This window comes from Cryptomeria japonica, chromosome 1, assembly GCF_030272615.1.
Source record: "Cryptomeria japonica chromosome 1, Sugi_1.0, whole genome shotgun sequence".
NCBI classification, from domain to species: domain Eukaryota; kingdom Viridiplantae; phylum Streptophyta; class Pinopsida; order Cupressales; family Cupressaceae; genus Cryptomeria; species Cryptomeria japonica.
The window spans coordinates 678,598,631-678,742,809 of NC_081405.1; the positions used below are offsets into that span (position 1 = coordinate 678,598,631).

General features: G+C 37.9%; 1 protein-coding gene across 7 annotated transcripts; it reads right to left on the bottom strand.

The window, feature by feature from the left end:
• Nucleotides 1–45,896: 45,896 nt before the first annotated feature.
• Nucleotides 45,897–114,525, bottom strand: LOC131030328 (ATP-dependent RNA helicase DEAH13). Of its 7 annotated transcripts, none has more exons than XR_009372590.1 (14): nt 114,315–114,525; nt 114,011–114,092; nt 89,285–89,336; nt 88,980–89,055; nt 88,818–88,886; nt 88,410–88,459; nt 88,139–88,199; nt 87,383–88,012; nt 50,683–50,928; nt 50,325–50,555; nt 49,953–50,066; nt 48,601–49,833; nt 46,885–48,439; nt 45,897–46,760 (listed from the first exon to the last, which is right to left on the bottom strand). XR_009372590.1 is itself a non-coding variant. In XM_057961066.2 (12 exons), exons 2-12 carry the CDS (start codon nt 89,299–89,301, stop codon nt 46,940–46,942), a joined length of 4,227 nt encoding a protein of 1,408 aa, XP_057817049.2. In that variant the 5' UTR covers nt 89,302–89,336; nt 114,011–114,525; the 3' UTR covers nt 46,867–46,939. The 7 variants fall into 7 exon arrangements, 1 of the variants encoding a protein (XP_057817049.2); XR_009372588.1 differs by having other exon boundaries at nt 114,368–114,524; XR_009372589.1 differs by having other exon boundaries at nt 114,011–114,095; nt 114,368–114,524.
• Between the last annotated feature and the right edge of the window lie 29,654 nt (nt 114,526–144,179).

Here is a 144,179-nt window from a genome sequence, read left to right on the forward strand (position 1 = left end):
TACTTCATTACTCCATAGCTTGCACCAAGAAGTCTTCTGTGTGTGTGTGTGGACAAGTTTTTTTTGGAATATTTTCATATATTGAGTTCTATCGACCCACTTTTCCCGCATACATTTCTGGCGCCCACCGTGGGGCTCAACCCCATATATCAAATCGGTTTTTAAATTTAACCACTTTTGCAGGCACCAGGAAAAATGAATTAGCGCGTTAAGTTTACTGTTTAGCACGTCTGATTAACAGCCTAGCGCATCCAGTTCACTGTTTAGCGCATGGAGTCCATCATCTAGCGCGTGAAGTCCATATATTAGTGCATCAAATCGCTAATTTTCTTGTAGGTCTCGGCGCAGAAAAAAAAAACAGAGCAGCGCTTTCGGCGCATAGAGTAGCGCATCCATAAAACAGTGTAGCGCGTTGAAACCATATTTTAGCGCATCAAGGTTATATTTTAGCGCGTAAAGTTTGTTCTGTAGCGCATCGCAGACAGAAGCAAAAATTGTAACTGAAAGTTAAAAATTAGACTTGTGAAAGTCCACCAAAGCATCTAACGTTTTTTCTCTGATTTTCTTGCAAGATTCTAACAAATTTGTTGCAGAAAGGAGCATAATCTTAGAATATTTAGATAGTTAAGATTTTCACTAACTTAGTTAAGTTAGTTTAAAATTTTAAACATCTTTTATTCTTAAAATTGAACTCACTTATTTCTTTTGGGCTATAAAAAGAACCACTATCGGAAATTTTCTTGCTTTTATAAGAGAAAAACTTCATTTTGGAAGCTTTAAAAAGAACAAGCAAATTTACTTTTTGCAAAGCTTAAAACGAACCTCACCTTCCTTTGGTGTCTAAAAGGATCCATTTTATTTTGCAAAGGAAAAAGAATCTCATCTTTATTTTGTGCAAAGTAAAGAGGGAAAACTTTCCCCTAACGACTTTAAATTTGTTGACCAAATCACGATTTACTTTGTTGACTAAGCTTATTTTACAAAAGTTTCAGAAATACACACTTTGATATGAAAGGTTAAAAAGAACATCATGCTTGTTGGAGCAACATCTCCAAGTAGAGATTAGCAAACCACTGAATTGAAGGCTAAAAAGAACCACTGAATATGCTCTCCCCTTAACTGGGTGATCAAAAATCCAGACCACTCTTAAAAGCTTTCTGTATTTCAAGCATAAATCCTTTAGTAGGCCTGCCTTCCCAAGGAGTTGGAATCAACTCTTAAAGTTGTTTATGGCCAGTGTGAAGGGAACGACCTAAGTGGGGAACAACTTTGATGCCAAGAATCCCAACCCACTATAATCAAACATGGAAAGTGATGAAAGTCATTTTCAATGGTTGCGCACAGCGATTAGCCTTCCCCCAGTATCCTTGAGATACGTAAAGTCTTTGTTCTAAAGGTTGGGAAGCCTCCTGAGGGAGTTTATCACTGACGGCCAAACTAGAAGCCTGATTACGAACCATAGAATTAGAAACTTTGAACCGAGTCAGTAACCATACATTTATAACATCATAGTGCAAGGGTGGGGAAGAATCCACCCCTAAGATTACTCACCATATATCTCCCAAGATAACTACTCAATTGTGAAGCGATTCACTTTGAGTTAATTTCTGGCAAAAGGCAAAAAAATGGGCGCCCTTTAGGGGGTGACACGGCTGTTTGAGCTGACGGAGTATCAAGACTAGTGGGTATGATGTTATTTATGACCTTTGAATAAAGAGTCTTTCTGAAGTGTATTATTCGTATCCAAACCTGTTAAAACATTGGGGATTTGAACACATCCTCACAGAACAGACACTTTTTGTTAGATTGGGCAAAATGGTTGTACTTTTTGTGTCATGCTTGCATTTACTACTTCAGAAAATCATCCATCAAACTTGAAAAATTCACAACAAAAATTTAAAATTTACAAAAAATCAACCAAAGGAAAAATCAGGGCAGTCTAGCGCATAAGAGCAACTTCTTAGCACGTGAGGTACTTCTGTTAGCGCATCCAACCATCAATTTAGCACGTTGGTTCCAAACAGTAGCGTTTTATCCCAGAACAAAACAATGTGAAATCATTTAGCGCATCAGAGAAATAGTCTAGCCCATGGAAGCATCAGCGTAGCGCGTGGAGGCTAAACATTAGCGCATCAGGTTCACAGGTTAGCGCATTACAGGCCTAGACTAGCGCATAGCTTTTTCAAAACAGATAGAAAACAAATTTTGAACAGTCAAAACTTTAGCGCGTGTGGTCATTATTTTAGCGAGTGGAGTAATTTTTGTAGCACATGTAGTCTCTGTTTTAGTGCATGATCCAAAACATAAAAACAGAGGGCAAAACAGTAAAGAATTTTAAAAATTTCAAAAACATTTTCAGAAGCCTTTTCCATCAAACATCGTTTTTCATCAAAACAGAGTAGCGAAACCAAACTGTTAAGACTATTTCTTGAGCTAAATTTGTGTCAAAACAAACGTTGTAAAAATCCTAAACTGATCGCACGATAAAACATGTCTATCTTATCATAATCCGGAAACCTCATCATCAGTATCAATAGAATCCTTTACCATCTTACAGATTTCATCTCAAAAACACTTGTTTAAAATTTTCAAGTTGTCAAATCCAGTCTCCATATTGGGAGACTTTTATCCATATTATTTGACACGCTTTGTTGTGAAGGGGCATCTAAACCTTCACTTTGATAGAGTAAAATTTGAAATTTTCCAAACAAGATCAACTAAATCCAAACAAATCAAAGGAAATCATTGATCACTCATGCATGACTAATCCTCATATTCTGAGAAGAAAGAACCTTTATCGTAACATCACGTTGAAGAAACAACAACCTAGTTTTTCCAAGTTCATCAAGAGAAACAAGTTTTTATACATCAATCGTCAACTCTTCAAATCTCATCGAGTATTCCTTCATCACATCAAACATTATATCCAAAACAAATCCAACGAATTTGACAAAGAACCCTTGAAGACAAGAGCCTACTGTCAAAAGTCAGCTTTTAATCAAATCATAAACCGTGGAGGAAAAATCAATCTAGCATTCTTGCCCAACGAGTGTATCACTTATAACACATCTCGACCAGAACCACCCACCCCCGAGCAACATATCAACGAGGCTTTTGTCCCTTTCATCACTAAAAGTTTCTACTAAAATGTCTGTTCCTCGCTCTCAAAAAAACCAACAAAGCGATACACACGCAGAGTCTAGTATGAATCGAAGATTGTCAAATCCTTTTGAAGTTCCACACTTAGAAGAAACTGAAATTTCTGAAACACTTCTTCAGGAATGTCAGGAAAACCCCTCATTCCAAAAACTTGTCGAAAGGCTCATGGAAAATGACAAAGAAAAATATTTGCTCATGCTCACAAGTAAAGGTGTTAAACTTCCCGAAGATTTAGACACAAACATCTTTAAAACCGGATCTCGACAATATGCATATCAAGAACAACGAAGAGAAGAAGAAACTTTGAACTTTGAACAACACATACCTGAGCAACACTTTCCAGAACAACGCATACTAGAAATGCGTATACCCGAGCTAGAAACTCTAGAGTAAAATATACCATTTACCACGCCTTTTCAGCTGAGAACAAATACAAGGGAAGAACTTTTCCCTCGACAAGACAATATACCTTTGGCTACCCTTACTCAACAAATGCAAATGTTGCAAAGGCAAATACAGGATATGCAACAAGGGACAACAGTGCGGTATTCTTTAAACGAAATCTGTCCTTATCCATTTGACAGAAGATTGAACATGGTGCCTTTTCCTCCAAACTCAGACGTTCCCAAATTTGATAAATATGATGGGAAAAGTGATCCCTGAGATCATGTTCGAGAATTTTGCACATTGAGTCTTGAATTTGCTCATGATGACACCTATTTGATGAGGTTATTCCCAAGAAGCTTGGGAGGGCAAACAATGGAATTCACCACCTGTCAGATCATTTGATGAATTGGTTAACAAATTCATAACCCAATATTCCTACAACATCCAACATGCCATAACCATGCTAGATGTTTGCAACACCAAACAAAAGAACAACGAAACATTCATGATGTTCCTTCAACGCTGGTGATGTATAGTGTCCAGATATCCTCGAGATATTCCTGAAAAGGAGAAAATGGAAATCTTCATCGATAACTTGAATGGTGAAATGAGTTACAGGCTAAAACTTCAATGCATACCATCTTTCGTTAAATTGATTGAAAATGGCATTCAAGTAGAAGAAGCATGTGTCAAAAAGGGAACACTCAAATTCTACAAGGAACAAACTCATCAAACTACAATAACCAAAATAACACCAACCTCGACAAATCTTGATTTTGGACTCGAAACAAAAATGAAGGCAACAATGAAACGCGTGATCCCAAATCTAAGCAACCAGTGCTTGCATTATTCGGAAATCCTCAAAATACGAAAAATCCTAAAAATGCTAATCCAAATGCTAACACATATGCACCAAACACCGATCAAGGACAACTCAACACAAACAACACCAGTGATACTCAAAACAAAAACATGAATCCAGGACCTAACAACAATTCACGCAACAACACAAACAATTTCCAAAAGCGTATCTTCACACCACTGGGGCAATCACTAGAATCAGCATTCAGAGAACTTTTGGCACACAAGATTCTTTCTTTGCCTCCAATCAGCAACTATGAACCCCAAATCAAACCACCTTGGTGGAATGATTCACACTATTGTGATTACCATCGTAACAAGGGTCATCAGACAAACAATTGCATGAGGTTAAAACACGTGGTGCAAGATATGATTGATCGAGGTGACTTAACAGTAAATGGTCTCAAAACAAATGGTGATCATGGAGCCTTTAAAAATCCTCTTCCAAATTATAACAAAGATGGAGCTTCAACCTCAAATGATCCACACGGAGCTCGTGTCAACCATAGCTACAACAACACCATAAATCACATATCAGCTGAAGACCATCAAGTAAATGTCATTACCATCCGAGATAAGCGTGATCATGAATCTATCAATGTAACAACCCAAACTCAGAAATATGTCTTAAAAGAACATACGTCACCTACAACTACCACACCAAAAATCCAGTATGACTTGGTTAGCCAACTACGCAAAACTCCAACTCAGATATCTATACTGGAATTGTTGAAACTATGTCCGAAGCACAAAGACATCTTGGAACAAACACTATTGGAAACTAATGTACCTCAAAATCTAGATACAGACAAATTTCAAGCCATGGTCGCCCATATGACTGGACCTCATAACCTCACCTTCTCAGACCATGACGATGCTTCCTTAAACCATCCACATAACACTCCTCTCCATATTGAAGTCATTGTTTGCAAACACCAAATAAAAAGAGTCTTAATAGATGGAGGAGCCAGACTTAATATATGTACTTTAAAGCTTATCTGTGCATTAGGCTTCTCAGAAGAGTCTATTGATCCCTGTAAAAAGATTACCATAAAGGCATATGATGATGAGGAAAGGTCCTCTAAAGGAATTGTGATATTACCTATTCAAGTGGGACAAGTGCAAAAAGATACTATATGTCAGGTCTTAGACATAGATCTTACCTACAATATTTTGTTAGGGCGACCCTGGATACATGAAATGCAAGCAGTACCTTCTATGTATCACCAGTGTGTCAAGTTTCCTTATGACGGACAAGAAGTCTCCATATCTGCTAATCACAATCCATTTCAACATTGCAACGCAATGGGGGCCGCCCAAGACAATTTGGATCCTCATAATAGAGAGAAACAGCGATCTTTAATATCAAATCTACAAACAGCAAAGTCCAACTCCTTATTTGGAGACTTCAAACAGAAAATGCAAATCAAAGACCAAGGTATGGGAGAATACTCTTTGGAGCCTTTATGTTTGGCCGAATTGCCAACATCACCTAGATCTCATGGATTGCCTACTACATCAACACATCTGGTCACTTAGCCCATCACCAAATTTGATGGTACCTTTATCCAATTGGGCACTCTAGCACATGAATCAGAAGACAAGGATGTTCTTAGCTGGTTATACAAAGATGAGAAAGAAGATAATAGAGCAGCTGCTCTGGACATTGTTCTACCTACACACCTATATGGAAAAGGATACTTAATCATGCAGCAAATGGGATATGATGATAAAGGACCTATTGGGAAATGCAAGGAAGGAGTCACTGAACCTATAGATCTTCCTTCACGGCCCAATGGAAACAAAGCAGGATTGGGTTGTGAGCTCACTTTCTTATTAAAAAGGCCACCAAACCTAACTACAAAACCTCAATGGAAAGTAAAGATGAAGTACAAAGAAGAATCCTAGCAGGAAGCACTCTTTGAATCAGCAGAAACAATCTGCAAGGCACGGGAACGTCAAGATCAGAAGTTACATCAGGAAAAGCTTCTAAAGCACAAAAGGGCCATATCTGCAGCAGTAGCTCATATTCAAACACCAATATCTCAAGAACCAATGAAATCATCTTTGGATTCCTTTGTTTCTCCCCAAGGAAGCACAGTCTATGAACAAATACAGAAAATAGAAGATGGATCTGACACAGAATCAACAAAAACTATCAAAATGGTATCCATTATCAAAGATTTGTTTTCACCATACAACATACCAGTTTACAGCACTGATAGAATCTGGGATGATGCCTCTAAGACTGATTCCAATGAATATGAATGGGGTACCTGCTTCAATGCTACTACAAATATCCCTAATGATACTGATTCCATATCCCTTTCTCGAGAAGAACATAACGCAGAAGATAGACCTCTTGAATTTGGACCACAGAATATCTATGACGCCAAGGAAAGCAAACAGAAACATTATGAACAAGTCTATGCGGAAGATAATACCATCGAAGACCTCAACGAAATCCTGGACTTCTTTAAAACCAAGAACAATCACGATGAAAACTCTGTCCTAACACTCACAGTAGTCGAACTTGATCCACCTAACGATTCCTTACCACTTGTCTTTCCTGACCTCATCAACTGGGATGAACCTGAAATCCATGATATACCAATTTTGCCTGATGATGAATCTATTATCCATTACCTATGTACCATAAATCCAAAAACAGGTTCTACCAATGAACAAAGTAACGATGTCTACAAACCAGAGAGTGCCAAGTCTCTCAGTCGCAAAAATGAACCAAATAAAAGATCTGATGTTGAAAACCAGTCAATGGTAGCTCTAGATCACAAAAAAGTAAAAATAAAAGACGCATCTGAGGGTGAAAACCTTTTTAAGGCACCTAACGATGGGAGACTTGACACTCTTCCTAAGCACTTTCATGAATGATCACCTATATTGATTGAGCCCACTCAATCAATCAACATTGGTACCACAGAAGCAATCAGAAACCTACACCTTGCAGAATCTCTGACAGAGGAAGAAAGATCAGCATTCATCATTTTCTTTAGAGAACAGCAAATTAACTTTGCTTGGTCATATGTTGATATGCCTGGAGTAGATCCACACTTAATCATGCATCACTTATCCATCTCTTCAGGAGTTAAACCAGTCAAGCAAAAGATACGAAAGATGAATCCACAGGTTGCACTCATGGTCAAAACTGAACTAAAGAAATTATTAGACGTCAGATTCATCCGACCCATTGACTATGCAGAATGGATTTCCAACATCGTTCCAATATCAAAACCAGATGGTAGTATCAGAATATGCACTGACTTCAGAGATGTCAACAAAGCTTGTCCAAAAGATGACTTTCCTCTGCCTAGTATCGACATAATTATAGATCTCATAGCAGGACATGCAATGCTCTCACTAATGGATGGTTTCTCAGGCTATAATCAAATCAAAATAGCCCCAGAAGATCAAGATACAACCGTGTTCACCTGTCCTTGGGGAACATACTGTTGGAATGTTATGCCTTTTGGCTTAAAGAATGCAGGGGCTACCTATCAAAGAGCAATGACAACAATATTCCATGACATGATGCACACATTTATGGAAGACTATGTGGATGATTTACTCGCTAAATCCTTCACTAGAGCAAAAAATCTCAGCATCCTAACAAAGATCTTTGATTGATTGGAGAAATTCCAAGTCAGGCTCAACCCTAAGAAGTGTGTCTTCGGGGTTACATCAGGCAAGTTACTAGGCTATATAGTCTCAGCTAAAGGTATCGAAGTAGATCCAGCAAAAGGTACAAGCCATTATGGGCATGCCACCACCAAAGAATATCAGTCAACTCAGATCTCTACAAGGATGACTTCAATCAATCAGGCAATTCATCGCTCAGCTAGCAGATAAAAGTCTACCATTTAACCATTTACTACACAAAAATGTACCATTCAAATGGGAGATCAAGTGTGTAGAATCTTTTTACCAAATCAAACGGTACCTAATGAATCCACTAGTTCTAGTACCACCAGTCGCAGGAAAGCCACTTATCCTATATATCTCAACAACAGATATATCATTGGGGGCACTATTGGCACAAGAAGATCAACAAGGAAAGGAACAGGCCATATATTATATCAGTAGGACATTGAATGGCTATGAACTCAACTATACATTCATTGAGAAGGCTTGCCTAACATTGGTATTCGCATCTCAGAAGTTCCGACATTATATGCTAGCACACACCATTAAGCTAGTCACAAAAATTGATCCTCTCAAATATCTACTCAGCAAGGCAGCTCTTACAGGCCGATTGGCTAAATGGGTCATGATTCTCAATGAATTCGACATCCAATACACAGAAAGACGAGCCATCAAAGGACAAGCAATTGCAAATCAGCTGGCTGAAGCACCACTACCAGGAAAACAAACCATGGAGATTGAATTTCCAGACAGGGACATTCTTGCTCTTTCTACCAAACAATGGACCCTATACTTTGATGGATCCTATACACAACATGGTTCAGGTGTTGGCATTCTGTTCATCACTCCTGAAGGACACACTATACCAAGATCATATAGGCTTATGTTTCCATGCACAAATAATGTGGCTAAATATGAGGCATTGGTTATAGGTATCAAAATGGTCGTAGAATGGAAAATCACATAGTTAAAGGTCTATGGAGACTCAGAACTAGTCATCCATCACAACAACAACTATCAGACAAAGGATGACAAGCTACTAACCTACAAGTGAATGGTGGATGACTTCAAACAGTATTTTGTGCACATCATCTTCGAGCAAATACCAAGATTGAATAACAAAGCAGCCGATGCAATGGCTACCATCGCTTCATTACTACAAATTCCAGAGCAACAAAGTCGCTACGAGTTCCTGGTAGAGCAACTGTTCTCCCCAACCTATGACCACTCTGAATCCCATGTTATCTATGCCTTGACTGGTTCAGATTCTCCGCTATATGGACCAATATACGACTACCTCAAGAACAATATCTTACCAATTGACCAATCCTATAACCAAAAACGTAACTTTTTCCGACAAGCTGCCCGTTACACCCTTACCGCTGATACTTTGTATCGTCAAGGTCTAGATGGTACTCTTCTTCGTTGCCTTGATCGTAATGATTCCGATTCTGCTTTACACGAGCTTCACGAAGGTATTTGTGGCACACATTCAAGTGGTACTACTCTTGCTAAAAAACTTCTACGGATGGGATACTACTGGCCTACAATGGAGAAAGACTCATATCACTTTGCCAAGAAATGTCCTAAATGCCAGATCCATGGAAATCTGATACATGCACCAGCATAGGAACTGCAGCCATTTACAACATCCTGGCCCTTTTGTCAGTGGGGACTAGACTTAGTGGGCAAAATTCATCCTTCATCTTCAAATGGACACAAGTTTATTATAACAGCAACGGAATACTTTACCAAATGGATAGAAGCAGTTCCCAATACCACAGTGACTGGGAAACAAATTGCCTCTTTATCCTCAATTATCTGATCTACAGATATGGTATTCCAAGTTCAATCATCATAGATAATGGTCGGCCTTTCAAAAACCAAGATGTCTAAGAACTATGTGAAAAATTCAAAATCCAACATAGGTTTTCTACACCATAATACCCACAGGGAAATGGTCAAGCAGAAGCATCTAACAAGAAAATACTGAAAATCCTCAAAAAAATAGTGAATGATGCAGGCAAAGATTGGCACGTACAACTCAATCCAGCACTTTGGGCATACAGAACCAGCATCCACACACCTACAAGAGCAACCCCATACTCATTGGTATATGGATCAGAAGCCATTTTGCCCCTGGAAGTAGAAATCCCATCTCTCAGAGTCTCTTTGAAAGGATTAATCCCAGATGAAGAGTATCGAGTTAACCGACTACAAGAACTCGAACTATTAAATGAAAGACGTCAGCATGCTTACACTCATCTCAAAGCATATCAACAACGCATGTGCAGGAGCTACAATCACAAGGTCATCCCTCGCAACTTCAAAGTTGGTGACCTAGTCCTCAAAGAAAATCCAAGAAATCAGCAAGATCGAGAAAAGAAAGGGAAATTTGAACCTAACTGGTTGGGTCCCTATGTTATCATATCAGTCTATGGATCAGGTGCCTATCAGCTAACAACTTCAGAAGGAGATGTGCTTGATGAACCAACTAACAGCATCCATCTAAAAAAGTACTACACTTAAATAGCCTAGTGCACGGAAAAAACCAAAACAAGCAAAAAAATCAAAAAATCCAGAAAAAGCAAAAAAGTACAATAAAAACAAATGGTGAAAACCTGGTAAATGGGCACTCTTGTGAAAGAATGGCTCCTCTATCTATCTACATACCATTTTATTTGTACAAACACTATCAGCCATTGCCCGACACTTAGCACATATCCATTCAGGACATACTTAGCATAGTCACTATCCTAGTTTATCCATATATATCCTCTTACCACAATCCACCATGGCTTGGAAATCACTGTACATATTCACATCAAGAGGCACACTCAACTAGGGGCATTCAAATCGTCTAAATATTACAAACATTCCAAACATCAAAACTATTTGCAAAACTCAGAAGCATGACATCCAACAAACCAAAACTACACTTCATCACAAAACAAAACAAAACAATTCACAAATATACCAAGGATGGATGATTTTCTGAAGTACTAAATGTTGCATTATCGCATAAAAATCTTGACTAGTTTTGCATTTTGAACTTTTTAAATTATTGGATTCTCTTCCTTTTCTCACTAAATGCTTCAAAGCTAGAGAACATGAGGAACTTCCAATATTTTCTTAGTCTTCTGTCTGGGAGCCGATCAATTGTACTGTGTGAATACTTGCCTCAAGACATGATACATCAAATATCACTGAAGGCCGGACTCCACTTCATGCATACAAATGATTTAATCTTGTCTGTTTACGCAATACGCACTCAGGTCATCCTGGTTCAATTATACCTTGACGCTTGTACTATCTTGCAAAATCAAAACATCATGTAAATTTTTCTCAGGTCATTATGGTTCAATTATACCATTGTGCTTGTATAAATTTTCAACATATCCTAAACAAATCAATGCTCAATGATGATACCTACAAAGAAAGCAAACAAATATGGCTATATCAGATGGCAAATGCAGAATGAGGATGCTACCAAAAACATAGTTGCATATCATTTTACAAATAGTTGCATATCATTTTAAACATAGTTGCATATCATTTTACATTTTACATCTCATTATCATACATCTCATTTTCAAGATACATCTCACAGCATATTAAAGCATACATCTCATCCTGCATCATACACATTGCATCATCATCACCTAAACGAAAAAAAAAAAGCACATAAGCACATCCATCCATATCACACACCACATGATCAAAGAAAATGGTGTCGTATACATATATATATATATATATATATATATATATATATATATATATATATATATATATATATATATATATATATATATATATATATATATATATATATATATATATATATATATATATATATATATATATATATATCTCAAAAATGATCAAAATGTACAAAATATATCATCACTATGTCCAGTACAAAGAATGCAATGATCAAAAATACAGCAGAGACCATGTCTCTCAAGTATGACTATCCCCTGACGGAGATGGTCTGGCTCCAGATGTACCTGCCCCTAGATCTCCAGGAAGGTCCTGTCTCGATGGCCCTGTGACACCTCGGCTCTCAAATCATGACCCAATATCTCGAGATCGACTAGATCTCGACTGTGTAAAGCTCTGTACTCGCCGGTCTCTGGGTACCACAGCCTCATAATGCCGCCGGTAGTACTCCACCTCCTGAGCTCTCAATGCTAGCTCTCTCAGGGTGTCTCTCATCGAGCCACCCGCCGTTGCTCTCTGCACACTGGCTGCAAGCTCCTCTGCTCGCCCCCTCCACTCTATCTCTGTATCTCGCTCAGTGGTCAATTGTGCAATCTGTCACTGATGTGTCAAAACCTGTGCCTGCAGCTGCTGTATAGTCACCTATAGGGTCTGAATCTAAGCATCCTCCACATGTGTAGGGACCCAAACCTGTAGCGGTACCTGTGCGGGGGCAACCCATCCAACTCTGCCTATCCTCGGTGCTGGAGGTGGGAGCACATCCGTCCTCCTCCTCTGCGTTGGTCGCCTCACCTCATCTGTACCCCCAACTGCAGCTAGCACCTCCCCCACTCTCCCCTCTCCACCGGCTCCAATAGCCAATCCACCTCTCCCTTTGTCTATCACCCCCTGTCTCACCACTCTCTCCACACCCCTATCTCCTCTCCTCCCTCTACCTCCCCACCTCCCTCTGGCTCCTCTCCCTCATCCATCTCCTCCATCCTCTCCATCATCATCATCTCCCTCTCCCTCTTCATCATCATCATCAAAAGCTGGTCGCATCTCCTCCGGATCAGATATCCTGGCCACAGCCCACGCAGCAAATAATCTAGCAAACTCATCAGTCATGCCCGCATCCAAAATCTCCAGGGCATAATCCCATATCTGCCCTACCAACCTGACAAACTCCTCCACCACCACTGCGCTATCAATGGTTGGGCCCCAATCGGCTACATCTTGCCTCCATCGTGCATATAGGCAAGCTCCCTGTGGAATAACCTGTTGGCGACCAAACTGTCTCAAAACTCGGGTCACCACAAACCTCTCTATCACAAAAGGGGTCCTCTTGATCAAATATCTAGTCATAAATACAAAGGGCATCTCCAGCCCATCCTCTGCCCACACCTCGCAACCTACATACGATCGCCATGTAACCGTATCAATATCATCTAACACTCTCCTCCAATGCTCTAGTTTGCCCAGCTTCCACTGGACAACTAGACCCCTGTATCCATACGCATATGCCACTCCAATGGGCCTATCTCTGTCTGCTAATGGCCTCGCAGCTGGAATGTGCTCCCAGCACCAGACCTGTAACAATGTCACGCCAGCTGACAAACTGCCGTAACCAAGGTATACTACCTCATGTAAGCCCCTGTATAGATGGGACAGCATAGTTGATCCCCATGAAAACCTCCGACCCTATGTCACCATCTCCTCCAATACCAACCCCCATCCCAAAGAGAATCTCTTTGACCTGCGATCAGGACAAAGGAATCCACCAATAAACCCTGCCAGTACTGATGGCAATGGTGCGTAATCTAGATCTAAAAACTCCTGCCATGGGATCTCATAACCATAGACTGTCTCATCATGGAAAATACGGCGAAGAGCCTCTGTACCACCCTCCTCCGACTGCTCATACGATAGTAGTGCACCTACTACAGGAATGCGCAGGATCCTGTAACAGTCCTCTGGTGTGACTGTCATCTCTCTAGTAGCAAAATGAAAGGTGTTTGTGTCACTGTGCCACCTCTCTGCAAGTGCTGTCAGTAGCCCCTGGTTCACAGTGAACCGAGGCATATCCAAAAGGGACGTCAAACCGCATCTCTCAATAATATCGAGGTCGGCCTGGGTCAACCGCGGTATCAATGTCCACGGTCTCGGAAATCTCTCTCGCAACTGCACCACACCCAATCGCTCCTATCAATAAGCAAAACAAATCCAATATCAGTTTCCACATCAAAACAAAGATATCAAAATCAAATTCACATCAACAACATGAAACAATTTGCTCATCTACATCAAGTTCAAAATCTTATCATTTCATATCAACTTGTAACACAACTCAAGTTCTAAAAACCATATCAAAACTTGTAACACAACTCAAGTCTCCAAATCACATAAACTTGTAACACAACTCAAGTTTCCCACCCATATCAGCTTGTAAAACAACTCAAGTTTCCAACCCATATCAGTTTGTAACACAAATCAGGCTTCACACATTGAACTTAACACAGAGTGCAAAAACACATCATATTTTGATCAACACAACACATTGATATCTATACATAACTTGAAATATCACAAATTAAAACAAGTTATATCGACACTCATATTGGACAAATCCATAAAAATCATGACAGCACGACACAACAAATTCACAAATCACTTCATCTTGCAAAATTTTTCCAGATGCGCTAAAACAGATTCTCGATGCGCTAAAATTCACCCACGCGCTAGGCTGTTTTTCTTACGCGCTAATTTATTCACCCTATGCACTAGACTGACTCTACGCGCTAAATCTTTCCCCCCATGCGCCACCTAACCTGCCCTATGCGCTAGACCATACCCACGCGCTAATTTATACCTCCCGGGCGCTCCCTGTTTGACCCTATGTCCTAGGTTAACCCTACGTGCTAAACCCCCTTACCCATGCGAACCTCTACGGCCCCTATGCACTAGGTCTACCCTACGCGCTACCCTGCTGACCCTATGAGCTACTTGACATTCACCATGCGCTATTTTCACTAGATTCGCTAACCTATATTTGCTATGCGCTACCCTATTTTATTTCGGACACAACCCTAAAAATCGACTTGATGCGCTACCTAAAACTTCATATGCGCTAATCTATGACTTTGACGCGCTAAAACCGACTTTTAAAAATCAAAAAATGACTAAAAATGACCAAATCAAAAATCAAAAGAGGGTCAAAAATGTTGACTTACTGGTGGTCCATACGCTGCAGCTCTCCAGTATCTCTGAACGCGCTCGAAATGATGTCTGGAATACTGAATAGGCATTTTCTCTTCAAACCAAATTCTCTTTCTCCAAAGTCAACAATGAACAAATAAATCTAATTAAACCACTTTTCCCCTTTTATAGGAGGAAAATGAAATTAGGGTTAGCCAAACGGACATGTAATATGGTCGTGGTCTCCCCTATACCCTACACAATGTACATTATTGGGAGATGAATCAATTGACACACATTTCACATAGACGAAATCCTACACACCACACACTACTCATCAAATTAAATCAAAATTTTCAAAATATTGATTCATCTCCCGAGGGGGCATCACCATCAAATATCAAATTTGGGGCATCATGCATCAAATCAAATCTGGGGCATGACTTGCAAATTAAAAGAGCGACACAAAAATGGCATTTGATCATAAATTATGATAACGCATCATTTTCTTTGAAATAACATGTGCACACACGTCACTTCAAAGAGGGGCAAAATGTAGACGTATAAAAATGACCATATTCCTAAATGAATATTTTATTTTCATTTCTCTATTTAATTAAATTATCCACATTCTTCTATTTAATTAAGTAAATTACTCAATTTATTTAAATTAAATTCACTATACCCATTTAATGAATAAATCATTTTATTCAATTAAATCCCCCTTATCCACTTTTAATTAAATTCAAATTTAATTAAATAGTTATCCTAAATTAAATAAATCTAATTTATTTAATTGCAACCAAATTGAATGAAATTCATTAAATTCAATTAAATTCTATTATCCCTCCATCCACTTGCATTCTCCTACATTTCCCACTTGCTTCCTAAACTCCTTCCTAATTTCTTCTAGACTCTTCTAATCATTTCTAAATTAGCCTAACCCATCTTCTAAACTTTGTCACATCCCTAAGCAAGGGGAAGTCACTTCTCAAATCCTCAAAGTCTTTGATAACCATTAAAGCCTTCAAATCTTCAACCACTTAATTCCCCAAAGTCTTCATAACCATTAATGGTTAACTCAAACCCTCTTACATGGTTAAAGAATTTCTTTTAACTCAACCTTCATCCAACCCAAGGGTCTCATCAAGCCTTTAATGCTTTGACCATGTTTATCTCTTAATCATTTGCACAAGGGTTTATCCTTGGATTAACTCTTAATCCAATGGGTAATCTTAACTTAGACTCGACCCTTACCCTCTAGATAACCATAAGGTCTTCTCAAGCATTTAATGTCTCCAACCCCTTCTCTCAACCCAACCCTATGTTAACACTTGTCACCATTTCATTGGTGCAAATTGCAAACATGGATCCCCAACTTTCAAACTCAACCCTTGATCAACTCTTTTAATCCCGACCATCCATTGCCCTGTTTTTGCTATAAATAGAGCTCTCATTCCTCCATTTTGAATCAATCCAAGTTTGTAGTATCACACTTATGCTGAAATACATTCAAGCTTTCATTTCATATATGCTCATCATTTTAGCCTCTCTTTTAACTAGGAATTAATCTAAATATGCATGTTTAGAATACTTTCTATTATCATTAGCTTAAATCATTGAACTAATATCATGTTAGGATAGTATTTATACTAACCTTGTCATCTTATAATCTAGTTTATTGCATTTTAAGATCATGCATAGCTTAGGATGCATTTCATTCTAAAATCTATCAAAAGCATCCCTCATTCTTGCATTTGCCATCCCTAAACCATTTTGCTCAGTGATCTGAGAGGCAAAAACATTGGTTTGAGGGACATTGTAAGATAGAGAACCATGGGACCAACCTTGGGAAGCTGAGTTATACTTCATTACTCCATAGCTTGCACCAAGAAGTCCTGTGTGTGTGTGTGGACAAGTTTTTTTTGGAATATTTTCATATATTGAGTTCTATCGACCCACTTTTCCCGCATACACATAGCACTTGGTCATATTGTGTTGTTAGGATTTCCAAATTGTTTCCTTTTCAATTAGATCTCAAAGCTTTCATGTATCATTTATGTTGCATTGTGGTGATGTTGTTAACAAAATGCATTTCCTATGTTAATCACCTTAAAGCTTTTGTGTGGATGAAATGAGATCTAATGCTCTACCCAATGATCTTTCTACAACAGAGAAAGCATTGGAAAGTAATATGGATCCATCTTTTTCTTCTACACATACCCTTGAGCAAGGGGGGCAATATGAAAACATCAACATTCTTACATCTTTAGATTCTCCTTATTCTCCTAAGACCTATCTTCAACATCAAAGTCTATGTAGGGAGGATGATGTCATGCATTTTATTCATGACCTTTCCCCTCGCATAGAAATCACTAAAAATTAGTTTTTAGATGATGAAGATGTTCCTCCCCAATCTTCCAAAAAGGATAAGCTTGATAAAGGAAAAGAGATTGTCATTTCACATGATACTCCTCCTTCATGTACAAATCCTTTTCTACCTCCTTACACATCAAATTTCAATGAAATTCATGATCTTGTTCCTCCATCTAGTCAATTGCAATATTCTTATAGTCGTGGCTTTCATATAATTACAAAACAAGGTTTTAAAGGACAAGGACTTGGGAGATTTGAGCATTGAATTTGTGTCCTTATAAACCCTCCTACACAAACTACGACAAGAGGCCTAGGAAGTGGTACCCCTCCTTCTATGGACGAATTCCTTAGGCTTCAAAACTTTTAAGATTACCTTCAAAAACAACAAATCAAGAGAGCCCACAAGAATGCTTCTTCTTTAAAGCGTCCTTTTTATTTATTTCATCAAACCCATGACCATAATGATGATGATTTCCCCGATTTTCAAAAATCTATTCAAAATGGCATAGATAGTGGCAAAATTAGAATTGTGGATAATAAAACTTCTTCTTCTAACAAACCTTCTCCTTTATGTCAAGATGATATTTACTATCCTGACAAATTAGCTGCAAGAATCAATTGGAGATTGAAATATGACAAGAACATTTCCTTTCCTCCTCAAAATAAAAATAGAAATCTTAAGCAAGTGACAGGTATTGAATATTGCATTTTTCATGATCCATATTCACATTCTCTTGAAAAATGTTATGTATTTAAGAAATTTGTTCAACTACAATATGATCTTGCACACATTTGTCTCACAACAGATCTAGTTGTATTTCTTGGCAAAAACATAGTGCCTTAGCACTTCTTTTCCCTTCATGATGCTCTTCACCCTATAGCATAATTATCTCATTTAATGGGAGCTCTTTTATCATTAGTGGTGGTATTGTTTCACTTTGACATACTTTGGGGCAGCAACATGAAGTCCATTTTTCTTCTTCTTTCTATACATTTATCTCTATCTTTGTGCATTATTCATTATTAGATCTCTTTGCTTGCATAGGGTTATTCTTATGTGAGCATATAATTGTTCTTCGGTTTTCCTCTTTGCTTGGAGAGGGAAATCTTTAATGAGTACTGCACTTCTTCTCTTTCCTTTATTCTCTTAAAAATCTTACCTCTTCTATGGTTTCGATTATTCGCAAGTATGATATGCCCCTTAGCAGGGAATGAGATCTTGAGAGGTGTGTATCCCTTCCTTGAAAGGATTTGTTCCACTAGGACGATATATCACTTGAAACTAATCGCCATCAAAAAATGTGTAATGTTTATCCTTGTTCTCCTCACTTGGGGGCAAGTATTTTTACTCCTTTCCCTTTTTTTTCTTATCATTATTTCTTTTAGTGGCTGCATTTTTCATATGTGATTATCATTTCTTACAATGGTATGCATTTATGAATCCCCCTTGGGGAATATATGATGTTTTTTTCCTTTCGAAGATTACCACTTCTTCAAACATGTATTTTACATTTACTAATGTCTTTTCTTGCATGTGTTCATGTAAATTCATTGCACATTTTCTTACGTTTAATCTCTCTCTAGTAGATTGTGTAAGCTCTTCTCTTTTTTCCTTAGATTGGGGGGCAATGACCCTTCTCTCTCTCTTTCTATAGGGATCCACTTTTCCCTATTAAATGGATGGTGTGAGTTCTATTACTTGATGTCATTCCTTGTGTGGGATTGTTGTTGTTCACTCAAGGATTCTCTCTTATACAAGAGGTCTTAGTCCTTGACTACGATCTCTTTTACACTTGGTAATGTACATCTCTGATAAATTCACCCATCCCTCTAGAGGCTAAAAGTGAGTCTTCCCTCATCAATAATCTCTTTCACCTAGAAATAGGAGGAAGGATTGCATTCTTATTCTTCCCTTTCCTTGTTCTAGAAGATGTTATATTTGTCTAAGACAACTCCTCTTGGGGGTAGATGTCTTTTTAACAAAGATCTCTTCTCCTCCAAGGATCAACTTTACACTTGCAATATATCTCTTTTCAACTATCTTACCCTTGCTTGAAGAGTATTCCCTCTCTTGCTTGGATTTATGACATTGTTGCATAGCAGATATCTTCTTTGTGATGAAGTTAGGTATCCTTGTTCTATTTTCCTTAAGATGTCAACATCAACCTATGTTGACATCTTAAGGGGGGGGCACCCACACTACTTCTTTGTACTATAATCCTCTCATGCATTGTACAATGGGACATTCTTGGAACCAGAGGGCGGCCTCTTAGAGAAAGGTGTCATCACTTTTCTTATACAGTGAGACATTCTTGGAACCATAGGGAAGCCTCTTAGAGAAAGATGTTGTCACTTTTCTTGTACAGTGAGACATTCTTGGAACCAGAGGGAAACCTCTTAGAGAAAGATGTTGTCTTGTTTCTCTTGTACAGTGGGTCATTCTCGGAACCAGAGCACGGTCTCTTAGAGCAAGATGACACCAGTTTTCTTTTATGCAGGGTGATTATTCTCGGAACCAAAGCACAGACTCTTAGAGCCGGATGTCACACCTTTCTTGACACTTGTACTATACATTCTATATTGGTTGTAGCATACTCGGGCATAGACTCCTATGAGGTGCTTCAAATCTCACTTGCACACACACGCATGAGTTTGAGTGGAACTAACAGTGTTCTCACACTCTCTCTTTACATGCATCACCTATATGGGCTCTAGGGGAGAGATTTTCCATGTCCTTTTCTCCATAGATCACCTAGTTTTAGGGGCAAGACGTCCATGGTTTCTTTCTTCTTTGCTTTTCTTCTCATGGATCACCAAAGTGTGTATTCATGTTCTCTCTCTTCTTCCTCTCATGAACTCATAAATTTACTATTGATAGTTCATGGATGATGTCATCTTCACTCTTTTATGTGATCGCTTGTGTTTATGTGATGGCATTGGTCTTTGTGTCATGATTAGTTGTTGAGACATCTGAGTATCGAGGTCTCTTTGGCTAGTTAGTTTGGTGTCTTGTGTCTTGTTCTTGTCGTGTGTCTTTTTGCGCTTTGTCTTTGTTTTTGTGTCTTGTGCCTTTTTGTTTTGTGTTCTCTTGTGTATGTTGGTGTGAGTTGAGACCCTAAGATTAGGGGATTTTCACTCCTCAATATTAGTGGTGTCTTGTACTCCTTGTGGTATTTCTCCACGTCCCTCATCTTCATCTTTCCTTTTCTTCTACTTTACCGACATTATTGGCGTAGGCCATACTCCCGCTAAAGTGGGGGCTAAATGTAGTGTCATAAAATTGTGACCCCTGCAATTTTAACCATATTTTAGGTCCTCGCTCGGACATGGCATCTTCCTTCCTAACCGAGACACCTTTTCTGCATTTTCATCCTTGAACCCTCCTTGTCTAGACTCTAGACCCTATCCGGGCCCCAAAATAGGGCAGGATAGGGTGTGGCACCCATGTTCCCCTAGGACAAGGGTGTGGCCCTAAGTTAGGTTTGCCCGATCTCCTATGCATAATTTACCTTCAGGGTTTGTAATTCCTCTTTGTCGGCCTTCGGTGGTTGAAAATTAATCTTTGAGGCATGTATAAAAGAGGATTTTCCCTCATTTAGGAGAATAAGAGGCATAAGGAAAAGATACGGGATTTCAAGGTCATCATCAAGCATTCAAGCATTCAAGTCTTCTTCATTCATCTATTGGAGCAACATTACAAGATTCATTTGCAAGCATGTGTGTTTATTAGGGTTTTGTCATGTTACATGCCATTTTATACAACTTTTGTGGTTACATTCAAGAAGCAAAGCAATCATCATCAGCAAGTTGCAAATTTACAAGGTATACATGTGCATTCTTTACATTCAAGCATTTGCAATTACTTTCTTTCAAGGTTGATTCCTCAATCGAGATTTAACTGAGGCAAACCATATCCACAACCATTCTCTCTCTCTTTTATGTGTGTAGGTTGCAGGTGTGCAGCTATAATTGCAAGTTTGGGCTTCATTTGCAGAGATGAAAGAACCCTTTTTCGTTTTGCGGATTTTGTGGAGGACCATGTACATTCCCGCCATGGTCCTGACGAATTTTCTCCAAATTTGCAGGACAAATCCGTATCAGTCTAATTAGCTCAAATTCAAAACTACAGCATGATCCCGAACTAGTAGCTCCTCATTTCACTCATTTCCTCTCTCTTTTCCGCATAGTCAACAAGTCAACTTTCTCATTTACAAAAGAGGGTAAATCACACTTCAACCCTTGCAATCCATTTGGAATTCACATCCTTGTTTCCCTCGGATTTGGATCTAGTGGATTCAAGCCCCTCTTTTGAATGTAGAGTTCCTCCAATTGAAAATCATCATAGTGGCTTCCTTTCTCTCTCCTAGGTGGGGAGTCACTAGGATCCAATTTTCCACTTTACACTACCTATGAGAGTTTATTTTGATATAAAATAATCTAAAGGATCAACTTAGCAATAAGTTGAGTTTCATTATTTGGCATATATTGGTGAAATTTTTAGAAGCAAAAACTATAACTAGACATATCTTTTCAATTCAAGCATAATTAAGTGTATCTATCACTAATATTTGATTGAAATAGTAGATAGATCTTTCTATTCCTTGATTGTCGTGTTGAGTTCAAAGAGTGGCCACTGCTAATTATTTTGCTGAAATTTAGAGTTAACAATGGTTTCCTAAGTGGGTGGAACTTTAGTACTAGATTATTTAAAAGATGTTTCTTAAATTTCTCAAATTCTTGTTGATAGTCTTTGTTTGAGTGAAATATAATATCTTTCTTGAGTAGATGTGTTAGTGGATGGCAATTATCTACAAGGTGTGAGATAAACCTTGTTATTCCTTGGAATATTCCTTGTAAACTATGGAGTCATATAATATTAAGAGAAGGAACTTCTATTATAGCTCTGATTTTGAGTGCATTTGCTTTGATACCTCTTATAGATGTAATTAATTCCAATAATTTTCTTGCATTGACACCAAAGAATTTTTTGGACTCAAATAAGCTTTATATTCTCTAAGCCTCTCATTTTTTTTATGTAGAACAATGGGATATTATTCTCTTGTTTTTTATTTAGCCAATATATCATCAAAAAAATATTCAAACAATATGATGAGGTAAGTTGTAGAATATAACTCTCATCAATCTTTGATATGTTACTCCAACATTCTGTAAGGAAAAGGACATGACTTAATAACAAAAGGTCCCTCAAGGTGTAGTGAATGGCATTTTATGTTGATACCCAAATCCAATCTTGAGTTGATTATAGCCTAAGAAACCATCCATTAATGATAATATTTTATGTTTTTTTTGGTTGAGTCAACAATCATGGCAATATTTGGTAAGGTAAAACCATGTTTAGGACATGCTTTCTTGATATTTTTTAAATATGTACATATTAAACTTCTTGCTTATAGGAACAATATCTAATATCCATTCTCAATAATAAATTGCTCATATAATACAACTTGTAGAATCTTTTGAATTTCCTCTTTGACAAGAAATGCTACCTTAAGATACATTTTTCTAAGTTATTGTTTGAGTAGTTTAGCATCGACATGTACAACAAAATGAAGAGATAGATCCAATCTTGGCATGTTAATGTATGACCAAAAAAATCATTTGCAAATTTGATCAAGAGGATGGTAAGTTTAATCATTTTAAGATTCTTCTACGTTCCAATGTTCACATCAATAGTGTCTTCAACTAGAAATGCATAATCATCTTGTAATTGTGCTAGTGCAAAGGGGAGATTATGTTCCTTGTCTATTGCTACCTCAAATGTTTTTGGCAATAGACTCATCTTTATTTTATTTACTATTTTGGTTTAATAGCACCTTAAAGAGGTTTTGAATAAGAGACTCTACTTCTTCTTTTTTCTTGCTTTGTTGTGAAATAAGAAACTCTTCTTGTTAATGTCAAAACCCTTTATATGATCACATGTTGGGGTACTATCTCAAAATCCGAAAAATTCTACAATAGCTTCATCATTATAAAATATGTCCAATGGTATGTCACCTTGTTGGTCCGAATCTATAATATCAAGGTGTTAGATAGTAATATCAATGGTAAGAATAATATTGTTATTAAAAAGACTGTTAGTGGCAAGATCATCATAGGTACTTTGAATGTATTGTGTTTTAATGTCAAAAGTAACTTCTTTAGAAATCATGCAAGTATCATCCATATCCTCATGTTGAGTACAAGAGGGTTTCTATCCAATGACTTGAAATCCTTTATTTGCTAGTATGCATATAGGGCATGTAAATTATTGTCCATGAAGACACATTCCTTTGAATTTCATGATATGAACAATGTATTTTATTTTGGATATTCTTTATCTTGAAACAGGTGGCAAATTTATTATTATATAATCAAGAATAATTTGTGCTTCCAATATTCTCATCTACAAGAAAACCATAGTATGAAAGAGGTATTTCCTAACTGATGGGTTACCTTACTATTATTCTTATCTATATCGGGTCTACAATTACTTTTAGGTGAAAGGGGTAGCTTGCCTACATGAAATGCACCTTTTATTTCAAATTCACCACAACATTTGTCAATGATCTTGAAATGGGACTCAAAAGGTGAATTTTTGCATTTGGATGGGATATCAGTTGAGTCTATGAAGGAATAAAAGTTTGTTGGTCCTAAGGTCACTTTCTCTTTTGTAGCAACATCTTCAATAATAGGATAGAAATTGGTTTTAAAGGATTACTTTACCAAAAATTGATAATATTTAAAAGGCTTAGGGTTACCTAGGATGGTCACTTCTCTTCCTAAATATGGAAATCTGATTTGTTGTTAGAAAGTGGAAGAGACAATATGCATATCATGAATTCATGTTCTATAAAGAAGTATGGTGTATGGGAGATCAAGATCAATGAAATAGAACAAAGTTTGTTGTGTATTAGGCCCAACCATCATGGGAAGTTGGATAGTACCCACTAATTGGTTCTCTGCATACAAAATGACTTTATTGTAATGAGGCTTGGCTCTAGTGTTACTTTAGAAAAACCAAGATGCTTGACTAATGTCAAAGTGTAAATATTCAATCTCAATTCATTGTCTACAAGTAACTATTTCACTCTATGTTTCTCAATAATTTGAAATGGTCGTTTCTCCCGCTCTGCCCAACGGCTCCCTTTCTCTACATGGATATGTTGCCACGTGTTATACTCCTTCCTCCTTTACAGTGTTGGTGCCTAGGTTTGTCGTTGGTGGGGTGGATGGTGGTTCTCACGCTAATGGTGAGTTTCCTCCACTCGTGGTTGCTGCTATCGGAGTTGGAGTTGTGATTGCTTCTTCTGCTGCATTGGGAGATTTTGTTGCTACGGACGGTCCTTCTACTGTTGTGGGTGCTAATGTCTGGGATTTGGGTGTCAAGATCCCTGTTGTTGGTGATCTTGTTCCTCCCAAACTTTCTTCTTTTTCTCTTGGACGAAGCTTTTCCCGTGTGACTAGAAACTGCTACCTTTCCTTACAAGGGAATTTGTCCTCTTCCTTGTGCCAAGACCTCCCCTGTTGTGGTCTATGGTCAAGAGGTGGTGGAAAATGTTGAGTTTTATCAACATTGCATTTTGGTTTGTAGATTTACTGGGTTCTGGCCTTCTCTTTCGGACCTTTCTCCCCTAGGTAAGTGATTTTTGGAAGCCTTTAGTTGCTCATGGCATTGAGCTTTTTCCTTGTGCTAAAGGTTTTTTCGTTGCTTCATTTACTTCTACTCTTGATTGTGATTTGGTTTTGGGTAAGTTGTGGGCTTGGGGAGATCACTCTCTCTTTATTAAGCCTTATACAACTTCCTTCAAGCCCCTTACTATTCGTCTGGTTTGGGTACATCTTCCTAATCTTCCCCTCCATTTATGGGAGCCTTCTTATTTCAAGGCCATCGGTAACTCCATTGGCAGCTTCTTGAAGGTGTTAGATGCCATGACTTCTATGGGTCATTCTACTTTTGTCCATCTGTTAATTGATATTGGCATATCTCTGCCCCTCCCTAGGGATGTGGTTCTAATGGTTGGGGACAGACCTTAGACTCAATCATTGGATTATGAGAACCTCCCCTTTCACTGCAAAAGATGCTTCTGAACAGATCACTTAGCTTCGGACTCTTCTCTCTCCCGCCACAAAGGTGTTTCTACTTGGTGGAAGGATGCTATTGAATATCACTTGACGGTTAATGCTTTTGAGGTTATTTTTGTCGACTCCTCTCTGGAGGATGATGTCTCCTTCTGTGATGAGGTGCCCCTTACTCCTGATGAAGCCTTTGCTGATGTTACTACTATCATGGACTCTTCCACCCCATTGGCTCCTTCATCTGTTGCTCCAGCTTCACTCTTCTCCTGGAGATTCTTCTCTTGTTGTTGTCCTACAACAATAGGCTGCTACTATTCTGCAGCAGCAATCTAGTAGTAACTCTATGGGGTCCTCCCTGCATGATTTTTATTTGAATGTTCCTGACGATAGTGTCGCCTAGACGGTTGTTTGTCATAGGCGGAAGGGAAAATATACCCCCATTTCCCAACCCCCTCTTTGTCAATATTTGGTTGTTTCTCCCCACTCTTGAGTTGGGGTGGGTTGTTGCAGGTTTGACAGGTTTGTTTGGCATGTCTAACTCTGTTTGTTTGGGGTTTATACCCCTGCTTGGTCTTCTTGTTGCCTTTGGGCCATTGTTTAATTTTTTGATAGCCTTTTGGCTATGTAAAGGGTCAACGCCCTAGTTAACATTGCTTTTTTTAATCAAAAACAATAGCCTTGATATACAAAGAGATATTATGGGATGGGTCAGTAGTTGAGACATCATTTTGGTAAAAGGTAAGTTGATATCATGGAGAAAGGTGACTAATTAGAGCATGCAATTGAGATGGATGGATATTGATGAGGACTCTTAACTCCTAAAATAATTTGTACAAGATATTCTTATAAGTAATTGATATCTTGAGAAGATCTAGGATGAAAAATTTGGGTTAGAGTTTTCTCAAGTTGATTGTTATGGATATATTGTCTTTAGTATTCCTAATTGTGACTACACAATCTATGGGTTTGATCTTGGTGGTTGCAACAAGGTTATCAATGCAATCAATATGACCAATAATGGAATTGTAAGAATGGGAGGATTTATTCTAGTTCACATTATTCGTTTGAGTATTTTGACCTAAATTTAGATTAATGGATTATATTTTAGAAAAGTATCTTGGTATATTTCAATTGTTGATTCTTAGATGTAGTGCGCTTTCATCAACTTTGACCTTACCTCTACCAATCAAGTCTTATAAAGTTTCTTGGTTGTGTGTATTGACTTGTTAAGTTTCCCTTAGTTTATTAATTCATAATAGTCATTCTCTTTAAACTATGCAAGTTTAGGTTTGTTGTCATCTATAGTTTTAGGTTGTGGAAAAATGATCATGAGCAACAAGTAATTTGTGAAATAAATCCTCTAATGTTTCCCCTAAGAGAGTGCATGCATTATCTTCTTTGGACCTTTGGTTTATATTGACCCCTTGGTATGGTAATGTTAGGGGCACTTTGAGTGACTTGGATATGCCTTGCAACAATTACCCTATCAATAACATCATTCTTGTATTTGTTTAAGAATTTGGCTTTTTTAAATTGTCCTTAGTTTGGGTAATTTTTTGTATAATTTTTTGCTAAACCCCTTGCATTGAGGGCTTTCTCAATCAGTATTCCTTTAGGAATGACTTCATCAAAATATGTACCACAAGAAATTTTATTTTAGGATTGAGGTTTGTAGTGAAAATGATAACCAAATATTTTCCTAGAATAGCACAAGGGAACCTACTAGCCAATGTCATTCGTATTTCAAGGAAGGATGAGAAGGTTTCTCCATTCTTTTCTTTTGTATTGAATATGTCCAACATCTTCAATACATGTGTTATTGCATACATAAATGTTTCACAAATCTTTTTCCTAAATAGATGAATGTTTTTTATTAAGGTAAAAACAAGTTTTGAAGGGGCCTCGAAACCCTTTACAAATCGAGCTTAACAAAAAAAGCAACAAGAAACAAAAAGGAACAAGCTAGCGAAAAGCCAGCAGAAAACCAGCTAAAGCCCCACAAAGCCAGCAAAACCGGTCAGACCCAAGAAGAAAAACTAATTGATTTTTTTCAGGGCATTATCCAGGGTGTTGCTAATCCCATGCAGTTCTTTGATGTTATCCTTGAGATTTGGGAGATCCTTGGCAGAAGCAGCCACAACTTTCTTGACACTCGCCCTAGTCCTCTTGGCAGCACCACCAACCGGAGTAGCTTCACCACTACCAATCTGGATAGTCTCATCATCCATGTCAAGTTCCACCATCGGATTAGGAGAGTTGTTATGATCGAAGACCTTAGCAATATCCTCCAAATTTTTAGTGACAGCTGACAGGATATTCGAGATAATACCCATCAAATTTTTCATTGCCTCTCTCCCTTCTTCCAACGATTTAACCTTCTCCTCCATATCCTGCTTCCATTTTATCTGCTCCCTGTTGTCATTCTCCTTCTTCTCATCCGTATTTTTCCCCTTTTTTCTAGGTTCTTCAAGAGTTCATAGGTCCATCTGTCATAATCCAATCTCGCCTCGATAAGTTTTTTGAGGTTATCTAGGAATAACCCGTTATTTTCCTTGTCCTCGCTTAAAATTTCCTTAGTCATATTCTTCTCAGGTTCCTTGTTCCTTTCTCTCTCAAAATTTGCATCTATTTCCTCATTATCCTTGTAATCCACATCCTCCATAGGATGGTTGTTGTCCTTGCCAGGGCATTCTCTGTGGATAGGGCTTTCATTGTCAGACTCATTATCACCACTTTCCTCCTCAATACCCACCTCCTCATCTTTCCAGTTGTCATCACCATCGGAATCATCTGTCTCCATTTCACTGCCTTCTTTTTCAATTTGCTTTGTTTCCATCCCAGGGGCATTCTTTCTTTTTTTGCTAGAAGACGCCTTCTCCTTGCCGGAATCGCCTCCCTCCATCTTTCTCTTCCCCGAGGACGCGGATAACCTCTTGTTTTTCAGTAGGGCAAGGGTTTTGCAATGCTCATAGATGAGCAGCAAGAGCCCACAGTGGAGAACCGGACTAGAGGGATTCTTACTGTGTTTATTGAAGAACCTAAAAACGTAATAGGGCAGGGATACCTTTTTGTCGTGTCTAAAATGGTTTAAAAGAACAAAGTGGTAGGTGTGGGCTCTGGAGAAACGGCCCTCAACCGTGATATATTCCATTATAGTGTTCAAAACCCAGCCCCAGATTTTCTTGATATTAGCAGCTTCATAGTAACCTCCTGTGGCTTTGCCAATTTTGTCCCTCTCTTTTTCCTTCCGCGGGAACAGATTAACCATGTTGTTGGAGACTTTAAGGTCTCTAAAAAAATTAAGCCCAATATGGGGCATGCCAGTCACAGTAGCTATGAGGCATGCATCCATCTTGAACTTAACTCCATAGATTTTAAAGGAACCATTACACCAATTTTTAGAAATTTTGGTAACAGCGAGATTTACCCTACCTTTATCATAATCTGCAAGGTTCTCCATAAAGCTTGTGAGGGATCCTTTTTCTAGTTTCGCCCACACCTTCGGCATCGCTTTCCATGTTGATGGATTATCAAGTTCCTCCCGCCTTAAATCTCCCCCATCTTCGAATTCGGATTATCAGCTTTGTTCCTCTGCAAACTTAGCACTCCTTTCCTATAGTTACTCGATATTTTGAACTGGATGACCCACAAAGCGTGCGACGTATTATAAGAAATGGTTAGGGATCTACTGCTCTACCAGGTAATAATTACCTTTCCATCAAGGCAAGAATTATTCATATGCTTTGTCATGATTATGCGGTCCTTCCCTTCCCATATATCTATCCCTTCTAAGGAGCTCTTTAATGTTTATGTTGACATCTTCCCCATGCCAAATCATTTGGGAATCAGAATTAACCCCTAGGTTCGCCAGACAATCCGCCACCGTATTTTTTTCTCTAAAGGCATGTTGAATTATAATATCTTTAAAAATAGCAATAATTTCCCTAGCTTGCAAGATAATATTTTCAATTGACCATGATGGCTCCGACTCCCCCTTCAGACACTTAATAATATTAAGTGAGTCTCCTTCAAGCCATAATTTATCATGATTAAGATTCTTGGCTATAATTAAGGTGTTCAGGGCAGCTGAGGCTTCGGCAAAATGACTTGTTTGACTCCCCAAAGGACCAACCACCGCCACTAAGCAATTTCCAACAAAATTCCTGACAATGCCCCCATATCCAGCTTTACTCGGATTCCCCTTAGAGGCCCCATCAAAGTTAGCCTTAATCCACCCCTGAGGAGGAAAACACCAAAAGAGACCTTCTCTTCCCTTTTCCTTGCTAGAGGTAGTAGTGGAGAGGTTCCACCTATCTTTGAAGTCATCTTTAGCAACTAGTCCATAATCAGTGCCATAGATACATTAAAATATACTCCTGTAAATTTTATCTGCCACCACTTCAGGAGTAGCACTTTTATCCCTGAAAATCCTATTGTTGCGCTCTTTCCAAATATTCCAAATAACATTTGGAAGAGTAAGTCTCTAAGTCTCCACAGTCTTAGAATTAGAATTGGGGCAGTGTCATTGCTGCCAAGTTTCCTCTAGGGAGTTCGGGAAAGCCCAACTCAAGTTCCACCTACTTAAGATGATTTTCCATATATCCTGACTAAAGGTACACTGATTAAGAATATGGCAAGCAGTCTCTTCTTCCCTGCAACAAAGAGAACACCTATTAGGAAAAATAAAACCTCTCTTTTGAAGGTTGTCCAGGGTTAAAACCTTGTTTTGGATGAAAATCCAAAAAAAGATATTAACTTTAGGAACTAACTTCTTGTTCCAGACTTTAGCCCAAATAGGAATTTCTTCCACATATTCATTATGGATAGCCACAGCTGAGGAGATAGAGTATTTCCCATCCGGGGTTTCCCTCCATATCAGTTTGTCATCTTTGTTGTCTCTAGGAACTATAGCAGAGAGAGCAATCTGAAGGAACTTAAGCCCCAGACACTGCTGGCTGAAATCAATCCAATTCCCGTTTCTCCAGTAGTCTCTGACCAGCTCCCCAAACCTTCTTTTGAACCAATCTTTCCATTCATTAATGATTGGAACATCCTCCAGAGGTTTGTCCAATATCCACCTATCTTCCCAGAATCTTATTCTCCTACCATCCCCAAGGTTCCAAGTTCATCCAGTAGTAGCCCAACTTTTAGCAGATTGAACAGCATTCCATATAGCCGAACCTTCAACAATAAAAGAATCATCTAAGAATTCTTCCTTAGAATGTTGCATATAGAGATATTTGTTATTCCAGATGGAGTTCCATTCTCTTTCCTCTCCTTTCATTCTCCAAATTTGTTTGGCTAATAAAGCCTTATTCATGGAACTAATATTCCTTAAACCTAACCCACTTGAGGCCTTAGGAGAACAGATTTTATTCCAAGAAATTAGGGGAATTCTATTTTTTACTTCCACCCTTGACCAAAGAAACTTTTTTTGGATTCTTTCAATAGCTTCCGCAAATTTTCTGGGGATTTTGAACAAACTGAGAGCATAGACAGGTAGGTTTTGGAGAGTGGCTTTAAGAAGAGTAACTTTGCCCGCTTGACTAAGGACAGCCCCTTTCCAACCGGCAAGTTTTGATTTAAATCTATCCACCAGCTTATTCCAGAAAGAATCCTTAGGCTTAATACATAGAGGAAGCCCCGAATAAGAAGAGAGAAGCTCAGAGATATTGCAACAAAGAATTCTTTCAATCCTCAGTTGCCTTTGAACAGGGGTGTTAATGAAGAACAAAGAACTTTTATCCCAATTAATTTTTTGCCCCAAGGCAGATTCATAAGTATTCAACACCTTCTTCATGTTTTTAGCTTCTAAGATGGAAGCTTCCCCCATAGTAATAGAATCATCAACAAACTATTCATGGGAGCAAGTGACATTGGCGATGAAGATGGTTTCATACCCTTAAGGTTGCCATCTTCCACATTTTTAAGAATAAATCTACCCAGACATTCATCTAAAATGGTAAACAAGATAGGAGAAATGGGGTCCCCCTGTCTAAGTCCTCTAGAACTTTTGAAGAAACTAGACGGGGAACCATTGACAATAATAGCAGAAGAGGAGGTTTCCATAAGTTGAGAGCAAAGTTGAATAACTTTTTCACCAAAACCAAACGCTTTCATGATCCTTAGGAGAAACTGCCAGTTCACTCTATCAAAAGCTTTAGCCATGTCTAACTTCAGGAAGAAACCCTGTTTATTCACCACTTTCAAGGAGTGGACGTTTTCATGAACAGATATGATGGAATCTAGAATCTGTCTACCGGGAACAAAGCCATTCTACTAGATAGAGATAATTTTTGGAAGAATTTCCAGTAACCTGGAGGTCAGAACCTTGGATAAAATCTTGTACACACAATTGCACAGACTAATGGGTCTAAACTTATTGAGAGAGTCAGCACCTAGGATCTTCGGAATAAGGACAATGAAGGTAGCATTCAATTCCTTTAGGAGCCTTCTAGAGCCAAAGAATTCTTTAACACCATTGCAGATGTCTATCTCCACGATGTGCCAAAAATTTTGGAAGAAAAACATAAGAAAACCATCCAGTCCTGGGGATTTATCTCCCTGAAAAGAAAACACCGCCTTTTTGATTTCCTGATTTGAGGGAATACGGGATAAAAAGTTATTATCATCAACAGTCAAGGTAGAAGGAATAGCTTGCAAGAGGATGTTTTGATTACTGATATCTAGGTTATCCACTTCTCCCAACAGGGTGCCTAAATACTCCATAGCTTCCTTTCTAATATCATTATCCTCCGTTAAGATCCCTTTATTACTGGATAATCTGGAAATCTTGTTAGTTGCCTTATGCTTAAGAGCGATTAAGTGAAAGAACCGGGTATTTTTATCACCTTCCTTCAAGAACAAGGCTCTAGATCTTTGTCTCCAAAACGTCTCTGCATTAGAAATAATGGTGTGGTATTTAGAGAAAAGAACATTTTCCGCCACCCTGAGTTTTTCAGACAGCCCAATCTCTTGAATTCTATCCTGAACATCTTTAATTTCAGTTTTGATTTGAATTTTACTCTTGAAAATGTCCCCAAAAATCACTTTGTTCCAGATTTTGATTTTGGCTTTTAAAATGTTGAGCTTTTTAGCTATTCTAAAGAGAGTTGTACCCTCAACCTCAGAATTCCACCACTCAGCGATACAAGCTTCCAAGAGGGGTGGGATAGCCACGCTTTTTCAAATCTGAAAGGGAAGTTTCTTTTAGCCGAAAAAGAGTTAGCAGTAAAAGAGATAGGATAATGGTCTGACCCAATTTTGATAATAGAAGCAAGGGAGCAGCTATACTTGGTTAACCACTCAGGATAAATTAAGGTTCTATCTAACTTTACTTGGATCAGGTTAGCTCTGGTTCTTCTGTTAGTCCATGTGTAGTTAATGCCCTGAAGATCCACATCCATAAGAGCTTGATCATTGATGAACTCCATAAGGTTTTGTTTCCCATCAAGCTGCAAGGGGAGACCTCCCATCTTCCCTTCCTCTTTTAGCAGAGTGTTGAAATCTCCCATTATAATCTTGTTTTGATCAACAAACTTAAGTCTATCATCAGTAAGGCTTCTCAAATATTTTACTCTCTCGGTTTTGGTGTTAGGCGTGTAGACATTAGTTAACACCCACACAAAGTTATCCTTAATATGCTCAAGCTGTACTGAGTTCCTATTGAGAGCAAAGATAATTTCCTTACCTTTGATGGTTTTTTGGTTCCAAAAAATCGCAGTTCCTCCAGAAGCTCCCTCCGAGCTAGATCCTATGACACCATTATTCTTAAAAATTCTAATCTTTTCCACTTTTTCCTTGGACATCTTGGTTTCCTGAATGAGGACCACACCGGTTTATGATCTCTTATGATGTTTCGTAACACATCCTGCTTATGAGGGGCATTCAGCCCTCTGATATTCCAAGATATTATCTTCATACTTTAACCGGGGATAGGGCTGACTCGATGGAACATTGTGTTCCATCAGCACAGTTCTTCCAGCTTTCCTGTTCCCTTTGATGTTTTAGAGATGGCCTTCCCTGCTTTTTGTTCTGGCTTCCAACATCTGCCTTTTTCTTATTCCTTCTTCTAGTTGAAATCCCTCCATTGAGATCCTCCTTATTCATTTTTCCTTCTTTCGAGCCAAGAATCCAGAGATTCCCTTCCAGGATATCCACAACCATACTATGAGATGGGGTTTTACATAGAGGAGGCTTTGGGCTGCCATTAGTTAAAAGCAATAAAGGCTCAATATCAGAAGAGTTACACTCTTGAGCTTCATTATAGTTTTCCTCTACTGATTTTGAGAGAGAAGAAACAAGGACAGCTTCATTGGGGCTTGCCTCTTCCTTCTTCTGACTGACGGATCCAACCTCCTAGACCTCTGGGTTGTATTTGTTGTTCAACTTTGTACCTTGCTCCCCTTCTTTAGAACTCTCTCTTTGGTTATTAGAGCAGACACAATCTTGTTTTTCATTATTATTGTTCTCATCCTTCTTGACTTCATTTACTAGTTCTATTACATCCTTATTTTGATCAAATTTGGCAGTTGAGTCTCCTTTTTTATCAATCGTTTGCCAGGTCTTTTTATACTTGACATTGTTGTCAGTCTTTCTTTCCTTACTCTTCTTAAGCGGACAAGATTTTGCCCAATGCCCCGATTTCTTGCAATGGAAACAGGCAAATGGAAGTGATTCATATTCAATGGCTTGGGTCCATTTTCCTAGTTTAGAAATGATATCTATAGATTGGGGTATATCAGTCATTTGATTTACGTTTATACAGATGCGAGCAAAGACCAACCTTGATTTAGCCACCGTCATCGGATCAATCGAAAGAAGTTCTCCAAAAGAGTTTGCAATACCCTTGAAGACTTCCTCATTCCAGAATTCCAACGGGAGACCTGGGAGGCGAGTCCAGACTGGCGCGGAAACAAAGAAGGAATCATCAAGGGCAAGATTCGAGACCCATTTCTGAAGAGCCAAAGTTGACTTGCCAAACATCCATGGGCCTTCACATAGAGCCTTATTCATATCTTCTTCAAAGTTAAAAGCAAAGGAAAAAAAACCCCTAGGTAGCGCTGCTACATCCACTTGACCTTTTAAAATCCATTTCCTCCTTATGAAATTCCTAACAACATCAATGTTAGGCCTAAAGCCAGAAAATTGTCCCACTAAGGTCATGGTTAAACCTGCAACAGTCAGATCTACCAGTTTATCCGGAACAGAAATAGCAACCAGCCCTAAAACTGGATCTGAAATATTTGTAACTTCCGAGAGCCCAGATTCAGCCAGCGGCTTCACTCTAAAGAGCGAAGACCATTTTTTACCTTTACCTCTGCCATGTGGGACCCCAGATGTAGAATCTTTGTCCTCCCCCTGTTTGATTGTTTCCTTGTCCTCTTCTGACCCTTGAGATGCCTGTCCTCTTGCCTGGTTGCCAGATCCGACCCCTGAAAAATTACTTTCCCCAGGAAATCTGCCTTCCCCAGAAAGTCCGCCATTCCCAATTTTGAAATCTGGAATTCCCGCTCCTTTTCGCTCCATTCCCGTAAATAGATGAATGTTGGCATAGATCCTTTAAGATGTAAAAATCTTTCTAACAGTTGTCCTCCTTAACTTCATAAGGACAATCTCATTATGTAGCTATCACTGTAAGCTACTTCTTGTCATGCCATAAAAACTTCTTTTATGTGTTCTCTTGGGTCACCTTTTCCTTTGTACTTATCAAATTTAGAAGGATCAAAATATGGAGGAAAAGGGATTTGTAGAATAGCCACTTCAAAGGATATAGGCATAAGTTCTCAATTTATATGTTTTTTGATGATTTCTCACTTGTAAGTCTTGGAAATTATTCATTACCACTATTGGCAAACAATGAGCACTATTGTGGTGGTGTTGGTAAAAGAGAGTTTGGTTGTGGGTCTTGGTGTTCATTGATTTCTTGATAATGTGGATTTGTTTGTGGACGCTTTGATGTTTGAAGGATAACGGACTCATATGTGAGTTTAGGTTTAATATTTGTTCACCTAAAAAGCAAATTTGATCAATTATGAGTTGATTTTTATTTGGATAATTTTATTGTGCTACAACCTTTCTTTTGTTAACATTACAAAGAGTATTATGGTCTACACAGTCTTCATGGACAATATTTTGTTCAATTGGTCCATCAAGTATATCTAAAATAGAGTTTCTCCTACATAAGGATTTTGGACAAGTAGAGTACTTGGAAGAAACAAACTCTCTTCAATAAAATAGATCTCAAGGGGTAATTAGCAAATTTACATTTTAAGGATGGTTTGGTTGGAAGGTACTCTAAATCAAGTAGATTTAAATAGAATTGATCTTCCTTGTTTAGAATCTAATTTATCCTAACTTGAAATCTAGTGATGGGCATAATTTGGACTTTGGAGTATTGACTTGTTTACTTGTTTTTGGTTTCAAATAGTTTTAATAAAACAAAACAATGGTATAGATAGCAAAATGGGCACAATAACAACCTAGATATTAATCAAGTATGATGTGTGAATGGTTAAAAGCCCACCTATACACCTTGTCTCAGCATGATGTATAGAGCCTATGTTGGGGCATTTTTAATGGCATGAGGGGAGAGCATACATAGCCTACACACTCATATTTGGGTGTATAGGGTGAGTAAATTCCTAGAGTGATATGCATCCAATACATTACAAACAAGTAAAACAATTGTCTTAAACTAGAATTAACAATGTTGTTAGGTGCATCCTCAATAAACGCAAAGGTATATGTGATCTATATCCATGAAACAAAGCTTATCTACAAGTATGTAACATAAGTGCAAGCAAATATTGCTTTACCTTAACTCCTTACAAAAGGGGCACTAAGGTTGTGCTAAACATGATGATGACTCCTTTGGCGTACAAATTTCATTTTCCCCTTTATATACCCCACCAAAATGTGTGATTTGAGTCATCCCCTAATGTGATGAAATCCTTAGGTAGGCCCCTAGAGGAAAGAAAATCAAATGCTTTTGATCTACAAGATCACTTTGTAGTGCAAGATAAGTGTACACACTTTCCTTGGGATTTTAAAGCAAATGAAAGATAATCAAATTGTATTTTTTTAGTTTGTTTCCAAAAGCATAGGCATCATTTCAAGTAACGCCAATGACTCAAAAAGCACAAGCATCAATTCAAATAGCACAAACTACAACCTACAATCATAAACTTGTCAAAAGCACTAAAAACAATGATTAAATTAGAGACATGGATCCCATGAGATGTGCCAAAATATAAACAATGAAATTAAAATGAAAAAAAAAAGTTAAAAATAAACAATTTTTACTCTACTATCAAGCAAACCTTAGATTATGCATCAAAATGATTTGCTCAATAGTGATGTAATATGTAAATGCTCAAAGTTAGTGTGAGATTCATGCACCATAAATCTATACAATTCTACATGCATGATTAAGACAAAGAGGTGAATTTACATTTTTTAGATGAAAAAGATGAACACTTCGAGATTAATTTACATTATCTTTGATTTACTTAATTTATTTGCTTTATCCCATTTAGGAATGTACCTGCATAAATCAAAGAAATTTAGAAATTTAAATTAAAAACGTTGACATTTGAGAATAGTACAAGCATAATTAATTTTTTTTTAAGTTAATTAATTATTTTTGTATCTAATTAATTGTGTGGATGAAGTTATTTATGGAATGTGAGAGAAAAATAATTAATTATAAGTACATGATTTTAAAATAGATTAATTCATTTAAAAGATGGTGTTAACAGATAAAAGAGATAATTAAAATTGATTAATTAATAATAAATTATTAATTAATTGAAAGAAAAATGTTAAAAATTGATTGATTATTAAAAAAAATTAATTGGTAATAATTATACCAAAGGTGTGTCATTATTTGAAATTCATTGCTTGATTTCACAATCAACAGCGTGCAATGCAATTTTATCAGAGGATGCAAGACAATTGAAACACCTTCAATCGTCCATTTTTTGCTTAATTTGGTTCACTATATATAACAAGGTTTAGATGTTCCATTGACAACAATAGATCAGACTTGTCAAAAACACATCAAAATCATTTTGAAAGTTGAAATCAACGTAGGAAAGTTAATATCACAAATGTCAAACACATTCCACAGTATACTAAAAGTCTAGAGTTTGTGATGCATTTAATTTGAATAAAGCTACTTTTTTCCTCTCTAAATTGGAGGTAAAGAGGAGCATGTGCACCATGCACGTATTAATTCTATTGATTTTAATGTATATTTGTATCCCTTGAGAAAACATGCATGTTCGTTTTTTGGTTTTATTTATAATTATTTAATGGTATTACCTTTGTCTTTGAATGTACGGTGAAAAAATAAACACATTTTAACTAGTCATTTTGTCATTTAAATTAATTATATCTATTTTTATATATTATATTTTAGTTTAATATAAATTATTAATTAATTATTATGATTATTATATTATAAAAATATATTTATGTTAAATATGTGATATTAAATATTTATTATAAATGGAGAACCTCATCTCCATTTAAACATTAATCGTGATGGCAAGAACAACTTCTTAACCATCACAACATGTCAATACTAGCATTTATTAATTTAATATTATTTTTCACTTATAGCAATATTTTTTTTAGTTTTATTGAAGTTTGTGAGTAATGTATAGATATAACAGAATAACTTAGATTAAATTAAACTTGATATAATTTGTTAATAAAAACCCAAACCTCTATTAATTCATTTGAGAATGTGATTATTAGCACACAAAATTTATTAGAAGGGTGTGAGGTTGAAGGGGCCTTAGGAGGACTTGACCTCATATTGTATCAATATTCAAAAAAATATAATCAGAATAATATATTAATAGTAAAGTTGTATGTGAAATTAAAGAAAACTAAATATGGGTATAAAGAAAAATAATGGTATAGTGTAATTTAAAACTCACAAAGGTGAGAGATAAGGACAAACAACAAAAACGAGAAATAAAATGCAATACATTAAATGCAACAGTGAAACCAACAAATATTTTGTAACTTCATACATATTCAATGAAAATGATATGTCCCATGTGTTAGTTTGTTAGTTTGTTAGCTTGGACAGTTGTTTGTCCATTTGCTAAATAATTAGTAAATAATTGTTTGCTAACAAATGTAGTTAGAGTTCAAACAATTCTTATTAATTATTTGACTCTTTTTGGAAACTTCTAGCAACCAATTTGGTTAGGGTTGTTTAGTTGTTTTAATCTCAGCCGTTGATGTTGAATTAATCTCGGTCGTTGGTTTTCCAACGAGAGTAGTATATAAGGGGGTCAAGGGGCATTTGGAAAACAATAAAACAATGAAAACAATGAATAAATGAATGGTGTGAAGAACTTGCAGTGTTAGCAAGGGCGCAGTGATAGCGTTGGGATAGTAGCGGGGTGGAATCTCAGCAGGAGAAATTGGGAGGTCGTCCAAGCTCTGCCAGTAACAGGCAAGCAGTATTTGTATCTCTCAATTTGCTTAAGTTTAAATATAGTTCTCATCCGTAGTACTGGTTTTCCCTTAGGGGTTTTTCCAGAAATATTGTGTTCATTGTGTTGCGCATTCATATGAGTTTGTGAAATTACAGTTGTGTTATTTTCCAGTATTTGTTGCTCAAATAATCAATCAAAGATAGGAGGATAATAATCAGTAATTGTAATAGGTTTTTCACATGGTATCAGAGCTAAGTTAAGGGTAGAAGAGATTTACCCTAGGTGAAGGAAACTGAGGGTTTGTAAAACCTAGTTTAACCTCTTTAGAATTTTTATTTGCTTTAACCTTTGAGATGGCCTCAATTGGTTTAAGAGATCAAGACAGATTGAATGGAGCCTCTAATTTTGGTGTCTGGAAAACCAGAATTTCTTTATTGCTAGAAGAGAATGGTATCAAGGAATATGTTACCATTGTTGTGACTGTACCTACAGATGCAACACAGCTTGCAGCATACAAGAAGGATGATTCCAAGGTGAGGAAGCTAATCCTTGATGGTGTCAAGGACCATATAGTTCCACATATTGTAGAGTTAGATACTACAAAGAAGATGTGGGATGCCATTCTGAATCTGTACCAGAATGCTACCACTATTTGGAAGTTGATTCTCAGAGAAAAGCTGAGGAATACCCGAATGAATAAGGGAGAAGACGTGACGAGTTACCTCACCAGACTCAGACTTGTCAAGGATGAGTTAGCAGTTGTTGGAGATAAACCAAGTGATGATGAGCTAGTACGGATAGCCCTAAATGGGTTTTCTAAGCAATGGAATGTCTTTGTTCAAGTTGTGAATGGATGAGACACCTTACCAAGTTGGGATCGACTTTGGAGTGACTTCACTCAGGAGGAGCTTAGACTAAGCCTTGTCAATGGAGCCAACAATAAGAGTCAATAAAGTGAAGCAGAACAGGAGAACGTTGCCCTAGCGGGTAAAGGAAAAGCAAAGAAGGGGTCCAGCAAAGGATCAAATCCACAAGGTGAGAAGAAGAAGAAAGACTTGTTGAAGATCAAGTGCTACGGTTGTCACGAGTTTGGCCACTATGTCAGTGATTGCCCAGAAAGGAAGAAGAATGACAAGAAAGGCAAGAAGCAAGTTGCAGATGAGCTCTCGAATAGAATGGAAGATGAGTTTGCACTCATAGCGTGTATGGTTAGCTCAACCTCACAGAGTGTTTGGTACATAGATAGTGGGGCGTCATTTCGTATGACAGGGGTTAGAGAATACTTCTCCAGTTATAAGGAGGAGAGCACCAGAATCCAAATCTCTATGGGAAACATGTCCAAACTCAACTCAGTTGGGAAAGGGACTGTTCAGTTTCAAAGGGAGAATGATAAGATGATTCCTCTTCATGATGTGTTGCATGTTCTAGGCTTAGGGATGAATTTGATTTCTGTATCTGTCCTTCAGGACAAAGGGTACAATGTACTCTTCAGAGGGGCACATGTATTGATTAAGCATAAGGATTGGAAATCACCCATAGCTATTGGAGTTAGGAGTGGTCGACTTTATAGGTTGCAGTTTGATACTCCTAAGGCACTCATGAGAAGCAGTAATCCCAGAGATCTTGGAGAGCTATGGCATAGGAGGATGGGCCATATACATCATGGAGCACTTAAATTGCTTCATGAGACTGTGACAGGTGTTCCAGAGGTGAGCATAGAGCATGATGATGTATGTAAGGGATGTGTGTTGGGGAAGTTTGTGAAAGCAACTTTTCCAAGGAGTGACACTAGATCCAAGGGTGTTCTTGATCTAGTACATTCAGATGTATGTGGACCAATGTCGACGAAATCTCTTATAGGGTATGAGTACTTTAGTACTTTTATTGATGATTTCTCCAAGAAGACCTGGATATAATTCTTGAAGACCAAGGATGAGGTTTTCAGTCGCTTCCAAGAGTTCAAGGCTATTGTGGAGAACTTGACAGGAAGGAAGATAAAGGTTCTTTGGTCAAACAATGGAGGCGAGTACAAAGGGAATGAATTCCAAGAGTTTTGTACCAGGGAAGGAATCAAGAGAGAGTGGACTGTTCCTTACAACACGCAACAGAATGGGGTTGCTGAGAGGAAGAATCGGTCCATATCGGAGGCAAGAAGGGCTATGCTACATGATCAGGACCTGCCCCGTTACTTATGGGCAAAAGCATGTAGTACGACAGTATACATATAGAACAGGGTTCCACATAAGGTGCTAGGGAAGATGACACCAGAGGAAGCATTCACTGGGAAGAAGCCAGATGTTAGTCACTTCAAGATCTTTGGGAGTTTGGCATATTGTCACATTCCAAAGGATACACGTACCAAGTTAGAAAAAACTACAGAAAGAGGGTACTTTGTGGGGTACAGTGAAACCTCAAAGGCATATCGGATATTCAATCCAGGGACCAGACGGATTATTGTTCGACGTGATGTCAAGTTCATGGAGGACAAGGCATTTAGAAGGTCCAAAGATTTGCCAGCAGATGATCAGAGTGAGCAGCCAACGCAAGCTCCAAGGATCACTCAACTGAATCAAGGTCAGCAAAGCTCTAGTACAGTTACTAGTACAAGCATAGGCTTAGGAAGTGAGAGTTCTCAGAGTATGGAGCAACAAGTGCAAGAAGAGATGCATCAAGAAAACATGGAGGTTGATATTTCATCTTCTACAGTTGGCAGCAACAACTGTAAGGTTCAGCAAACACAAAGAAATACTCAGGAGTTAGTGGGTACTCCTAGGAGGAGTAGTAGACAACGGAAACAACCAGTCAAGTTTGATGACTGTTGCATTAGTTAGTCAGTTAGTAGTTAGTGAACCTTCTAGCTATCGGGAGGCTGCACAACATCAAATGTGGCAAGATGTTATGGTTGAGGAGTATACTTCAATTATGCAGAATGATGTTTGGGAGGTAGTGCCTAGACCAACAGATAGGGTTGTGGTTGGATCACGTTGGATCTATAAGATCAAGCACGGTGCAGATGGTAGCATCGAGAAATACAAGGCAAGGTTTGTGGCAAAAGGATTCTCTCAGAAGGAGGGAATAGACTATGAGGAGACATTTGCTCCAGTTGCCAGGTATACTTCTATACGAGCTGTAATCTCAATTTCAGCACAAATGGAATGGCATATCCATCAAATGGATGTCAAGACAGCGTTCCTCAATGGTGAGTTGAAAGAGGAGGTATACATAGAACAACCAGAAGGTTTTGTAGCACACAGTAAAGAGACCTACGTGTGTAGATTAAAGAAAGCTTTGTACGGACTCAAGCAAGCTCCCAGAGCGTGGTATGAATGCATTGATAGTTACTTGCAGGAAATGGGCTTTGTGAAGAGTGAGGCGGATGCTAATCTCTACTACTTGGTGGTTGGGGGTGAGATTCTCATTCTTGCCTGTATGTGGATGACTTGTTTCTAACCGGTTCACTAGGACTCATAGAGGAGTGCAAGAGGGACCTTGCAGCAGAGTTCGAGATGAAGGATTTGGGACTTATGCACTAGTTTCTAGGCATGGAGGTATGGCAGACAGATGGAGAGATTTTCCTTGGACAAGGGAAATATTGCATTGAAATCTTGAAAAGGTTCATGATGGAAGATTGCAAAGCCATGTCTACACCTATGATCACGAATTGGAGGAAGGTAGACACATCCAAGGAGAAGGATGTAGATCCCACCTTATACAGGCAGTTGATTGGTTCTCTCATGTATTTGGTCAATACCAAGCCAGATATAGCATTTGCAGTAAACTCTCTTAGTCAGTTCATGGTTGAGCCAAAGGGAGTGCATTGGACAGCAGCAAAGCATGTACTGCGTTATTTGCGAGGTACAATCGAGTATGGAATTAGATAAGCTCAAGGTGAAGGAATCAGGTTGATGGACTATACTGATGCAGATTGGGTAGGCAGTACAACAGACAAGAGAAGCACTTCACAGTGTTGTTTCAGTTTGGGATCAAGAGTTGTCTTTTGGTTCAGCAGGAAGCAGAAGTCTGTGGCTCTAAGTTCAGCAGAGTCAGAATACATAGCAGCTAGCATGGCGACATGTGAAGCTATATGGCTTCGGAAGTTGCTAGTAGCCTTGTTTGGTCAGAAGGTTGAGACTACAGTGATACACTGTGACAATCAGAGTTGCATTAAGTTGACTGAGAATCCGATATTTCATGATAGGTCAAAACATATAGACATCAGGTATCACTTCATCAAAGATTGTGTACAGCGTGGAGTTGTTCAGCTACAGTTTATACCTACAGATCAGTAGGTAGTAGACATTCTGACAAAGGCATTGGGGAAGGCGAAATTCATCTTCTTCAGAGAGAAGTTGGGTGTCATGCAGAACAGCTTCCTTGCTAAGAGGGAGTGTTAGTTTGTTAGTTTGTTAGCTTGGACAGCTGTTTGTCCACTTGCTAAATAATTAGTAAATAATAGTTTGCTAACAAATGTAGTTAGAGTTCAAACAATTCTTATTAATTATTTGACTCTTTTTGGAAACTTCTAGCAACCAATTTGGTTAGGGTTGTTTAGTTGTTTTTAATCTTAGTCGTTGATTGAGAATTAATCTCGATCGTTGGTTTTCCAACGAGAGTAGTATATAAGGGGGTCAAGGGGCATTTGGAAAACAATAAAACAATGAAAATAATGAATGAATGAATGGTGTGAAGAACTTGCAGTGTTAGCAAGTAGTCTTGCAATGTTAGCAAGGGCGCCGTGATAGCGCTGGGATAGTAGCGGGGTGGAATCTCAGCAGGAGAAATTGGGAGGTCGTCGAAGCTCTGCCAGTAACAGGCAAGCAGTATTTGTATCTCTTAATTTGTTGAAGTTTTAATATAGTTCTCATCAGCAGTACTGGTTTTCCCTTAGGGGTTTTTCCAGAAATATTGTGTTCATTGTGTTGCGAATTCATATGAGTTTGTGAAATTACAGTTGTGTTATTTTCCAGTATTTGTTGCTCAAATAATCTATCAAAGATAGGAGGATAATAATCAGTAATTGTAATAGATTTTTCACACCATGCAATTTCCAAGTTATTTTCTCTCTTGGTGCTCTCTTCGCTACAAAACCCAAATTAGCAATTGGTACAATTATGAATGACATGTTGAATATCGTAATTACAAATAGTTTTGTTTTGAACCAATAGATGTCTACTATTTTGACAAGTATAAGGGGATAAGGAAACTAAATGATATTGAATATGTGATCAAAAAACAAAATGAGGTTATTAATTACAAATAATTTGATATTCTATTAAAAAAATTTACTATTGGTACAAAGACTAATCAATAGTATAGCCACCATATTAGGTGTCAACCTATGTAAACAACTTTGTTGATGTGTCACTTACAAATCGGTTGTCGCATCTCCTCATTGATATACTCATACTCAAACAAGACTTGAAAGCCATAATTATATCTTCCTCTATCTCCCTCTCTGTTTATCCCCCTCTCCCTCCCTCACTCCCTCCCTATCCCCCTTTCTATCTCTCTTTCTCTTCTCATCTCTCTCTCTCTCTCTCTCTCTCTCTCTCTCTCTCTCTCTCACACACACACACATCCTTTGTATCTCTATCTCCTTACCCATCTCTCTTTCACACACTTTTCACCCATCCATCTCTACTTGTCTACCTATTGCAAACATAACATGATCCTATTAGTAATTGAATGTGATTATCTTCCTAATTTAGAGTTTTAGTTATATCTCACAATTTATCTTTGCCTCACTCTATCTCCACCTGTTTTTCTCTCCCTCTCCAACCCTCTTTATCAATATTTTCTTCTCTTTGTTTTTATCTCTTTATCTCTCTCCCTCTCAATATATCCGTATATCTATATCATCACTTTATCGCACCATCTCTATCTCTCTCCCTCTTTACATCTCTATCTCTTTATCTTTATTTCTCCCTCTACCTCTCGATCTTATGATTCATTTGTATCCCTTTTCCTCTCACTATATATATCTTCCTCTCCCCTATATCTCTTTACCTCTCTATTTTTATCTCTATCTCTTTATATGTATCTCTCCCTCTACCTCTCTTGATCTCATGATTCATCTCTCTCTCTCTCTCTCTCTCTCTATATATATATAAAGGGAGAGACCTTATATCTCTTTACCTCTCTATCTTTATCTCTTCACATTTTTTCTTCAATCTCTCCCTCGGTTTTTATCTTATTATCTTTCCATCTCTACATGTGTTTGTGTCACTTCCTATCTCTATCTTTATCTTTCTTTCTCTCTCTATATCACCCTCTCTCTATATTTATCTTTTCCATCTCTATCTAACCCTCTATCCTCTTTTTTATCTTCTTATTTCCTTCTCTACTTATCCCTCTCCCTCTCCTCAATCAACTCTATCTCCCTCTCTATCCTCCTCTCCCTTTTGGAAACATAACATGAACCTTTTGGTAATGGAGCTTGATTACCTTCCTCATTCAGAGGTTTTGTTTCACTCATCTTTGGATACATGTAAATAGATTAACGATGTCACTGCTCCATGAGACCTTTGTTTCATAAATAACATCAATTCCTAAATGGCCTACTAATTAACTATACTACACAAATGCATATAAATAATGGACCAAAATTTTCCTTACTAATTTTCCACACCTCTTCGGCAGTACCCATTGCACACCTAGACACAATTGCTAGTTTAATAGCTAATGAAATATGATGATCTAAGAAATTAATTAATTAATGTTATGATGTGAAAAAATTGACTAGCATAAACTAATATATACAATTATCCATGAAAGGTTATCTAACATGGGCGTCTATTGTATCCAAATGGTACCTATAGCTTGGCTAGTTTCTACACACTTCCTTCCCTTATCTTCAATTTAATCATGTCTCAAGGGGATACATTATCTTCAAATGCATACAAATGTAACCTCTAAACCCTTCATGATGCATATAGTTAATCCATTTAATTTTTTTTAGACAAGTTATATTTCATTGATTTTATTGTTTATATGAGAACATATTTAACAATGACAGCCAAAGTGTAGTGTAATGACAAGTATCTTGTTGATGTGGCAATGAATGACACGTCTAGTGCTAGATCTAGTGACTTGGTGTTTGACAAGGGACCTACTCATTGGCTTATCTCAATCCAAAAATGCTGGAGAGCTGAAAAATCAGAAGACCTGAACATTGAGAAATTCAATATGCAGTTGAGCGAGAAGCAAAGTCATATGGCACAGCTGGTACAGTACAAAATGCTTTGTAAGATAACAACATCAGCTATTATGATGCTTTCAGACAGTTAGCTGACGAGCGATTTTCATGTAGATATGGCCAGAATAAAGTTGGGAAATTTCTGGGATGACATTGTTGGCCAGGAAGAGAATCATGTATTGCCCAGTGACTTCCGAACCACAAATAAATGGATCAATGCTGGCACTGCATATAGAAGGCTTGTAGAGCCTCTGGACATTGCAAAGTACTCAGATGGGGTCCGTCCACATCGTCACATAGTTCTGGAGAAATTGATGAAAGAAAAAGAGCAAACTCGCACTGGTGGAGAAATAAGGGGCAGCTCAAATTATGCATCCTTAACTGAGGACTCGATATTTTGGGCTCCTTTAGACGAGGCTCGGAAAGCCTTCATAAGTCTCCAACAAGAGCAAGACAAGAAAGCTCCTCTGCAAGAAAGTCTGAGTTCGAAAAATACGTATGGAGTATGATCGCAGCTAAGACTAAGAGTATTTCTGCTGAGGTATTTTTTGGGCAGAGTAGCTTCATCAGTGGAGTTCAAGCTCTCCCTTGTTCAACGTCGTGGCCAATGGAAGTTGGAATTAGAAATTGTAGAAGGGCTTTTGCTACACCGACAGAGATATCATGGAGCATATCTGCTTAGAGTCAGCTATCTGATATGGGTGTCCGAATATATATAGAAAAATAAAACCATATAAGAAAATAATAAAGATAATTATAAAAATTCACATGATAAATATCGGAGACATTCTATAGAAGTTAGACGCAAACTCAAACCTGCAGATATGCATTAATGAAGGATTAGTTGAACATGTATTTTCAACTTAATCAACTACCAGTCTTTGATTTCCTTTTTGCTGCTTAGTTTCTTGATTATCTTATGAAATAGTTGTTTACAGTCCAATTGGGACTCATGCTGCATTTGCTTCCATAGCTGATCAAAAAGATGATGGAATTTACCTTGTATCCATGCTAATATTTCAACATACAAGAACTTTTGATCTGCATCCCAAGCAGATTTAAGTTTGATACGACTATCAACAACAGGCCCCACACTCAATCTGTGAAGGAGATCACTGACACGTTTGTGTGCTTTTGCCTCAGGTTTCAATACCATTGAGGGATCAGCTGCCAGAAATTGTTGAAATTCTTTCAAACATGGCAGAACTTTTCCTTGAAGAAGTGCACATGCAAACACTGCTGTCCGATGATTTATGTTCTTCATAATAGATCTGTCAAGAGGAAGCTCCCACAAATGTGGGCCAAATGTAGGAGAAACCCAGCAAAAGACCTGATCTGACAAGCAGTCATAATATGGTCGAGGATCTTCAAATGGTTTAGAAAATGTGCAGAGAGCTCTTGCATGCAAGGCAAGCCAAGTTGACTTAATACATGTCACACCATTCATGTAAGGCTTTGCCTCATCATTCATGTGAGGCCTTATGGTCTGAATGAGATCATTATACGCAACAAACTCAGGTGCCAGTTTAGCAACAGATGATAGGGAATGCAGAAAAACAATTTCTTCCACAAAACAGGCTTGATATTTAACCGCCCTTGTCCGTTGGCCTTCCAATGGTCTTAGACGACGTGCAACTCTGTCCGCCCAACCTGCACAGATTGCCTGTCCCAATATATCTTCTTGAGTTGACGTAAGAGATTTATTAATTGATTCCCTCCATGCAAATTCTACATCTGCCAAATTCCCAAAAGTCCAAGTAAAGTCCTCTTTCTGTTTTTTCTGCATTTCTTGGTTAAAGACAAGCCGAAGCAATTGCTTGCGAAGCTTAGACATTTCATCCATTGTTTTCAGATGTAAAGAGTTAAGTCTGCAGAACTGTTCTGGATTATCTGCAAGTTCATATGAACGAAGTGCACTTGCAACTGTTAAAGCATCGCTGCTTATGTTCTCAAACATTTTATAGGCTGCTTTAGCCATTGCACGTTGCTTCTTAATTTCTAGGTGTTCTTGCTTTTCAGTTTCTTTGTCAACAGCAGTATCCTTTCCCCTCTGCTTATCTTTCGTATCTTTTCCAGCCACCGAGCTAAAATGTATGAGAAAAGGATTATCTACACTTAGTGCCGCAGCAACAGCCATTGCAAAAGCCAGAACCAAGCTTGCACCAGCACATTCATCCCTCTCCTTTAGTATCTGAATTACAGTTAAAAGCATACGAGAATGGCGAGGACTAATAGGATATAATGACATTGCTTCTCCAACTGGCATCAGCCTTCCTGTAGTCTGATCTAGTGCTCCAAGGGTGTTCAAGCACCGTTCAGAATCAACTAAGGCTGTCTTGTCAGGCGGGGTAGGGAAAGGGAAGTTGGCAACCTGAAAAACAACTGATCAGTAGGTTTCTAAGATCTATTTACAGAAACACCAAAGCTATACAATCCCTGATATATTGATTATAGAAGGCTGAAATAGAAAATCCGAATATCTACAAAATCTTTCTCAAAAATTTTTTTAAAAAAAGAAGTTATTTGGATTACCTTATTAATACCCATGTATTTCAAAATAAGAACAACACCCTCAATAGGAGCCGTGCTTATTTCAGGTGATGGAAAATCTGGTAAAGTGTTGTTGAAAACAGCAGATGAATAAAGGCGATAACAACGTCCCGGTCCTGTTCTTCCTGCTCTGCCAGCACGCTGAGCAGCTGAAGCCTTGCTAATCCATTGAATCTCATATTTTGCTATTCCACTTGAACATGAATATTCCTTGAACTTTGCTCTACCCGTATCAACAACATATTTAATTCCCGGAATTGTTAAGGAAGTTTCAGCAACATTAGTGGCCACCACAACAAGCCTTTCTCCTTCTGGTACTCCAGCAAATACACGTAACTGTGCCTCTGCGGACAACATTGCATACAGAGGTAAAACATAGAGAGGGCCTGGCTCTTTCAAGTTTCCTGCACTGTTTTGGTCTGCATGTTCTTTGTTATGAGCATCTGAAAGATTGTGCTGGTTTGACTTTGCATTAGTTTTTTTACTTTTGTCACCACCATTTAGTGCTTCGAAAGCAGCTTTAAGCGATTCCACACATCCTGGTTCTCTAAGTAAGCTGGTGTTTTGCAATGTTTTATCAAGGTGGTCATTTTCATCATTAAGAAACTCTTCTTCACTCTCTGAATCTGAATCAAATTCGATTTCAGAAGATTCTGAATTTTCCTGTAACTTATCATCAAAGCCATCATCATCATATGTATTAAACCTATTAAATCCTCCGTTCGAAATCTCATTTTCATCAGCAGTATCTACAGCTTCAGCAATTTCCTCCATATCAGATTGATTTGCAAAATTATCTACGTCTGAAATTGACCTTGTCATCTGAGGGATGCCCACTGGTTTGGCATTGCTTTTAATCCTCTTTCCAAATGCTTTTCGCAGCTTCCTACACAGGAATTCTACCTCCCGTTGCCCTGTGACAAATACTAGTATACCACCTGGTGGCAACTTCTTGTGAATAGCTAAAACCTTTTTATAAGCCTCTCCCAAATAATTATCTAGTTCTGTCTTGGCAGAGAAATGAACGGTCACAGGAAACTGTCTCGTAGGCACTTCTATTACAGGTGGTATTACGGGAAATAACTTGGTATTTGAAACAAAATCCTCAACCCTCAGCGTTGCACTCATTAAAACAAGTTTCAATGGGTTAACCAAGTTTTCAGGACTCACTATTTCTCCGCTAGATATTTTTTTCTGTTGTTCGTCATATAAATTCTGCAATAAAGATGGACCAAATAAAAGTTTGATTTAGTATTGATTTCTTCTTTTATCTATTTAGGTAATAATTTATTATTTATATATAACAGTAAATACAAAATATCAAATCATAAAACCTGCCGTAGAGGTACAATTCGCGAAAGTATTCCAATAAGGATGTCTGTATTCAAACTCCTCTCGTGAGCCTCATCCAACACAATGACTGAGTAGCTCCTCAATAGAAAATCAGACTGTAGCCAACAAAGCAAAGCATTAGCTTCCATAATATGCACAGAATAACAAAATATGAGATTCAATGATTAGCAGGGCAAAGAATTAGGCTTCACTATTAGACACATTAAAAATTAAAAGATTTTGTCATGAAAAAATCAACTTTGATTACACAACAAAAGAATCATGTCATAACTATTGCAATGTTGTCTATTGTACAGAATGGAAGCCACAAGTCTCTCAAGTCATCTTAGATATGACAAATATAAACTCTCTACCTGCACTTCACGAAGCAAAATTCCATCAGTCATAAACTTGATGGAACTGTTCCCTCCTATTCTTCGATCGTGCCGCACTTGAAATCCAACTTCCTTTCCCAGCTGAAACGACATTTCATAAGCCACTCTCTTGGAAGTAGCAAGAACTGCTACACGTCGGGGCTGAGTGACACCTATGATTCCTGTCCTTGCTTTGCACTTGCTTGAACCAAATCCGGCTTCAAGCAGAAACTTTAATAAAAAATCTACGTTAAATTGTATGGCATGGTATAATATTCAATTCAGCCTGGGAAACACAACTAAGGCATTCTTGTAACTCTTTAAAAATGAGAACCTGAAAAATATTAAGGAATCATACCTGTGGAACTTGAGTAGTTTTACCGCATCCAGTCTCCCCACATATAATCACAACAGGATGCTGATTGATAGCTTCCATAATTTCCTGCTCCATCATAACGATTGGAAGATTTTTTCTTGTTTCTTCAACTTCCTCTGGTCTTGTAACATGAACTACAAAGCTATTACTTGTAGGATTCCAACCTAAGTCTTTAGAAGCCCTGCCACTGTCTTGTGCATCTAGCTTCACTCTCTCCTCCTCTGAAACCTGAAAAATATGACCATGCAATAAGTAAGTTCATTCATGTAAAACACAAAAATCCATCCTTGCAACTAGGAAAAATGCAGTTGCTTCTAAACAGAGAGGCCAGTCTCCTTTAAAAATTTGAATATATATTGTATCACAATATCCAGTCGTACTGAACCTTGAGGAAGAAAAAAATGGCATGCCAGTAAACCTGTACCCAATGTGGCAATTTAAAGATTTTGTTGAAGCCATAAGCATGATAGAAAATAATTGAATCTATGGTGGTCCATATGAATGTAGTTGATGAGAGACCCCAAATTAAATAGTTGCTATTTTTTTAGCAATTTGCAGCTTAGTTACCGGTTCGGGTTCGAAGAACCCGGTACGGCAAAATTTTGAAAAGGGGTTTGGGTTCGTTTGGGTTCATTAGTACAAAAACATGTAAATTTTATATATATATATATTGATATTTGTGAAGCCTATAAGCATGAATTAAAATTTGCATGTCACATAGCATCATATAAACAACAAAACAAACATAAACTTGTAATCATAGCATCATGATCATACCATAATAGCATCATATACATCAAGTTTAATATCAAAATGACAACAAAATATTCAGGTATCATTGTTTCAACTTTCAACAATATAAACTTAAAGTTTAATCATCAAATGGATCATCCAAAAGTGACTTTCTTTTCCAAAAGCAACACGACACCCCTACCTTGGCATATATGGTTTTTTCTGTAGAAAAGAGAAATCATTTTCCAACAAATGACGCATTAGCTCTGACAGACAAAAGAAACTGCAGCCCAAAATTGTTTCAAAAAGAAACGCATAAAGCAGAAAATGGCGCTGGAAAGAACATTTCTGACAAAAAAAATCATCGAACAAACTCACAGCCACAAAAGAATAACGCATATTACTTGGAATATGCGCCATTTAATATGTGCCAAATACAACGGCTGCCAAAAAGAAATGAAGCTCAAGAATAAACACAAGGTATCGACTGCTCCAGACCACACACATATAGCTGTCAAGATAAACACTGCTGGGTTCGACCTGGGTCCGCCTGGGTTCGACTGGGTTCGACCCCGGGTTCGACTGGGTCGACCAGGGTCGAACCACCTCTGGGTTTTTCGAACCCTGGTCAAACCCAGTTCAAACCGGACCCATACCACAGACCCGGTCGAACCAGGACCCGTACCAGGGGGGCCCAGAGGCAAACCCGGTAACCTAGTTTTGCAGGCATGGTAGAAAGCGAAGAAGTCAATGGGAAACAAAACTACTTAGGTTTTGCCACATTTTGTGCAAGCAGTTTTTAATATCAACGTGCAATGGCATAATTTCGTCATACAATATTTTGATTGATTGCAGATCAAACTCAATACGAAAGACAAAAAGATCCAGGTGATTGGGCATTGGTAAATTGCTCTTCCTCACTTTTCTTTTCCTGCATTTTTCTATGATTTGAAAATTGCAATATTCTGTGATGATTTGTGTCATAAGGTCACATTACTGCTCATTTTCTTTTCCAAAGAGAATTCAAACCCTCCTGTGATTAGATTAGTTACATACACCTGTTTTTATTTTGTTATGATTTCTCAGTAAGCCTGTGTATATTAAGATGTCATTATTCACAAGTCATTCCTTCCATTTACAGAATTTCGTTTCCCCCACAAGATCTGAAAGGATCCATTTTTTATTTTTTTTCTGAAACCTGTATTGCCCGCACCTTCTTGTTTGTTTTGTTTAGTTGATCTGATTTGGAAAGTGGCAGTTATGAAAGTAGATCTGAAAACAATGGCTTCTGAAGGCACAACTACAAATTTAGGGTATCATAGGCCACAGAACATTCTTATCAGAGGCTGCTGGATTCATTGCATCCCATGTAGCAAACCTACTTATGAGAAAGTACCCTCAGTACAAGATTGGACTACTGCTCAAATCTCAAGAATCTCTTGCAGTCAAAGTTATCTCCCAACTTCAAATTTGTAAGGGGTGATATTTCAAGCGCAGATTTGGTGTGTTATCTTCTAATTACAGAGGGCATTGACACTATCATGCATTTCACAGCAGAAACCCCTGTTGACAATTCCTTTGGAAATAGCTTTGAGTTCACAAAGAACAATATCTATAGGACTCATGTTCTGTTAGAGGTCTGCAAGGTCACTAGACAAATAGGAGGTTCGTTCATGTCGGCACAGATGAGGTATATGGAGAGACAGAGCAGGATGCCATTGTGAAAAAACATCAGGCTTCTCAACTTCTTCCCACAATCCTTACTCTGCAACCAAGACTGGTGCAGAAATGCTTGTCATGGCTGATGGAAGATCTTATGGCTTACCGTTGATTACAACCAGAAGTAATAATGTTGGACCTAATCAGTTTCCTGAGAAGCTCATTCCAAAATTCATTCTTCTAACCTTGCAGGGGAAGCCTCTTCCCATTCATGGAGATAGATCCAATGTTCGAAGCATCTCTATTGTGAGGATGTACCAGAAGCTTTTGAGGTTGTTTTGCACAGGGATGGTGTGGGGCATATTTATAACGTTGGGACAAAGGAGAGGAGAGTTATTGATGTCACTAAGGATATATGCAACTCGTTTTCCCTTGATCATGAGAAGGTCATTAAATTTGTTGAGAATAAACACTTTAACAATCAGCGATACTTCCTGGATGATCAGAAACTCGAGGACTTGGGCTGGTCTGAGAACACAACATGGGAAGATGGACTTAACAAAACCATGGAATGGTACATAAATCATCCAGATTGGTGGAGTGACATTTCTGGTGCTTTTCTGCCGCACCCATGAATTCTCCTAATGGCTGGAGTAGAGAGACTATAAGACAATGGTTCAGCTAATACACTTAGGGCCAGTGATTCATAACAGGAATGGATGCTTGTTCCCTCAAGAAGTTTCTCTCAGAAACCAGCCCTGAATTTTTTTATTTATGGTTGCAATGGATGGATTGGAGTCTTCTTGGACAGATATGTGAGAAGGGGGGTATTCCGTTTGAGTATACAAGTGGCAGATTGGAAAACCAATCTCAACTACAAATGGATATTCAGAAAACAAAACGCACTCATGTCTTCAATGCTACAGGTGTGACTGGCAGGCCTAACGTTGACTGGTATGAATCTCACAAACCAGAGACTATTCGAATCAATATAATGGGAACTTTGAATTTGGCAGACGTATGTAGAGAGCAAGGACTTTTGCTCATGAACTTGGCTACTGGATGTATATTTGAATATGATGCTGATCATCCAGTGAGAAGTGGTATTGGATTCGGGGAAGAAGATAGACCAAACTTCATTGGCTCTTTCTATTCTAAGACGAAGGCGGCCATGGTAAGATATCTTGCCACTTTGACTAAATTTGCTGTTAACCAATATTTTATTTTACTGTTTGGCAAAACTCTTTAACGCACTGAAGAGGATCTTAACATACAACACAAACCACATTATATAGTTCTTGGTACAAACACAACTGCATACATTGGGGCGTTGAGTGCTCCAACTTACAACGACATCACAGCTGTATGGACGGCAGAAGAATATTGTAATTCTAGTAACTTGTGATTTCAATAGTCATTTGATGAATTATATTGGTTTTGGCTGTTAAGATTTAGGGAAAGACATTTTGCCTGTAATATTAAGTATTTCAAGGAAACCATTTATAATGTGGCTGCTTTTGTAATGTATTCAGGTTGAAGAGCTACTAAATGAATATGAAAATGTCTGCACACTTTGAGTTCGGATCAGAACAATGCTCACAAATTCATAACAAAAATTACCCAGTACAATAGGGTAGTTAATATACCAAACAGCACGACAGTTCTTCATGAGTTGTTGCCAATTTCAGTTGAGATGGCAAAAAGGAATTGCAGAGACATGGAATTTCACCAATCCCGGTGTCATCAACCATAATGAGATTTTGGCGATGTACTGTAATGTCCCCTATTAGGTTTAGACCTATCTTGACCATAATCACTCCATCTCAACATACCTATGACTTGAACTACATTGATTAAGAGACAAAAACCATCTTAACCTGAATTCAATCAGTGTTAAAATAATCTTCTTCCTAATATTGAATTGATAATTCAATCAGATTTATAATCTCACATTTACTTGTTCATTCAAATTACTATTTCTCTCTCTCTCTATATATATATATTTATTTATTTATTCTCAGAAAGTATTACACTATATGTTTTACTGCAAAGTAGTACTTTATAAAATATTATTTAACTGATCAACCCTTACATATATATATATATATCAAATCATATTCCATCACTGCCATTTACTAAAACACTAATCAACTAATCATTATTCTACCTAGTAGCTGTAGTAGCAGACAGATCTGACATGTGTCGCATCTGATCTGCCACTGTAGATGGGTTAAGTATGAGTGCCTTACGAATTATAGACTGTATTGGCATTATCCTTAAATATTACCATTAAATCCTCCATAACAAATATTATATATTAAGCACATCCCACGCATACCACCAAGAACAAAGATGTTACTGCCTGTAACTCAATAACAGTTCTGATCTGATCTGATCGATACTGTAATATCTCCTATCTTCTCTCCTAATTCCCTCCTCTATATATATATATATATATATATATATATATATATATATAATGAATAACTCATAATTATTACTATCACCATATAACTAAATTAATATAGATAATTCAGAATTGTATACTTTATTTCCCACAATTGCATCATACCTGTATTAGATGGCTTACGACTACCTGGCCTGAATGTTTATACCCAGATATGATTCTTCAGTGATCTTTCTTAGTGATCACCCCTTGTATATCCTTCAGCATTCCTTACCTCCCAATTCCTTATTTTCCCGTTTTATGTGGTCATTGATACTTGGTCAAATGCTATCTTTTCACCCTCCTTGGATTTCGAACCTGGTTTGCTGACACTCGTGAGAGCCTCTTGGTGTCCTGCATCAGCCTGTCGTGTGTTTTATGTCTTCCCCGTGTCACCTTGGTGTTTGATTGACTAGTCTGTGGATGCTTCGTGCTCTGGTTTATTCGTTACCGTGTTTCTTTGTTTTTTTTCTCCCTCTGCATGTTTGTTTTTCTCCTTGCAAATTGCCCCTGGGCTTAGGTTACATGCGTGCCCCTTCCCTGAGGTTGCTCGTACGAAAATAGATGATGAGGAGGCCATCATTAATAATAGTGGGGGTTTGGAGGATGCGGCTGTTATTTCTCAGAAGGGCAAGCATGAGAAGTTATCATACAAAGCAATGGTCACAGAGCAACCGGCCACAGTTTGGCCGCCTTCTGCTAGTTTCAATGGATCTTTCTGCAGGCCCGAGCACATGGACACAGAGTCTGGTTTGGGAGGGATTACAACCGATGGAGATAGACTCGACCCTGGTGATGGCAATGCGGCCGACCCCGGAGGGGGAGGAAATGGTAGGTCTCATCCTCTCGGGTTGAAGACCCTTTCCTTGTCGCCAAATGAAGATATGGTTAAAGCCATTAGGGCAGAGCAATCGCGATTAAGAAATATTGCAATTTTTTTTGCTTGCATGGATAGAGAATCTTTGTCTTCGCGAAAGTTTTTTGATGATTGGATTGCTAATGTTTGGGGCAAGAAATTAGGCATTCATGTTAATTTTTGCAGGATGATTCAGAAGGGTTTATTTGTAAATTTTTTGAAATCACATAGCATGCAAGATAGGGTCTTAAAGAAGAACTTTTGGAACGTTGGGCGCTCTCTGTTTAGAGCATTTCCTTGGTCTCCCAAAGGAAATGTAGAGCAGGTTATTGCTTGGGCTCTTGTTGCTCTTGATCCCGAGGTTGTGTTTCCCAACATTATCTCTCTGGACTTTGAAGGAGAAAGCTTTGCTTGGGAATGTCCTTGTTGGGTAATTTGGGGGCGTATTTCTTCTGTAAAGTTAACGGGCATTTGAGAAAGGATTGCCCTTCTCTGAAAAACTCTCACAATGCTAATTTTAATATTGATGATAAGAATAAGTTGAGAAGTGATAATAGCAAAATGCAAAACTCTATTTACTCTTCGAAAGAAGGCAATTCCTTACCAATGGATATCCCATCTGATAATGGCAAGGAGAAGGTAAATTCTAGCCTAGAGTGTCGGATTGGTGATAGTAATGGCAATAAATTTGTTAGTTTATCCAATCCTCTGTTTGAGGATGAGTATGAGGTTGTCCAAGCCCCTCTCTTGAATGATCCCCCCAACATCTTTGTCGAGTGTCGCCCAATACAAGCTAATCCCTCTAATTGTGATCAACTAAAGGTTGTGAACTCCTCCCCCCAACCCAGGTTGAATGCCCAACAACTTGCCCTTGCAAGTATTAAGGAGAAGGCTGGTTTATTAAGAAATGGCTCACTAGTCCCTTCCGAGTTGAGGTTGAGCAACTCCTTACCTGGTATCATGAATTCCATGGTGGATGGTTCTTCTGATAAACAGATTGTGCCCTTTGGTGCGAATAGTTTGGCTATCAGTAATGTCGAGCAGTTTATAGAGGTGGTTAGTAAAAAAATTAGAAAGAAAAGAAAAACATATGATAGGCAATCTCTTTCCAATGATAATAATAAAAAAGCTAATGAGGTGCCTGAGTGTTTTAATAGACTGTACAAGAATCAAAAACCCCCCACCAAATAGTTCTTATGATGATGCACGTACACAGCTGGAATTTTAGGGGCCTGGAGATGTCTAATAGGAAATATGTGGTCAGAAAATGGTGTAACAACATCAAGGAAATAGACATTATATGCCTCCAAGAGATCAAAGTGGTAGGGTTTCATGCATATACTATGTTGAAATTCTTGTGGGCACGGGCCATAGGGTTCCACTCCAATCATGAGAGGGGCAAAGGTGGTACTGCCATTCTGGTTGGCCCCAAGTGGGCAAATAAGATCATTGCTAATGGTGTCTCCCCTTGCCAAAGAGCCTTGTGGGTCACCTTTAAAGAGAAGGAATGTATTTTTGGTATTTGCAACATTTATGTTGCCAATGACTATAGAGATAGAGCTAGACTTTGGGACTGGTTAACAACCGGTTTGTCGAATGCCCATTGGAACTTTGTGGGTGATTTTAACATGATAGAACACGGTGAGGACAAAAGTGGTGGCAATAAACATTGTTGGAAGGGTAATGAGCATTTTTTCTGGGCTAAATTTAAAAGGAGATTTAATTTGATAGATCCTATGGAGAAGAAAACAGGCTCCTTTTCTAGTATCTGGTTCACATGGTGCAATAATCAAAGTGGTAAACAGAGAATGTATTGTAGACTAGATAGATGTTATGCAGATGCTTCTTTCTTTTCTTTCCTCTCTCCCTAGGGGGCAGGCCCCTACATGTGTCTCTCTTGCTAGCATCTCGGACCACTCTCATATCTCTGTCACTGTTAACATGGACCTTGATCCTTCCTCTGTGATCAAGCATAAAAGGGAAAATGGTTTCAAACTTAATGTCTCCTTGCTTAATGAAGAGGATACTGGTGAGGCTATTAAGATGGTCTCCCATTTGACCAAATTATATTCTCCTGACCTCAAACCTAGGGAACAGTGGGAGGCTCTTACTATTTCTTGGAGGAGAATGTTTCAGATCATTGGTAAGAAATATGCTCTGGACAGGTCTAAAGAGGAGTCTTTTCTTCAATCTGGGTTCAATGAGATTGAAAAGGAACTTCAAAGTAAGGGGAATGACCTGCTACTTGAGGGAGAATTATCCTCAGTCAAGAACCTCCTAAGGAAATTGCAACACTTCAAGATCAAAGGGCAGAAGGTTAGAGCTAGAATGAACTAGATTAAAGGTGGTGATAAGGGAACCAGTTATTTCTTCAATCTTATCAGAGCAAAGAATAAGAGGGAATTTATTGAAGATATTCAAGTCAACAATTCAATCACTAATGATCCGGTATCCATCAAGGAGACTTTCTTCAGTTTTTACAATGGTCTCTTCTCTTCTGAACATGGTGATATGAATTAGGAGGCCCTCGAGAAGTGCTTCTTATTAATCCCTAAGAAAATTTCCTGTGAGGAAGCTAAGGCTCTGAGTCATAAGATCTCTCTGGAGGAGATTAAAAGTGTTATTACTTCATTAGCCAATGGTAAGTCCCCAGGGATAGATGGGTTACCTGCTGAATTCTATAAGAAACACTTGGAATGAATAAGCTTGGAACTATTTGCATTGTATGAAGATGTTTTTATTCAAGGTTCCCTTGGAGAAAATATTAATATAGGTGTCATCAAGTTGTTACCTAAAGGTAAGGATAAGACTCTGGTTAAAAATTGGAGACCTATCACCTTATTGAATATTTCATACAAAATTATTGCAAAAGTATTAGCAAGGAGAATTGTTGGGCTACTGGATAATTTCATCTCTGCCACACAGACTGGATTCATTAAAGGTAGATATATTCTAGAAAATTTGGTTACTAGTTGGGAGGCAATGCACTGGGCTAAAGCTAATAAACAGAATGTTGCAATGGTCCTTTTGGACTTCGAGAAAGCATATGACAGAATTGAGTGGCCTTTCGTTAGAGGAACGTTGAAAGCTTTTGGTTTTCCTTCCTATTTTTGTAGATGGATAGATATTTTGTTTAAGGACTCCACAGTTGTTGAGGTTCATGGTGAACTTTCTGAATCTATCCCTCTAAGGAGGTCTATCAAACAAGGGTGCCCCCATTGCCCTGGCCTTGTTTGTCATTGTTGATGATGCTCTTTATTACATTATAAGGGCTCCTGAACTTGGGCCTTCTATCAAAGGTCTTACTCTTCCTAATGTTGATGATTTGATCAATGCCCAATTTGCTGATGATACTGCTTTATTCTTGGCCTTGAATGAGGAAAACTTTGATAATGCCATGGATAGATTACAGTTTTTTTGCCTGGCCTCTGGTGCAAAGATAGCTCCTCATAAATCTACAATGTTTGGGTGGTCTGAGACTCCTCCAAGTTGGATCCCCTGCAAAGGTTGGCAATGGGCAGGTCCGAACTCTATTGTAAGGTATCTTGGTATTCCTTTTGCTATTAACCCTTCTACTCAAGATATGTGGCAGTGGATATACTCTAAAATTGAAAGGAAACATCTAAAATGGCAGACTCACCTTCTCTCCTTGGCCGGTAGAGTGCAGATTGTTCAAAAGGTTCTCTCCTCCCTCCCATCATATTTATTGTGCCTCTACATGGGTGTTTGCCAATTATCAAACCAATAAGCTTGAGAGGATTATGAGGGACTTTTTATGGTCTGATGGGATGGGGCATAATAAGAGGCACTGTGTGAACTGGAATTGGTGTTGCAGACCAAGGTGTATGGGTGGATTGGGTATCAAGGATATCAGGGCCCATGGCATTGCCTTACCTTCCAAATGGATTGTAAAAGCTTAGTATGGTAATGAACCTTGGAAGGTGCTGATCAGGAACAATATTGAAAGGTTGGTTATTATAAAAGGCAAAAAGTGGGGGAATATCCCTTTATGTGATATTGTATTAGGGGAATATAACATGAAGGTGTTTGGTTCCAATGTATTTGCTTCATTATGGAAGGCATGGTCACGGGTAAGGAGTTTACTCCCCTCTAAAGATGCAATAGGAATTCTCCATCATATGTTGTTGTGGATAGATCTATCTGGTGGGGGGTGATATTGAACAATAAACCTCTTGCTTTGACTCAAAGATGCTCTACTAAGATATGGAATGATAAGGGTATTTCTCTTATTAGTAATGTACTGGTTGACAAACGACTAGGCTCTTGGGCTAAGATTAATTCTAAATATGGGATCCCTCCTTCACAAAAGAAAACATATTCTCCTATTGGTAAGGCTACAGGTTGTTTTTTCCCTGGTAAGATTATGGATATTGTCTCCTTCTTGAAGCAACTAAAATGGCTGGATGGTTCTTCCTTTTTCGACATCTCTACTAAGCAGATCTATTTGATGTTGAAGGAGGACTACTCAAATTTTTCTTTTTCCTTTACCTCCCTGCGAAGGGTCGGGCCAATCCAGAAGGCTATGGCATGGGGGACTAGACAGTCTGTCGTTGGGCGGAAAAGCGCCCTAATGATACTTTCCCTCCTCACCAGTATCGTGACAAAGTCTGAAGTTCATAATTTAGCATCAATTGAAAAGTGCTCTCTAAACCCTTTCTCTCTTAAGTTTCATGCAAGTTATTTATTCTTAATCTTACATGTATGCTTAATTTTAGTTCAATGTAATTAATCTTTCAGTTATCGTTTTTTCTTCTTGTTTCTTTTTTTTTTTTAAATATTCCCTTCTTTTATGTTACTTGTTAACGGCTATGTTTGCAACGATTAGATTATTTGTTTAAATTTATAGCATGTTCAAATTACTAGATTTAAGTATGTTGCCCATTTAACATGCTAGATAAGTATGTTGGCCATTTATTAAGTTCAATATAATTTAATGTTATCACAAATGATCATTAATGCAATTGATTATATATGCAATTATTTGTTATTAAACCCTAACCATAATAAAATAATTTGGTCTTATGAATTATGTTGGTTGTAATTAGGGCTGGCGGATTCCAATTGCCTTGGGCAACATTGGAATCCACCTCCTTAAGATAGGGCCTGGCCCATTACCTTTCGGTGCACACAAAAAGGTTCCACGCCTCACTCAAACTCATTCGCCTCCTTGATAGGGCCGACCCTATCTCACTTCACCTAAAAAGAAATTAAAATAAATAAAAGATCTAAATGCAAAGAAGGCCGACATAAATAAAAAGGGAACATGACTCATATAAAGATGGCGTATACTTCTCAATATCCACATTCAGTTTTATGTATTTGCAAAACATATTTGGTGAAGGCAAAATTAATGGAAGGGAAAACTGGTAACAGCGAACTCCAATAGAAGGTAGCAGATCTATAATAGAAGACAGCGAACCCAATTAGCAGCAGATCTGTAATAGAAGACAGCGAACCCAATTAGTAGCAGATTTCCAATTGAAGTGAGCGAACCATTGAAGGACTTCATTGAAGGGCTGTAATCTACTCAAGGTGTTGTTACCCTAGTTACACTCAGAAATTCCAATGAGAAGGACTGCAAATTATAAACTCATCAGCAACCTAGTTGTGAAGTCTCCTATCTCTTATTTGTGACTGCAACCTCTATGCTCCAGATAAGTGTGTAACATTCAGTTTATAATCATACTCAAATCTGAGGATCCTTTGGCTGGGTTTTTCCTCCTAGGAGGTTTTCCCAGGGTAACTGTGTTTTGTCCTTGTGCATTTCATTTTCATTTCATGCTTAAGTCTGGAAAACTATGGATTAATTAACCTAGCTTAATCTAATTCTGATTTTTCTGAGTTTATACAATCTGAAAGTACTTAATTTAACATGGTATCAGAGCTAATTGGTTAGATCAATCTTCAGATTTAAAATTCAGTACACTTTCATTTTCAGATTGCTGTAGCTTTTGCAGATCAGGTAAATGGGGCTGAAAGTTGAAGATAGGCTTGATGGGAATCTAAATTTTACTGCATGGAAAGTTCGAATCAAGTTGGCTCTTGAGGAAGAAGATCTCCTCCAATTCATAGAAGCGAAAGAGCTAATTGAGCCTTCGGATGCAGCTGAGTTGAAACAATTCAAAAAGGATGCTATCAAGGCCAGGAAGATTCTCATTGATTCAGTCAAAGACCACCTCGTCACCTCTATTGCCTCATTCACCACTGCGAGGGAAATGTTCAGCCATCTACAAGGTACATATGAAGTTAATAATCTTAGTAGGGCAATTACGTTAAGACAACAACTACTTAATATAAAAATGGCTAAAGAAGATTCTATTATTTCCTACTTCATGAAAATTTCAGAACTAAAGAATCAGCTAGGTTTAATTGGCCATAACATGGAAGACAAAGACCTTGTCATGATTGCCCTTAATGGTCTACCTCACTCATGGGAGTCATTTATCCAAACCATAAGTGGTCGGTCTAAGTTACCTTCACTTGATCGCCTTAAGAATGATTGCCTCCAAGAAGAGTCTCGCCTCATCACAAGGAGTCAATCCAAGAGCCCCCATGTAGATGACCATCACATGCTTGCAGCTCAATGCAAGAAAAGGGGAAATTGGAAGCAACCTTATCCTAAAAGAAATAGGGAACCCAGATCTTTTTCCCAACACCCTTGGAAGAAACCCAGAGATACTTCGCGTGTGCGATGCTTTAGATGTGACAAATTTGGTCACTGTGCTAAGGAATGTCAGTTTAACCCTAACCAAAGTGAAGCAAACCTAAATGAAGTCGCAGAACAAAATGATGACTTCTTATTTATCTCCACTCTATCTAGCAGTGTTCCCTCAGATAGCAATACATGGTTGATTGACAGTGGTGCCTCCAGACACATCACAGGTTACTGTGATCATCTTTCAGGCCTAGTCGAAAAGGATACCAGCCTTCACGTGGTAATTGGTGATGACGCTCGTTATTTGGTAAGAGGTTCTGGCTCTACTTCTCTAAAATTAGATTCCGGTATTTCCTTACATCTCAGTGATATATTGTTTGTTCCTAGAATTAAATGAAACCTAATTTCCATTTCTGCTCTAGAAGATAAAGGTTATCAAATTGCATTTTCTGAAGGAAAAGTCCTTGCTTGGTCTAAGAAAGATAGTTTTAAATCTGCTCGTATAATTGGACATAGATATGATAGTCTTTACAAGCTTTGCACTAACCCTATTCAAGCCCTCATTAATGAGGCTCCGGAATCCTATGAGTTATGGCATAGAAGACTTGGACATCTACACTATCAAGCCCTTCCTTCTCTTGAAAGGTTAGTTAAAGGTATGCCTAAACTTAGTCAAATTCATGATAACACTTGTAAAGGTTGTGCTATTGGTAAAAATGTTAAAAGTCCATTTCATAAAAGTGAAAATAGAGCTAAAGACAAACTAGAACTTGTTCACTCTGATTTATGTGGTCCTATGTCTATAGCATCTCCTAGTGGATTCCTTTATTATGTAATCTTCATAGATGATTTCTCTAGGAAAACTTGGATCTACTTTTTGAAATCTAAAGAATCTGATGAAGTCTTAAGTAAATTTAAGGAGTTTAAAGCATTAACTGAAAACTTCTCTGGTAAAAAAATCAAATGTTTAAGATCTGACAATGGAGGTGAATACACCTCCGGTAGCTTCCATGATTTTTGTGTTGAGTCAGGAATTAAGAAGGAGTTTTGTGTTCCATACAATCCTCAACAAAATGGTGTTGCTGAAAGAAAGCATAGGACCATTGTGGAGGCTGCAAAGGCTATGATCCACGATCAAGACTTGCAGACCTTCCTATGGGCTGAGGCTTCTAGAACAGCAGTATACATCCAGAACAGATGTCCTCACCGTGCTCTAAAGAACATGACCCCGGAAGAAGCCTTCACAGGATCCAAACCAGACATTAGTCACCTCAGAATCTTTGGAAGTCCCGTCTATGTTCATGTGCCCAAGGAAAAATTATCAAAGTTGGAACCCTCCAGAAAGAAAGGCATGCTAGTCGGATACAGTGAATCCTCCAAGGCATTCAGGATTTACATCCCAGGTCAAAGGTACGTTGAGGTAAGTAGGGATGTTAAATTTGAAGAAGATATTGCTTTTAAGAAATCGAAAGGTTCTTGTGTTATTGATGAATCTAATGATAATCAAAATATAGACGTTGATACTAACCCTGAGATTCAGAGGGAGCAAGTTGAACCTCCACCTCAAGATGATCATGATGATCCTCCAGAACCCATGAATCCCACTGATATTCCTAGTGACATTGCCGTTACCAAAAAGAGGCCACTCTGGGTAAGAAACACCATTCAAGAAGCTGAGAGATTTGCTGCTCCAAGTGGCACCTTCCGTGAAACTAAGAGACCTCGAGTATTTTCCAAATACGTTTCTTTAATGTGTAATCTCATTGAAACTGAACCTTGCAATGTTGAAGAAGCCTTAAATCATCATGCCTGGAAACTTGCTATGGATGAAGAATATCAGTCAATCATCAAGAATGATGTGTGGGACCTTGTGCCCAGACCCAAAGGTAAATCTGTTGTTTCATCTAAATGGTTATTTAAAATTAAACATAATGCTGATGGTAGTATTGAAAAATATAAGGCTAGATTTGTAGCACGTGGCTTTTCCCAAAAGGAAGGCATAGACTATGAGGAAACTTTTGCTCCTGTTGCTAGATATACTTCCATTAGAACAATAATTGTTATTGCTGCCTCTAAGGGTTGGAAACTACATCAGATGGATGTTAAGACTGCTTTTCTCAATGGTGTCATTGAGGACGAAGTCTATATTGAGCAACCTGAGGGATATGAGATTCAGGATAGATTAACCCATGTGTGCAGGTTAAAGAAAGCTTTGTATGGTCTTAAACAAGCCCCTCGTGCTTGGTATGAAAGAATTGATAAATATTTGCTAAGTCTAGGTTTTTGTAAAAATGATGCTGACCCTAATATTTACTTTAAAATAGCCAATGATGAAATGCTAATTCTAGTCCTTTATGTGGATGACTTATTTCTTACTGGTAAAGATGAACTTATTATTAGATGCAAGAAAGAACTAGCTTCAGAATTTGAAATGAAAGATTTAGGTCTAATGCATTATTTCCTAGGTCTAGAAGTATGGCAAAGATCTAACGAAATCTTTCTAAGTCAAGGGAAGTATACTATTGACATTTTGAAAAGATTTAGAATGATGGATTGTAAACCAATGTCTACTCCTATGGAATCTAACTTAAAGAAGTTAAGTGTTTCTGCAGCTAACTCTGAATTTGCAGATCCATCCGAGTATCGACAGTTGATTGGATCACTAATGTATCTAGTTAACACTAGACCAGACATATGTTTTGTTGTAAATGCTCTCAACCAGTTCATGAGCTTGCCCAAGCATGTTCACCTTGTTGCAGCCAAGCATATCCTAAGATACTTGTGGGGCACAGTTGGTTTTGGGCTGAAGTATCCACTTAACACTCCAATAACCCTGGAAGGTTATTCTCATGCAGATTGGGCTGGAAGCGTCAAAGACAGGAAAAGCACCTCTGGTATTTGTTTTAGCTTGGGTTCTGCAGTGATCTCTTGGGCTTGCAGAAAACAATCCTCAGTGGCATTGAGTACTGCTGAAGCTGAGTATATTGTAGCAAGTGTTGCATCCAAAGAAGCAGTGTGGCTTCGTAAGCTTCTTGCTGGGTTGTTTTGTCAGCCATGGGATCCTACAGTTATTCACTGTGATAATCAGAGTTGTATTAAAATGTCTATCAATCCAATGTTTCATGACAGGTCAAAACATGTGGAAACCCATTATCATTTTATTCAGGACATGGTGCAAAGAGGTGCTATTCAGCTGAAGTATGTCAGCACTGATGAGCAGGTTGCAGATATCCTCACCAAGCCTCTATCCAAAGTGAAGTTTGTGTACTTCAGGGATAGGTTTGGTATTGTGGAAAATGAAACTCCAATTGAGAGGGAGTCTCAATTTCAGTGATACTTTGTATTGTATAAAACCACCCTCTGCGGGCAATGTAAGGTGGTATTGTAAAACTTCTCAAGGAGAAGTATAATTCTTAACCATCCTCTGCGGGCAATGTAAGATGGTATTGTAAATGTTAACCACCCGCTGCGGGCAATGTAAGGTGGTATTGTAAACTTCTCAGGGAGAAGTATAATTCTTAACCATCCTCTGCGGGCAATGTAAGATGGTTTTGTTAACCACCCTCTGCGGGCAATGTAAGGTGGTATTCTAAACTTCTCAGAGAGAAGTATAATTGTTAAACCATCCTCTACGAGCAATGTAAGATGGTATTGTAACCTTTTGGCCATCCTCTGCGGGCAATGTAAGATGGTAGAAAAGGATCCTCTCCAGCCTCTGTGAGCAATACAAGGTGGAACCAGTCTATGCTTGTGTGCAAGCTGGAAGATTATGATTATGATTCTATTCCCTAATTAAGAGGGAGTGTTGGTTGTAATTAGGGTTGGCGGATTCCAATTGCCTTGGGCAACATTGGAATCCGCCTCCTTAATATAGGGCCTAGCCCATTACCTTTCGGTGCACACAAAAAGGTTCCACGCCTCACTCAAACCCATTCGCCTCCTTGATAGGGCCGACCCTATCTCACTTCACCTAAAAAGAAATTAAAATAAATAAAAGATCTAAATGCAAAGAAGACCGACATAAATAAAAAGGGAACATGACTCATATAAAAGATGGCGTATACTTCTCAATATCCACATTCAGTTTTATGTATTTGCAAAACATATTTGGTGAAGGCGAAATTAATGGAAGGGAAAACTGGTAACAGCGAACTCCAATAGAAGGTAGCAGATCTTGAATTAGAAGACAACAAACCCAATTAGCAGCAGATCTGTAATAGAAGACAGCGAACCCAATTAGTAGCAGATTTCCAATTGAAGTGAGCGAACCATTGAAGAACTTCATTGAAGGGCTGTAATCTACTCAAGGTGTTGTTACCCTAGTTACACTCAGAAATTCCAATGAGAAGGACTGCAAATCATAAACTCATCAGCAACCTAATTGTGAAGTCTCCTATCTCTTATTTGTGACTGCAACCTCTATGCTCCAAATAAGTGTGTAACATTCAGTTTATAATCATAATCAGATCTGAGGATCCTTTGGCTGGGTTTTTCCTCCTAGGAGGTTTTCCCAGGGTAATTGTGTTTTGTCCTTGTGCATTTCATTTTCATTTCATGCTTAAGTCTGGAAAACTATGGATTAATTAACCTAGCTTAATCTAATTCTGATTTTTCTGAGTTTATACAATCTGAAAGTACTTAATTTAACAAATTACACTTCCACTATTATCTAACATTATTACATGACCTAAACTAGGATTTATATTGCTTAAAGCTTTTTAGTTGGTAAAGTTATAACTCTTAACTATTTTACATTTCTTATTCTAATGAAACTTGTGATTTGTGGGCAAGATTTCAGGCAATCCCAAAAGAGAACATTACAGGAGACAGGAACCAAAAGCACCCTATGCATCAAGAAGTTTCCAAAGACATCTTAGGATTACTGTTGTCATTTTATGACACCCTTGGTCCATCAGTAAGAACCGGTCAGAGATATGTTCCATGGACCAGCACTACCCGAGTTGATCAAGCACAAAACCAATGGAATCATGAAATGTTGAAGTGTTATCTTGTAAAAAGGCAGCTTCGGGCCTTCCCCTTTGCATCTTGCCCTCGTACCTTGGAGTTCGTTGGTCCCTTCTCCTTGCCTTTTCTTTCTTAGGAATTCTAGTTTCCGGAGTCCGAGGAACCAGTCTATCCCTTCCCTTTTGGAGAGAGGTATCTCATCTCCCAGGACACCAGAATCTCTGACTTGTCTTCCTTCTAGATTTCGGAGTCCAACAAACCGGTCTATCCCTTCCCTTTTGCAGAGAGGTATCGCGTCTCTCCAAACCCTAGAATCCCAAACTTCTCTCCTTTCGGATTCCATATTTCGAGGAACCAGTCTATTCCTTCACTTCTAGGGAGAGGTATCCCATCTCCCTAGACCACAAAATCCTGAACTTCCCTTCTTTCTGGATTTTGGAGTGTAGAGAACCAGTCTACCCTTCACTTTTTGGGGAGAGGTATCTCGTCTCCTCGGACCCCACAATCCTGAACGTCCATTCCTTTCGGATTTCAAAGTACAGGGAACCGGTCTACCATTCCCTTTTGGGGAGAGGTATCCCATCTCCCTGGACCCTGGAATCCTGAACTTCCATTCCTTTCAGATTTCGGAGTCCAAGGAACCAGTCTACCCCTTCCCTTTTGGGGAGAGGTATCATGTCTTCCCCAGACACCAAAACTTGGAGGAGTCCTTCTCCCTTTCATTCCTTCGAACTCTGAGGATCCTACCTCCTCTTCCCTTGCAACGTTTTCCTAAAGGCTCTCGACATCAAGTCTCCAGTAACATCAACACTTCCAAATAGCATGATCAACACTCAAGGCTCGTAATGCTCCACCAACTCTTGTGACTTGTCTACTTTCACTTGTGGAGCTACAGGGGCATATTTAATGATTTTTACAGGATTGCCATCAAGTGGAGTCCAAGGCCATGCTTATTTATGGTTACTTGATGGCCTTCATGTCAGGTATATACACTTTGACTTTGGAATGTCAAGCAATCTACATTCTAAAAGTACTTTCTTTCTTGGGATTGCCTTGTCAGGGTAAGGATGAGTGTATTCCATGCACAACCATGTCAGATTCGTGCACTTCCTTACCTTCCCAAACTAACATTCCTTTGTGCACGCCAGGGTCAAGGTTTCCCCTCTTTGACCATTGGTCTCATCTCTGCGACCAAATTGCTATATATAGGCTATTAAGCCTCATTGTAAAGAGCCCTCTCCCTGCTGGCTTAAGCTACTCACTGATCTTTCACTTCTCTTGAAGATTTGTATATTTTCTTACATTTTTGCAACTGTAAGTTTGCTCATTGGCCTAAGAATGATTTAAAATCATCATTCTTTCCTCTCTTCAACTTATGCATGTTGTGTATGTTTTCTTACCTTCGTTATGAGAAAGAATTGAAATCATCGTTCTTGCTTGAGAATGAATTGAAACCTTTCTCCCCTTTTGACATTCAACAAATCCTAACCTCCATATGTGCGTTTGGGGTCATTCATGCAAATGAAGTTTGCACATCTCCAGGGTATTTCAATTGACTCTTTGTGTCATTTCGGGTGGGGAGAGGAACATCTCTCATCTTGGTGCATCACCTCCTTTCTTTCTATCATTTCCTTCTTCCCTTTTCCTCTACAAGCTGTTAGAATAGGTCTAGAAGTAGAATTCGAAGTGTTGGGTTGGTTCAACACTTGCACCTAGATTGAGAAGGAAGTCGGCTTTCTCCAAAGATTCAACCCCCTTTGTGCAAGGTCCCACATTTCGAGGTTGTTTCCTTGTTTCACAAGGTTGCTAAGTTGATAGCTTAGCAAGGGTGCAAAATTTTGTGATAACAATTCCTGGTATGCCCGGTGGGATAACTTTTGACATTCATGCTAAGGATTCAGTGTTGCTCTTAGCATCTCAACCTTTGGAGGCAATCATCATGCGAGCACTTGGCGACTCTACGCACAGATCTGGTCTCTTGTTCATGACCTATTGCCGACTTCATGCCCAAAATTCAAACAAAGGTGTCTTCTAGAGGTAACTTTCAATTTTCAAGTTCTAGGAGACAATGAGGTAGACCTTCATTGCCACCAGTCAAAGGTGTTAAGGTTGTAAGCACTCCATCACCTAGGTCTCATTCTACCCCTCCATTTACAAGACCATTGCAATCTAGGGTTCCCACCATTCATATCAATAGGCCATTGTTTCGCATAGCTAGAAATCAGGTTTTCGTTACCTTTAATAAGGAGTCCTCTCATTGTAGCCCAAAGAAATGATAAACCAGTGGCTGCATTAAAGAGTATACCCTATTTTATTGGTGAGACAACCACCACCCCCAGAAAGCACATTCTAAACATTGCAAACATATACTCTATCCATAATGTCACCAAGGATGATGTTGTTGTTAGACTCTTGGTCACATCCTTGAAAGGAAAAGCCTTGCAGTGGTATAGAGGGTTGCTGCCTAACTCCATTCACAATTGGGACGAGTTGGGGGAGAACTTGTGTCAACAATTTGGAGACAAAAGTGATCACCTATCACTTGTAGAGCAGCTAACTACAATGAAGAGGGCACCTCATGAATTCATGGGAGAATTCAATTTCAGATTCCAAAAGGTCATGGAATAGAATCTCGGCTCTAGTAAAGCCATCTCCCAAGCATGCCTTCTTGTATTATCTTAGAGCTCTCAATAGTGATGTAGCTGTCATAATACAATCAATAAGCGGGACTTCTCTACCAAATGCATATGGCATAGCCATAAGGGCAGAAAATTGTTTGATACAGGCAAGGAAGATAGCTCCAAGGCTGTCAATGCCTCTATTCCCAGAAGCTCGTACTCAACAGCCCACCTTGGTTCCTATCCCCATGGCATCCACAGGCCATCCATCCACATCCACTTCATCCTCAAACGAGCTCCATGAGGTCAAGACTTTGTTGCAGAACTTTGGCAATGAGTTGGTGACACTAAAGAGGCAACAGGCTCAACAAAGTAGGCCTTATCAAGATCAAAATCAGAATTACTAGCAAAACAAGCCACCTTTTCTAGGGCAAAACCAATGGAGTTATGTCAGGTCTTTGAATAGTATGAACCCTACTGCCAAAATGGAGAGTTTGTCCAAGCTCTGGTAGTGTAGAATGAGCCAACCACCTCCGGTCAGCAATATGATCCAAATCAGCCAAGTGTTAGCAATCAGGCTCACATACAAGGAGATTCTACTTTCGTCAATTGGTAGGAGGCGGACTTGTGTTGTATAAACTAGACAAATGGTGACACTATGCTACAATACACAAGGTCAAAAAGGAAAGCAGTAGAAGATGTCTCACCTTCAACAGCAGCCCTAACTCCAACACTCAAAGTAGCTATCCAGGATACAAGTCAAAATACCATTCAAGGGAGCAGGAGGCAAGAGGAGCCCCATGTCGCCCCAAGAACAAGGAGAGACTATGTTGCTTTGAAGGGGCCTTCAAAATCAGTTGGTGTTCCTTTCAATATAGTTGACCAAATGAAGAAGGCCAATCTCGATGTAATTATGTGGGAAGCCCTTTCCATCCCATCTCAAAGGGATTTGCTTAAAGAGGCATTGAAAGACATCAACCAATCAAATGATGAGGCAACAATCAACAAGAAGCCACTTCCAACCAATTTGGTACAACCCAAGGAGGAAGTAGATTCAAGCAAAATCAATAAGCCTCTCCCCTTCTATCTCTCTTTAATCATAGGAGATAACTTAGTTCAAAATTGCATGATAGATTCTGGAGCTAGTAGCTCAATCATGCCTAAGAAGGTAGTTGATCTTGTTGGCATAGAATATGAACCTATGACTAAAGGGGTTGTCCAACTCGATGGCACCTTTGTTAAGACACTAGGGGTTGTTAGAAATTTGAAGTTAACCTTGCACGCATGCCCTGGTTGCATTGTCTTGCAAGATATATCAATCATTGACCTCCCTGTCTTCTTTGCCATTTGTTTGTCTAGAGACTTCACTACGAAGATAGGTGGATACTTGTCTTCTGATTGGTCCCACATGTTGTTTCGAACAAGGTATGATACCAAGGTTACCATTAAAAAACCACATTGAGCCATACTTCCCCAAACTATCAACATGAATTGTATTGGGCATGAGGAGGGGGAGGAGTGCATTGCTCGTGAGCCTGCTACTCTTCTAGAAGACGTTCCCGATCACTTGCTAAATGAGTGGGGCAACACTTTTCAGTTTGATCCATTAGTTGAGACTAAGGAGACTAGGCTTGGCACCTATTATACTCATGAGAAGGATATTCCTATTCCTAACCTCATCAAGACACAAGAAGACATAGGGGGATTATGGAGCATGTTTTTTGATGGTTCAAGAAACAAGAATGGTGTGGGTGCTGGTGTAATGCTTGTTTCTCCTAAGCAGGAGAAATATGTTTCTCTTTTAGGCTTCATTTTGATTGCACCAACAATGTGGCCGAGTATGAAGCCGTAGTTCAAGGCCTCCAACTTTGAAAAAGAAGAAAGACCAAATTCTTGCTTGTATCTGGGGCCAGTGAGTTGGTTGTTAATCATATCAAAGCTCAGAACATAACAAAGAACAACCTACTCAAGTCATACAAACATAGGACTTGGGATTTAGATTGAAGGATTTGAGGCCTTCAACATCTAGAGCATTCCTAGGAGACAGAATAGGCATGTTGATAGGCTTGCAATAGTGGGTGCTCAGTTGCCATACCAGCGCATGTTGCAAGCAGGAAGGAACAACACATCAGGCTTGTTGTAAGGCATGTCATCTCAGACAATCAAGCAAATTGGCAGGTATTCAAAAATGATCGATAGATTGTCAATTTCTTGCAAAATGAAGCAGAGTTTTGGGCTACAAATCAGCCAATGCTACAAGACCAATATGGAGATCAGATCATGCAGCTCAACTCCAACAAGTTGCCTAAAGGTCTTGTTACCTTGGAAGGCATTTTCAACTCGGATGATCAACTAAAGAAGAAGATGAACCTGGCTGCAAAGAAGGGTGATTATAATCCAATTGATGTTGCCAAGGGTAGGTCACTAAATTTGGGAAAGGTATGTTCCTCAATCGAACAAGAAGCCTTTGTTAACCTTTGTCAAAGATACGATGACATAGTTGCTTGGACTTATGAAGATTTGAAGGGTTTTGATCCTAGCCTAACCCAACATACTATAAAACTAAACCCAAATGCAAAAACAATTAGACAAAAGCAAAGGCCAATAAACCCCAAAATTGAGCCACTAATGTGGAAGGAGTTAACCAAACTCATAGAAGCCAATATCATCTTCCTTATCAAACACTCCTCTTGGGTGGCTAACCTTGTCCCGATAAGGAAGAACAATAGGGAAATCAGTCTATGTGTAGACTTTAGGAACCTCAACAAAGTCTACCTTGAGGATCATTATCCCCTTCCCTCCATGGAACAAATTCTACAAAGGGTCGATGGCTTAGAAAGATTTTAATTTTTGGACGAGTATTTAGGCTACAATCAAATTTTGGTCCAAGAGTCAAACCAATACAAAACTGCATTTACTACTAAGTGGACTACCTATGCTTATTGTAAGATGCCTTTTGGGCTAACCAATGCCGGTGCCATGTTTCAAAGAGCAATGGATATGGCTTTCAAGGGTGTACTAGCAAAGTTTGTGCGTATATACCTTGATGATATAACTATTTATTCAAAGCATGCAGCTGATCATTTTGGTGATCTTGAGCAGGTGTTCATGAAATGCAAGTAATATGGTGTTTCCTTGAACCCCAAGAAAATGTGTATTTGCCACTGATCAAGGAAGATTGTTGGGACACATTCTATCCAAGAAAGGCTTAGCCATTGATCCAGAGCGAGTGGAAGCCATTCTTTCTCTTCCACTCCCCAGTCACAAGAAAGGATTACAAAGTTTCCTTAGTAGGATCAACTTTGTGAGGAGGTTCATCCCCAACCTTGCCAACATGGTAAGACCCCTCACCTCCATGCTAAAGAAAAATTTGGGTTTCAAATTGGACCAAAGATGGGATGGCTGGATTTGAAGAAATTAAGCAAGCAATTGCTCAAGCCCCTACTCTTGTCAATCCTAACTGTGAAAAGGATTTTATCCTCTATACCTTCGGAGGAGAATCCAACATCTCAATTGTCCTAACACAGCTAAACAATGATAATTTGGAGCAACCCATTGCCTTCTTTAGTGAGGGATTAAAAGATTATGAGCTTAGGTATAGCAGGTCCTCACTGTTGTAAGAGCATTGAAGAAGTTTAGACGCATGTTGTCTAACAATAAGATCCATCTCTTAGTTCCACATGCAAGCGTCAAGGATTTCCTTCTAAACAAGGACATTAGTGAGTAGCGGGTTGGGTGAATAACCAAGGTCATGGAATATGACATCAACATCAAGATCACCAAGCTTGTAAGAGGCAAGGGCCTATGTGAACAGCTTGTCTCATTTTTCGAGACTCCTTTAGAGGCCGCCCTGTGTTACAAGAGGATCAACCAACTAGCAATGACAATCAGATCGGTTGGGTGAGTGACATGACCACCTTCTTAATGGAAGGTAGATACCCCCAAGGTCTAGATAAGACCAAAATAAGACATTTCAAGTTGCAGTTCATCCCCTAAGTCTTAGTGGATGGCACCCTTTTCTGAAGAGACTCTAATGGAGTCTTGTTAAGATGTGTTGAGCACAATCAAGTCAACAGATTACTAAAGGAATTTCATGATGGCTCTTCAAGGGGCCACTTCTCTGCAAGGACTACAGCTATCAAAACAATAAGGGTTGGTTATTACAAGCCAACCTTATTCAATGACTCACATAGATGGGTGAAGAATTGCAAGAAATGTGCCTTCTTCTTTGGAAAGCAAAGGCTAGCTGCCCTTCCTCTCCACCCTATTCAAGCAGATCAGACATTTGCACAATGGGGTTTAGACTTCATCGGCATGATAAATCCACCTTCTATTGCTGGTCATAAGTGGATCTTGGCCGGAACAAACTACTTCACCAGGTGGATAGAGGCAATTGCATTGAAAGACGCCATAGAGGCCTCAATGTTGGAATTCCTTGATAAAATTGTGACAAGATTCAATGTCCCCTCCACCATCATATTAGATAATGCCAAGGCATTTGTTGGAATACAAATCAGTTCTTGGGCAGTTAAGCATGGTATATACTTAAAGACATCATCCAATTACTACCCTCAGGGTAATCAATTCGCTGAGTCTTCCCACAAAAACTTCATCAAGATAATCAAACAAACAATTGAAGACAATTAGAAGTCTTGGAATACTAAGTTGAGGACAACCTTATGGGCCGATAGAATCACACCCAAGAGGGCAATTGGTAACTCACCTTTCATGCTGGTTTATGGGGAGGAAGCAAGACTCCCATCTTCCCTGGAGTAACCCTCTCTTGAAGTAGCACATTAGTTGGAATTGACAAAGAATGATGCCATGACAATGAGGCTAGCTAAGCTGATGGAGCTAGAAGAAGTTAGAAACCAAGCCATGCATACACTTGAGGTTCATCAAGAGCAAGTCGAAAGAAGTTTTGACAAAAAGGCTACTAATAGGGTCTTCAACAAGGGAGACCTAGTTCTCAAGTGGGATGCGGACAAAGCCAAAGCCGGATGACACTCCAAATTTGATGCTATTTGGAGTGGTCCATATGTCGTCACCGATTACAAGGAGGCCAATGCATTTCATCTCTCTAGGCTTGATGGTGAAGTTCTTCCAATCCCACTAAATGGGATTCATCTCAAGCCTTCCTTCTAAAGAGGGTCTTGATGACAATGTAAATATTAGATTAGAGTTTGTTTTGCTTTCATAAATGCTTTTACACCTACCCCATTCTCCTTAAGAGGGTGTGCACTCTAGTGTCTAGCTTCCCTCCAAGTGTTGTCACGCACATGTTTTTGGTCCTCTCAGTGACTCAGTGCCCAATGGATTCTCAAGGCTTTTGCATTTCATGTCTAGCATGCAAGCATCCCACAGAGGTCGCCAAAATGTTGTCATTTTATGACACCCTTGGTCCATCAGAAAGAACCAGTCAAAGATATGTTCCATGGACCAGCACTGCCCCAGTTGATCAAGCACAAAACCAATGGAATTATGAAATGTTGACGTGTTAACTTGTCACGAGGTGGCTTTGGGCATCCCCTTTGCATCTTGCCCTTGTACCTTGGAGTTTGTTGGTCCCTTCTCCTTCCAATCCCACTAAATGGGATTCATCTCAAGCCTTGCTTCTAAAGAGGGTCTTGATCACAATGTAAATATTATATTAGAGTTTGTTTTGCTTTCATAAATGCTTTTGCACCTACTGCATTCTCCTTAAGAGGGTGTGCGCTCTAGTGTCCAACTTCCCTCCAAGTGTTGGCACGCACATGTTTTCAGTCCTCTCAGTGACTCATTGCCAAATGGATGCTCAAGGCTTTTGGATTTCATGCCTAGCATGCAAGCATCCCACAGAGGTCGCCAAAATGTTGTCATTTTATGACACCCCAAGGTCCATCAGAAAGAACCAATCAGAGATATGTTCCATGGGCCAGCGCTGCCCTAGTTGATCAAGTACAAAACCAATAGAATCATGAAATATTGAAGTGCTAACTTGTCACGAGGTACCCTTGGGCCTTCCCCTTTGCATCTTGCCTTCGTACCTTGGAGTTTGTTGGACCCTTCTCCTTCCCTTTTCTTTCTTAGGAATTCCGGATTTCAGAGTCCAGGGAACCGGTCTATCCCTTCCCTTTTGGGGAGAGGTATCCCATCCCCCCAGACCCCAAAATCTTGGACTTCTCTTCCTTCCGGATTTCGGAGTCCAGGGAACCAGTCTATCCCTTCCCTTTTGGGGAGAGGTATCCCATCTCCCCGAACCCTAGGAATCTTGAACCTCTCTTCCTTCTGAATTTTGGAGTCTGAGGAACCGCTCTATGCCTTCCCTTTTGGGGAGAAGTATCTCGTCTCCTCAGACCTTGGAATTCTGGACTTCCCTTCCTTTCAAATTTCGGAATCCAAGGAACCAATCTATCCCTTCCCTTTTGAGGAGAGGTATTCCATATCCCGTCTCCCCAAACCCTGAAATCCTAGACTTCCCTTCCTTCCAGATTTCGAAGTCCGAGGAACCAGTCTACCCTTCCCTTTTGGGGAGAGGCATCTCATCTCCTTGGACCCCGGAATCCCAAACTTCTCTTCCTTCCAAATTTCGGAGTCTTGGGAACCAGTCTACCCCTTCCTTTTTGGGGAGAGCTATCCTGTCTTCCCCAAACCCCGAAACCCGAAGTCATCCTTCTCCTCCCTCTCATTCCTCCGAACTCCAAGATTCCCGCTTCCTCTTCCCTTGCAACATTTTCCTGAAGGCTCGACGTTCGGCCTCCAGTGACATCAACACTTCCGAATAACGTGATCAACACTCAAGGCTCTTAATGCTCCACCAACTCCTGCGACTTGTCTACTTTCACTTATGGAGGTACGGGTGCGCATTTAATGATTTTGCAAGATTGCCATCAAGTGGAGTCCAAGGCCATGCTTATTTATGGTTACTTGATGGCCTTCATGTTAGATCTGTACGTGTTGACTTTGGAATGTCAGGCAATCTACCTTCTAAAAGTACTTTCCTTCATGAGATTCCCTTGTCAGGGTAAGGATGGGTGTCTTCCATGCACAACCATGTCAAATCCGTGCACTTCCCTACCTTCCCAAACTAACATTCCTTAGTGCACGCCAGGGTCAAGGTTTTCCCTCTTTGACCATTGATCTCTTCTCTGCAACTAGTTTGCTATATCTAGGTTGTTAAGCCTCATTGTAAAGGGCTCTCTCCCTATTGGCTTGAGCTATACTCTGCTCTTTCACTTCTCTTGAAGATTTGTATATTTTCTTATATTTTTGCAGCTGTAAGTTTGGTGATTGGCCTAAGAACGAATTGAAATCATCATTCTTTCCTGTCTTCAACTTATGCATGTTGTGTATGTTTTTTTACCTTCATTATAAATGTATGTTATGTGGCTTTCTCTCACGTTTATGTTGTGTTAACTTGTTTCTGAGCATGACTTGTGGGAAACCTTTCTTCCCTTTTGACATTCAGTGAATCCTAACCTCCATACGTGCATTTGGGGTCACTCATGCAACTGAAGTTTGTGCATCTCCAAGGTATTTCAATTGACTCTGTGTCATTTCAAGTGGGGAGAGGAACATCTCTCATCTTGGTACATCACCTCCTTTCATTTTAACACTTCCTTCTTCCCTTTTGCTCTGCAAGTTGTTAGAATAGGTCTAGAAGTAGAATTTGAAGTGTTGGGTTGGTTCAACACTTACACCTAGATTGAGAAGGAAGTCAGCCTTCTCCGTAGATTCAACCCCCTTTGCGCAAGGTCCCACATTTCGAGGTTGTTTCCATGTTTCACAAGGTTGTTGGATTGATAGCTCATTAAGGTTGATGGGTTTGTAGCTCAATAAGGGTGCAAATTTTTTTGATAACAATTACCATACATAAGACCTATTGAACACATATGCAGGATTGAGAGGGGGTGGTGGATCAATCTAGATCTCTAACACAACTTTATTTCTAACTATTAAACTTCAAACCACTGCTAACATATTACTTTACTAAATTCATAAAAGCACAAAACACAATCAACTCATGAACACCAGATTTACGTGGAAAACCCAAGAAGGGAAAAACTATGGTGAGAATCACACTCACAATATAGATAAAAATGATTAAAATAATTAGGCCATAGGCCAGGGAGATCACTACTCCAAACTTGCAAGATAAGGTGCACAACCTTAGGCCATGAAAGCACAAACACAATCAACTCATGAACACAAGATTTACGTGGAAAACCCAAGAAGGGAAAAACTATGGTGAGAATCACACTCACAATATAGATAAAAATGATTAAAATAATTAGGCCATAGGCCAAGGAGATCACTACTCCAGACTTGCAAGATAAGGTGCACAACCTTAGGGCAAGATACAAAGGACTTGCACAACTGAAACACACTGCTTTCAAAGCAAGATTACAAAGAGTTGTCAAGAGAAACACACTGTCTTCCGATAGGACTAGCTAAATTGAAAATGAATAGGATCTCCTAATCTTGACATTGACCTTGAATCACTGTGTCAAGTGTCCAATATCATGGCGAATACATCTGACCTCAAACTCTGTTACCGAACACTATCAAAACTCTTCTCAACTAACTATCGCACACCTTTTCAATCAAATCTGTCTACATATCAATCACATCCACAACTCATCATTTCAGACACATCCCATGCTTCTATGCATCTCAACACACACATGTACTCATCCTGATATACAAAGATATTCATTAAAACTCTCAGTAAGTTCGGCCCAGAATATATAAAATTACATAAACTAGACCATCTGGACCAATAATATCCAATGCGGTCCACTCCAGGAGAAAGAGGGGACCCAAAAACAGCACCACTCATCCTTCTAAGTTGATTTCAACGAGCCACATATGCTAAAACATCTTCCAAAGTCGGTTCCAAATGAAACGTGTATATAAACAATAAAACTCAGCAACAAGTAGGCCCAAAAGTAGCTTCCAATGCAAATTACCTAATGCGGATCTTCACACAACATGGTGAGACCCAAAACAACATTCCAAATCAACCTCCAATGCATATCTGGACCAAAAAGCATGATCCAAACAAGATAATCCATCTGAGCACACTAAAACCCAACATAGATGACCATACCAAGCACAAACCAGCATAACTCACATGTGGAACAAAAACAACACCAAAGATTCAAAATGGAACACTATACGAACCAAATAAGCATGTCCTCCAAACCGCAACACTTGAATTCACATATCCGGAAGCCACCAAGCAAATTCCAAACTAGTCTGATAGACACTCTCACTGTTAGAGAATAGGAAAAACTAATCTCATCATCTGAACAACCAAAAGACCTGCAAACTTGATAGTAAACCATTCACAGAGCATTAACATTATATCCAAGTCCACACACCATACACTTCACAATCCAAAACAGAACATTCCTCCACTAGGACATTAAATACTCTTTTGTACATATTGAAATCTCTGCTACACTAATCTTCCAGAATCTTCCTCATGTAAGCACAACATATTCACCAGACAATGTGACAACATTTAAACACTTAATACCAGACCAAATATACCACTAAACATCTATCACCAACTTTATATGACTCAATAGCAACACCAAGCAGCACATACTGATATCATACATCTCTAATCATCTTCCACAACAAACTTCAACTGAGGCACTAATCAAACTCAACAGCAACACCAATTTTTGACACTCTTAATCAACAATACAAAATAGAGAAACCTTCATATGCTTGCATAACAACATAATAATAACTCACCTATCACCAACTGTAACCAATAGAAATTTGCACAACACAAGACTATATCGAAACCAGACCACATCCAGACCAACAAGTTTGACATCAATGACAAAATACAAAATTATATCTGGACCAACAAGTTTGACATCAATGACAACATAACTCAAATTTCCAACAAGACCAATATATTGTAATGTCCCCACCCTTGACATTTCACGACTAATATTTCACATGGTGTCAACAAAGCATTTCAATTTTGTGAAGTCTCTAGGAGAGACAAAATTGCTAAAGTATACTGAAAGACCATTATTATAGACAAGTCTTGTATGGTGCTCCATATGGACCATCATATTAACATTGACGAAGTATGCCAAAGAGGTGAATGATGTATCACAATCATACTCTTATATGCATCCTTCATATATGAAAGCTATCCATATCAATTAAACCATTAATACAATCAATCGATTGTTACAATATTGATATTGATCATCGCTGATAATAGCAATAATCATATAGCCAGCAATCATGATTGAAGACATATCGAGCACTCTAGGAGATTCACGAATTAGCTTTTTGCATAGTCGCCATATAGAATGCTCATGGATCCGATTGTAACATACATATATTTCTCATGGACCGGTCAAAAGAATATGTAAAGAGCAATTAACATATGGAGCAATCCTATGAACGACATAACCACAAAGTATTGGGCATTTGAGTGCCAGTGATATATATGTCACCGCAATACCTTAACAATGGCTAATATAAACATAAAAATTTACAGAGGTTTGAATTATGTCTTGCACTACGGAGGAGCTTGGTTTGATCATCCCAAAGCATCTTAGGGATAAGAAACAGCATGAGCAAGAAGGAAGACTGAGCCAATCATGACATTGAACCCCATAACATTACCACTGAGGGAGATCTATGAAGATTGTTCACATAGGCAGACTGAAGAATGTCAATTAACGGCATGTACAATGCAAGGAAGTGAAAACGATTAATTGGGAGATATCGAGTTAAGACGGCAACTTATATATCATCTGTTTAGCTAATGATGGTTGAATCGATAAGAATCATTAAGATAGCTAACATCAACTAATGACTAAACATCCCTTAATTATCATCAAGCATATCTAGAGAGAACATAATAATAATTGATATATTATGGTCAGCAATCATAATTGAGTTATGGGAAGGCACGATATTAATGAAAAATGATTATGATAATCAGAGATCACTTATGAAAAGGATTATGAAGGCAGCGATTAAGCAATAAGGTCTAATCAACAACAAATGGTTGTTATGAAGGGATTCAATCTGGACAAGAAGTGACTTAGCAACTCCAAAGGTTGCCACCCTTTTGATTTTGGGATATAAGAGCAATTTCAATCTCACTTCAATCATCTGATTTGTATTTATTTCTTCTTTGTATCCAGATTGGATAGGCCCTATCGAGCATTTGCCTTTGGCATAAAGGTTGAGAAGGCACCAAGATATTGCATGTGTTTACTCCATCACTATATGTGATTGAAGTAGATTATCAGCATATTAACATTGCCAGATCAGACAAAGCTCTCATAGCATTATTGCTATAATCCACGGAGGAGATTCAAAGCATATATTCTACAGTGACATATCAGAAAGAGCACAATTCTCTTTACTTCTGCAGATTGGAGATCTCAACTTGCATATTCCTTCGAGATAGATCAGGGACGGCAGCATCCAATCAGACCATAGTTGCAGATCATATATATTAATCAAGATCATCTTGCATTTGTTTAAGTGCCATATCAGAGATAGCAGTGATATTTGTTTACATATATCATATAAATCAGAATATAAGTGGTATCAATTGTATTTCATAGGGACAATCCATTATAAAGTGGTATCATAAACTATCATTCTTGCAATCAAGTAATTTCAATTATTATTATTTTAAGCATTATATGAGACTTAAGGAAAGAAATCTCTTGCAATTGATTAATAGAATTAAGTGTTCCCTGTCGCATAAAGAATAACATTAGGGGACATTACAAGTGGTATTAGAGCTTATAATCCTGCCAGCCTGTGAGAAGAACATTCCAGATGGGCAGCAGATGAAGATCATTTGAAGATTGATACAAACTATGACACAATATAGCAGCACTCAAGAAAAATTAAATCAATTGTGGAGTAAGCTAACACTAGTATACAATAATGGCAACAAAGGAGACAATAGAAATCAATTCATTCAAACTCCAACTAAATACATGTCTACAACAAATTCATTAACGCCAGCATTCCCATCCAGAGCCGAACATCAAAGCAATGGACCAACAATGAGGGATCTACATGAGCAAATTAGACAAGATTGGGTAAAAGGAGAACTGCATCATGGCATGTCCCTAGAAGACTACATAGAGCTAAGGGTTAAGTATTCCCCTAAGGAACGAAGAATTCATCACTAGCACCTGAGAAGGGAAAATTGGAAGCATGAACACCTTAATGAACAAAAGATGAATGATTGCAAATCAAACATAGCATCAAGAATCTCACACATCCACTCCCCTCAACAAATGTTATCAGGGGCATTGGAAGTGATTGCGCCAAACGAAGAAAGTGCAAAACATGAAACCTTAAGGAAGGACAAAGCAAGAGATGATCATTGAGCACGACAAGGAACTCATAATGTAGTCACCAAATATTTCAAGGGGCCAAAAACACAAGGAAAGGATAAAAAAGATGTTCCTCATGTATCACAAACGAGTTAAATACATGGATCCATAAGGATGGTGAGGTTAACCTCACATCATCTCAGGATCATGCCCAGAGGATAACATAATAGAGATTAAGGCAAGGAATCATAATTCAGATTATATGAAGTTGTTCAAGGATATCAACCAAATTTGTCTTTCTCATTCTGAAGAAGACATATCATCTATGGTTGTAAATGAGAGAAGTAATGCTTCTAGTGCAAGAAAATCCGGAGTCACTTCTTGTATCCAATCTAATCATCTTAAGATGGATAAACAAGGAATTATAACATCAAAATTATGGGGCGATGAGATACAAAAGATAGTGAACAAAGATAGGAAAGCAGCTAGATATCATGAAACCCCAAACCAATACAAGCAAGAGTTAACAGATAATCATGTCAGGGGATCAAAAGATTGGGGAAGAAATAATGTATTAAAAGAACTAGATGAGGAAGCAAATGATGAAAGTTCGGATATAGATAAGTTTGGTTTCGTAAGCAAAGCTAATTTTCAACTTATTCATAACCCTTTGTTTGAAGTTGAAATGGACAAAACTTATGACAACCCACTCTTTAAATTGAATGAAGAGGCTATTTTGAAATCACACAAACGCAAAATTGAAAAGGAATTTTGGGATCCCAGTGCATCTTAAATCAATAAAGTATGGCGACGAACTTGGAATAGTAGGTTGAGCCCTAGCAAGCCTATCACTAAATATTCTTCAATCAAACTACATAAGGTTATAATTTGGATTCCTTCTTCCGGTCAAGTATCAAATCAGGAATTTTTGATAGCAAGAAGTCACACTTCCATCATATATCTTATGCAAAATAAGTATCAATATCATTATGTTCCAATTAAAATGACATCAATGGAGGGTCTATTGGACAGTGTAGCATCTCTAAGTTCACGGAGGTTAATGATTCAGATTTCTATCTCCATCATGGAGGACAATGATGCCTAACCAACACTCTAGGACATTCATAATTACAGCAAGTAGGAACAAATGGAATCTTTCTCTTGAATTCTTAAGGAAATATGTTAAGATTTTGACTCTATGGTTGAACCAAATCTATTCATCAGTCAAGAATAACGCTAACCATGACATCCATTTTGAGTGGAAGATAGACAATGAGCACTCCCTAAAATTTCCAAAGAGACAATTACAGTTTGGGCATAAGAATTAGATTATGGAAATCAGAGTAGTGCAGCAGCAGCATGGTATTTCGCTCCCAAGACTGATTTCCAAAGAGACAATTACAGTTTGGGCATAAGAATTAGATTATGGAAATCAGAGTAGTGCAACAGCAGCATGGTATTTCGCTCCCAAGACTGATTTGGAAATCAGGAATCAAGATGAACCATGAAGAGTATAATAAAAGCACTCTTGTAAGGTTAAGACTTGAGGTTTTTGAAAAACAATCCTCTAAAGGATGTCTACAGCATGATCTCACCCTGGACAGGTTCCAAGAGGCCATTCAACAAAACTATGTTCTAAATAGATGGCACTACCAAGTTTAGCATCTGGGAATCATTGTTTGAGAATGCTTGTGGGCAAGTATTTTCAAGGAGGGGAGACCGTAATGTCCCCACCTTTGACATTTCACCACTAATATTTCACATGGTGTCAGCAAAGCATTTCAATTTTGTGAAGTCTCTAGGAGAGACAAAATTGCAAAAAATATTGATAGACCATTATTATAGACAATTCTAGTATGGTGCTCAGTATGGACCATCATGTTACCATTGAGGAAGTATGCCAAAGAGGTGAATGATATATCACAATTATGCTCTTATATGCATCCTTCTTATATGAAAGCTATCCATATCAATTACACCATTAATACAATCAATCGATTGTTACAATATTGATATTGATCATTGCTGATAATTGCAATAATCATATAGCCAGCAATCATGATTAAAGACATTCGGGCACTCTAAGGAGATTCACAAAGTAGCTTTCTGCTCAGTCGCCATACAAAATGCTCATGGATCCGATTGTAATATACATATATTTCTCATGGACCAGTCAAAAGAATATGTAAAGAGCAATTAACATATGGAACAATCCTATGAACGACATAACCACAAAGTACTGGGCATTAGGGTGTTGGTGATATATATGTTACTGCGATACCTTAATAATGGCTAATATAAACAAAACAAATTAAGGTTTGAATTACGTCTTGAGCTACGGAGGAGCTTGGTTTGATCATCCCAAAGCATCTCAGGGATGAGAAACAGTACGAGCAAGAAGGAAGACTGAGCCAGTCATGACATCGAGCAAATATGACAGTACGAGTATGGTTTTTAAGTTCAATATATTGGCCTATAAAATATGGGCCAATATATAGATGATTCAGTTGTATAGTTTTTGAGTTCAATATATTGGCCCATAAAATATGGGCCAATATATAGATGATTTAGTTGTATAGTTTTTGAGTTCAATATATTGGCCCATAAAATATGGGACAATATGTAGATGATTTAGTTGTACAGTTTTTCAGTTCAATATATTGGCCCATATTTTGTTAGTAGTCATTTATATGAAATCATCTATTATGAATTGTTCTTCAGCATTCATTGCATTTAGGTGATACCCTCAGGGGTGAAGCATTTTGACCTTTTGGGAGGCCACTCATCTCAATGCTACTCCAAAATTAATGTGCTTAACCATAGAATGTCCCTCAAAATTAAACCCACTTAACTTACAACTCAAGCATGTATAAAATATTGCAATATTATCCATCCCAATGAAAGTACAAACAAAATTTTAGATAACTTGCATGTTCATATTTTATTGAAATTTTGGATAGCAACAATACACCAAATTGGTGTCTTGCTTAATAGCACCTAAGAAAGCTATCTTGACCTTTAATAGTTGTACATATTGAAATATCTTTTAATGTTTAACTTCTCTATATAGCTTGACTTGTTGAGTAATACTAACCTAGAGCAATGATTTGTTTATCAAGAGTATGAGATCATTAATTATGGAAGGAGAAAATGCTCTTTTATGGTAATAACTATCCGCACATTGCAGAAAAATTAGAAGAGCTAAAAGACAATCTTGCTTAGGTGGTTTGCATTCAGTTGAAATGGCGTAAAGAACTCTGCGGCTAGTCTTTATGTGCTACAAAATGGATTGCAGAAAAGGAAACGGGAAAGTAAGATGGAGGGCCCTATAAAAAGAACACAATCCAAAACTAAGGTTCATGATGAGATGCCATTAAAATCGAGGAGTCCCTAGAGACTTCCTTTGTGGAACAAGTCAATTTTCTGAACAAAGAATTGTTGACTACCACTAGAGGTAGAGGCCCCAATGAATACAAGCCCTTCTTTTGCTATAAGATAAAAATGCTACTGGTCAAAAAACTAGCTATTAAATTAGAGCACGATTTCCACCATGCAAGAGCTACATTGAAATTAAAAAATGATAGCTACTACTAGTAATAACTAATAAGGCACCAAAATCTGATCACAGAATGGACAACTATATTCTATTGAATAAGGGAGATACTAATTTTGCAGGTAGAGGCCCCAATGAATAGAAGCCCTCCTTTTGCTGTCAGGAAAAATGCTACTGGTCAAAAAACTAAAGACGGTTGTTAAAATTACAACCTGATTTTCACAATTGTTTGAGCTACATTGAAATTGAAAAAAATGATAGTGCTACTACTGTTATTAAGGCACCAAAATCTGATCACAGAATAGACAATTATATTCTATTGAAATAAGGGAGGTAGCCTAATAGATTTAACTGTACCCTCTGCAAGAATATAGCTCAAGGCAATGAAATATCATTCCTATTGATATTTCATCTGAGCAAACTTTGGTACAGATACAAGAATATATTGTTTTTCTTTTCAAATGAAACGATGACAATAATAAAGACAAAAAATTTAGACATTGAATTATGTCCATAACTCAAAAAGTGTATGTTTTCCCTAATACAGGTCAGGTAGAATTGGTCTTTTCAGGTAGCAAATGGTAACCATGGATCTAGGGTTAACAAATAAAAACCAATGACCAACACATAACAAATACATGTTAACAACACCAAAAAAATTTCCTTCCATCACATCAGGGAGCTCAAGCTTTATACAATTTCCTTTGCCATAGAATTTTATTAAATGAATAAGAAAAACCCTCCTGCTAGGTTTTTTTAACTACAAAAACAGAGCAAGCAATGACAAAAGCAAAGGTGTAGTCAGAATCATTGATTACTTTTCTTTCAGTTTGAGATTATGAGAAACAAACCTGGTATTTTATTTCTTTAGTAAGTTCAAATGACTTGTTTACCCCAACCTTCCATCCTGAGCTACCATCTTCACACTTTATCCTAGCAGAACCTCCTTGTACGATAGGGTCAACTGAATCCAAGCATGTCAAAGATTTGCTACTAGTATTCAGTTGAATACTTTTAGCAGCAGCAAGCAAACCCTGTTTATTAGAGGGTTGGGAATTTTCTAGTTCAGCTCCACTAAAATAACCATTCCTAGAATCAGATAGAACAGGTTCTGCGCAAGAGTTTATACTTATGTCACTCTGCCCTATATTGTGCCCCTGTATTGTTACCATATCTTTTGCCTTAAATTGGTTATCAATAGTGGCTGTCATGCTTGCATCCTCAAATGTATCATTTCGATCTCCATCTACAATTGTGTGCAAAGCAGTCCGTTTTCTTTTCTTTGGTTGAATTTTGCCAGCATCCCGAATATTCTTATTTGGATTGTATTTAACAGGCAAACTATCATCAGTTGAATTCTTAGTTTCCATCAAATTTGAATCAGTTTCTCTTTCACGAAAAAGTGGAACATCTGAAGGAACTAACAATCCTGCTCTATGTAAGCGCATAGCCCTAGAGAGTTTCTCCCGCATAGTTTCAACCTAAACAATGAAAATTACAATATATCAACTTTACAACTGTAGAAAAAAACGGTTGGTTGGAAATATTATAATATCATTAGAACAGATATATAAATATTAGAACACCATAACAATCTTGTGAGATACCTGTCCAAGATTACCAGATGAGCCTAACAAAGCGTGTGCATCATCTTGAATCTTGTGCTTCCTGAAGATATCAAACCAGCTCAAGGTAAGGAAAAGATGACAACCTTTTTTAAGGAATCCTTTAGATACTATGCATTTCTATTGTCCATTTATTATATATCTGAATTTGTGGCATTTTGCGTATAATGATTACTACTTAATTCTTAGCCATAGGTACCATTTGTTAAGTACAGATAACAAAAAATGTAACAAGACAAATGCATGCACGTACTCCAAGATATCAAGATCAGTAGCTCGCCTTTCCCTTTTAACCTTCTCCTCCTATATAGAAAATAAGCATATTCAACAAGAGCCTCAACTGTACAAAAAACAAATTATCTAAATTCCAGGAGATAATCTAAAAGGTCAGAATCAAGACTATCATACAAGAGAAAAGTAAACAGAAGTAGAGCCTTTAATAGGGTTGTGATCCTCCAATTGTCTTCGTACAAATATGACAAGAGACTCAATGCAGAAATATTATTCATTTGCCCATATGTTCAAAGCAGTCCTAGCTTCCGAATAGTCCCAACAACTTCAATGCTCATCATAGATTACAGACCATGGCCATACTCTTTTCTAATTCCATAACTAATTTACAAAATCCAAAGGATAAGGCAAACTTAGCAGCAAAATTTACCTGCAGCCTTCTCAATTTTCTTTGCTGTTTCTTACTCAATAAGAGAATTTTCTTCCTGTCTTTAGCAACCTTCAAAAGTAACAAAATAACACAAAGGATAACATCAATGATAATAATTTTTTAATTAATACTATGTATGAAGGCAGAATAATGCGTAAATACCTTTATTTTATCTTTATGCTTAGATTTATGATTGCTAGGAAGAATAATAGCATTGCATGGATCGCCATCTTCAGATCTACAACCATAGGATCATAAGTAAATAAAAAGAAAAGCCTTGTGGAATAAGTTAAAACACATTCCAGAAATCTTACATTGTCTTCTATATATTAACCAGGAATCTTGTAAAACAAAACATATTTCATGCTAAAATCTTAGAAAACCCTATATAAACACTACTTTCTTTGATTTAGAATATATGATCTGAATAAAAAGGTCTCTATCACCAAAATATAATGTAGTCATACCTGCTGGCAACTCCCATACTGTAAAATTTGTGTCACCTGATTTGGCTCCAAACTGCAGTCGTTTGGCATGCAAAGTTTTTTAGAATATGCTAACCATTTGATAAAAATAAATTGAACTAAGAAAGGAAGACAACACTAGATCTGCATATTATAACAAAAGCAATTAAAGATAGGTTCTATAGAGTTGAAAGTTACATCAAATATAAATATAATATAGAAGTCCTCGATAGGTCATTTATCAAGTACAAATAGCTATAAATAAGCTCAAAAGAGGCATTTCTTGAACTTGGAAGTTAAAGCTAGAAGATTGCACCATATAAAGCTAAATAATACCAGAGCTGTAATTAATTTGCATTGATGCAGATTTAATATCCACCTTATAAAAGGACTAGTTAAGCCCTAATGATAATAATTCTCACTTAAGCATAAATGCCCACACCTATTGAAATTAATTTATTACATAAATCACCATCCAGTTATAGTGGATTTGAAGCCGAGAGGATATGAGAACACAGTGACTCATTTATCAGTAACCATTTTCACTTGTAAGGGCTGTAGCCTTGTAGGGTTTCCCAATTCTGATATTCATGTAATCACCTTCTCACTTTATTAAGCATCAAAGGATAATCACATTTTATGAAGTTCAACATACTCTGGTAAATTTTCTGATTCTCAAAGCAATTTTGCATTTCATTCTCTTTTCATGTTTTTCCAAACTATTTTGGGAGAAAACTTGTTTGAAAAGGATTTCAATTGTGCTTTGAATGATTCGATGATGATTAACAAAGAATATAAGTGCAGTATTTATATCACAGAGTATCTATTAAGATTATGAGTGCTGGAACTACAGTCTGAGATAGCCAGAGGTCTGTATTGGATTTGTGTTCGGTCTGAACGTTCTCTTCCTCTTTGGTGTGTTGTCCTTCTCTCTGTATGAATGTATTTCTCCTTGCCTATTCAATGATCCTAATTCTTGTTTTTGTAACCATGATGCCCACTCCCTAGAGGTCGGTCTTCCTTTATATGATTATATCCTTTCATCACCCAAAGAGTCATGTCTCTTCTTATTGGTAATGGTATGTCTTTTGCCATCGTGACCCTTGAGATAATCTCTTACAACCTTTAATCTCCTCATTCGCTTGTTAATTGCTGGTGTGATCGTTAATTGCTGGTGTGATCGCACCCTTTTACCACTCTCTCCTTATTCTTATTTCCACCAATCATTAGTTTACTACTAAAGTGATTATGCAACCCTTTGATTACTTATTGCTGTGATGAGGAGATTCTTTAATTACTTATCGTTGCCTCTGCCTGAATGCTGCAACCACATGATTGTCAAAGTGCCTTGTAAACCACTGATTAGGAAACCATACTCATCGATTGCCTCTTAGAACTCATCACTACCACTTGTCAGTTCTCTTGTCACTCCCTTTGGGATAACTTACTTCCTCTTTCCTTTAACTAATATTGGCTGCTGTCAGACTTTGATGTAGGAATTCACAAAATTGTGAAGTCTTTGAAAAGACAATTTTCTGAAGAGATAGGTGTATTCCTTATTTATCTTTCTTTAAGGTAGGTTATGGGGAAGTCATGGCAGGGGCATGACAGTCTGCTTCTCCCAAGATTGCTCGTCCTCAAGCAATGATCATAGTGTTGGCAATTGACACTCATCCGGTTTAGTTGTGTTGTCATTGATGGCAACACATATCATTTTGGGTTGGACACTTAACTGGTACTCACTGGTATTCATGATTCGGCAACCGGCATTCAGGGAAACCGGCACACTAGGAACCGGTATATGAGGCCGACATAGGAGATTGATCCGGCAGGTCTACACGGTAGCAATCAGCGGCATCAGTCATGAAGTTTAATGTATTTATTTTTGTCTACCTGCTGACATATAAATAAATTGTAGTATCATTGTAAGACAACATAAGGCATTTATGTTTATGTTTGAGAAGAGTATTTAAGTCAGTCCGGTTAGGATATTTTGGATATGAGATATGAGATAGAAACATACATACATGGTGTGAGATGTAGTGATGTGATATTGTGCAAGCAATATTGATCGACTGTATGCGAATATAATATTTTGTAGTCGGTCCTGGTTGTTGGTTTAGAGGTTTGGGATGTAGAGCAAGTTATCGGTAAAGGAGGACAGAGTGGTAACTGGTACAAACAGTGCTTGAACCAGAACTCATCCAGCATAGCAGATGCACTCTCTGAGTTCAGAATTTTGTTTGTAAACCAGTATTTGGTGTTTGTAGTCAGTGAGGCTCCTTTTGTGATGAGCAGTGTGCTCTAGGTTGTTGGCCTTCCTGCATAGATATTGTGGGTCACCAATTCCACCGTGGTTTTTCCTCTTTGAGGTTTTCCACGTATAAATCTTTGTGTTATGGTGCATGTTCTTGTGGTGGCATTATTTATACTTACTGTTATATTCTTTTATGGTTACCGATTACTGAAAGACTTGGTTAATAAGGTTAAAATTTATCTTACCGGCAGAACACTGATTCAGCCCCCCCTCTCAGTGTTCTTGGATTCCAACAATTCGTATCAGAGCTTGGTGCCTTGGAGTAAGTCTAACAGCTTAAGGCAGATCCTGAATCTGGAATCCATGGAGATGAGTATGCAGAAACAACTTGAAGTAGCTCTTGAAGACTATGATGCTGAAAGGATGAAAAACTTGAAATTGCAAAATGAGTTGAACTCTGCAAAAGAATTCATTCTTATCCTGCAAGAGAGGTTGTCATCTGCTCAAGCTAGAAGGAAGGAACTTTTACAAAATCAGGATGATGAAGAGAAGAATACCCTTAAAGAACAATGTCAGAAGATGAGTCAGGAGAACAATGTCATGAAGAATGAAATGCAAGCCCTAACTATGAAGATGTCCAAGGAGATTGAAGACCTAAAAAAGAATGAAGAAAATTTTGGCAAATCTCTGAAAGACAGATCTGAGGAATGCATTAGGCTGGCACATGAGAATGATATGTTGAGAACTGAACTGGTGCAATCCCAGAATAATGAGCAGGAGTTGGAAAGATTGATAACAGTCCTAAGAGGAGATCTGGATACTACAAATGAATACAAAAACAAGTTTAAGGACAGTTCTGCAAAACTAAATGAGTTATTAAAGGATCAAAGGAGTTTTGCAAAACTAAATGAGTTATTAAAGGATCAAAGGCGCAAGGGAGACCTTGGATTTGAGCAAGGAGAAATCTCTGGTATTGCGAATGGAGTTGAAACAACCGGTCAGAAGGAGAACCCACCTGTCAACCAGAAACCACCAAAAAGGCAACCCAATGCACATAAATTCAATGGTAGATGTTTTGTTTGCAATAAATTTGGTCATATGGCAAGACATTGTAGAAATAGAGCAAATCAAGATAATAAAGAAGTTCTCGGTCAGTGTTCAAATTGTAATAAGTATGGTCATAGGACAGAAGATTGTAGAGCAAATGTGAGATGTCATGCATGTGGAAAGTTTGGACATATGGCTAATCAATACAGGTCAAGGAATGATCAAGGATACAGTAAGGCAATTCAGAAAAATAATGTACTTGCTATGCATGCAACAAAATAGGACATATTGCTAAATTCTGCAGAAGCAAGAACAATCCAGTAGCAAATGATGAAAAAGGAAAACAGATGGTTGATGATATCCGAAAGGAGCATGAAAGGAAATGGGTTAGGAAATCTGAAGATCAACCGGCAGAGACAATCAACCCGGTTACTCAACCGGCAAAGCAAAATGTTCTTGCACCGACAGGAAACTCATCCAGTAACTAAGACATTAGCCTTAGGGGGAGGCAAATTAATGATAGATCTTGCATTACCCCTGGTAGCGGTCTGAAAGCTTGTTTCAAATCCTAGAGAAGTCAGTCTGAAGGTTTTCCGTCACTGAGGTCATGGATTTTGAATCCGGTATGATAGACCGGCACGCATTTATGTCAACGAGAAATTAGGGTTTTCGCAGAAAAAAAGAGAAATGTTGGTTCATTTCTAATCACACAGCATTCAAAGCGAAGCAGAGCGAGTTTAAGGCGATTCAAGGCAATCAAAAGCATTTTCAAGCGAATTCCAATGCATTTGGTGCGGATTTTCAAGAACTTTCACCCGCGAAGGTTGTGAGGTATTTTATCAATTTCCAGACTATCTTTTATTTGCAATGGCTTCTAGATCTACTCCCGCACCGGTAGGTGTGGCTACCCCTATTGTTGTTGACATCAAGGATCGTCCACACCCGATTTTCACGCAATGCCCTCAGATTGCGAAGCTTGATGATTCAGTCGATGCATTTTCTAGGGTTCTAGACGGAGTTCTATATGTTGAAGATGTTCATGCATATATCCACTGCACTCTGGAGGATTTAGGTTCAGCTGAAATCAAATTAATGTACATGACAAATCTATTGGAGAGGAGGGGATCGATGAAACCGGAATTTCAAATTCTGAAGGAACGGGGTTTCACAAGCATTTTGGAGATGCCGGAATTTGAAGATGAAATGATCCGATATGTGCAGAGTCGTGTCCATGGGGAATTCATATGGTTGGACCGACCTTACAAAATCATCAAGGAAGCTATTCATGCAATCATCGGTTTGCCCTAAAATGGTCAGGCTCCTGGAAGGAAGAAAATACCTAACAATGAGGTTGAGAAGTTAACTGGTGCAACTTTTGACAACCGGTCGATGAGGATAAGCATTATCAAAGACAAAGTTGTTCAATTTGCAAGCATGATTATCGGTTACAAGGTAACCCAATCAAACCGATTGAACTCTGTTTCCAGTTCATGCATTTATTGTGCTCATCAGATGGTCAAAGAAAATGATAGGTATGATCTCTGTCAATGGATGTGTGAAGAGCTTATTTTTAACCTAGGGAAGATTAAGGGTAAGAAGAAAGGTGTTTTCCGGTATGGCAATCTTGTTGTTTGCTTGATACTTTTCTTTACGAATGAGTTACCGGGATCCGGTAAGACTCAATGGGCATTTGATATGCCGGTAGGAAAACAAATAAAGAATGCTATAAGAGGTTTGGGACAGGTCAAGGAGAGAGACTCCATTCCATGGGATTACTTCAAATCATTTCGAAAGACAATGAAGAAAAGAGAGAGTGCCTAAACATATTGTTGATAATTGTTTGTGGTGCTATAACTGATGAGGAGTTGCAACAGTGTCTTGAATATGCTAAAAGAACAATTTTTCGGAGCAGACACCGACATGTGAGTCTCATGGTAGGTAGGGTAAATGAAATAGTTAAGGAGACCCATGAGGCATAGGTAAAACTCTTTGTAGATAAACCAGATTTCTTTACTACACCGATATTCCCGCCTAAGTCTGGTATTGAAGACATATCTATTGATGGTAAGGGAAAAGGTATATTGGGTATGGATTCACCGGTTTTGGAACAAAAACTAACAGAGGATATTCCTCCAGCAGTATTACCTGTACATAATGTAGAGAAACCGGTAGATAACTTTGAAATTGTGCATGACAAGCAGGATACACCGGAACAGAACATTCCGGATGTAGAGGTTATTGATGTGGATACGGATAATAAACAGGTTGAGGATGTTGAACCTCCGGCAACAAATGTACATACTAAAGAGGCTAAGGTTGAGATGGTTACTACACCAAGTGGCGAAGCCACCGGTGTTAGTCAGCAAGTTGGAGAGTCTAGTCATTCATTGTTGGCACTTGGCTCATCCGATCAAGTTGATTTTGGGCAGAAGAACAATGAGCAGCTGGGCAGTTTTGAATTAATATTTGTTGCAGCTCAGAAGTTGAGGAAGGAAGGAACAGAAGACAAGCAGGTTATTGAGCAGGCCATTCCGATTTTGCAGCAGCTAGTTCCAGGATACACTAGTCCGGTAGCTAGCCCCTCTAGTAAGCTTAAGAGTTTGACTGAACATATTGCAAAAGAGTTTCAAACTCTTCTAACAGATATAAAACCGGCAGTTGATAGAGAGATACAATGCAGCTAGGAAGGTCACCTCTGACAATATGATCACATCAAACAAGGTCAAGATGACAGAGCAACTTACAAAGAGTGATGAGGCTCTTAATCAGTGCAGTTGTATATATAAGTCTTGTACTAACACTGGCAAATTTACAGCCGACTTGGAGGTGAAAACAAAAATGGCAAAGGCCCGGTTGGAACATCTGGCTAACAATTTTGATGGTACTCAATCATTGAGCAACGCCATTGATGGTCAAATTTTGGTTACAGAATTTGAGATATCAACCTTGGAGAAAGATATGGACAGATTAATCCGGCGAGCTAGGGAATTGAGAGGATTGGTAAGTCCCCGTTTGAACTCTTTGTTACTTCATAAGCGGGAAAGTGTAGAATTGATGAATAAACCCATACCGGTAGATCTAACAGAAGAAGAACTACATGCATACATTCTTAATGGGCTTGTATCTGTTTTGGGAACTTTAAAAACTGGTTGGGATACTTACTTAGGCTTTTTGAAGGGTGCTTACCCAGATATATTCAAGTACATCTAGATCCGGTAAACACATTTTGATTTCATTCTTTCATTCTTTTGCCCCGCCTTTGTCATTGATGTCAAAAGGGGAGTGGTTGTTGTGAAAAATGTCAAGGGACATAAGAAGTAATGTATAGCTTAGGGGGAGCAGGGTCAGTTTTGGTCATCAATTTTTGGACGAACCGGGACAGCACTTCAACGATTCATTTTTCACAAGAGTGTTGCCATCAATGCCAAAGGGGGAGATTGTTGGCAATTGACACTCATCCGGTTTAGTTGTGTTGTCATTAATGGCAACACAAATCATTTAGGGTTGGACATTTATCCAATACTCATCGGTATTCATGATTCGGCAACCGGCATTCAGGGTGACCAGCAAACTAGGAACCAGTATATGAGGCCGACATAGGAGATTGATCCGACAGGTCTACATAGTAGCAATCAACGGCATCGGTCATGAAGTTTAATGTATTTATTTTTCTCTAGGCCGACATATAAATAAATTGTAATATCATTGTAAGCCGACATAAGGCATTTATGTTTATGTTTGGGAAGGGTATTTAAGTCAATCCAGTTAGGATATTTTGGATATGAGATATGAGATAGAAACATACATACAAGGTGCGAGATATAGTGATGTGATATTGTGCGAACAATATTGATCAACTGTATGCGAATATAATATTATGTAGTCAGTCCTGGTTATTGGTTTAGAGGTTTGGGATACAGAGCAAGTTATCGGTAAAGCAGGACACAGTGTTAACCGGTACAGACAATGCTTGAACCGGAACTCATCCAGCATAGCAGATGCACTCTCTGAGTTCAAAATTTTGTTTGTAAACCAGTATTTGGTGTTTGTAGTCAGTGAGGCTCCTTTTGTGATGAGCAGTGTGCTCTAGGTTGTTGGCCTTCCTACATGTGCAAGCCCCTATTGTAATATTTATTCATTTGGCCAGTGGATAGATATTGTGGGCCACCAATCCTACTGTGGTTTTTCCTCTTTGAGGTTTTCTACGTATAAATCTTTGTGTTATGGTGCATGTTCTTGTGGTGGCATTATTTATACTTACTGTTATATTCTTTTATGGTTACCGATTACTGAAAGACTTGGTTAATAAGGTTAAAATTTATCTTACCGGCAGAACACTGATTCAGCCCCCCCTCTCAGTGTTCTTGGATTCCAACACATGGATAGGGTGATCAAGATGATTTCAAATTTGCATCTTCTTACGATTTCCCATTTTGCTGCATTACCCTAGTATTATCTCAAATTACAAGAATGGTGACATTTTCTATTACAAGATGCAAATATAAGACATTATGGTGATGCACTGTAGATGATAACATGTGTCTTAAGAATGATTATGTCTCTTCAATGGGTAATCTCTTCAAAGGTTGTCGGATTCTAATAACACTTTGTGGATCAAGAACATTATTTAAGAGCAAAGTAATCCTCTGTCAGGGATGTGTTTCAGTTTCTTTATTGATGATTGATTCTTTTAGGTCTTGTTCTTATTTCCTCCTTAGCTATTTTCCTTATGTATTCATATAGGTCTCTTTTGTCAAGATAATGGTTCTCAAGTGCCTCTAAGTACTCATCAAAAGAAACACTAACTTTATAATCATTTGGCAACTTTTGATATTGGTCATAGATTTTGGAGACCTCAAGTTTGTACCTTTGTCGTTTTGTATTTTCATCAATAATTTTACAAAAAAAATATGTCCTCTTCTTTTGTAAGAACCTTAGTTAAAAAATATTGTATTGGGCCTCTATCGAACCATTCATCTGTATCTTCCTTGTAGACTTTCAAGTCTCTGTGATTAGAATGCATCCAACATGTTAGCTTTACCTTGTAAGCTGGCAGGATCACAACTCTAATACCATTTCTAATGTCCCTTTTTCAAAATTCCTTTTTTTGCCTTGAATAAATATCCCACACTCACAATAATACTTGCATAACTAATTATAAATATTAATTTAACTCAAAAATTACAAAACTGATAATTATAAACTTTGGATTTAAAGCTCTAATGCAAATTTGAAAATATTAAGCTTTTCTTCCTTACTTACTGTGTGTTTTTTCCTCAGCCTTACGTCATACCGTTTTAGCTGCGGAAGTCCTTTGGTTTTATAATGGCCTTGATCAGCCTCAACATAGCAGTTTCTATTGGGGTTGATGCTTTGGTGACTGGTGATAATGGCTCTTATGAACAAACGGCCCTGGAAATTTGTGCCCAAAGTGTTTCATGAGGAATGTCTTTTGATAAACCTACGGATGTCATTTTGCCCATCCAAGATTTTCATAATTGATGTCAATGGTTAGAATAGCATGCTTTGATAGGATATATTGTTGGGAGGGTCCCCTATGAATAGCTATTTTACAACATGGCCCTTGGTATGTCGGGTCTTCTTTGTTGGTTTTTCGGCCTTGGTCACGAGACTTTACAATCTCTGATGAAAAAGGCTTCATGTCCCAGTCTATGTTGAATTCCTTGTTGGCTGTTTTTGCCTATCATTGCCTAGTCTTTGGGTAAAGTTGTTTGTGTAGAACCCAACCACTTTTATCATGCTTGACCCCAAAAAAGGGTCTATGTTGAAGTTGATATGTCTCATGACCTCAAAGAGACAATTGATATTCAAATAAGAGGTTTATGTCACACCAAGCGTGTTCTCTATCTAAATTTGCCCAATACTTGTTTTTGTTGCTAGTTTTCAGAGCACAAAATTAAGGACTACCCTTTGGCCACTACGCAAGCTAAGTCACCACCTAAGGTTACCAATTCTCAATGCTCTCCTAAGGTTTCCAAGCCAGAAGAAAAATAGACTACGATTACCTACAAGGGTAAACCTTCTAGTAATTCTAGTAATGATTCGGCTGAAGCAAGTGATGTAGCTGCCACCCTGGACACCTATTTCAAACCCTTCTAAGAAGAGGAAGGAGGTTGTTGTTCCTATCGCCGTTGAGGCTTCTATTCATCTGAATTTTGTGTGGCCACCCCAACCTACCTCAGAGCTTTCGTTTCAAACGCATAGCTTTGTCGCTCTCATAGCCCTTTTGGGTGTGCGGAGAAGTGTAAGATTGTTCCAAAAAATTGATATAGTGGTCATTCTGACTTCCGGTCCACTAATGATTTTTTGCATAATCATTTCTCCTCTCTTGAAGACGGGGATGGTATGCATGATATTGATTCATGAATTTTCTATCATGGAATGTTTGAGGTCTTACTGACCTCGCCATGAAGTATTCAATGCAAGATACTCAACATAATTATCTTGGTATCGATGTTTTTTGTCTTTAGGAAGTTAAAATTGCGGGTTTCATGATTTCTAATGCATGTTAGGTTAATTAGCCAAGTGGCCTCTTTTTTGCCTCCTCTCACAAAATTGGTCATGGAGGTGTTGTCACTTTGCTTGCGCCATGTTGGCAATCTTGTGTGATTGATCATGGGTCTAATCCTACCCAACGACTTGTGTGGATCCCCCTATCAATCACAAAATCATTCATTTGGGATAATTAATGTTTATGCTCCCAATGATGTTGCTAAGAGATCTACTCTCTAACGATGGATTATGGATTCAATGCCTCCAACCACTTGGATGTTATGTGGAGATTTTAATATGGTTGAAGTGGTGTCTAATAAAGAGGAATTATTGCCTTTTCGCTAGACTATTGGAGAAAGAGAAGTGTGGTTTTACATGTGCCATAAATTGGGTCTTTCTAATCCCAATTCTTTCTACTGCCAACAATATGTTGTGTGACATACGTGGAGCAACTTTCAAGTATGTACTAAAGGAGTTCTTAAAAGGCTTGATCGTGCCATGCTAACAGATCAATCTTTTTTTACCTTCTTGTCTTCTCAAACAATGTCGGCAATGCCTCTGCCCAAGGTCACTTTGCTAGACCACTTTCCCATCAAGTTCAATATTTGCTGGCAAGTGGGTCTGATTAGGTTCTCCAAGGCTCAGTTTTTTTTAACACTTCTTTGCTAAGTCATAAGCCTATAGTAGCCCACATTCTACGGGTCTGGAATTTGGAGTGTCGTCCTACTCAGCAATCTGATTGGATAGCTTGGTGGAACCATGCTATCCAGCACACCTCACGTTTCCTCTGCATCTATGGCCACCAACTTGCTCTCTTCTGCCAACGATCCTATGAAGCTACCACCTCAGATCCCCATCATGCCACGAAGAATCTCACCACCAATCCCTTTACTCACAATCTACAAGTTAGAGTGGCACAGCTTCCCCACTAGAAGCAGGTTGCAGATAGTTATGCCGCCAAAGGAGAGCTCAAATCAAAGCCAGACTTCACTAGCTGAAAGTAGACGATCAAGCTTCCAAGGAGTTTTTCCTTGCTTTGCAGGCTCATCATTCCTCTTCAGGCATTAAAAGAATTAAAGAAGGCCATTCGGTGCTATCTGAGCTCCCAAACATTCTCCAGGCATTTGTTCACCACTATGAGAAGGTCTTCCCTGCTCAAGAGGTTTCCCATGGGCAAGAAAAAGCTCTCCAAGTTTGCTTGCGGGTTGTCCTAGCTAAACTCTTTGATGCTCAATATGCCTTCTATAAGCAATTGGTCACTCTTGAGCATCTCAAAGAAGTTGTTATTTCCATGGTGGATGACAAAGCACCTAGTTGTGATGGGTTTCCATGTGAATTTAATAAAGCCTTGTGACTTTGTGTTGGGTCGGATCTCCACAAAGTCTATCTTGAGGCTTTTCATAACCAATCTCTAAGTTAATTAATTAACAAAGGCAACTACAAGATCATTGTGATAGCCTTGACACAAAAAATTCACCAAATGCTCCCTCAAGTTGTGCACCCAAAATAAATTCGTTTTACGAAATCGCGGTAGATCTTGGATATCATTATTGCTGTTTGGTAAAGTATGGAATGGGCACACGGCTCTAAGCAACAAGCCTTATTCCTTAAAATTGATTTCGCCAAAGCCTATGACCGCATTGAATGGTCCTTTATTCTTGCTATGTTGGGTGTTCTTGATTTTGACCCCCCTTTCATTCAATCTATCAAAATTTTATTTGATGATGCTTTTGCTTGCATTAACATCATCGATCCTCAATCTCAATCTTTTGGGTTGTATCAATCTAACCGCCAGGGATACCCTCTGACTCCTTTGTATGTTCCGGCTATGAAAGGCTTTGGCTATATCTTTTGGCTCATTCCATTGCTTCTGGGCATGTCTGGGCATGTCTGAGGGATTCCCTAACTAAGTCACCTCACCAACTCGTCAACAGCCATTTTGTAGATGACTCCTTCCTCACTTTAATTAAGGATGAAAACAATGTCGAGGAGGCCCTTCGATGTCTTGACACCTTTTGTTTGGCTTCTGGTTCTGCCATTCAATGGCATGAAACTCAATACTATAAGCAATCTTTCCTCCCAACTCCTTCCTAGCGCTCTCATTATGGGTGGAAGTGGATTGATCATAAGGAGATTTTTTGCTTTTTGGGCATATCTTTTGCTTTCCAAACGTCTTTTGTGTAGCTTTGGATCACGGTTCTTGCTAGAATTGAGAAGTTGTAATGTCCCCTACTAGGTTTAGGCATGTTTTAACCATAATCAATCTATTTCAATATACTAAAATTGATTGAGGGACTAATCATGAAGCCAGTCATTGATATTCTTCAATTTATTAGTTATTAACAAGTGCTTATTTATTGGCCTCATTAGATGATTAATTTCATTATTCATAGTTCTTAATATAGATATCGGGCCTTGCTACTACTTCAGTTTTAAGGGAGAAGGGGCCTATGTATGTTACCAAAGCGCTTAGAGACCAAATACAAAAGGTTCCCTCAAAGTTTATGGATCTAAGCCCTTACTTATCTTGAGTCTATACCCTCAAGGCGTATGGGCTGCTGATCCCCACCCTATCTTGGGACTTAAACTATTGCTTGGATTTAGACTGCCCCTCTTTGGAACATCTCATTCCCATCTTCTTAAATACTGACAATAATAACATGATTTAGACTATAAGTAGTAATTTCTTATGTATTATGAATATATATGAAATTTAAGTATGACTCATACATATTGCAGTCCATATTAATATTATTATTAATTTTGTAAAAGAACATTATTGGGCTTCATATATTAAGCATACTTATTAAATACATTCCCATGCATGCCACCAAGAACAAAGATGTTACTGCCCATAACTAAATAACAGTTCTGATCTGATCTGATCCATAATGATGTTACTGGATGCTTTTGATTCCTTTCCTTTATATCTCTCAATGTGAGGGAGAGGTCACACCTCTTCATCATATATGCCTTTGGCAAGAGACACACCCTTTCACCATTAGCACCCTTTGAAGGGGTGCAACTCTTCATTATTCCTGCCCTTTGAAAGGGACACAACCTTTCACAATCAGATCTGCACTTCTTATTTAAATCAGATTTGCACTTCCGATTTCCAAATTATCCCCCTCTCCAATGAGGTTCTCTTCTCCCTTTTATATCTCATTGTTGAGGGAGTCACAACTTTTCCTTCCATGTCTTTTGACCCATTTATTAACTTAATTAAATTTTAATTAATAATATTTAATTATATTCTTTAAATTATAATTTAATTTTTAATATTTTAATTTTATTTTTAAATTCTATTTCAAAGTGGGGACATTAAAGAAGTTGTCCTACTGGCCAAACCCCTCTCCTTGGCTATTAAATTCCAGATTTGTTCAACGATTCTTGCAGCCACTCATGTTTGTTACTCTTCTTGTTGGGCCCCTTCTAAATCCTCATACTTAAAGTTGGAGAAGCTCTTGCATGATTTTCTTTTTGCACTTATGTCGGTAATCAAAGACTAAGTGCCTTGATCCAATTTGGGATTCTTCTTCCCCTTTGAGTACTTTTCCTAGTCCTCTAATAGGTTGGATTGATTTTTCCAGAGGTTTTGAGTGTGGATTGGGTCTTTATCATTGAAATGTTCAGGAAAATTTATTCGAGGTGGCACTAGAAGTCACATTTTCACACATCGCCCCATTGCAAATAAGGACCCCCACTTATTGCTTTGCTTTAGTGTTTTGCTTGGCAATAGTCTCTTAGTTGTTAACCTTTACTTATGAGTAGAGTTCGGTTCTGTCAATCCAAGATGAGGAGTTGAGGTTAGGTCACAAGAAGTTGTCAAGTTGCAAGGAAAGATGTTAAGTTACCAAGGTTTGTCATGATCAGTGTGTCTAGATGAGATCAAGTAACCCAACATAGGTAAGCATGTCATTTGACATTTTGTGCAAACCAAGCTAGATGTTGCACCCTAGGAAGTGTGACCTCGCGCTTACAAAATTGCCTTCCAATGATGAAATACATCCAAATAGCAAAGAACGAAGGCAATGGACTCGTGGAAGTTTGAGGAAGAAAAAATTGACTAAGTCATGGTCCTGACACTAGCTTGCTCACCAACAGCAATTTGTGCAAATGGACGCTAAAAGTGTGCCAACGCTAGAGAGGCAAGAATCACAAGATAATCTAAGGCAATGCTAATAAGGGATCGAGATTGAAGAATTCAGATGCAAAGACAAAATTTGGCTAAGTCAAGATTTTGCTCAAGCCAAGGACATTGTCTTGAGCAACGAATTTGTGTGAACGAAGCAAGAAATGCGCCCAAGCAAGAGAGGCTATGAGCAAAGGCAACATCAATGTGGACATTTGAATGAATGATTTATGCAATCAAGGATGAAAAATAATGATCAATCTATGCAAATACCCCCTTAATTTGCGCCCAAGTTATGCGAATGCATGGTCAATCTGCACCCTCCCTTGAAGCTTTGTGCAAATGAAGGTGAAAGATGCGCTCAAGAAAGCAAGAAGTTATGCAAATGAAGGTGAAAAATGTGCTCAAGCAAACAAACTTTGTGCAAATGAAAGTGAAAAATGCGCTCAAGCAAACAAACTTTGTGGAAATGAAAGTGAAAAATGCACTCAAGCAAACAAACTTTGTGCAAATGAAGGTGAAAAATGTGCTCTAAGAAAAAATTTGTGCAAATGAACACAGGATTTGCGCCTTGAATCTACTACATTTACATATGTATTTCCACTCCATGTGTGCAAATGAGGGGTGAAAATATGACTAGGCAAGGAGGTAAACTCAAGCATAATGTAACATGTTGGAGAGCATGAGATGAAGTGTGCAAGTTGAATTTGAACCTAGACCTAAATTCAACATAAATGTCACACTTGAGTTTGTCATCAATTTTAAATTTGCTTCTTTGATTCGTAGTGTTCTGATTCAAGTTTATCTCTTTTAAAAGTCTGATTGCGCGTGGATATGAAGGGATGCACAAGGATGTGAAACAAGTGCAAAAAGACTTCATCAAAGGCTATCAATGCGGTTAGCACCCAGTGGTCAAACCAGAGCTAGCATAAAGTGAACAACATTAAAATGTCATACAAAAAAGATGATAGACTTCACAACTTCAACTAAACAATTGCAATAGGATGAGGCTCTCAACATCTCAAAAGATAAAAGGATTTGAATAAGCAAGGCAAGTTAAACAAATAAAGCTAGAGGGTTGACTTGATTGTGACGATGCCATAATCACACCAAGCTTAGAGATGTTGTGTATCAAGAGATATTGCTCAACTACATATGCATGTGATGAGGTATCGAGTTTGCAATGTGAACTGAGGTGGCATCCTTGTCATCACCAGCTAATCAAAGGATTCCACATCAGCATGTCCAAATGCAATGTACTTGACTCATTTGATGGAGGCACAAAATTCAAGATAACTAACCTTATTTTCTATTGGTTCACATTCAATGTGGAACAAATGTGAAATCAAATGTAATTTTCTCATTGGCCAAAAAGGAGTTTGTTGTAACAAACTCTAATTAGGGTTTTCATCTTGTAATCTTGGCCATTGATTGTGAATCAATCTAAGCCACTCATTGTAAAGAGTTGTCTATATAAGGCTCAATTTTCTCATTTGTAAAGGTTAATGGTGGAGTAATAGAGAATAGTTAATAGTTCAGTAGCAGACAATAGTTAGATAGCAGATAGCTCGATTAGAGTAGGGGAAAAGGGGATTGTTGCCAGGACTTTGTTGCAAGAAGCATATTATTTTCATTGAAGATATGGTGAACTTCATGTGTTGATTCAACATTTGCATGGTCTCTACTTCTCATTTATTTTCATGTTTATTAGATGGATGGAAGCTATTGTGGATGATTAATGGTGAAATATGCATGTTCATACTACTTGTATTTTGTTGATTGCTCAATACTTGGCATGGTCAACTGAACTCTTTATTCATTCTCAACTTCGATTGCTACTCACCCATTGATATGCATCACATTGATGGTGTCTACGTTGTCGGTGGTGATTTGAACATCATAAGTTTACCTTAGAAGATCACACTAACTTTGTGGAGTTGTTCTTTGCATGGCAAAGCAAAGCCTAGTAGAGTTTCACTAAATCATTCGTAGTCTCTTACTTTATAGGAATTAGATTAGACTCCCTAAACCCTATCTCTTTTGGCTTTTGTTTTAAAGTCAAGTAAATTTCCATGTTCCAGTAGCATTCAAGCAAGATCACATTGACCATTGAGCTTATCCACGCGTCAAGACCTAACATTTGGAACCTTGGAGTCACCTCAAGTGATCCCTTAGTTCAGCATTTGAGAGGATTTTGTTCAAGAGAGGATAAGATACCTTGGTATATTATTCTGTGCATGAAGTGCATAAAAAACACATCAATAGTACCCTGTAACCACCTTTTGCAATTACAAGTCACGGACAGGTTATCATTGGCTCTCTTTGCACCTTCATATGGTATACGCATTGAATCTTTGGTGGCATCTGCAACCTCTTCTTTTTGTTTGGCATCGACAGTTTTGTAACATTTGGGCTGCCATTGTTGAGCATAAACTTGCCCACTTTGCCTAGTGTATTCTTTTCCAAGGCTTGTCTCTGGGCTCTCACCTTCAGCATATAAGTGTCAAGGATCCCTGTTGTCCTTTCTATGGTCAGTTAGAGTCTTTGAAGCATATTTTTTTGGTTTTCTTGCCATGCTAAAAATTTGCGGATTTGGATTCATGATTTTTTTCGCCCCTTCCAATGAGAACCTTTCTCTTGGCATATGGCTCTTCTAGGGGATTGGCCTCATTTTCCTTTCAAGTATACTCGACTTTGGCATGCTTTCAAGGTGGAAATTTTGTTTTGTTTGTGAAAAGATAGAAACTCTACTTTCATTTGCTCACAATCCATTTCCACTGAGGTGTCACTTTTTATTAAACTGTGTATTTGCAAATAATGTGCTTCTTCAAATCCAGGTTCAAGCAAATAAGGTGGCGCTTGAAGTTTCCCACCTCTAGAAGTTGCTTGCTCATTGGGGTAATACCCCCTGTACTGTTTCCAAGGTCCCTCCATAAGGCTTTGCCTCTCGTAGTCACCCTCCACCTTGTCGCCAACAATGGAGTCGTAGCTCTTTTGCCAAGCATTCTCAAACCCCTCAGTCCCAAGCTCCACATCACCACTTCGGTGGCGTTGCTTGATATCGCTCTACCTCTCCCCCATGCAAAGGTTTTGCTTTTGGGTGGGATTTGAGAGGGGTGGGGCCGGACAATGGTAATGAGCACAGATGGTCGGCTTTTAGTGGTGGTGGTGGTAGGCCTAATTCTTCCCACACCTAGCTATTTCACCTACTTGAGATTTTGGAGATAACGGAGGAGAAGAAGTTGTTGATGAGGGGTAGTCACTTCCTGATATCACTCCACACCCGTTGATGTATGGGGCAAGCTGAAAGACTGTGATCCCCATTCGCTACCGTCTAGGATTGCTCTCACCACTTAAGCAATTGGTTTTCTATGCTTTTTTGCTTATCGGGCATTGCCCGTTTGTTGTTTATATGTTTATCTGATTAATAGGTTCTACCTATAGACTTTTGATTTAGCTCTCTAGACTCTACCCATTTGAACTTTGAGGGATGCCCTTATGTCCCTCTATCCTTTTTTTGTGGATAAATGTACTATAAATTTTAATTAATAAATATAGACACATGTATTCATCAAGAAATATATATATTAAGGTTGTATTCTGCTGTAATCTTTCTTCAAATTTGCAGCTTCCTCACTTGTATAAATGTCTTGAAATGTTTATAAATTTCTTTCTAAGTTAGAGGTTTTCGTCCACTAACTTGAAAAGAGTAATTAAGGGTTTTCATCCTTAAATTTCTGATTTTTTAGGGGTTTCGTCTTTGGATTGCTGAAAAATTTACAAGGAACGTATATGCATATGTGTATGTGTATGTGTATGTGTATGTGTATGTGTATGTGTATGTGTATGTGTATGTGTATGTGTATGTGTATGTGTATGTGTATGTGTGTGTGTGTCTATGTATGTGTATGTGTGTGTGTGTACATGTACATGTACATGTACATGTAGATCAGAGTTCCATGACTCGCCATGACTTGCCAAAACTCGGCGAGTCACAGGTCGAGTGACCCACGGCGAGTGCTGGGTGGCTCGGACCCAAACTCGCCGAGTTTTGGCCGAGTCATAGCAATATCTGGTAACATAGGCAAACAACATGAAAACTTTTTACTTTGATTGATCTTTTTTTGATCTGCAAATGTTTATAGAAATTTGAAGAAGAAAAGATGTTGATATTCTCTTTGCAATGTTGAAAATATTCAATATCTAACTGATATTTGCTTTAGAAACTTGGAAAAATATAAAGATAAACCCTGTTTGCTGTTCATGAATGACAATGAATTCCCTGTGCGAATTATGAACGCTATCTTCATACATATAGAAGACTCTAACCATCTCTTCTAGTCTTGAACTGTTTGATCAGCTTGGAAAAATGCACAGTTTTAACACTACCTTTAGGCAGGCAATATGCTATTCTCACAAATAATTCATAAACTCACAAATAATTGACAATGTTTAGTCTAACACATTGTCAATTATTTAAGGTTTGTTTAATAAAGGGTGCATGAAACAAGTTTTAAATCCTTAAAAATCGCTAAATTTCTTGGGCTTTTCACTTTGCCGAATCCTATCGAGTCCTAGCCGATCCGAGTTCGCGCCGAGTCCAAGTCCTGTTTCTATGATATAGATATATATGTGTATGTATGTAAATATGTATATTTAAGGTTTGTTTAATAAAGGGTGCATGAAACAAGTTTTAAATCCTTAAAAATCGCTAAATTTCTTGGGTTTTTCACTTTGCCGAATCCTGTCGAGTCCTAGCCGATCCGAGTCCAAGTCCCGTTTCTATGATATATATGTGTGTGTGTGTGTGTGTGTGTCTATATATATATATATATATGTATTTGTATATGTATATATATGTGTGTGTATGCATGTGTATACATATGTATATACATGTGTATATACATAAGTATATATACAATACATATATATACACGTATATATACACTTCCTTAGTTGTATAAATGTGAGGAAAAGCTTTAAAGCAAACTTGAAAATATTAAGCTTATACATTTCATGTGTATATATATGTATTGTATATATACTTCTGTATATACACATGTACATATATACATACATATATATATGTATGTATATACACATGTACATATATACATACATATATATATGTATGTATATACATATACATATATGTATATGTATATACATACATATATATATATGTATGTATATATGCATGTGTATATATATGTATATATAGTATACATGTATTGTATATATACTTATGTATATACACATGTATATATACATATATACATATATATGTATGTATATACATATACATATGTATGTACATACATGTATATGTATATATGTACACATGCATACACATGTATATATGTATATATATACACATGCATACACACACACATATATATACATATACATATACATATATATATATATATACATATATATATATATATATATATCCTGGCCGATCCGAGTATGTATATGTATATACATACATATATATATATGTATATATGTATGTATATGTATATACATACATATATATATGTATATATGTATGTATATATGTATATATACATGTGTATATACATAAGTATATATATACAATACATATATATACACATGTATATATACGCTTCCTTAGTTGTATAAATGTGAGGAAAAGCTTTAAAGCAAACTTGAAAATATTAAGCTTATATTCTGCTGTAATCTTTCTTCAAATTTGCAGCTTCCTCACTTGTATAAATGTCTTGAAATGTTTCTAAATTTCTTTCTCAGTTAGTTTGACCATCCTTAAAATTCTGATTTTTTAGGGGTTACGTCCTCGGACTGCTGAATAATTCACAAGGAAAACATAAATAAATGTATGTATGTATGTGAATGTCTGTATGTATGCATGTATGTGAATATGTATGTATGTATTACCCCTTCTTGATTGATCTTCCTTATATACAATTTTTCTTTAATGGGCATAACTCTTCATCTACATGCCTTTTGAATTTTCATTAAAACTAAACTTCATAAAATTCTATTTTTTCGTAATACTAATTATTCTCCCTTTAATTGTCCTTCCCTACAGAAATCACGTGAGAAAGGAGGGGGCATTACATTGTTTTGTAAAAATGTCACCTACTTAATCATTGTATTGTGGTTTATCATAATTTCTAAATTGTAGATCTAGGATCCATCTCACAACCAACATTGTAATGTCCCCTAATTAGTTATACTTTGAATTAACCTAAATTTGCCCAAATCTAAAATAGGTAATAAAGTTTATGGGAGTACCTTTGTATACTGGTTTCCATTAGTATTATATTTGTTAGATAAAATCAAGATTATAGGTTTGTTGTCATTCTTTATTATCCAATTCTTCGTGCACTAGGGTAGGCTAGCTAGATAGGGTGCCCAAGAGACCCTCCATCCTAGGCCCAAGAGCAGATGCTACATCCCTCTTGGCTCCATGTGGTGGGTGTTAAGCATCCATCAAGGAGTGGCATACCTAGTGAGGTGTCCTATTGTCGTTCCCCCTCATCACAACCACCTCCCCTCTTAAGCCCAAGAGCAGATGCTACACCCCTCTTGGCCAATGTGGCAGGGTTTAGGCATCCACTATGGAGTGATGTACTTAAGAGAGAGTCCCAAATATACAATGAACCATTTCTGATATTCCAATGAAGTTATATTCGTTATTTGCTGTGAATTCAATCTGCTTTCTTTTTGTTTCCCTCCTTCAGTCTCATTCATTTATCAAATCCCCATGCATACCACCAAGAACAAGTATGTCACTGCCTGTAACTTAATAATAGTTGTGATCTGATCTGATAGATGTTCTCATTGGATGCTTTGATTCCTTTCCTTTATATCTCTCAATGTGAGGGAGGGGTCACACCTCTTCATCATGTATGCCCTTTGGCAACAGACACACCCTTTCATCATTAGCACACTTTAAAAGAGTGCAACACTTAATTATTTCTGCCCTTTGAAAGGGACACAACCTTTCACTATTGGCAATTGACACTCATCTGGTGATTTCAGGAGACTTCCAATGGTTGATTATTTGTTTAGGTTTGTCATTGATGTCAACTCTTCATGGTGATTCGATCTAACAGTCGTGACTTAGCTTATCCGGAAGGTGGAGGTAACTGGTGTTGATTTTAGACTTTCAGATTAATATAATACTCAGAAAATAGAAATCTATCTTAATTTTCAGATTAATGTTGATTGTTGTTAGTGTTAGGATTTTCCAGAATTAAGCATAAGTAAAGAAAATGAACAGAATGAACTCACAACACACAAGTACCCTAGGAAAACCTCCTAGGAGGAAAAACCCAGCAAGAAAGATCCTCGGATCTGATTATGTATTGAGCATAATGTCCTGATTACAACACTTATCTCTAATTGCTGTCCAAATAGCAAGATCCCAAGGTGATGAAGAATGATGCCCTAGCTGTTAGATGACCAAGAACCTAATCAGCAGAAGATGACTTCAACAGGCTGAAGCAGCATTATAACCAAATGTCCTTGGAGTTCGTCAAAGAGCAGATTCGCCAAGTGTAGAAGGGCAGATTGCATCTAGGAGCAGAGCAGATCGCATTTGCTGATGATGTATGTAATAATGAAATTGAATTACTTCATCTTGAAGTACACATATATATACCTTTCTCTTGGCAGTAGACCTCTAGGTCGGCTTGCAATAATATATTATTTATTAATTACCTTTTCCTTAACATGTTTCATTTAGGTGAGAGGCATATTATAAGGCGTGAGTTATAGGGTCGGCCCTATAGGAGAGTGGCATGTGAGAGGAGCCCAGCCCTAAAGGGTACATGTTACCCTTTCAAGGTAAAAGGGCCCAGCCCTTAAGGGTGGATTCCAATGTTGCGTTAGGCAATTGGAATCCGCTCTTCACCCTAATTAAAACTAACAACCGGTAGATAGTTAACCGGCAAAACAGGGCAAAACATGGTATTTTGGTAATGTGTTGATCCGGAATCATCTCCGATGTTTGCAGTGTTTGTGGTGATTATTTTTGTGATCTCAATGTTTGGTAGGACCTTTAGGAAGCGTGTGGTTGCAATATTTTAGTCCAGTGCTATGGTGTGTTTGAGATTGGAGCCGACTTCATCTACACGTTACAGCCATTAAGGCCGACTTGAAGGAGATTATTTTTGTTGTGAGACCGGATATATAAGATCATTGTAGCGGTTGATTTTCGGGATATGATGATGTGTTAAGTGTTTTGTGATCAGTTTTGGTGCGATTGAGCAAAGTTTCACGTGCGCATTTTGCTTTCAGATCAACCGGTAGCTAACTGAGACCGGAATAGGGTAATCAGCAAAGCAGAGACAATCAGTGATACAGAGCCTAACCGGAACTCAATTTTGCATAGTCAAATGCTATTTATGAGTTCATTCCATTGTACATTCTCATTGTAATCGAATTGTAAGGCAGTGAGCCTTCCCTGAAGGTTGTAGCCTTCCGAGCAATTGTAATTGAGCAGTGAGCTCTAGGCAGTGAGCCTGAATGCAAGTGCATTCCCCATCTATGTAATATTTACGTACTCCTGGCCATAGTATATAAATATTGTGGGTTCCAGCCCCACCGTGGTTTTTCCCTTTCCGGGTTTCCATGTAAAAATTCTGGTGTTGTGGATTTGTGCTTTTATTGTTGCATGTTTATGTTCATATTTGTTATGCATTGTTAACCGGTGGATAAAGAATAAGTTTGCAGTTTTAATTTCCGGTAGATCACTGATTCACCCCCCCCCCTCTCAGTGATCCCTGATTTTTTATTTAAATCAGATATGCACCTCTGATTCTCAAATTATTCCCTTCTCAAATGAGGTTCTCTTCTCCCTTTTATATCTCTTGTTTGAGGGAGTCACAGCTTTTCATTCCATGTTTACACTCAATGATGGATACCAAATATTGGCCAATAGAACAACCTCTTACCCACCACCAAGGCACTATGGCATCCAATCTACACTAGCTTTTCATTGAAATCAAAAATCTTCTCGAGGTATTATATTGCTTCCATAAGTTCTCCAACTGCAATGATTTAATGGTTCTCATTAGTCTTCGCAAATTTCCACACCTGGAGGACCATTGGACAAGCACAATAAACTAGAAGGGAATCACTTGTTAGGGTATGGTTCTTTTCCAAGTTGTTAAGATAAATGGCAAATGCTTTCAAATCTGAAGATAGTCCATCGTATCCAAAGATATGTAAGAGTGGGTAAGCTAATTTACCAAGTGCTTGCAAGGTTACTTCTCCGAAGTGTTCTTCTAAAATACAAATAGAGTTTTGGGGCCTATTTGGAGAGATTGAAGATGGACTAATAGGAAAATTTCTTTCTTAATGCAATTAATGTTTTGTATAAAGACACACCTTTCATTATTTCTAACAAAGGCCCAAGATTTGATGATTCATGGTTGCATAAGTGCCAAGTATAGAAGACTAGAGGAAGACTAGAGAGTAAAAATGTTATAAGAAAAAAGTATTAAGTTGAATGCTGCTCCATTAGAGCTCATCAGTCAAGATAAGACTAAAGAAGCCAAGGTTCACAAACATTACCTATGTTAAATGAAACCAAGAAGAACTAATGCTGTGCACCTTTTTGCGTTGAAAAGCAACTAAAACCCTTTGAGGGTGCATAAGAAGCAGAATATAGGAGACTCTCTGTGTGCTTCACTGCTTTGCGATGGAAAACAACACTAAGAGAAGAAACTTGGATGAATAAAGACCACAAAAGACAAATGCCAAACTGTGCAATTTATTCACATACAAAAGGTTTGAACCAAATTTTTAGAGAGAAATTTTATTTGTGGTTACAAAAACTAATACTTCAAGGATAGACCTGTCGGACACAGTCATGTCTAGAATTGCTTCTAAATGGATGTTGTATCATTGCAAATTAAAGCAAAAACAGAGATGCTAGCTCTATTTCTCTATGAGAAGATGATCTCTCAAATGTAGCCCCCCTATCTAGTATTTTTGTTGAGGCAGTAAAGACAGGTGGTTTCAAAAAAGAATGTAATAATATCAAAAGCATGTTGGTACCTAATTGTATCACTTTGTCCTAACCAAATAATCAATCAAGTAACCAACATGTGAGAGGATGTATCCATATGGAAAACCAAATGAAAAACCAAGCTGTTTGTCACTTATCAACACATCTTTAAAATTGAAGTCATCTTGTATCACTTCAATCCCTGGCCTTATGACATTTGGTCTTTAAAGTACAAGGTAACCATGAAAAAATGTGTTGTATGATATACAAGGTTTGTAAGGAGGAATGTAACAAGTTTAACATCGAAACATGGTTTAATCTCTGCTAAAATATGTTGTACTGAAGAATGCAATAAGTTTAACATGAAAAGATGGTTCGAACTCTACTAATCACTCTATGTAAACACAGTTCTGGCAAACATAGCATTTACAGGATCAGCAGTAGCTGGCATCGATCCAATAGTAAGTAATTCTGTCAGGAAAATTGTCCCAAAAATAAAATCAAGAATAAGGAAAACAAAATTAAAACCACCAAATAAATGTAAATTCATTTCATAGTTCAAAATATCTCTACGTGAAGAAACAAATAGGATCTAACACTAGGTATAACAGCAATATTCAAACATGAAAACGGCCATAGATAAAATCACAAAAACCATATCATCGTTTAACAGATAACACCAGAATTGTTTTAGAATGAAATAAAACACAACGGAAAATCGTCCGGAAGCATACAGATTCCAGAAAAACCCTCACGAAACCATGGCAAGTTACTTACCTCTTCACAGATAGTGCCGTGCTGTCAACGATGCCGATGAGAGGAAAATGGGCAGAGCGTACGGGAGAAATACCACAAAACCCTACTACAGCAGAATTTTTTTCATAAATTAGACAGAACAAAACCACTCTTCCTACCGCTGCTGCTTCAATCCATTTTCAGTTAGCGAAAAGTAGACCTAAAAATATCAAGGTTTTAGAGCTTTCTAAATTCTTGAGGTCGAGACAAGATTTAATATTTGATTATTTTTTCTAGCTAGTTCGCCGAAGGCGTTTCTTATCTGAAAGAGACGAGCTGATTTTACCATCCAACGGCAGATAATCTCGCAGAAGAGAAGCAAGACGATTGAAAACATACCGCAAATGTCAATAGCATCTTTTTTTTTAACCGCGTCAATCGCGTTAAAATCGCGTTAAAATCTCCATTGGCAGGCAGGTTTCGGGAATCGGAATGAAATGTTTAGTTTTGCAGAGACTGTCCAACTTTTCCTTGTCCACATAACGGACAATGATTTGCCTAATGAATCGTAGGGTTTAAAATAAGTAATTCCTCACATAATAAAGTTTGACCTTATTAATTACTTGAAAACGTTTCTCCTTCCTTCGTCTCACTCCCTACCACAAGTCATTGTTGGCTTATTTTATTTTGTCTTTATTTGCTATTTTTTTCCTTTATTTAATTAATAATTCTTTCTTTTATTTTCTTCATTTATTTTTTAAACAAAGACCATTACATAATTATATTTTGTGAATCATAATATGTGTAAGCTCTCGATTATCAATATTTAAAATAGTAGTTTGTTTAATGTTTTTACATTCATTTTAAATTAATACTATAGTTCTATTTATATGCAATATATTGTATACTATAAATTATTAAATATAAATATAATATAGGGTATAATGAATTTTTTTAATTATATTAAATTACATTATATAATATTTGATTTATTTTTTATATAATTATATTTTATATTAGATATATTATAAATTAAAAAACTATTTTCAAAATAATATTATTGTTATATTTATTATTATATTTTATAGTTTATAATATTTTTTATGTTATATAAATTAAAAAAATATTATCTGTTATGTTTATATTTAATATATATGATTATAATATATAATTTATAGTAATAAATATAATGTACATGTTTTTAAATAATATATATAGATAATACTAAATGTATAATGTATTTATTATTTTAATTAGTATTATATGTAAAAAGTTAATATATTATTCTTATCAAAATAAATTTATACTTACAAATATATTATATAGAACATAAATTGTAATAAATATACGAATGATATTAATTATGTATATAAGAGAAATAAATATTAAACATATAATATATCTTATATAAATAAAATATAAAATAAATTGATTAGACAACCCATTGATTACCATATTTGACTATAATGTAATAAATTTTTAATTTGTCCCATGTTTTGTGAAAAATTCTAAGAAGAAGTTGCATGTAAAATCATACTATCAAACAATATTAAAATGTGAATGTGTGGTGACATCTCTTTTAATTATGTTTTGATAAAAATATCAATCATATTGCTCATCCATTTTGATAGATGAAAATGAATAGAGTTATCAAAGTGAAAAAACTCTTTTGCCATATGTGTAAAAATCAACCACTATCTACCTCTCTATATCCCCCTTTCTATTCCTATATTTCCCTCTCTTCTCATCACCCCCTCTTTCTATATCTCTCTACTCCTCTATCATCTCTCTATCCCTCTCCTTCCCTCTCTCTCATACACACTCCTTATTTTTTCCTCCTTGTCTATATCTCTATATCTCTCTCTATAACACACATACACACTCCTTGTTTCACCCCTCTCTCCATTACTTGTCTCTATCAAATTTTCCTCCTCTCTCTCTCTCTCTCTCTCTCTCTCTCTCTCTCTCTCTCTCTCTCTCTCTCTCTCTCTCTCTCTCTCTCTCTCTCTCTCTCTCTCTCTCTCTCTCTCTCTCTCTCTCTATATATATATATATATATATGTCGCTTCTAATATATTTATCTTTTTATCTCTCCATATCTCGCACACACCTCTCTCTATATGTCACTTCTAATATATTTATCTTTTTTTCTCTCCATATCTCACACACACCTCTCTATATGTCACTTCTAATATATTTATCTTTTTATCTCTCCATATCTCACACACCCACTACATGCTTCTCTAGGCTCCTCATCTCTATCTCTCTCTTCTCCTCTCTACATACCTCTCTTTATTACTTATGAATGTTGCCTTTATCTCTCTCACTCTTGTCACATCTATATCTCTTTTTCTCTCTACCCCTCTTTATATATCTCTTTACATCACTCTATTTTACTATCTATATCTCTAACTATCTTTCCCTCTCCCTCTTCCTCTCATATTTTACTTTATCCTCACTCTCTTTGTCTCTCCCTCTCCTCTCCATATCCCTTTCCTTCTCCTTCTCCATCTCTATCTTCCTTTATATCTATATTTCCTATCTCTATCTCTGTATCCCTCTCTCTTTCTCACTCTTCCCCTCTTTATCTCCCTCTTTCTATTTTCTCCCTCTCTCCCTCTCTCCTTTTTTGAAAAAATACCACGAGCCTTTTTCTAATGGACCCTGATTATCTTCTTGATTTAGAGGTTTGTTTTAGTCATGTTTGGAAGGATGCATATTGATTTGATGATGCCACTTCTCCATTGAAACCCTTTATACACCAAAAAAAAATCATTTTTAAACATCTACCAACTGACCTCATGTATTACACAAATGAGATATAATTGACCAAAATATTTCCTAATTAATCTTCACATCTCTTTAGCGTACCTATTGCACACTAAGGTGCAATTGCCAGTATATAAATATTTAATAAATGTCTATATGTATCAAATTTAATATTACAATAGTATCTATTATGTTAAATAAATTTCTCATTAATGTTAAAAATTAATATAAAAACTTAAAAATTGAAAAAGTTAATGGGAATAAACTTATATTATCAAATTGATGGCTTCGCGTTCTAGGGAGATTGTTGGTTTCGAGCTAGGGCATTTGAGCCCTAGCTCATGAGCATTGATTCTTGGTCTATGCATGGTAGGGAGGGAAGTGTGGTAGGCTGCGGGGTGAGGCGGCTCCTTTGGTTGTCGTGTATGGTGCTGGTGGTTGCGGGGGGGCATGGGAGGAGTGCAGGGTGTAATTGGGGTTGGGTGTGCGGCAGCATTGGGGGGAGACTGTGGGGTGAGGGAGGTTTTAAACCCATTATTTTATGTGGTTGTGTTTGGGAGGGGTGGGTGATCGGTGTTTGTTACACAGGGGGATCGGTGTTGGCTATGGTGGGAGACCTCCTTGCCCTCTTTTGTTAGGGTTGTGGTTTTGTAGCTGGGTGCGATGTCTTTTGTTGGCGGTGATACCTCAGGGGTTTCACCCGATATGGATTTTCGAGCAGCGTTGGGCTCGAAATCAATTCAAAGGTTCTAAGACCTTTGTTAATAATCTTTTTGATCCTGATTCGAGTATCGCTAGTGCAAGTATGTCCAATAGTTCTCGGATTTCGAAGATTAATGGTTGTCTTGAGAGATGCAAAGAGAGGCTGAAATTGGTTATTCCGCTTGAGATGATTGTTGATGATGTTGAATATTTTTCAAAGCACTCACTTTACTGCAAATTTCTGGGGATGAGGGTTTCTCTGCATTTTCTGGAGAATTGGGCTCAGAGGACTTGGGTGTCGGAAGGGGAAATGGATATTATGTTATTGGCAAATAATTACTTCATGGTTACATGCAATTGCATGGAGGATCGCAATAGAGTCTTTGAGGGAGGCCCATATTTTTGTAACTAGGGGGTTGTTCATTAAACCATGGAATGTGAGATTTAACCCTTTGGAGGAGCTTCTGAATAGTGTCCTGGTGTGGATTCGATTACCTAGATTTCTGGTGGAATATTATCGGGAGGATGTGCTACGAATGTTAGCTTCATTGCTTAGGAAGTCTGTTGGATCCTCAACACAAACCCTAGGGACAAAGGTAATGACTTTTGCTCGCATCTGTATTGAAATTGATCTTAGTAAACCTTTTCCAGATGTTATATATATGTGTGTGGGCTCTTATGCTTGGGTCCAACAACTTGATTATGAGACTTTACCCTTCCGGTGTAGCCTTTGTCATGAGTATGGTCATTTGCAACGCAAGTGCCCTAGGTCTAAACCGACAGTGCATCAACCTCAACAGCTCTCCCGTAACCTTGATGGGGTTGATAAAGGAAAAGCCTCCTTGTCTGATGAGGTTGTTGGTACAGATGGTTTCGTCCCAACTAGGACAAGGAACAAGAACTGGGGTCAAAAGAGGTCTTTGTAGGAGAGACAGGAGGAGGATACTTTTAACAGATTTGAAGCTTTGGATGATCTTGGCTAGCAAGAGGTGAATCCGAGAATGCTTCTTTTGGATCAAAATATGGTGGGATTGGTTCTTGATAGTGCGAGTTTGGTTACTTCCCAGGCCTAGCAAGAAGTTGGGAGTCAACTTATGGATATAGATCAACAGGTAGTTGCTCAGGAGAGACCCATCTCTAGTAATGAAGAGAAGATGGTTGTTGGGGAAGTTTCTCTTGTAGCACAGAATTTGGGCTCTGTTGGGGTTAAAAGTAATAGGATCTCTTTGCATCTTGGCCTTATTTAGAAGGACATCAAAAAAGGACCCACGGAGAAGATATTGAAGGCTGGTAGAAAGAAGGACTTAGATAAGATCAAATTGATGGGGGGTAATTTGGTTGAGTCGGGGTCAGTAAAGACTTTGGATTCTCATTTTTCTAATCCCCCAAAATGATTGTGTTATCATGGAATGTTAGGGGCTTGAACAATGGCCCTAGACAAAAATTTGTTCGAGAGTTGATAAGGACTCATTCTCCTTATGTTAGTTTCCTGCAAGAAACTAAATTATCCGTGAAGAGTATGTCTGGTTTGGTTCCAAAGTTGTGGGGGAGAGGCGAATGCCAGTGTATTGGGGTATATGGTACCTATGGAGGTGTGGATTGCCTTTGGAACCCCTTGAGGATTCGGCCTATATGGTGGGTTTCTTCCAAATCATCCTTACCCGGGATTGCTTCTAATCTTGAGACTAGGGAGTACATCTTTCTTACTAATATTTATGCCCCCACTAATCTTTATGGTAAGCAGAAGTTGTGGTCTCATATTACCTTTATGCGTAGGCTAGTTCCTTTCCATCTGTGGATTATGGTGGGTGATTTCAATGCTATCTTAGAGTTGTGTGAGAAGAAGGGTGGTGTTAAGCGATTGGAGCCTTCTTCCATCCTTATTTGGGATAATATATCAGACCTGAATCTTGTTGACATCAAGCCCAGTAATGATTTATTCACTTGGAAAAACCAGAGGATAGGGGAGGATTGGATTGCAGAGAGACTGGATCGCTTCCTGGTTTCTAGTTTTTGGGTTGGTGGGGGGTGGTCTGCATGCTCTGAGATCCTAGATTGGAGAGGATCGGACCATTGACCCATTAAATTAGCATCTTCTTCTACTCGAGTGGTATGTGCTCCTTCATTTAAATTCCAGCTTATGTGGTTGTGTGATTCTTATTTGCAGGAACTTGTTGCAGAGTGGTGGAGAAAAGGAAGGCCAGCCTATGGCACTGTTGTGTACACTTTTGCTAAACAACTGCAATTTGTTAAGTTTCAGCTGAAACGGTGGAATCGTCAGAGCTTTGGTAATATTTTTCATGCTAAGGTTGTTGCTCAACTTGAGTTGGATGGCATTATGAGAGAGATAAGAGAGCATGGATTTTCAGATGCCTTGCTCGGGAAGGAGGATAGGGCAATTAAGGATCTAGAGGAGTGGGAGCTTACGGAGGAGATCTACTAGAAACAAAGAGCTCAGATTTATTGGCTTAAAGAAGGAGATAAGAGTATTGCATTCTTCTTCAATTCGGTGAAAGCAAGAAGACATGGTAATGCCATCCCTAATATTGTTAATGATAGAGGTGACCAGTGTTTATCTTTGCAAGAGATTTCTAAGGAGTCTATGCAATACTTCCAATCCTTATTCAGGGAGGAGTCTGATGAGGAAGCTCAGGTTTTGGCGTGTATTCCTTCTCTAGTTACTCAGGAGATGAATGAGCATCTTATGAGACCTGTTTTGTTGGATAAACTTGAGAGGATTTTTTTTCATATGAAGAAGGGGAAGGCTCCAAGACCGGATGGGTTTCCAATTGAATTCTATCAAGAATTTTAGGATATTATCAAATTATATTTATTAGAGGTGGTCCAAGAGTCCCAAAGGAATAAACAGATGCTTTGGGCATTGAATGCGACTTTCATTACTCTCATCCCCAAGTGTGATGGAGTTGATCGATTAAGTCAATTCTGCCCTATATCTCTCTGTAATGTGATTTACAAGATAATCTCTAAGCTGATAGTGGAAAGGCTGAAGAAATGGTTTGGGGGTCTCATTTCTGAGGAGCGGAGTGGTTTTGTTGAGGGTCATCAAATCTTGGATGGAGTGGTCATTGCTACTGAGACCATTCACTCTATGGCTACTTCTAAAGAAAAAGCTATGTTTATCAAATTGGACATGGCAAAGGCTTATGATACGGTATGATGGTCCTTCCTTCAGAAGATCCTTGGGGCCTTTGGTTTTGTTGTTGAATGGATTCATTGGGTGATGAGTTGTGTTTCATCTTCCTCATTCTATGTGCTAAACAATGGAGATCATACTGAATTGTTTGGTGCTTCCAAGGGTCTTCGACAGGGGGACCCTCTTTCCCCATACTTATTTATCCTTCTGGTCTAGGGTCTAGGGAGATTGATTAAGTATAATGTGAGGATGGGTACTTTTCATGGTTGGAGCTGGGCTAATGATATTCCTCCTTAGTCTCACTTGTAGTTTATGGATGATATGGCTCTGATGGGAGTGGCTAGGATTAGTGAAGCCATAAATTTGTGTAAAGTCTTGGATGTCTACCTTGCTGCTTCAGGACAACTGATTAATGAAGATAAATCTTCCATCTTCTTCTTCAACACGTCGAGGCCTGTTCAGTTGAGGATTGCTCACATCTTGAGATTACAGGTTGTCTCTTTTCCTTTGACTTACCTGGGTATTCCTATCTCTACTGGCAATCCTCTTAGGGATTCTTGGTAGTGTATTCTGACAAATTTTGCATGAAGGTTGAACATTGGACACACAAATGGTTATTCTTTGTTGGACGGGTTCAATTGATCAAGACGATGGTTCTTGCTTTCCCGATTTATAGGGGTACGCTTCAAGTGGCACCAATGTGGTTTGTGAAGGAATTAGATTCCTTGGAAAGGCAATTTTTATGGGCAGACAACTTGTCCTCTTTTAAATGGTGTCTTGTCAAGTGGGACTCGGTGTGCAGCCCAAAACAGTTGGTTGGGCTTGGCTTAAGGCAATCTTCATTATTTGGGGTGGCTTTGGCGGCTAAATTGTACTGGAGGTGGTGTGGAAAAGGATCGGTATTGGGATAGGATTTTGTCTTACAAGTATATGCAGAGAATTCCAAAGGAGGAAATCCCAAGATATCCGCTTGTGGGAAAAGGTTCCAGGATTCGGAGCACACTTAAGAAAGGGGTTGCACTGATAAAGGAAGGTTTATTTTGGATCTATAAGAGGGGGGGAGAGGTGCTTTTTTGGTCAGATTCTTGGGATGTATAACCTTCCATTATTAATCAATTTCCTAATTTAATGAATCTTTACCAGAGGTTCCTTGAGGCAAGGTTGTCTAGAGTCAATGACTTTAAAATGGGTTATAGGTGTGGGGAATTGGAGGTGGTGCAATGGAAGGTTCTTGATGAATGGTTGGCTATTGGTTTGGAGGAAGACTACACTGAGCTTTATGGCATTTTAGCTAGTAGACATTGTAGCCCTCTCAAGGATAGGGATAGACTTGTGTGGTCCCCGAATCCTAAGGGCGTTTTTACTGTTGCCAGTGGACACCAGGAGCTGTTGACTCGTATATTGGAGGGGAGGGAAGTTCATTGGTGGAAACATGTTTGGAATAAATTCTCTTAGCCGAAGTGCAATTGTTTTTTTTGCACTTTAGTTTGAATAGATGTCTGACCTGGGACAATATCCGCAAGCAGGGGTTTCATGGTCCCTCCATCTGTGTTTTTTGTGGTAATGGGGAGGAGGATTCTTCACACTTGTTCTTTAGGTGCCCCTTTTCGATGCAAATCTGGCATTACTGGTGGGGGGTGTGGAAACACCCTTGTATTCATGCATATTATTTGGTGGATTTTTTGAGTAGTATGGGTAAGCATCCTAATTTGTCCTCTTTTTTCCAGACGGTGTGGCACATAGGTCCCATTTTTATACTTTGGCAGATATGGTTAGAGAGGAACCAGAGTATTTTTTGGGAAGTTCGGCTGATAGTTCAACAAGTGTGGTATAGAATAATAAGAATGATCCAAGAGACAATGGAAGCTTTGGAAAGAGGAGAGGCTGAAATTGTGAGTAGGATGGGTTTGCAGGAGTTGTGTCTTGTTTTTGCTTGTGTCATGAGAGACAGAAATGCTATGAAGAAGGTTCAAAGGGTGGGAAGATGGTTGCCACCCCAAGATGATTTCTTAAATATCAACATTGATGGCTCCTCTCGAGTTAATTTGGGTCTTGCTTGGATTGGTGGTGTTGGTAGGGACCATTTGGGGGAAGTGGTTTTCTTCTTTTCAGTGCACAAAGGACAATAGGCTAATAATTTTATGGAGGGATTAGCAATTCTCTACGCTTTTGACTGAGCTTATGCGTTGGGGTGGCATAAGGCTATATGCGAATCAGACTCACAGATTATTGTTAATCTGCTAATTGAGCAGAAGCTGTTTGGGATTAATTGGCAGCTCAAAGGGATTGTTCACTAGATTTTGCAGGTCAGTGCCATGATGGATAAGGTGTCTTTCATCCATATTCCTCGTGAATGGAATAGAGCGACAAATTGTTTGGCTAAGTGGGCTTCAGAACATGGTGATGAATGGAAAGTTGAGGGTTGGGGGCATCTCTCCCAAGATTACTGTCAAGATTTGCATAGGATCCTTGCTGAGGATATGGATAGTTATGAAGTTGGATGACAACTTTATTTGCTTATGATTCTTTCCTGGATCCTGGGGACTCTGGGCTTCTTATCTAATGCTTATGTCTGATTATTAATAAAGTTTTTATCCCTTTATTAAAAAAAAAACTTATCTTATCAAATTAAAAAATTAAAGTTTATTAATGAGATAATTTTATTTTTAATTTAAATGAAAGTTAAAAAACTTAAATTGATTCTATTCAATTTAGAAAGTAGACTTAATCATACAATTAAACTAAATTTTATTTTTTTAAATTCATAAAATATTTATTATCAATTTTTTTAATAATTAAATTATAATAACTATCTAATATAAATGAATTAAAATAGATTAAATTTTTATTTATAAATAAATCAACAATTACTAATTATAATTTTAGGATAAGTTAAAAAAAAAATAACCATCTAATCTATTTTTTCATTTGCATACAAATCATTTAATATTCTAAATTGAACTAAATTCTAGTTTTGAATGATTAGAAATAAAAATAAAATTAAATATTTATTTGAAAATAATAAATTAAAAAATAAATATCACACGGGGTTCATTTCATTTTCTAAAATTATATTAAATTCTAACTTCAAAAAACTTTTGATTTAAACATTTTTATTTGTAAGAAAAATGCATCTACTTTTGTATCTTTGGATTTAATTAGATCATATCATCCATTGAATTTCAATAATTAATTAGATAAGGTGAGCATTTTAATTTTCAATTTTTGTATTTATGCTATGAGGGTTCTTTGCATGGTTGTTTCTATGTATTGTGTGTCTCTTTGTGGTTTTCTCGTTGTCATACTGCATTTATTACTGAAATTTTTAGCCTTTCACCAGTCTTGGCCAGTCTCAACCCAACTATTGATGCTAGTGTTGGAGTCTTGGTGTTTGGCGATCATGACATCCCTAAAAAAATGGCCCAATAAATTTGTTCCCAAAGTTTTCACGAGGTACACCCTATGGTAGATGTTGTCCTGACTATTCAAGACTTTGACAATGCTTGTCAATGGCTTGAAAATTTTACTTCAATAGGTTATTTTGTGAGGAGGGTTTCACCTAAAAGCATGCTTCATGACTAGATTGCCAAGGCCTAGGCCCCTCATGGGTCTGAGTTGACGGCATCCAAAATCTCACCAAAGGATTTTTTTGGTTTCGTTTTGTCAATTCCACCCATGTGCATGACATTCTACGACATGGGCCTTGCTATGTTCGGTCCTCTTTGCTTGTTTTTCAACCATGGTCACAAGACTTTTTTGCCTCTAATGACAAGAAGCTTAAAGTCCTAGTCTAGATTGAGTTTCTTGGTTTCCCTTTGCCTTGTTGGCCTTTTTTGTAGATAATGGCCCAATCTATTAGCAAGGTGGTTTGCATGGGTCCCAACTATTTTTTCCATACCCGTCCTAAAAAAAGGGTAAGCGTTCAAGTGGATTTGTCTCTAGACCTCGAGGAGACTATTAATATTCAGATAGGAAGTGTGTGTCACTCTCAACAAGTAATTTATTTAAAAATTTTCAATAATTGCTTTCAGTGCCAATCTTCATAACATAAGATTAAGGACTGGCCTTTGGCTACCTCGAGAGCTAGCACTAATACATTTGGACTAGATTTCCGACAGAGGTTTCCGATGGAGAAGGTATATTGTGACCAAATTTGATTTTTTTTTTAAAAATGCCCGAATTCGTCAGAATTCTGACAACAGGATGTCATTTGGTTTCAATGAAGAAGGCATTAGTAATGAATTTTTTTTTTTCAAAAAAGTGCTCGATTTTGTCGTAATTTTGACGACAATGGGCATTACTTACAAAAAAAAAGAGGGCAAGTCATTTGTGCGTTGCAATCCCGCATAGGCATCTGTGGTGACTTCAACCCCCAACAAGATCAAACCCGCGTCGAAGGCATTTGTGCATTGCAATCCTGCGCAGGAGGTAGATTATTCACCTTAATTTCATGTTGCAAAAAATTACACCATTCAAGAGATTCTACAACTTTTGCTTTTACACATGCTAGTTATGCCTGCATTCTTGTGGGATATTTACCGATTGTGGAAGAAACTCTTGGAGTATGAGAGATTCCTTTTTTATGCAAAAGATGTTAGGAAATGAGACATGTGGTGGTTAATTTCCCAAGTTTGAGATGCAAATTGGTCAATCATGTATTCATATTGATTATCCAATCTCAGGTCGGATGGCTCCTAGTCAAAGGTGTGGTTCCCTGAATGCGTAATCCCCATAGGATTCCACTCTTCGTAAAACCATAGAACTATGATTGAGGAGTGAGCGTTCAATTTTGTCGGAGCAATCCCTTTCTCCCGTATACGTGTTGATTGATCATTATTGTACGAGCTAATATATAGGGCGGTGTTTGCCTCTGGCTACTAAATCGATGGAGATCAAACCAACGCACAAGCAAACAATGGGAATGAATATTATTCAAGTGATTTGCAACCTTCATTCAGTGTTGTTTGGGCAAGCCTTTCTTTCTCTTGCCAGCCAACCTAACACACCCGACCCAAAAGCCCTAGGGAGATACAATTGTGTTCAGTTCAGCACAATCCCAACCTAGAAGGGGTGGACTGAAAATCTCCAACCACACAACTTATCACTTTGTAATTAATATACAGTATAAATCTAGTCTATATGACCCCCAAACCATTTTCTTACTGTCTCGGGTTACCCTAGTTTAGGGTATTGGCAGTTTTTACTAAATCTTTTGTATTTTAGGGTATTGGCAACTATCTCTCCTTTTGCATAGTTTTAGGTGGCATACAAAGTCATTTCCTTCTTTGGCTTCCTTGCAGCCTCAACCTCAACAATCATCTTTTGCAAACTTACTTTCTTCAATACTCTCTTCTTTATCCTTTCAAAGTTGAATTATAGCCACTTAGGAACATCTAGATTCTCATCACTTTGGATGGACGGGTTCATGGTAGTTACAACCTACTTTGGCCTTTGTTCTTCATCTTGTTTCTTGTGCACCTAAGTTTAAAATTTTGGAGGAGACATCTTGGGGGCGGGGGCCTAGATAGATCCTCTTTTTCTTGTTCTCCATGCTTCTTTGACTCCATATTCTAAGTTCCTTCTGACTTATATTTCATTTTCATGAGTCAACTTATAGTTCTTAATTCAGTTATAAGCTAGTATCTTGTGCGTTGATTGTACCTCTTAGTTTGATAAGGTTTTGGGTGGAATTTAATCTCTAATTTTGAGGAAAAAGTTTCCCTATAAATGTAATTTCAAAATTTATTTTGAGGGTCTAAGAATTGATTATTTAAGGTCCAAGTTTAGTAACACTACTTAGTGTGTTTTCTTTCAAAAGACATTTAGCAATAGGTTGTAGATTGAATACTTGTGATTTGCTAGTATATTTTGAAGAATTAATGGAAATGAAGTTCATAGTTTGCAATGGTATTGGTAGTCTTTTTTGATTGCTTGGTATTCTTTTATTTTTTTCATTTTCCTTAGTCATGAATTAATATTTATATTTATGAAACATCTTCTTTGTTATAATCAATTTGTGCATCTTTCGTGATGATTGAGGTTAATAAGGAACATGTGAATGAATAGTAGTAGTTGTTCTAGAGCTTTCCTTGGTCTCATTTTCATGTTAGAATTGGCAATTTTGGCATGATAAATTATTTACATACAAGGTTATTTCTAGATTTTGTTGATAATGTGGGTTTAGGTAATACTAATGATTCATTTTCTCCTAGCCTTGTTCTATCTTTTGCAATTTATTTTAACCTTTTAGCTTAGGTAGATTGAGAAATCGACATTTCAACTTGATTGGTGACATTTTCCCCTTGAACAACTTGATTAAGAAATGATAAATTCTAAAGGTAAGCTAACTTAACTCAAGGGACTGAGATGGTATCCTACCATGAAAGATGATAGTTCTAAGCAAAAGACTACCTAGTGATATGAAAGTTGATGCAAGATAGTAAGGACAACAAGGAAATTTATTTTGAACTTTGACAAGATTGAATCTTTGGGTGGAAGTTTGAATGGATTGATAGCGAAAAGGCATGGTGACGCAGAGAATCCAATAAACTCAACCAACAAGGGAGATATTTCTCCCAACTCACCTATTCAATTAGGTGTCAACCCTTCAATTACTCACAAGACCCCTCACAAGGCCACAAGTTACTCAAAAGGATTCAATACCCCAAAACACACCCATACTCACCAACCCTCACCAAACCATTGAATCACACTCAAATAGGAAAAATAAACATGTCTAAGTCACAATCCAACTCTCCAACATTCAATCACCACCAACACCCTCAACCCTTATTCACACAAATCCTCCTTCAACTGGGTCTTCTAATCCCCCTGGTACTCAACTCACAAAATATACTAGATATCCAAAAACCAATGTACTTTCGGATACTCTTACAATAACCACTCAACATATACCACCATGGGTCTTTACCCTCCCAACCACCCAAAGGTGAAAGGAAGATTCATTGTTGCAATACTCAATTTTATTTTTGTTGATCTTTCTGGTTCTTTTCTTCCTCTTCAACATCTCCCTCTTCATTAACCTTCTTCTTGCCCTTGTCTTTATCCACCTTCTTCGGCTTTGTTCAACTATCCTGATAGGAGTCAACTGGCTATCCCAATGAGGGGGAAATTCTATCCCAGCTAGTTGCATCATAGTTTTGATGTATAATTTCAAGGTCCCTGACTTCTTCATCCCTTCTCTTTTCATATTGATGTTCCTTGTACTGCTGCAACCTTAAATGATATTAAATAATATCTCTTGTTGTAAGAATTTTTTTAGTTACAACACTTGGCATAGAATTTAAATAACTAAGATGAACTATGCCCTAGGAGTCCTATATCTCATCTCAAATAATTAACAGAATACGGGACTGCATCTATGAAGAAAAAAAATGTTGTAAAAGACTATTTCCACCTACTTAGCCACCTAGGAGTGGTTTTTGAGGTGTATTCAAAACTTTTACTCCTTTTGTTGCATTTTCACTTGAAATATGGTTGAATTGGCTTTGTAAGCTCCTAGATACTTGGTACATGTTCTAATTGAGTTAAAAGAGTCTCAAGACTACCCTATAGTCATGCTCTACCTTATCCAACTACTCAATTAGCTTCCCAAACTTATAGGACATATGGTTTTATTCCTTACTTTGAGTTGAAATTGTCCCGGGTTAGATATAACTAAAATACGCCATTCCTTCAACTACTTCAAAAATCGTCAAAAGGAGTTCATACTACTATCTACATGTGTTTATATCCTTGAGAAGTTTAATTTATGCAAGTAAAAAAACACCTAAGAGGTCACAGCTACTCCTTTTGACTTGGTAATATTCATGGTTTTTCTTTGTCTATTTAACTTAATTCCTTGCATCTTACCCACTATCTTGTAGCATACTTTGTTTTCTTTTTTAGTGAATTGCATTTAGTGGACTGTTGTGCATCTTTAAAATCATTTGACAACTTCAAGAAATGGTTTTCCTTCTTTATTACTTGAATATATCATTTAATATGCATGGATGGTATTATCATTTAATTTTCAAGATGGACCTTGTATGGATGCTCCTTGCACCTTTTCAAATTGAACTTTTGCAAAAGTCCAAATTTGGAGAGGAAATTCCTACTATTTGCGAATCCAACATTCATCTTTCAAATTTTAGGTCCAATTTCTATGAATAAGGGTTCCCAAGACCCTCTTCCTATAAAAATGAGCCATGAGGAACATCGTGAATAAGGGAATAAACCAAATTTATGGAAACATTGTCAAACCTAAGTACAATTAGGCATAAATAAGGCACAACCACTTAAATTGAGTCCAATCCTAGTGTATATTTTTAAAGAGATACAACTTATGATGCAATATTTAGCCCCCTCTTAGAAAGAGTATGAAATTATGCTCATGTACTCTTGGGAAAATATGGAGAAACCAAATATTCTTTCACCAAGATATTGAAGAGTCAAGATGACTACAAGTTTGGAAAGGTGGTAGCTCCCAAGACTTATGATATTGTCAATCTACAATATTGAGATAAAAGGGAAGTACAAAGTGAGTAATATGAGTAACATTGGTAACACACATGGAGCATGCAAAACACAAAGTTATGACATTTAGAACTAGTAAGATTCATATATTCTCACTACGAACCATATCAAAAAGACAAGGCATAGATCTAGGACTAGTAAGACCCTTATATAGTTACTAGGAGTCATGTCAGAGAAACATAAAAACATGATACCCAAGTTAGTAAGATCCTCTAATAATTATTCATAGATCGCATTCTAACAACAAATAGAGACCTAATTGTGAAAGTTTGAGGTCCATCGGGAAAAAAGTTGTCATATTGCCATGACAACTTTTGCATTTCTTGTAGAAACTTCTTAAAAATATGGTTGGAAAGTTAGTTTATGGTGGTTTGAGGTTTTAACCCACTTGGATGGGAATATATAGGCCTTTGGCATGCCATCCAAGAGTTTTTCTTAATTAAATTGGGGTTTTATGTGCATTTTTTGACATTTCGGTCTGATTCTCTTCATTTTTCATTGTGAAAATCATCATAATTTGATGGGAAGTCGATTGGATGTGGTAGAGCAGTTAGTTAAATTCATTTTTTCTTTTTGTGGCATTGAATTTCATTGTGTTTTAAATTAGATATCATAGTTTTTCCAAAAAATGTCAAAACCCTGCCTAGCTAGTGTTTACCGAGAGGAGTAAATAATGTATAGTTTGGTCTGCCATGCATATAAATTCACCCAAATGTGTGGGAAGACCTTTTTTCATGCTATGCATCATATCAGGGAATAATTTGGTGGGAAGACCAAGCGATTGGTATTTTGAAGTGGTTGATGATATAGAGAGGGGTGAGGGGACCCTATGCAACCTTCAGAAGGGTTTGTCGATCAAAACCAAATGAAATAGGTTAAATTTCTATGACTGTCCTAAGGGTATTGATTGTCATAGTCATAGTTTTACTACTGTAGCATCGTAAATTGTACGCACTTGCTAGGGTGGTACAATTTCACACCTAGTTTAGCACCCGCCTTGGCGCATTTTGTATTTTGCATTGCATTTCCCCTTTAGCACTTAATTAATTAAATTAATTAGGTCTAAGGTCCTATTTTATCATTTCCTACATCATAAAATTGGGCCCTTTTCATTAAAGTGTGCCCTTTTCACTTTATTCTTCCAATACATCATTTAATCAAAAACCCTGATTAGGTCCTATTTTGAACTTGGGGGCTTGATTTTGGGGGTCAAAACATCTCGAAATCACCCGTAACTTCGGGATTCTCTCTAAAATCATCATATCCGACGGCCCTGAAAATTTGGTGAAAAGTTGTCCGGACCGTGGCGCCCGGTGCACATGGTCCCGGACATTTTTCCCGAAATTTTGGGAGCACGATCCAATCATAAAATAAAGCTTAACCCCAAGAAATTGGCGGGATATTCAATCTCTAGGTCGGCCAAAATATGAATTTGCGACCTAGGGTTTCATACATAAGAGCTCTCTTTCTTCATTTGAAGGGATCCGGATTTTTGTTTTCAGGACCTCATATGCAGCAAAAGAGCAAATCTTTGAAGACTTCAACAACATTCAACATCCTTCTATCAAGAATTTATCAATTTCATTCATCCATTTAGGGCTTTGAAGACATTGAAGAACAATAGGAGATTACCGACTAAAGATTGGCTTGTACTCCTCCCTTGAGGGTTGGGTATGATTTCATATTGTTTTCACGTCTTTGCATGAGCTTCAATATATCCTTTATTCATGCTTTAGATCACTTTGCATCTTGATTTAGAGCATTTACATTATCATTTACAAGCAATTAGGGTTTACTTTCTAGGTTGCTCTAGTTTGCTTTCTTGCATTTAAGGACCTTGCACACACACTAGGTCTGCACACACAATACATTTTACAATACAACTTGGCTATTCGTGGAGGTGGAAATCACCGAAGCGGGGGTTTGACTAAGGCAAAACCCTATATAGCCGCCCACCACACCTTTTCAAATATAAGTGCAGGTTTCGGGACTCGGACGACGCCGCAGGTTGCAGATCCGGGAGAAGCAGACTGAGACCGACCTTCCCACCAAATTTCAGAGCAAAAGACCAAGATAGGGGCGTGGGGCGCCCTGGTCCTGCCAGGACAGGGGCACTGGGTGCCCTGGTCCCTGGGACAGGGGCGCTGGGCGCCCTGGTCCTCCTGACAGACAGCATTTTCAGCATTTTTGACAGCTTTTTCCAGAGTGCAAAAACAGCAGTTTCCGGAGCAGTTTCAGGGGCAGAATCAGGACAGTGGCGCCCGCGCCCCCGTCCCGAACATTTTCACTCAGATTTTAACACCAGGTACGCATTTACATTCTTGGCTTGTCCTTGTGTTTATAGCTTTCCATTATTTAAGTTCAATTCTGCAATCTTGTTATTAGTTCATACTTGCACTTTAGGGTTAATAGTTGAACTTGCATCATTCTATCTATCATTTGCAACAAAGGAATAGAAATCCTAATAGGTAGCCCATGGCTCTCTCTTCCACAGAAAGAAGTAGCCAATTGTGTGATACCTCTAGGCTCTTTCGTATTCCACAAATGTGTGATTGAAAGTGAGATTAGGGCATGTTTGCTTAGTGTCACTTTTTCCCCCACACATTTTGGTGAACCCGACGTGAACTCCAATCTTCTCTAATTCTGATTTACGTTTTCAAATTTGAGTGTTTATGCTATTTCAAATTCAAATTTGTATTTACAAGTTTTAATTTCTTACAAGATTCAAAATTTTAGAGGAAATTTTTGCTAAAACCCTAATTTTTCAATTCAAAATTGAACTTGTGGATAGCTTAATTGGGATCAATAATTTCAAATCTGATTTAAGAACTCATTTGAATCATAAATTTCATTTTCTAAATCTACATTCTAAGTGCTTGCATTGGTTAAAATTAAACATTTCCTTCTATTTTGCATGTGTTATCATTTGAAAGAGGAAAATTGTTGTCATGATGCATTCATTTCATAGATGTGATAATGGGTTAGCTTCCCTTGTTTCAAATTTTCCTTCTCCTAAAGAAACTCCCCCCATCTATAACAACATTTTAGTGCCTAAAAGAGTTGCTACCAATCCCTTTGAGACTCTCCCATGCTCTAAGGATGAAGTCTTTAAGAGTGATCTTGATAATTCTCCTAAAATGTGCCCTTCCTATTTAGCTATCCTAGAGGAAGAGAATGATATCATAAACACCTTTCTTAATGTTACTTCACCTTCCCTCCATGATGCCTCTCTAAGTGAAAAGGTATTGATGGACATTGAATTATTTTCTCCTAAAGTTGGTCCTTCCAATGGGGGCATGTTAGTGCAACAAGAGGTTATGAACACTTCTTTCAAAGATCTCCTTCCTAAGCATGAATCTTTGGAGAAATATGTTCATGTTCCTCCTAAAAAACACTCCCTTCATGAGGATCCTTTTGTGCAAGAAGAAGACATTATCCCTACATTTCCTAGTGATGGCATTTCCTTTTCCAACAAAATTCCCACTAGAGATGATGAATTAATGATAAATGCTTACCCTTCTCCTAAAGTATGTCTTACCCATAAGCATCCCTTAGAGAAAGAAGATGAAATAATAAGCAATTTCCTTAATTCTCTCTCCCCTAAAGATCATATTGAACATATTTTGAGGAAAGAGGATAAGTTTAACACATCTGTTGATGCTCTCCCTCCTAAGGATGAGGAATTAATAAACAATGTTATCGCCTCTCCCGAAATTGACAATACTTCAAACATTCCTTTCAACAACTTCACTATTTGGGATGAACCATTAGAAGAAGGTGTAGATTATTCTCTCTCCCTTGATAGTTTCTCACCTTCCTTGAATTTCAATCATCCTCCATCTCCCTCTCCTCAACTTGGTTCTACTCATAAGGAAACCCTAGTTCAAAGCAAGATGGTTAACATGTCTTTCAAAGATCTCCCTCTCAAAAATGAGACTTTAGAGAGTAATGTTGATCCTTCTCCTAGAGAGTTTATTCCCCATGTAGATCCTGTGATGATAGAGGATGATATGGCCTTTCCTAGTATTACTTTTCCTACTCGAACATCAATGCCTACCCCTTGTCTCTCTCCTAAAATTGGTTTAATCCATGATAAGATTTTAGTGCAAGAGAAGACTATCAATAATTCTTCCAACACTTTTGTTCATTCCTCTAAACCATCCTCAATCAATTTGATACATGTGAATGAAACACCTAACAAACCTCTCTTTACTGTCCAAGGTGCTTGTCCTTCTCAAAATTCTCAACCTTTAAATAAGCCTATCTTAGTGGTTCAAGGTGGTTATGCTAATGATTCTTTTTGCACTCCTAAGAAACCTGTTATTACTGTGCAAGGAGGTTATTCCTCTAAGAGCCCTTATGAGTATGCTAAGCAATTGACTAGAGAGAGTTATCATGCGGTTGCCCATACCTATAACACAAGAAACAATAGGCAACCTAATCCTCCTCCAGTTATCCCAACTTCACTTCCTCCTTCCCAACCTATTCTTCCGCAAGCTCCACGTATTTCACAAGTTCTTGGTAAGGAATATGATCTCATAGAACAACTTAAAGCTACTCCTGCTAAGATATCCCTTTGGGATTTGATTCAAACTTCTTCCGCTCATCATGGAATGTTACAAGATGCCTTGAAAGATTTGAATGTTCCTCCACCGAATACATCTAGTAATATAGCATCTTTGGTTAACTCTGTGATGAATCCTAAAGCTCAAATTGTGTTTACCCAAGATGAGTTGCCTACTAGTGAAATTCAACAACAATATGATCCCTTGATGATTGTGGTTATCATAAATGACACGGCTATAAGGCGAACACTGGTAGATAATGGCTCTGGCCTTAATGTGTGTAGCATTAATCTATTGCATAAGATGAATGTGGATACATCTCTCATTGAGCCTGACTCTCATCCCATTCGAGGCTTTAACAATGTGGCTAAGACTTCATTAGGTATTATCACCTTACCCATCACAGTAGGACTTGTTACTTTGTCTACTCCTATCCATGTTATGTCGGGAAATCTAACATACAACTTGTTATTAGGGAGACCTTGGATTCACAGTATGCAAGCTGTCCCCTCTACATTGCATAGACAAGTTAAATTCATTTATAACAATAAGACATATACCTTGATAGGTGATACTAATCTTCAGTCTTGTTTACAAAAATCTACTTCCAAAGGGAGTTCTTCTAAACCTTCCTCTTCTAGTGATGACTCTTTAAACAAAATACCTATGGATGAATCATCACCCTCTGGTAGTCAAAATTCTTTGGATGAGTCTAAAGCTCCTGAAGAAGATCCTTCTCGACTTGAGTCTACACATGAAAAGGCTTTTGATCCTGAGAAGGTTCTCGCAGAAGACGATTGGGGATCCCTTGATTTTAATCCCACCTTTGTAGGTGAATATAGGGTTCCTCCTAGAGATCTTAAAGGTTAAAAGAAGGAAGAAACTAGAGATCAATCAGTCTTACTTGAACCTATGAGCAATAATTTTGTGGCCGCTTCTCAAACTTCTTCTCCTCACACCTTTAATTCTGAAGAATTTGATTCTTTGTCTTATGAAAAACAACCTTCTCTTCCTGAAATGGCTGATCGTTATGGTCGTGGTTTTCGCATTTTTGCTAAGCATGGGTATCATGGAAATGGTTGTGGCACTCATGAACAAGGGATGAAGGTTCCTCTAGAGACTAATTTTCAGAATTATGCCTTTGGACTCGGCTATAATCCCTGCAAACATACCAAAGCATCTAAAAGACCATCTCTCAATGTGAATGCTATATTTAGTAGCGATGATGATCTCACTTCAACTAAATCATCTTCTACTTCTATCAACTCTCACTCCCCTCATAAGGAAATCTTGGCGATGAACAAATCTCTTTATGAATCCCCTCAAATTTCTAAATCCACTTATGAATCTTTATTTCCTATTCATCATAAAGTCCTTTCCTCCAAGGATAAGGCTCTAATAAATTACACTCATCCCTCTCCTAAGATTTCTTGTGACTTTTCTTCTTCAATTTTTATCACTTTATACATGTTTTTGATCTCACTTATAGTTGAGCATTTAGCATGTCATATTCAAATACCTCATTCAATCTATCATGTCTTTAAATAACATTAATGGCTATTATGTTGCTCATCATTATGTGACATTGGTAGCTCATTTACTGGGGGCTCATTGTCATTCATGATGGTACAATTTCAAGTGCAATCATATTTTTTGAAGCAACATAATAGCTTAATTTTTCTATGTTATCTCTTGTTCCTATGGGGACAAGAGTGACTTCATACATCTCTTCTTTTTATGGTTAAAATTTCCCTTTGGGGTAATAGTGTGGAAATATTGATCATCTTTTCTTTAGAATCCTCTTTTCCTAGATATGGGAGAAGATGTGTATTCTCTTTCTTACCTTACCCACTTCTTGTGGGGAGCATTTTACATACACTAATGTCTTGTTTGCATGAACTCATGTGAGTATGTAGTACATTTTTCTTATGTCTAAATCTCTCCCTAGAAGATTGTGTAAGTCTTTCTCATTGTCTTTATCCTTGGGAGGCAATGATCTTTCCTTATTTTTTTTTCTAAGGATCCACTTTTTCCTATTTCGTGGATGGTGTGAACTTTATTACTTGATGTTATTCCTTGTATGCATTTGTTGTCGTTTGTTCAAGGATTCTCTCTTACAAGAGGTGTAAGTCCTTGACTACAACCTCTTTTGCACTTGGTAAAATACATCCATAATGAATTCACTCTCCCAATTGGGTTAAAAAGAGCGTCATCCTTCATTAAGAATCACTTTCACCTCGCAAAAGAAGGAAGTATTGCATTCTTATTCTCTTCTTTGTCTTATTCTAGAAGATGTTATATTTGTCTAAGACAATTCCTCTTGGGGATAGGTGTCTTTTGTACAAAGATCTCTTCTCCTCTAAGGATCTCCTTTACACATACTACAGGATATCCCTTTTCAACTATCTTATCCTTGCTTAAAGAGTGTAAAACTCTCTTGCTTGGATCTATGACATTGTTGCATTTTTTGGGGTATCTTCTTTTGTGATGAAGGTAGGTATCCTTGTTCTACTTTGCTTATGACATAAACATTACACTTTTTGAGCAATGGGTCATTCTCGGAACCAGAGCACAGACTCTTAGAGCGAGATGTCTCCATTTTTCTTTTATGCAAGGTGATTATTCTCGGAACCAGAGCACAGACTCTTAGAGTGAGATGTCACGCTTTTGTACTATACATATACAGGTTGTAGCATACTCGGGCATAGACTCCTATGAGATGCTTCTAACCTCACTTACACACACATGCACGAGGTTGAGTGGAACTAGCAGCATAAGGCTAGACTTTCTCACTCTCCTCCCTTACATGGATCACCTAGACAGACTCTAGGGGCTAGTTTTCCATGTCCTTTTTCCCATGGATCACCTAGACAGGATCTAGGGGCGAGAAGTCCATGTTTTCTCTCTCACTATTCTTCTCATGGATCACCAATGGGTGTATTCATGCTTTTTTCCTTTCTTTTCTTCTCTTTGCATTTTGTTTCCATTTACACCCTTCATCTTGTGTTAGAGAACTCCCAAATCCTCACACTCTTTGTTGTGTTGGAATTGAGATTTAGTCCTCTTTCTTACCAAATGATTCTCCATTACTTTGTGATCTCATATCAAATCTTCTTGTGAGCATTTGTCATCAATATTTCTTTAACAATTCGAAGTGGTAAACATGATACCCTGTTTCAACTCACTAAAATTAGCAAGCCGAAACAGGGGGGGGCATATAGCTACCCTCGAATTTTCATCACCTTCCTTAGTAAGCATTAGGTGACTTTGTGATCTAACGTGTGTTTTGTAGGGTGCGGTTCCTAACTGTGTACTGCAGATACCGTTGGGGGCTTCGTTCGACAGAATTATGGATATATCCTTTTTCAAATAATGTTTACTTTTCTGTACTTTAGCTTGCATATGCACGTAGTGTTCACATGACCGCTAAAGTGGGGGCTAAATGTAGCGTCGTAAATTGTACGCACTTGCTAGGGTGGTACAATTTCACACCTAGTTTAGAACCCGCCTTGGCGCATTTTGTATTTTGCATTGCATTTCCCCTTTAGCACTTAATTAATTAAATTAATTAGGTCTAAGGTCCTATTTTATCATTTCCTACATCATAAAATTGGGCCCTTTTCATTAAAGTGTGCCCTTTTCACTTTATTCTTCCAATACATCATTTAATCAAAAACCCTGATTAGGTCCTATTTTGAACTTGGGGGCTTGATTTCGGGGGTCAAAACATCTCAAAATCACCTGTAACTTCGGGATTCTCTCTAAAATCATCATATCCGACGGCCCTGAAAATTTGGTGAAAAGTTGTCGGGACCGTGGCGCCCAGTGCACATGGTCCCGGACATTTTTCCCGAAATTTTGGGAGCACGATCCAATCATAAAATAAAGCTTAACCCCAAGAAATTGGCGGGATATTCAATCTCTAGGTCGGCCAAAATATGAATTTGCGACCTAGGGTTTCATACATAAGAGCTCTCTTTCTTCATTTGAAGGGATCCGGATTTTTGTTTTCAGGACCTTGTATGCAGCAAAAGAGAAGATCTTTGAAGACTTCAACAACATTCAACATCCTTCTATCAAGAATTTATCAATTTCATTCATCCATTTAGGGCTTTGAAGACATTGAAGAACAATGGGAGATTACCAACTGAAGATTGGCTTGTACTCCTCCCTTGAGGGTTGGGTATGATTTCATATTGTTTTCATGTCTTTGCATGAGCTTCAATATATCCTTTATTCATGCTTTAGATCACTTTGCATCTTGATTTAGAGCATTTACATTATCATTTACAAGCAATTAGGGTTTACTTTCTAGGTTGCTCTAGTTTGCTTTCTTGCATTTAAGGACCTTGCACACACACTAGGTCTGCACACACAATACATTTTACAATACAACTTGGCTATTCGTGGAGGTGGAAATCACCGAAGCGGGGGTTTGACTAAGGCAAAACCCTATATAGCCGCCCACCACACCTTTTCAGATATAAGTGCAGGTTTCGGGACTCGGACGACGCCGCAGGTTGCAGATCCGGGAGAAGCAGACTGAGACCGACCTTCCCACCAAATTTCAGAGCAAAAGACCAGGACAGGGGCATGGGGCACCCTGGTCCTACCAGGATAGGGGCGCTGGGCGCCCTGGTCCCTGGGACAGGGGCGCTGGGCGCCCTGGTCCTCCTGACAGACAGCATTTTCAGCATTTTTGATAGCTTTTTCCAGAGTGCAAAAACAGCAGTTTCCGGAGCAGTTTCAGGGGCAGAATCAGGACAGTGGCGCCCGCGCCCCCGTCCCGAACATTTTCACTTAGATTTTAACACCAGGTACGCATTTACATTCTTGTCTTGTCCTTGTGTTTATAGCTTTCCATTATTTAAGTTCAATTCTGCAATCTTGTTATTAGTTCATACTTGCACTTTAGGGTTAATAGTTGAACTTGCATCATTCTATCTATCATTTGCAACAAAGGAATAAAAATCCTAATAGGTAGCCCGTGGCTCTCTCTTCCACAGAAAGAAGTAGCCAATTGTGTGATACCTCTAGGCTCTTTCGTATTCCACAAATGTGTGATTGAAAGTGAGATTAGGGCATGTTTGCTTAGTGTCACTTTTTCCCCCACACAACTACTGATATTGTTTTTGTTTTGACAAAGTTGTGTTTGTAAACCCAAGTGTGGACATGTAATGGAGTCATGAGATGTCTTAAGACTACATCAATACTTAACAACAACATAGTGTGTAGGCACCTAAAATATGAAAGGACTACATATTGGAAGGCATGTGTGATGATGCCATGAAAGGTCTGATATCCCTATGTACTAGATTGAGAAAACCAGTGAAAGACAAAAAAAAATGCATTGAGAAGGCAAAAGGTTGAATTGCCTAATGTTTGTTGTTGAAGTGATGTGTTGGGATCCTGCCAAGTCAAATACCTTGTTGTAGTTTCAAATGGTGGAAAAAGAATAAGCATTTTATTTACCATCCTAATAGACCATCCATCATAACAATTATTACCAATATTGATGTGTGTGTTGCAAACAAAGTTCTAGAGGAAGGCTCTTTCTATTGTAATACCAAGTTAGGAGTTCGAAGCCTAGAGTTAGGAGTTCTAAGCCTACATACACTGATTTGGCCTTGTGGCCATCAATGAGTGCTCACTCAATAGGACAAGTCTTGAGACTGACAATTTTGGAAGTGTGGCATTGTTGAGAGCCAACACTTATGTGTGAACCCTGTCTTCACGTATTATGATTAGTTGCCATGATACTTGACCCCATCCTCATGGTGTCGGCTCAATTCATATTAGTGTGTTTTGTTGAAGAAACTTGATGTGAGAAGTTTGATGCAGAGGCAGGGTAGAACTCAGTATTTCATATTAGGACAACAACCACATTGATTAGGCAAGTCAGATAAGGTCTTTCCAATGTTTAGGATATTGAATTCACATTAGACACTCATGGATTACCCCAATTAGACATTAGTCAACTTAATATATTATACAAGGATTGCATACCACAAAGCCACTAGATATGTTTTGAGATGAAAAAGAAGAGTTAAATGGTTTTGGTTCAATGCTGATAATTTCTATTTTCAAGTAATTTAATTTGGTATATTATACTAAAACGTGATTTCATAACTAACATTTCAACTTCTATATAACTAGTTCTATAGCCCAATTTTCTTGCATGTGAAGAAAGACCATGTCAGACAATATCAATGAACAACAAAATAAGGAGACAATTGCTAGATTATGGTCTAACTTGAAAAGAAAAGGTGATGGAAAATGTTATCGTCCCTACAAAATTTGTAAGGGGTTGAAGACTAGAAGACTTATAATCAAAACAATGAAGAAACATTGTAGGTTGCATGGTCGCATTGAAGGTGGACATGATTATCATCCATTGGTAAGTTTTTCATTATATCGTTTTAACAATTTATATACATAATAAATCACATGATGATGAGATCGTGATCATGGTTTATTTATGCTTATCAATTTTATATAGGTCGAGCACCCCAGAGCACATGGTATGGATCAACACAACCTGGAGAATATGGTTTTTGAAGTGGACGAACATGGAGGTGTGAATATCGAAGCTGAAGATAATGATCCCCTGAAAGATGATGATCATGAGCCAAATAACACAATTGAAGACGATGGTACAAATACATTGATCTATTACACATTTAGTACTCGTGCAGCTGATCACGATGATGAAGATGACCTTGACGTTGTTCATGATGTCCCTCTACTTAAGAAGGCATCTGAGGCCCTTTACGAAGGCTCACATACAACTCTTCTCTCCACTGTATTGTTGTTGGTGAACTTGAAGGTTATGAATGGTTTATCCAACATAACAATGTCACGTATGTTAAGGTATGTCATATATGTCATAATAAACTATGAATCATGTTGTACCATTAATATTCTTTATATTAACAAATTATATTTTTTTGTTGTAGATTGATGGGTGAGTTTTTGTTACCACCATCAAATATTCTACCTCGCTCATACCGAGAATTATCTGTCGTTATGAAAGATATTGGAATGGAGTATCAAGCAATAGATGCTTGTCCCAATGATCATATTATATATCACAAACAACAAGAATTTCGAACTGAATGCCCTGAATGTCATATCAATAGATATCGAACAGATCAAATAACAAAGAGGGTTCCTCGCAAGGTTCTTCTCTACATTCCCATTATTCCACGTATGCAACAATTATTCGAGTGCACTAGCTTGGCACAATTTATGGATTACCATGCACACAATAGAATTCAAGATGACATTATTCGAATGTCTGTGGATTGTTCAACATTTATGGACATAGAGGAAAAGTGGCCACACTTTAAAGAAGAACCTCGTAATCTCAAGCTTTCATTGGCAACGGATGGTGTCAATCCATTTGGAGAGATGAAATATGTTTACTCAGTGTGGCCTGTTTTTATTATCAACAATAACATTCTTCCATGGATGTCAATAAAGAGGGAGCACATAATGTTGGTAATGATTGTTCCAGGTATTTTATCATTTAAATATAGTCATCTAAATTTAATTATAAATATTGCAGTAAAATGGTCATAATAATTATGTAATGTTTTTGTTCATTTGATTAGGTAAGTACCAAGTTAAAGATATGAATGTATATATTGAGCCTCTTATCGACGAGTTGTTGGAGTTATGGAATGGTGTCACTATGTATGACGTCTCTAGACCAATAGGACAAAGACAATTTCAATTCCATGCGATGCTTCTATGGACAATACATGATGCCCCAGGGCTAACATATTTTTGTGGTATGTTATAGTGTTTAAGTTGTGCATGAACATTATAATTCAAAAATTTATCATATTTAATCCAATTATACATTATCTTGTAGGTCTTCAAACAAAGGAAAAATTTGCATGTCCTGTTTGTGGTCCAAAGATGAAATCTTGTCATTCAAAAAGTTTAGGAAAGCAGGTGTTTGGTGAGTATAGGCACTTTCTCCACAAAAATCATAAGTATCGAAATACTGAAAAACATCTTTTCAATGGGAAAGAAGAGAATACATCAAAGCCACGAAGAATGACACCTCACCTGTGGAAGATGGAATATAATAGAATTAATCGTCAAGGTAATGCCATTCCATCTATTGGTTTGTCATAAAAACATCTTTTCTATTTTGTTTTGTTTACTGATGATGTGATTGATGATCATGAAGGTCGCGAAGGCATAAATGACCACCTTCCTAAAAAACTAAAAAGTTATCCCTGATAATTTATTAGGTTGCCCTACTATGAGTAGTTACAAATTGTTCATTTGTTTGATACTATGCATATTGGAAAGAATATAATAGAGACATTATGGAAAATATTGGATGGAAGGCGTGACAAAGAAAAAATTGTCAAAATATGTAGTGACATTCAGGATTCCAATCATGCAATGATAAATGTCATTCAATCAAATAGCAATGGAGACCAGATTAATATAAGTGAGCTTCATTGGTTATTAACAGACCAGCAAAGCAATGCTATAAAAGAAGTCATACGAAAAATTCGATTTCCCATGGGATTTGCTGCGAACATAAACAATCTCATATCAAAGAAAAGTGAATTTGGGCCAGGGATGAAAATGCATGATTGGCATACCTTCATTAAGGTAATTCATGTTCTTGTGTTTTTAGTATGTATTTGAGTACTGCATGTATGTGTACTTTTCATTGTATTATGTTACAAAAAAATGAAAAGATAATTTTATAATTGTTGCAGTACGTTCTACCTCTATCTCTCCCAAACGACTTCGACAATAATGTTAAGCAAGTCATATATGATCTTGGAAAATACACGAGGTAAGTAGTGATATTTGTTTAGTTCATTGTATAGATATTATATTTGCTATTTGTTTTACTTGCTATGTAATATATTTTTTGCATCTTCAATATCTTGTAGATGGTTGTCATGTAAAGAAATCCATAAAGACGATATAAAATATTGCAAGAGAAAAAATCCTCATTTAATGTGTGAAACGCAAAAGTGTCCACCTCCAGCTTTTTTCAATGTACAAGAACACTACCTCATACACCAAGTTGAGGAGATCGAATTGTGTGGACCTGTACACACTAGGTCAATGTGGATGGTTGAGAGGCACTTGAAATTTTTGAAGGCTTTGGTTTGACAAAGAGCACATCCCGAGGGTTCTATGGTGGAGGGATATATGGCATACCAGACTATGGTGTACATTTATGAATATCTTCCTAAGTTTGCAGCAAAGATCCATGTGGATCGCATTTGGGATCCCAATCCCATTAACAAATTCAAAGGGGAGTACTTGATGGGGAAAGGTAGATTGAGGAAAGTGATAGGTAATTATAAGATGTTATTGTAGTTAATTAATTATTAATCTTCAAAATAAATCGGTTGTAAGACGTCTATTTATTTTTTGTATAGTTGGTCGAGAGCGGGATGAACTACATTTGTATATTGCAAACAATATTGATTGGTTGACGGTATGGATTGAATGTTGTCAACATTGTGGATGCACGTTAACATGGGAAGGTGTGGCTTCATTGGTTAAAGAAGCTCATCGTAATGGAGATTCCAATGTTACGCAAAGGGAAATTGATTTAGCATATGGTTTAAGAGATAAACAGGTACATATAAATTTATTAATCACCCATATGTTTATCTACTCACAATGCAATAAATTTTACATGTTTGACATATCGCAGGTCAAACACCACAACGCTATGTGTTGCAATGGTCATAAATTTCGCATAAAAAAGTTGGATGACACAAAGAAAACTTATGATTCTGGCATCACTGCAGTCTTTGAGGTGACAAATATTTCATTGAGAAATGACATACATCCTCAACAGTCTCAAAATCGATACTATGGAATTTTGGATGATATACATGAGTGTGACTTTAATTCCTTCAAATTAGTTTTGTTCGTCGTCAAATGGTACAGTCTACGATTGAATAAAAATGATCCTAATAGAACTGTTATTGAACATGATAATGGTTTTACAATACTAAATACAAGATCATTTGAGCCAGTTGGGGATGAGCCCTATGTTCTTCCAAGCTAATGTGAGCAAGTATTTTACTCAGAGGTTCCACATAAACCGGGTTGGTCATTTGTTGTTAGACATGATCCAAGAGGAAGGTCGATAAAGTATAATGTGATGGAAGAAGAAGATATCGAAGAAGTAGAAGATGAAGTGGAAGAAGAAGAAGAAGAAGATGATGATGGTGATGGTGATGGTGATGGTGATGGTGATGGTGATGGTGATGATGGTGAAGACGTTGATGGTGATGATGATGATGATGATGATGATGATGATGATGATGATGATGATGATGATGATGACCTTGATGTTCATGATGATGAATAAAATGTACGAGGTATGCGATTAGTATATTATCTATTTAATATTGACTTCTTGATATAATTTTTTTATATAATTAATTCATATGTTTTGAATTCTAATGACATTACATAATTAATT

What these genes read in the sequence shown, in the direction of transcription:
- LOC131030328 (XM_057961066.2), bottom strand. An exon ending in AGCATAAAGATAAAATAAAG is followed by an intron (nt 88,887 to 88,979) that starts GTATTTACGCAT and finishes TTACTTTTGAAG; the next exon opens with GTTGCTAAAGACAGGAAGAA. An exon ending in AATACATGGGTATTAATAAG is followed by an intron (nt 48,440 to 48,600) that starts GTAATCCAAATA and finishes GTTGTTTTTCAG; the next exon opens with GTTGCCAACTTCCCTTTCCC.